Source organism: Loxodonta africana, chromosome 23, assembly GCF_030014295.1.
Source record: "Loxodonta africana isolate mLoxAfr1 chromosome 23, mLoxAfr1.hap2, whole genome shotgun sequence".
Lineage (NCBI taxonomy): Eukaryota > Metazoa > Chordata > Mammalia > Proboscidea > Elephantidae > Loxodonta > Loxodonta africana.
The window spans coordinates 41,153-163,048 of record NC_087364.1 but is presented as its reverse complement, the minus strand read 5'-3'; the positions used below and the strand labels follow the sequence as shown (position 1 = coordinate 163,048).

The 121,896-nt window shown below is 42.0% G+C and overlaps 1 protein-coding gene and 1 long non-coding RNA gene across 2 annotated transcripts; one reads left to right on the top strand and one right to left on the bottom strand.

Annotated features, from left to right (window-relative positions):
* Window positions 1-3,724: 3,724 nt before the first annotated feature.
* GRTP1 (growth hormone regulated TBC protein 1) lies at window positions 3,725-68,253 on the bottom strand. The gene is made up of 8 exons (XM_003414053.4): window positions 68,148-68,253; window positions 67,025-67,176; window positions 49,496-49,654; window positions 41,942-42,066; window positions 36,721-36,817; window positions 17,596-17,768; window positions 17,300-17,485; window positions 3,725-3,911 (listed from the first exon to the last, which is right to left on the bottom strand). The coding sequence occupies exons 1-8, from the start codon at window positions 68,219-68,221 to the stop codon at window positions 3,822-3,824; spliced, it is 1,056 nt and encodes a 351-aa protein (XP_003414101.1). The 5' UTR covers window positions 68,222-68,253; the 3' UTR covers window positions 3,725-3,821.
* LOC111751688 (uncharacterized) lies at window positions 11,006-22,329 on the top strand. The gene is made up of 2 exons (XR_002786786.2): window positions 11,006-14,869; window positions 15,402-22,329. It is a non-coding gene; the product is annotated as an uncharacterized LOC111751688 (long non-coding RNA).
* Window positions 68,254-121,896: the final 53,643 nt, after the last annotated feature.

Sequence of the window (121,896 nt, the reverse complement as noted above, 5' to 3'; positions counted from 1 at the left end):
TCATGCTCTGGTCAGAGCCCCATGGAGGTCTGCCTCGTTACCAGAGGCCTGCTGGTAGGTTGTTGGCTCTCAGTGCAGCCTCCACCCAGGACTCCTGCTTTCTAACACACAGCAACCTCACTCAGCAATCTTCAGTGCAAACTGAAAGTGGGGGCAGACTAACCCCAGCTGACCCCCCAGGGAGGCCTGTCTTGTTGGTTTCAGAGGCCAGAGCTGTGGGGGAGTGTGCTGACTGTGGGAGCAGACTACTGCAGGACCTTTCTGTAGCAATTCACAGCAGGCTTGTAGCTGATGGTGTCTGGGTGGGTGGGCGAAGTGCTGGTACATCCCAAATGGACCCCCGGGGAGGTCTGCCTTGTTGATTTTAGAGCAGAAGGCTTGGAGTGCTGTCTTTGTACTGGCGGGGGCTGTGGTGGTTAGGAAGTAAACTCTCTTTTCGGGGCCACCACCCCAGTTCATGGCCCCTGGCAGCCTGCATGGGGAGGGGCAGGGGCAGTGGAAGAAGTGATTTTCCTGCCGTATGGTACTGGTTGATCTGTTGATCCTTGCCTGTCTGTAGTTCCCCACTATTTTTCTCTGCTCCTCAATTCAGAGTCCCTCAAAGCCAAACACTGTTTGTTACATTGTTGTATATGTGGGGGAGGGTCAGATGGTGGTTTGTTTATGCTGCCATCTTCCCAGCCCCAAGTGGATTTTTATTCTCAAATATGATCAGATTTATTTTTTATAAAACCTGAGAGAGCCCTGTATAATTCTTACATTGGTGTGTCGGCTGCATCCAACCGTAAAGAGTTTTAGCAGTCCTTTTCAAACCTAGAAGAGTGGGCCATGTGAGCAGAGATATTGAGATGGGAACAAGGCTTCAGTTCTCAGCAGCCTGTTGCTGAGGAAGTAAAAACTCAAGGTCCCTGAGGATGGGGTCTTTTAAGGCCCTGAAATAGCAAGATGTACCCAAGAGTTACAGAGACTAACACATATCTCTGGTGAATTTCTCCAGCCTAAACAGTAGAGATAAACTCTTGGCACAGTTCATGCCATGTGTTAAAATGATGCAGAAATGATCACTTTATGCCTAATGCAGAATTGAGAGAGATGAACGGTCACGGCCTGTTACCAGTGCCAATGTTTTATTCTTTGCAGTTTTGGGATTCATAAATTTGAGAGCATTAAGAAAATACCGTATATTGAAGCAGGCAGTGGAGGCTACCAAGGAATCGACTGAGCCAGAAGGTCCCGTCATACAAACCCGATGCCCCAAACAGTAACCCTGGAAGTGGACAACATTCTTCTCCCTGGCAGATTCAAAGCAGTGGTGTGAGGCCATGAATGTTCTGATACCAGGGGTTAACGCTAAGGAAAACCCAGCTACGAGGTGACTTGTTTTGGCAATTTCACCTGTTTTTATTTCAAGAGGAACCATACTTGTTTTGGGGTTCCTTCCAGGAAGTTTGACATCTTATGAAATCCAACTAGCTAGGTTAGTGTGAAACTTCCCAGTTACTTCCAGTGAACTGCGCCAGACGTCACGCTCATCCTGCTCAAGGTAGAGCCTCACCAGTTCCTGGAACACTGAGGCTTTTGGAGCCACGTGTTAAGTGTCAGGACCACAAACTTAGGACCATAAGCCAAACCACACATACGTAGGTGGTGGTGGTGTCTTCCAGGAGCGGATGGAGATCAAACAAAATGTTTAAGCCCACCAAGAAAGCACACATCCTCCGCCTGTAATGCAGTGAGTACCACTGTATCACGGCGATGCTCATCTCAGCCTCCATAAACATTCTGGGAGTGAAAGCAGCAAAGAATCAAAAAACCAAAGTTTAGGATTGCTGTGCCAGTGATGAGCCGTTCCAGTAAACACGAGTCACTTGAGTTCTCTGGATGGTTTTTAGCTGTAAACTGAGAAGGCTGGCCTCAATCTCCTCGCCTCAATCATCTCCAGGACCCTTGTCCCCTTCCCGAGCTCAGTGACTGACCCGGCGCTGAGTTGCGATTTACTGCAGTTTCACTTCCTAGCAGAGCCGTAAGCCTTACGACAATGTCTGAGTTGTGAACTTGGGCCACTAGCACCTTCTGGTCTTGACGCCAGCGTTGTTAACGGATAAGCTTGTGGCATCTGCTCCACTCTTTCCCCGGCGGAAGGGAAGGCACCTTAGCGATGAAGGCTGCCTGTCCCCTGCTAGAGGTGAGAAAAAGGGGCCAAGGAGTTTACAGCCATCTGGTGAGATGGAAGGTGGCGGCACCAGAACCCAGAGCTTGGGGCCCAGTAGCCAGGGCTCTTGCAAAGGCTGCTGCAGTTTGATGAGTTTAACGGTGTGGTTAAACCAGGCTTCCTTTTACTAAGCACACTTAGAGTTCAGAATGAATTCAGTGTCGACCTCTTTGAGAGGAGGTGAAAGGTCTGTGGAGGCAGATGTAACTGAAGCAGCCAGTCAGCCGAGGTGTGCAGGCAGAAACCTATAGGGAATGCTAGAATGTAACAGATACCGAATGAAATGAGAAAACAGAATAAAACTTTCCCACAAGATTTTAGCAAACAAGTGTTTGTAATTGGAAAAACAAGGAGTGTTTTCAAGTGACCACAGAAGATGGTTAAGCTGCCGAGTGTGCACGTTTGGGAACAGCCATCAGCAGGCATCCCCTCCTGTCCGTTGCGGGGCTCAGCCTAACCAGACCAGACCCCCTTGCCCCCAAGTCGATTCCAACTCATAATGACCCTACAGGACAGAGCAGAATTGTCCCATAGGGTTTCCAAGGCTGTAACCTCTACAGAAGCAGACTGCCACATCCCTCTCCTGCAGAGCAGGACTGGTTAGCAGCCAAGTGGTTAACCACTGCACTACCAGGGCTGCTTATACCCTGCCCAAACCAAAACCAAACCCGTTGTTGCCATCGAGTTGATCCCGACTCATAGTGACCCTATAGGACTGAGAGGAATTGCCCCATACAGTTTCCAAGGAGCGCTTGGTGGATATGAACTGACGACCTTTTGGTTAGTAGCCGTAGCGCTTAACCACTACGCCACCAGGGTTTCCACAGCCTGCCCAGGCAACATCTCTTCATTCAGCCTGGGGGGCACACATCACTATTTCAGGCAGGGAGACAAGTGAAAGGGACTCAGTAGGGGAGATTCGGAGCCATGCCCTGCCAGAGGAGCAAGTCCTGGAACTTTATAGCAGACTCCTGCCTCCCTTACCCTGGGCTGGCCTGGGAGTCTGGTGAGCCTTAGCCTCAGGGGCCCATCTGAAACACCCCTCCCTCCTGGGAGGGCCTAGGATGAAATGACTGGACGGAGGCTTTCCTGGGCCTGTATCAAGCTCTTCCCCTTCCTAAGGCTCACACACGTGTGGTTTATTCTTTGCGTAACACAATCTTAAAAATAACTTTAAAAAATTACCTTTCTAAAGCAAAATTACTGGCTACATGCACACCCTCACAGAAGAAGGGGCAGAATATTTTAATTGGCATTAAGAACACAATAGTGACAGTTCACTATTTGGATTTTAATTTTTAATCTGAGAATCACAAACTCACAGGTGTTGACATTTTATTAAATACAAATGCATGTATCTCATATTTTCTATATTGTCTCAAGTAAAAATATTTTTTCTTTAGAAATCTGTGGCTTCACGGCTCATAACCCAAGCTGTAGAATGACATGATTTGAAAAGTTTTTAAAAAAACCACGACTAAAGTGTGGTGACAGTTATTTACAACACTGAAAAGGAAAGCGGTAAAAACTGGTCGAGTGTCAGCGCTGGAAACGATGCGCGCTGTCAGTGCAAAGTGTGGGGGAATGTGCAGTTGAGGGGACCGCCGACTCATCCCTGAGTGAGTAACTTCGCTCTGCAGCTCTCTCGAAGCTTGGTGATGGTTGTCATGGATAAACTTCCAGGTTCTGAAAATATTTTCTGGAACAGAGAAATGGAATTAGTTTACAAAGAAGCTCAACAACACTTTTACCTCAGCTGGCCCCTATGAAAGGCTAAACTGCAGCAGATGGACAGACAACATGCCTCAGGTGAAGAGGGAGGGAGGAGCAGCTCCCAGAGCTGGGCAGGCAGCCACCACTTGGTCACCATCACATTTCTGTTCAGAGGGCTGAGGACCCCAAGTCTGCCTGCTCAATAAAGGTAAAATGAATCAACTAACTTAATGATGAAAAGGCAGTTTTTTTTTTCCTTTAGTTTTTTTAACCAAAGAATGGTACCATCACAAAACAACCCAATTAACTCATACAACAGACTCCATACAAAATAGAACTGCCAATTTTTCCTACAGAGTCAATTAACGAGAAGCAAGGCCAGCAAACAAATCCACCAGAAATCAAAGCTTAATTTTAGCTGCTGGTTTTCGAGGAAGGAACTCTTGGGGTGCAGTAGTTAAGCACTTGGCTGCTAACCTAAAGGTTGGTGGTTGGAACCCACCAGCTGCTCCGCAGGAGAAAGATGTGGCTGTCTGCTTCCCTGTGGGGCAGGCCCTGTCCTACAGGGTTGCTAGGAGTCAGTATTGACTCGGTGGCAGTGGATTTGGGTTTTTTGGTGGTTTAGCGATAAGGAGCCACACTGAATGTTGGCTTGACCATCATTTTCCTACCTGATGGCCATGGTAAGAAGCATTGCAGAAGGAAAGGGCTTAGATATTGCGTAACCAGGTCATTACTAGTTCTTGAATAATTTAGTGTTGTTAAAAGTCAGACATTTTAAAACACCTTATATTTGTGTAGTACTTGGCTATTTTTTAATGAAATCAAATGTTTTCATACCCATTTGACCTTCAACTCGCTCTGTGAGAAAGACGCTGCCATTTAAAACATGAAGAAAATAGTACAAAGGGAGGAAGGTGGACAGAACTGTGAACATACGTACTTATCCATCCCAACTCAGGTATATTATTAATTCCAAAAACAGCACCATACTACAAAGTAGCATATGACAAGTAGAAAACATTTGACCCTATGACAGGATTGAACTGAGTTTGTTATCATTGCTATTTGCAAATTAAAGACAAGAACGTTTAAAAGCAACCCAGAAGTTGAGAGGCAAAAGCTAAGCCAGTGAAGGCAGCAGAGCCAAGTTGGAGTGGTTGTACAGCTCACAAGGCCCGCTCCCTGGGGAAGTGCTCACTCTGTGCCTCTGTCATGGCTGATGAGACAGGGCGGGCCCTTGTGGCAGCCAGAGTCTCTCTACTGGGGTTTTTGGCATTGGGATTAAGTGACCTCAGACACATGGCTAGGATAAATATGTAAGCTTTCTGGGCTCCCATATACTTACTGCCTGTTCTTTGAAAAGTGAGTGTTGTAGGAAAAACGAAGAGCAGAGAGAGCGCGCACAGCAGATGTGCAGAGATGGGTAAAGCAGTGGTGAGAGACAGATCTAAAACACTGCCAGGTGCCCCAATGGCTTTCCCCTGCCCAACTCCAGTCCTGGAGACTCACAACACCCTATATCCTTAAGGTGTTCACCCGTTTAATATGCTTAAACTCATTTGAGTTGGTTTCTGAAGCTTTCAGTCCGAATCCAAACTGATAACACTGAGGTTATACTATGTACAGTTAAGTCTGTACCCACGAACGCAAAACCTATTTTTACCAATATTTTTCTTAGGTCTTGGTGGGAAAACAAACATCTAGGTCCCCAAAGCTTTAAGGATCACACAGCCAGGTAAAAAAGGGAGTCATTCAGACTCTCTTAAAAAAACCAGATTAACAGAAAAAAAAAGAGAAAGAGGAAAAAGGTGATAAGTGAATAAGAAAAGGTGATTTAAGAGGTTACGGAAGACAAGTGTTTATGATGACAACTTATGAACTATAAACAGGCACACCAATCCAAGTGAGTTACTTATCTTCACCGCATGAACTGTTGGCAAACTAGCTGAATTCAGCTGAACCCTGGGGGAGAATGTATTTGTGCAGCTCACTACTGACACAATGAGCCAGGTCTGTCCTCTGCTGCTTGTTGCACGAACATGGGCCTATTGACCTTCCAGGGAAAGGTGGTTTTGAGAATCTTTCCTTCAACACAAGTCTATGAAGACCTCGGGAAACACTGCACTGGGGGGTAATAATACTTGACTGGGTTCTTTTTTCCCTTTTGTTCACTTTATATGTGTGTGTGATTTAATTTACAAGTCTAAACCCAAAGATAAGTCTTCTATATCTTGATAAAAACTAGTTTTTAAGGTACCAGAGCCCAAGGTCCCTTTTTTTTTTTTTTTTTCAAACTTGCTGCTTGTTATGAATTGAATTGTGTCCCCCTAAAACGTGTTGTAAATCCTAACCCTATACCTGTGGTTCTAATGCGATTTGGGAATGAATTTTCTTTGTTATGTCAATGAGACAGTATTATCGGAGAATGTGTGTTAAATCAATCTCTTGGGAGATATAAGAGAAGATTAAGCACACAGAGGGGAAGATAAAAGCCACATGATCGCCAAGATGCCTAGGAATAGAAGCTGAAAAGAGACAAGGAACTTCCCCCAGAGCCGACAGACGGAGAGCCTTCCCCTAGAGCAGGCGCCCTGAATTAGGATTTCTTTTTTTTTTTTTTTTAGTTCAGACTTCCAACCTGCTAAACTGCGAGAAAATAAATTTGTTTGTTAAAGCCACCCACTTCTGTTATTTCTGTGATAGCAACACTAGATAACTAAGACACCGCTGTACTAAATCTTCTGCTAAAGAGCTAATTCTAGGAAAGTAATAACCCATTCCCAGAATGCCTTGATTTCAGAAATTCCTCCTGAGCTCCACTTTTGCATGACTAAGCTACAAGCGTGGCAGAGAGTCAGCACAGTGGAACTTCCAGTGGGGCATCTCTACCAGATTGCCACCCCCAAAATTTATCCATCCATCCATCTGCCCATCCATCCATCCATCCGCCCGCCGCCTGCCCATTCCTCCATCCATCCATCCATCACCTTGACTTAGGAAGCTACAGACTTAATTCAGCCAACTGGGAACCAAAATTAACCCAGTGTTCTTACGTATGGCCTGGAATAACATCCTCCAAATAGTCATTTTTATTGGCCTGCAGTTTGCAGCATATTACAGTTTATATCTTCATGGATATTCTGCTTTTTTATAATTTATTTTTATTTTTGTTGAGAATATACACAGCAGAACATACGCCAATAATCACTGCATGTTCACAGATACTATGTCTGCATATTAGATAGACACAATTTGTGGGTCTACTTCAGTCATTCATTACTGTTGGGATATTCAATTCTGAGGGTCTAAAGAATTTGCTAAGATTTTCTTCTGTTCAACAAGGCCTTGATACTTAGGCAAAAACATCCTGAATGGGCTGCTTCTGCCTCCGTCAAATCTCCACCATGAGCAGGGTGTCCTGGGGCACCAGCATGTGTTCGCTCCAGCTCCTTGCCAGACATCTGTTTGCTCCATGGAGAACTCTGACCTGAGCTGGACTCTAAGGAGAGGACAGTTGTAGGAATGACACAGGCCAGTGACACTCCTGGACGTTCTTACTCTTCCTGTAGAGACCTTGTCTCTCCTGGTGTCTGTTACCCTCAGAGTGGTGGGTGGGGGAGCAGGCACTCAGGTGTTCTGCTAACCTTTCTGAATGGTGACTTCTCAGGATGTGGTAGTTTGAAAGAGAATATTCAATATAATCTCATATTCAGAAATATATATTAAAAAGCTAATAATTACTCAAAAAAAAGGAAAATGCTACAAAATCTCATTAATGCGATATGCAAGGAATGTTTACCTTCTAGCCAAGAATATTCTGAAGGAGGGAGTCAGTAGGTAGTTCCTTGTTGAAGGAAAAGATGGTTTACAAATGGGGACAGGCTAGGGAATGGGAAGTATTCAAGTTTTATCAAAAAGGATGATGGGCTAAGCACATTTCTGAAGATTTGAAGAAACACATGGACCCATCTGTATAGAAAAATACACTTACACACAGTGTTATATTTGATTTCAGAGTTCAGTGACCACCCCCTCCCAGCCCAGAAGGAGCTCTCCAGCATAAGCCGAGGATTTCAGAAAGAAATACCAATGACTCTTGAACATACGAAAATGTTCAACCTCGTGCATTAAAAAAATGCAAACCACACCACGATACCAGTTTTCACTTTCCTGATGGGCAAAAATAACAGTCGGCTAACACTGTTGCTTTAGGGTGTGGGAAAACAGGTAATCTCATATACTGTGGGTGGGAGCATAAACTGATACCACCTCTGTGGAGGGCAATTTTCATATCTCCCTCTGGAAATTTCTCCCAGGGACCTAATCACATATGTGCAAAGTGATGTGTGTGCAAGGTTATATGCTATAGTGTTATTTGTAAAAGCCCGAGACTGGAAACAACTTAAGTATCCATCAATATGGTACTGGAAAAAACAATTAAGGTGCATCCATACTACGGGAACTCCGCAGCCAAAGGCAGAATGAAGGCTCTTTGCATACTGATATGGAATCACCTCCAAAATACAAAAAGGGATAAATGCAGAACAAGCACGATATACTACCATTTATGTAAAAAGGGGCCAAAAGACCATGCCTTTCTGTCTTAGTTATCTAATCGACTATCATCGAGTTGTTCCCAACTCATAGTACCCTACAGGACAGAGGAGAATTGCCTCATAGGATTTCCAAGGCTGTAAATCTTTACGGAAGCAGTTACCTAGTGCTGCTATAGCAAAAATACCACAAGTCTTTAACAAACAGTAGTAGTCTTGCCATCCTTGCTTCTAAGGAGCATTCCGGTTGTACTTCTTCCAAGATAGATTTGTTCTTTTGTATACAGTTGGTGCTATATTCAATATTCTTTGCCAACACCATAATTTGAAGGCATCAGTTCTTCTTTGTTCTTCCTTGTTCGTTGTCCAGCTTTCACATTCATATGAGGCAAAGGAAAATACCATGGCTTGGCTCAGTTGCACCTTAGTCCTCAAAGTGACATCTTTGCTTTTTAACACTTTAAAGAGGTCTTTTGCAACAGATTTGCCCAATGCAATGTGTCTTTTGATTTACTGACTGCTGCTTCCATGGGCATTGATTGTGGATCCAAGTAAAATGAAATCCTTGACAATTTCAATCTTTTTTCCGTTTATCATGATGTTGCTTATTGGTCCAGTTGTGAGGATTTTTGTTTATGTTGAGGCATAATCCACACTATAGGCTGTGGTCTTTGATCTTTACCAGTAAGTGCTTCAGGTCCTCTTCACTTTCAGCAAGCAAAGCTGTGTCATCTGCATAACGCAGGTTGTTAATGAGTCTTCCTCCAATCCTGATGCCCTGTTCTTCATATAGTTCAGCTTTGTTTATAGGTTTGTCTTAGTATATGTGTTGTAAATCCTAATCTCTAACTGTAGGCACAGAGGTTAGTGTTTATAACACATATTTTGGGGGAACATAACTCAATCAAAACGATTTCCTTGTACCATTTTGCACTTTTAAAATTTTGAATCATTAAATATATGGACTTATACAAATAAATACATAAGATAAGTGCCTCAGATTCTGAATTAATGGGCTATAAATCATGGAATTACATCAGGTAACATTTTGTCCAGTTTTTCTTCTTTTAGTTTTGACTCTTAAACTGTCAGTGAATCCTAGAGCCGTTTTGAGGCCAGTCAGGGCTCTTCATTAATAGATTAAATTATAAGAAACCAGATTTAAGAAGTAGAAAAGGCAGAGAGTTGGACTAACTTCGAGTAGGAGAAAAACTACAGGCAGTCTCCCGGTTACGAACAACTGACTTAAATACAACCTGTAGTTATGAACTAACACCCCGTAAAGCCTATTACATTAAAAATTCAAAGTACATACAATGGTTTGTAATAACAAATGGGTGCTACTTTGCGACATACATCAAAACATTATTATTAGTATTACTGTATATTATGTTAAAGATGTTTTAGTGTATCTGAAGGTGTTTCTTTAATATTTTTTATACACGGAAAGGTACACTATAAGACAAACATTTGACTAACTGACGTTAGATACAAACCGTACCTGTCTTAAGTACAAACTTGATTTAAAGACAGACTTAGGAACAGAACTCATTTGTAATCTGGGGTCTGCCTGTACTTCATAATGAGGAGAAAAGATAATGGCAGCAGGAAGAGGGGCAGAGCTGAGGATGAGCTCGGGCCAACAGACTGGACACTCGGAGCTCTGGGATCTGATTGTGGGGCTGGGGTTCACATACACTGTTGTAAGGGACAGGCAACAGGACATGACCTGAGAAAGAACAAACACTTTTACTGAATTGGGGACTGGCTATCACATTGTTTATGCTTAATAATTTAATTACCATTTGTGCAGTTATTATTTACAAATTCATGGTTATAAATTAGGCCAAGTATAAGCTAGTATTTTTTTAAATTTTGAAGAAATTTCACTTCACCATGAAGGTTGGATGAACCCCTGAAACTACTGCCCTGAGATAATCTTTAAATCAAAAATATCCCCTTAAGTCTTCTTAAAATCAAGCAACAGTTTAGCTTAACTAGTAAAAGATATCTGCCTTGAGTATTGTGCTTTATTTTTATTGTGCTTTTTAGAAAAAAAATTTAATTTTTTTATTCGACTTTAGATGAAGGTTTACAGAACAAACTAGTTTCTCATCCAACAGTTAGTTCACACATTGTTGTATGACATTGGTTAACAACCCCACGACATGTCAGCACTCTCCCTTCTCAACCCTGGGTTCCCTATTACCAGCTTTCCTGTTCCCTCCTACTTTCCAGTCCCTGCCCCAGGGCTGGTACGCCCCTTTGGTCTTGTTTTGTTCCATGGGCCCGTTCAATCTTTAGCTGAAGGGTGAACCTCAGGAATGGCCTACGAGCTGAAAGGGCTTCCAGGGGTCATACTCTCAGGGTTTCTCCAATTTCTGTCAGGCCAGCAAGTCTGGTCTTTCTTTTTGAGTTAGAATTTTGTTCTACGTTTTTCTTCAGCTCTGTCCAGAACCCTGTATTGTGATCCCTGTCAGAGCAGTCAGTGGTGGCAGAAGGGAACCATCTTGTTGTACTGGACTTAGTCTGGTGGAGGCCTTGGTAGATGTGGTCCATTAGTCCTTTGGACTAATCTTTCCCTTGTGTCTTTAGTTATCTTCATTCTTCCTTGTTCCCAAAGGGGTGAGACCAGTGGAGTATCCTAGATGGCCGCTCATAGGCTTTTAAGACCGTGGATGCTATTCACCAAAGTAGAGTGTAGAACATTTTCTTTATAAACTCTGTTATGCCAGTTGAGCTAGATGTTCCCTGAGACCATGGTCCCCACAGCCCTCAGTCCAGCAATTTGGTCCCTCAGGGAGTTTGGGTGTGTCTATGGAGCTACCATGGCCCTGTTTTGTACAGGCTGTGCTGGCTTCCGTAATATTGTGTACTGTCTTACCCTTCACCAAAGTTACTACTTATCTATTGTCTATTAAGTGTTTTTCCATCCCCACCCCTCCCCACCCTGGTAACCATCAAAGATTGTTTGTTTTTGTTTGTAAACCTTTTCATGAGTTTTTACAGTAGTGGTCTCATACAATATTTCTCCTTTTGTGATTGACTTATTTCACTCAGCATAATGTTCTCCAGATGCATCTATGTTATGTGATGCTTTGCAGATTCATCGTTGTTCTTTATTGTTGTGTAATATCCCATTGTGTGTATGTACCAGTTTGTTTATCCATTCATCTGCTGATGGGCATCTAGGTTGTTTCCATCTTTTTGCTATTGTGAACAATGCTGCAATGAACATGGGTGTGCATATGTCTATTTGTGTGATGACTCTTACTTCTCTAGGATATATTCCTAGAAGTGGGATTGCTGGATCATATGGTATTTCTATTTCTAGCTTTCTAAGGAAGCACCATATCATTTTCCGAAATGGCTGTATCATTTTGCATTCCCATCAGCAGTGCATAAGAGTTCTGATCCCCCTGCAGCCTCTCCAACCTTTGTTATTTTCTGTTTTATTGATTTGTTCCAGTAATGCCAGGGCGAGATGGTTATCTCATTGTGGTTTTGATTTGCATTTCTCTGATGGCGAGAAATCATGAGCATTTCCTCATGTGTCTGTTGGCCACTTGAATGTCTTCTTCGGTGAAGTGTCTGTTCATATCCTTTGCCCATTTTTTAATTGGATTATTTGTCTTGTTGTTGTAGAGGTGTTGGATTTTCTTGTAGATTTTAGAGATTAGACCTTTGTCTGATTTATAAGAGCCAAAATTTTTTTCCCAGTCTGTAGGTTCTCTTTTTACTCTTTCGGTGAAGTCTTTTGATGAGCAGAAGTGTTTGATTTTTAGAAGATCCTAGTTATCTAGCTTATCCTCGAGTATTGCGCTCTTTTAACGACTATATGGGGTCAAATTGACAACAGCAACTTGGAAGATAAGACAGGAACCTTAGGGGCCAGTGAGCTTATGTTAATGAGGGAGGAACAACTCAGAAAAGGGGGGTGAGAATGGTTGCACGACTTGAAGAACGTAATCGGTGTCACTGAAACATACATGTATAAACTGTTGAACTGGTGTATGTTTTGCTGTATATATTCTCAAAAACAGCAGCAAAATAAATAAAATTATACAGTGGGTATATATATATATATGTATCTGTATGGAAACCGTGGTGGACTAGTGGTTAAGGACTACAGCTGCTAACCAAGAGGTCAGCAGTTCAAATCCTCCAGGCACTCCTTGGAAACTCTATGGGGCAGTTCTACTCTATCCTGTAGGGTCACTATGAGTCGGAGTCAACTCAACAGCAACAGGTTTATATAGATATATATACATGTATATATAATATTTATATATGTATATAAAATAAATTGCCCTTTAACTTGTGAGGTCTGACCTAGCTCCAGGCAGTTAGGGTCAGAGGAGAACTGCATTTGCAGTTGTTCTCAGAGAGGACATTTAGAACTGATGGCAGAAGACACACAGACAGATGCCATACAGACTCATGGACTGAATTGTGTCCACCCAAAATATGTGTCAACTTGGCTAGGCCATGATTCCCAGTATTGTGTGGTTGTCCTACATTTTGTGATCTGATGAGATTTTGCTAAGTGTTGTAAATCCTACCTCTATGATGTTAATGAGGTGGGATTAGTGGCAGTTTTTTATGTTAATGAGGCAGGACTCAATCTATAAGATTAGATTGTGTCTTAAGTTAATCTCTTTTGAGACATAAAACAGAGAAGGGAGCAGAGAGGAGAGGGATCTCATTACCACGAAACAAGAAGAGCCAGGAGTGGACCCGGGGTTCCTGTGCTGAGAAGTTCCTAGACCAGGATAAGATTGATGACAAGGACCTTCCCCTAGAGCTGACAGAGAGATAAAGCCTTCCCCTGGAGTTGGCACCCTGAATTCGAACTTCTAGCCTCCCGAACTGTGAGAGAATAAATTTCTGTTTCTTAAAGCCATCCGCTTATGGTACTTCTGTTATAGCACCACTAGATAACTAAGACCCAGGCCCTTCACTATATCCTGGTGATCTCCTTTGAAATCATCAACTCGGACATACCCTCTTTCAAGAGTCACTGTTGTTGTGTGCCATAAAGTTGATTGCAACTCATAATGACCATATATGACAGAGTAGGTTTCCAAGGCTGTAAACTTTATGGGAGCAGATAGTCAGGTCTTTTCTCCTGTGGAGCTGCTGGTGGGTTTGAACCAGCTACCTTTTGCTTAGTGGTTACCTACTGTGCCACCAGGGCCCCTTCAAGAATCACTGTAACAACCGAATCCCACACTCCAGCAGAGCAGCACCGACCCCTCACTTGTTTCCAGTGCTACATCTCTACTAATGTTCTGATCATGTCAGACTGTAAACCATACTAAGCTTAATGAATGACAAAAATCCCTAATTTTTAGTTTTTTTTTTTAAACATGTTCTGTTACCTGCCACAGAAACTCTGGTGGTTAAGAGTGGTTAAGAGTTCGACTGCTACCCAAAAAGTCTGCTGTTTGAATCTACCAGGCACTTCTTGGAAACCCTATAGGGCAGTTCTACTGTGTCCCATAGGGTTGCTATGAGTAGGAATTGACTTGATGGCAATGGGTTTGTTTTTTTTTTTTGGTTTGGTTTAGTTACCTGCCGCACTACCTATACTTGAGCAGATCAAGGATCCAAGACTTGACAGTTATCTCTGTTAAATTTTATCTCATTCAGTCCTTTTTGAGCTTGATTCTGACAGGCAGTGTATTTATTCACTCTCCTTTCCAGCTCCAAGCCATCTGAAATTTGATAAGTGAGCCATTTCTAAGGTCATCTAAGTCTGTATCTTGGCCCCACTCCAGCTACTCCATTTTCTTTTTCAGTCCAGCTGTCTTCAACTCCTGACATCTGCTCTAGCGAGGTCAACTGCCTGCTCCACTGAACAATCTATTAGCTAGGGACTTTGCTAAACACTGACATAAATAATACCATTCAAAACTAAACTCTAGGGTGTGTGAACTATAATTATCCATTTAATAAATGGGGAAACTAGGGCTCAAAGAGGTTATGAGACTTGCCAGACATCATGGCTAATTGACAAGCTGATTCTGTCTGAATTCAATGCTCCTTTGCCATTTGCTGCTTAAATCCCCTCTATAACATGCTCATCAGCCTCTGTTTAAGGACTTCCAAGGATGGAGAACTTACCACCTTCAAGATGAATCATTCTGTCATTGGTGATTAGTCCTAATTTTACTTTACGACCCCCCGCCCCATGAATCACGATTTAATTGCTATCTCATTATTTACAGATTTATATTAGACATTTTTCATCAGTAATCATGATTGCCTATTTACTGAACCCCCTGGCTGGGAAGCACTACTTGGAACAAGCTAAAATATCAACCTTCACAGCTTATCCCACCTTCCTTTCAGAGAACAGCAAAGAAGAGCCGAACCATGTTCTCAGGTAACTGCAGAATCTTCTCCCTGCGAGGCGACAGGTGATCACCCAGCTTCTGGGTAAGGCCTGTGTGTAAGCAAGGAGCCCACCTCCCTGTAGTTTTGCCCACAGATGAATTCAACTCTCACGTCAGAATGGTTTTTCTCATACTGTGCCAAGGCCGCTTCCCTGTAACTTCCACATATTTGTTCCAGCTTTATATCCCGGAGCAACCATGGACAAAGCGAAATGACACTTTTCATTTGTCAGTCCTTCAGCCCCTTAAAAGGAGCTTAAGTCATGTATTCTCTGGCAAAGCACCCTTTATGAAGGAAGGCCGTCCCAAGTACCAGAAAAAAAAACCAAAAACCTGTTAACCGTCGAGTTGATTTCAACTCATAGAGACCCTATAGAACAGAGTAGAACTGCCCCATATGGTTTCCAAGGAGTAGCTGGTGGACTTGAACTGCTGACCTTTTGGTTAGGAGCCACAGCTCTTAACCACTGCGCCACTAGGGCCCCAAAGTACCAAAACACCTCCTCTTTATTTCTCTAACAGGTCTCGCTATTTCCCAACTTGAAGCTGCTCTTCCAGTTAGGGGGCTGGCTACCTCCAAGGAGTTTGGGAGAATCACTCTTAGCCATCTAAAAAACCCAGGCCAATGTAAGGTGTTATCACTGGGGGAGAGCAGGTAAAGGGTACGTGAGATCTCTTTGTACCATTTGTGCTGCTTCCTTTGAATCTATGATTTCAAAATAAAAAGATAAAATGGAAAATGCATTCTAGATTAAGAACCCTAGGCTCTAGCATTCAAATTTTTACAAAGTTATTTCAACTTTGCACTCTGCACGTGGGTCCCCTTGCCCTCTCCCTGCTATGCCATTTAAAATCTTCCCCTTCTGGGGCCTGCGGAATGCTGAGTCATTCAGCAACATTCTCTGACCACCACTCAGTAGAGAGGTCCCTACCCTCAGGGAGCTGGCCTTACAGGCAGGGCAGATAATAAAACAAACCAAGCCCTTTGCAGTGGGGCCAATTCCGGCTCCTGGTGACCCAGTGTGTGCAGAACAGAACAGGGTTTTCAAGGCTATGACCTTTTGGAAGCAGATCGCTAGGCCTGTCTTCTGAGGCACCTCTGGGTGGGTTTGAACCATCAATCTTTCAGCTAGTGCCTAACCATTTATGCCACCCAGAGACAGAAAAGAAACAAATACAATTCTATTAGTGCTAGGAAGGAAATAAACTGGGATCCAGGGTACAGAAGAAAAAAAAAAAAAGTCCCCTAATTTAGGCAGGATAACCAGGAAAGTTCTCGCTGAGACCAGAAACCTGAGGCAGCAGTTACATGAAGGGCTGGGGGAAGGGCACTAGAAAGAACAGCAGAGGCAAAGGCCCTGAGCCCCTCATCATACAACACTGCTGACTCTCCGAGAAACTAAAACCAGTGGACACTGACTCATGGCGACCCCAGTGTGTCAGAGTAGAACTGTGCCCCGTAGGGTTTTCAATGGTGGATTTTCTTCCAAGGCACCTCTGGGTGGACTCGAAACTCCAACCTTTCAGTTAGCAGCCCCGTGTGTTAACCATCTGTGCCACCCAGAGACTCCTATGAGAAACCAGAGATTGGATAAACTAAACACCCACAAGTTTCACTGAATTTAAAGCCTTATCTTCTTCCCCTCTACCTGAAGTCTTTCAGGAACAAAGGGTTAGGACAGTTTGTGCTCTCCGCTCTCACGGCTTCCACCCCATTCTCTGGTGAACCCTGAACTGGCCCTACAGGTGTTCAGAGGAGGCAGCAGCACACCTGGTAGGATAAGAGGTGAACTGCAACCAACCTGCTTGGGGCAGGTCACTGGTCAGAGGCAGGTCCCTCTGGTTTGAGGCTCACGTGAGAGCAGCCATGGGAACTCCAGCAAGGACTCAGAGGCTTCTCAGCTGTCCCCAGGGCTCTGAGAACAGGAGGCTGAGAACGGCTACAGCTCTTCCTAGAGAGAGCTGCCTGAGAGGGGAGGCTAAAGGGCAAACAGCCACAGGGCAGTGCGAGGAACCCACAGCTCAGGCAGAGGTCTAGAGGGAAATGGCGCTGAGCAAGACGGGCAGGTGCGGCAGGTAGGGCACTCCCACCAATGAGCTAGCCAGCTATTAAATACCTCAAACTACCATGTGTCAGAGCAGAACTGTGCTCCCTAAGGTTTTCAATAGCTGAGTTTTCAGACTGTCTTCCTAGTCACCTCTGGGTAGGACTCAAACCTCCAACCTTTCAGCTGGCGGCCAAGCGAGTTAACTGTTTGCACCACCCCGGGACTCCATTAAATACCTCAAGTGCCAACCAAACATGAATGCAGCAAAGTAAATTGAAATTCTCTCTAAGCCTTGTATGGCTTCTAAGTATCTCAGATACCACAACCTTTTCCCCTCTCTGTGCTCGGGTTAGAAATAAAGTGGACACTCACCTGCATAAACGTGTGGCATTCCGTTACAAAATTCCCTTTTGTAATCTGCTTAAACTTATCACAAATGTCTGCAAAACTGGTGGCTTCCAAAATAAAAGCCTGGTGTTGTTTAATTAAGGTTAAGGCTACCCGGAAGATAACTTTTGAGCCTTCGTTGAATAAACAATCCCAAATTCGAAGCACGGTCTGTAGAAAAAGAGATGTTAAATAGAAAAATCATGCCGTCACTTAGAGTGCCATCTGAGACTAGTCCTGCAGTTTACGTCCCGCAAGGCTCCAGACGCACCTGCTCTTACCTCTACAGGCAGGACGTCGATGAACAAGCAGATAAACCAGCGGGACACCACCAAGGTCCACAAGACGCCATGCCCCTCCATCAGCTCGGCAACCGCTGGGGTCTTCATTCTCACCAGCTCACCAAGCACTTCCTGGTCCGTTTTCAGACCCAGCATTGCTGGGCTGTAGTAGTCTTTTACAGAGAAAAGAAAGACAAGAAATGTAAAGTACACACTCAAAAAGAAAACCAAAACTTTCCAGCTGACAGCATCATCCCTTGTTTCCCTTTAAGCCGGCTCAAACAAGGCTAACCATGTTATTTCTTTTCAAAATTAAAAGGGGAAGAATAGAGGCAAGATCCCACGCCCTGAAGCAGCAGTAATTCTCTGGAGTGAGAAGTTAGGCCTCCCGAGATGTCCACCAGGGGGCACACTGGCACTTTGTGTCTGGACGCCTGGCCTGGCTAAAGGGCCCTGCTGGGCACCAGTTAAAATCTGCAGGTGGCAGCTGCTTTTGCATTTCAGCTGTAGGGTTAGTCCCGGCAGTAATGAACAAAGCAACCCCAGTCTCAGTTGCTTACTTTAGCGACTGTAAAAGTGACCTCCCTGGAGCAACGGCGGTTACATCAGTTACAGGGAGAGCTGAGGAGGGGAGGCACCACAGGGTTTAAGAGTCCTGAGGCTGGACAAAGCAGGACCGGGTGTGGTAACCTTCAGGGAACAGCTCTGTCTGTCCACCTGCAGCGGTGTTCACTTGAGCAAGAAATGCAAGCTGGGTTTCTACGGGCAAGAAGCTACTAGAGGTCAGGACAGGAGAGCCCAGTTACCTGCTGCCCACCTGATGCCAGATAACTGACCCTTTCAAAGTGGAGGTGGTGGTATCCCCACATTATAAAGCATGAGGGTATAACCTCAAAGAGATGAAGAAGCTTGCCGGGAAGAGGTGGTGGCCTTGGGCAGGTCTACTTGGCCCCGCTTGGGCACTTCACCCCACACCGCAGTCCTGCCTCCTGCAGAGCAAACACACAGGCCAGGGGGAAAACCAGAGAGACCCAACACGTGGACATAAAATATGGAGCCCTTCAATCATTAGTGCTGTTAAAAACCAATTTTTTAAAAACTTGGCCTAAACGCAGATTTCTAATCACGTGGTTGGTGTTTAAAATGTCTGCATGGAAAAAGGATGGATTTTGGGGGCTGCCGAAGCATCTCTCCAACAGCTGGGAGGATTCTGCATCAGCAGGTGTGCTGACCCCTCCTGAGTTTCACGGGGTCATGTGTTCTGATTCTCTCACAAATGCAGGATTCCCAGTAAGCTAGTCACCCAGTCTTCCCTTCTTAGCACTCTGTCCCACAGGACGGCTCCTTCCCTTAGCATCAATTAGGCACCTTGGCCTTTTCCCCGCTTCCATCCTCCTAGTCAGACTTTCTTCGGGGTTTTCCCTTCCTTTTTTACTTCTATTTTTCTGATTTTTTGGTTGTGAAGATGCAATAAATGCGAGCATTATGGATGAATGTGAAGTAAGAACTGAAGGTCATTCACCCCATGCCAGCGTCCAGAGATAACTGATTACTGCCAGACAGTTCGGTACATCTTCTATACTTTTTATTTTTATATACACACACACACACATTTATTTACTTATTTTACCAACAGGGTCAAATTATACATTGTTCTGAAAGTTTTTTTTTTTTTTTCTTTTCACTTAACAAATTTCCCTGGACTATTCTTCATAGCACCTCACGCAGATTTACTGCACTCTTTTTAAAGGGGGCAAGGCACTCTTCTGTATGGATGGGCCACAGTTTACTTAACTGGTTCCTCACTGATGCACATTTATGCTATTGCCAATTTTTTGTTATAAGTGATGCCACAATAAAGAAATCTCTGTGCACAAGTGTGTAGGGTAAATTTCTGCAAGTGGAGTTGCTAGGTTAAAGGGCTTTCACTTCTGCAGCCTGAGGCAATCCTGCAGGTTTTCTCCAACTTTGCGCAACATTCACAAAGTGATTGATGGGCAAGGATACTTCATTATCTTTCCCAGAAATTTTAGAAGAATGTGTCAAACTCCCCCCAAAATTCATTGCCATCAAGTCATTCCAACTCATAGCAACCCTACAGGGCAAAGTAGAACTGCCCCATAGGGCTTCCAAGGAGCAGTTGGTGGATTTGAACTGCCAACCTTCTGGTTAGCAGCCATAGCTCTTAACCACTGTGCCGCCAGGGCTCCCAAACTTCCCCAGCACTACAAAATACAGAAAGGCAAAAGGCAATGTTATATGTCTAAATTTATCCCCAATGAGGACTGATGGCTTAAACTGGAAAAAATATTTTTACTATTGTTAGTGCTGCCTGGGGAGTCCATGACGAAACCACGCCTTTAAGACAGATAACATCCTCTGGGCTTCTCCAGCTGCCCCATTCTCAAAGGGCCTGGATGCCAGCAGCCAGAGGTCCTCTCACAGCTCTGTTAGCACACACTCTGCTCCAAGTCCACCCACCTCCAACAGATTTCCTTTTCTATCTTTCTTTTGAATGGACATACATGTTTTACCAAGGAACTTTTGGGTTTCCTACACAACCTTTTAGCTTGTTAATGTGATGTACTAATAAATTTTACTATCTTAATTTATGCTATAAAAATTTCATTAAGTGAGGAGCCCTGGTGACGTAGCAGTTAAGCACTTAACTGCTAAATCAAAGGTCGGTGGTTGGAACCCCCGAGTGGTTCCTTGGGAAAAGATCTGGTGATTTGCTCCCATAAAGATTACAGCCTAGAAAACCTTATGGGGCAGTTCTACTCTGTCACAGAGGGTTGCTATGAGTCGGCATCAACTCGATGGCACCCAACAACGATAACAACAACACAGTCTTAGCTCTCTACACTTTCCCATGAACCTCCCCACCAATCTTGTTTGAAAACCAGGTGAAAAATAAAAATTAAAATGGAGGTTTACAACAAAAATTCAGTAAGTAACCTATTTAATAAAATAGGAAAATTAAAGCCATTGTGCCAAACCTGGTCTCTTACTCTGTTGTCCACATGTGTTCTTGGTTGTTCATCATGGGGGGGGAATGTGGTTCAACGGAATCATAAATAATGACACCCAGTCACATTACTAACTTTCAAAGGGTAAACATACAACAAGGGATGCTTAATACTAACGTGTTCTGAAGATAACCGAACAGACATCAATGCAGTTATAAAACATCAGGGATTAAAAAGTCTTCATGTTCTTATTTTGCATCTATCTCTTGAAATCTTTGAATGCTTTGCTCTTTTTTTCCTTTGTGACCCAGCAACATTCTATTCCAGTTGGCAAGAAAAGAGCAAAGATTCTTTAAACTGTACTTATTCCTTTTTATCTATTAGAGTGTCATTAGTGCTAACCTGAATTCTACAAGTGACATCTCTAACACAAACCAGACTTGAGCCCCAGGGAGCAGTCAGGTGATTTGCAGAGAACAAGGGATAAGGACTAAGCACAGCATGACCTTGTTCTCAATTACAGAGAGGCTTTACAACGGCTTCCAAAAATAAAGGTGTTAAACTCATGCCCTAAACTGCTACATACCTGAGCAGGGTCACTAGGTAGAAACTGAACCCACCACACCTTGAATGCATTTTCCTTGGGTATTGAAGGCAAAGCAAACTACTACTTATTCTAGGCCTGGGCTGGCTGCGGCATTTTCCTAACTATTCTTTCTAAAGGAGAAGAGCCTTACATTAGAGGTTTAAATTGAGTTGTGCACAAGATCAGAGAAACGCCTTAACACCCACAACTGGGGCCAACACCGATGTTCCCTGGAAATGGCACCCATGTTGCCTCTGCCTTCCGGCTGCCCCCCCATGTCATTTTTCTTGGGAACATTCATGCTTTTGCAAACAATCTAATAAACTGCTTACAGAGGTTCAGATACAGCACTGTCTGTGCCCCTAAAACAAGGTAGAGAACCTAGCCCTAGTATCCCCCTCACAACTGTCCGGGGTCAGAATACGCTGGTTTGCATTCACAGACAGAAGAAACGCTGGAAGAAGCCACACCAAAATGGTAACCATAGCAGCCTAGGAGTGGCTTTGATTTTCTCCTTTATTCTTGATTTTATGTTTTCCTAAATTTCCAGAATGAACGTGTATGAGTTACGTTATCACATAAGCACATGTTCTTTAAGGGCAAATAAAACCAAACCAGTGGCCGTTGAGTTGATTTTGACTCGTGACGGCCCTATGAGTCTCAGGGTAGAACTGTGCTCCATAGGGTATTCAACAGCTGATTTTTTTTGAGAGAGTAAATAAAAATTAAAAATAAGGAAGAGGCTGCCTCCCCTCTCCTTTCTTTCAGCATTCACTTTAAAAGAAAATGTGTAAGGTGTCTTTGAAAAGACACCAACTTACTGGGCTGAAGGCTGGGGGCCACTGTGAAAATCAACCTGGCGCTTCCTTAAAAAGCTAGACGTAGAAGTTCCATACGATCCTCCCCTGGAAATACCGATTCAGCACTCTGGGACAGACCTGGTCTGGCTTCTAGGAGAAATGTCCAACCCAAGGAAGTAACGCTACTGGCACTGGACCCAAGTCGGAAAAAACAAGTTCTATACAGTCCAGCCATGAGACACGGTGATCTGTGAACTTCAATTCCTTCAGCTATGAAAGGGGGAGAAAATCACTTTTTCTGGGAGCTTACAGGATTATTGCAGGCTTCCACAAAGTAACAACCCAAACCAGCTGCTGCTGAGTTGATTCCAACTTGTGGCGACCCCATGTGTGTCAGAGGGGAACGTTGTCTCCACAGGGTTTTCAGTGGCTGCGTTCTCAGAAGTAGGCTGCTGGAACTTTCTTCTGAGGCGCCTCTGGGGGGGCTTGCAGCTCCAGGCTTTCAGTTTGCAGCATGTTAAATACTTGCTCCACCCAGCGACTCCTCCAAAAAAGAGCCCACTTATAATTGCTAGAAAAGTATGAAGTTCTTGAGAAATAGGACGTATTTTCTTTCGGGACACACGAATGACACGGCAACTTCTGAAAAACCCTCAGATTACATCCAGTCATCTATTGCCTACGCACCTCCATCAAAAAATAAATTACCTTCCTCAAAAAAAAAAAAAAAAAAACCCAAATTTCTAATCACTCATCAAAACCTCAGATCTCAGTTAACTGCACATCTGACCTCTAAATTCACCAGCTACAGTTCCAGCCTCGCTCACCCTCTAATACGCCCACACACAAGTCACATTCCAGTGAGCAGTCTGTCCGGAGAGGCTTCCATGGAGCTGGGGTTGGAAAAGCAACTGTCTAATCGAAATCTGGGGCCAATCCCTCACCCACTGCCCTCAGGAGCAGAGCCCCAAGTTCACTTCCTCTGGGTCCAAAATCCTTGCTACTCCTCAGGTCATGTTCACATGAAAGAGGGAAACTCCAGATAGGGACTGAATGGAATCCTGAAGACATTTCATGTTGGCAGATTTGGCAATATATTATCAGGAGACTTAAAAATGACCACATGGTTTGACCCCAAAATTCCAATTGTAGGATTTTTATCTTAAAAATAACTGGAACTGTGTGTGTGTGCAAAGCTCTATCTATAAGGGCATCTTGTTGTTTAATGTCATTATTTAATGACAGTGGGAAAAAAAGGAGACAATCTAAATGTCCACCAATATTTAAATAAGGTACAACCCATTCCTATGCTGCAATACTGAGGAGCCATTTTAAAAAATTAAGAAAAAAAAATTTTTTTTATGACTTGGGAAAATTCCCACTACATGCTGTTAAGTGAAAACAATAGGATGTAGAAATGTATATGATTCCAAATTTATTTCTAAAATAGGTATTATAAGTGAATAAAAAAAGACCAGAAACAAATACTGAAAACATAATACTGGTGGTTATCAGTAATTGTAGGTGGTAATTTTTTTCTTTATCTAAACTTCTCTCTCTTTTTCAATATTATTAATAAAATGGATGTATGACTTACAAAAATAAATGAGATAGTGTATGTCAACACTGAGGACAGAACCTTGCACACAGTAGAATAGGATAAATATTTGTGTCTGCAAGGGATGTAGCATGTTGACGCCAGGGTATCAATGTTATACATGTTCCAGTGAAAAAATATGTCTGCCCCTTCCTGACTTTAAATTGCGTATTGCAGGAAACATCAATCTCTTTGCAACAGAGAATAACTTGGCTCCTTACCTAACGCCCCAGATTGACTGTGGTAAAGAGGTTCCAAAGGTAGTGTCTTGGTTATCTAGTGCTGCCGTAACAGAAATACCACAAGTGGATGGCTTTAACGAACAGAAATTTACTCTCTCACAATTTAGGAGGCTAGAAGTTCGAATTCAGGGTGCCAGCTCCAGGGGAAGCTTTCTTTCTCTGTCGGCTCTGGGGGAAGGTCCTTGTCATCAATCCTCCCCAGTCAAGGAGCTTCTCTCAGTGCACAGATCCAACAGACATGCTCTGCTCCTGGCACTACTTTCTTGGCGGTATGAGGTCCTCATGTCCCTGCTCAATTCTCTCTTTTATATCTCAAAAGAGACTGACTTAAGACAAAACCTCATCTTGTAGATTGAGACCTGCCTCATTACCATAAAAAACTGCCACTAATCCCACCCCATTAACATCATAGGGGTAGGATATACAACACATAGGAAAATCTCATCAGATGACAAAATGGTGTATAATCACACAATACTGGAAATCATGGCCTAGCCAAGTTGACACACATTTTTGGGGGATACAATTCAATCCATAAGAAATCCACTCTCATATTTAAAGCTATGAGTCTGCTTATAAGTCTCATACAGGTTCTGGGATCTGAGGGAGATCCTGCAGAAGCACTCCTTTTTGACCCTACCACTGACCTGTTCCAACCCCTGGGGGCAGCCCAGGCAGTGACAAGGAGGCCACAGCCCTGTGAGTCCTTCCCAGCCCACTGGCTCCCAGAGTCTCAAACTGGAGTTATCGTACGGTCATGTGTGTCTGCTGTGTTCCTATTCACAAGGTCTCATGCTTACAATTAAAACTTCCTCTAGAGACACATCTGTGAATATTACTCATTAGTTTTCTTAATCTTCTATAAAACATGCAGGCAGCTTTTGACAAAGCCAAGAGACCTATGAATGATGTCAAGATACACCAACAGGCTAAACCTGGATGAACTCAGAAAAGGTTAACACTGTCTCCAAGGTACATCTAGGTGTTAAAGGTGAAGAGATGTTAAGAACAAAAACTCCACTGTACCCAACCTCTGAGTGAAAGATCTAATTTCTCTCCATCTTTAGGACATAATGCTTCCTTCCCTGTAAATACACAGTCAAGGTCAGATCCTCTTAGAGAATAAGTCAAATCTTCCCTAAGGAGTTAATGTAAAAGCCTTCCCTTTGAATCCATGTAAGGTGTGATGCAAGCCTTCCTCAGACCAAACTGCAGATCAAGGCAGGAATGCTAGGAATCTTAACTTTTTTGTTCACATTAAAAAAAATACTTTACCTTGAAATAATTTCTAACATACAGAAAAGTTATAGGAACTGCACAAAAGAAAACTCCTATATCCCCCTCATCTGGATTCCCAACTGTTAACGTTTCATTACTTTTGCGTCATCTCTTCTCCCTCTTCCTCTCCATCCTTCCCTATTTGCCAACCTGGGTGCGCCCACATGCACGCGCAAACACAGACACAATCTCCGTTACTCGTCTTTTTTCTCTGAACTAGCTGAGATTTTAAGCTGTAGACTTGGTGTCCTATCACACATAAGCCTCCAGTGCGTACTTCCCCAAAACAAGAGCTTAACCACCACACAGTCCTTTAAAACAAGAAGTCAACGCTGATACAACACTACATTCCAGCCCACAGAACCCATCCAAATGTCTCCAAGAACTCAGCAAATACTTTTTCCATGAGCACTTCCTGCGGAATCAACTAGAGAACATGACTGAAAAGCCAAAATGACTGGGAAGACATCAACATAAGGACTGGTGATGTGTATGAAAGCAGGGCGTCTTGGAGAAACAGCAGGTTCCAGGTCTGGGGCAGGAAATGTACACGATGAGCCCGGAAAGAGGTCAGACACAAAAGGACAAATATTCTATGACCCCACTGATGTGAAATATCTAGAACCAAAAAAAAAACAGGAAAGGACAAATACGGTATGACCCCACTGATGAGAAATATCTAGAACAGGCAAATGCAGAGAGACAAAAATCTATTAGTGCTTCCAAGGGCGGGTGGGAGGGGGCGAGTGGGGGTTACCGCTTAAGCGGCACAGAGTTTCTGTTGAGGGTAAGGAAAACTTTGGAAATGGACAGTGGTCATGGCCGCACAGCATAGCGAACGTGATTAACGTCACTGAATTGTACCCACAAAAATGGCTGACGTGGCAGATATTTTGTGTGTGCATGTGTACGTGTGTGTGTATACATATATATATATCTACAAAGAGCCCTGGTGGTGCAGTGGTTAAGTGCTCAGCTGCTAACTGAAAGGTCAGCAGTTCAGACCCACCAGCCCCTCTGTGGAAGAAAGATGTGACAGTCTGCTTGCATAAAGACTACAGCCTTGGGAACCCTGGAGGGGGCTGTTCTACTCTGTCGTATGAGTTGGAATCGACTCCGTGGCAACAGGTTTTCAGTTTTTATATATATCCACACCAAAAAAAAAAAAAAAGATAAAATATGAGAAGAAAAAAAAACTGGGCAAGACTAAACTATAGTATCTAGGGATGCACACTCAAGTGACAAACTACAGAAACGCAAGGAGGCAGTTACTATAACGTGAGGGCAGTGGCTGTTTGGAAGGAGGGTGATAGCTGTGAATGTGATGGGCTTCTTGACCAGGTGGTCATTACAAAGGTGGTCTGTCTTATAACTCATTAAGCTAAACATGTTTGTGTGGTTTTTCTGTATCTCTGTTTAATAAAAAGAAAGTTAAAAACTAAAAGAATGCTTCACAGTTCATACATTTATGACATATTCTGGAGCTGTTGAAAGGATAAGGCGAACATGCATGGAGAGGCCTCCAAGACAGAGTGGCATGAAAGTGTGTGCTCACGTGAGGACTGAAATAAGAGCTTTGAAAGTACATAAAGTTAATAAAAAAGACAAACAATAGCAAGTGTTGGCGGGGACGTGGAGAAACTGGAACCCTCACGCAGTGCTGGTAGGAATGTAATATGGTACAGCCGCCTTGGAAAACATTTTGGTGGCTCCTCAAAACGTAAGTTATCACGTGCCCAGCAATTTCATTCCTGGGTGTATACCCAAGAGAAATGAAAACATACAGGTACACAAAAATCTGCACACTAGTGTTGACAGCAGCACTATTCACAACAGCCAAAAGGCGGCAACAACCCAAGTGTCCATCAACTGATCAATGGATAAAATGTGGTGAATACATACAAAGAAATATTATTCAGACATAAAGAGAAATGAAATTATGACACATGCTTCACTTTGGGTGAACCTTGAAAATACACCAAATGAGAGAAGCCAGATACAAAAAAACCACATATTATATGATTCCATTTATAACAAAGGCCCAGAATAGGCAAATCTATGGAGACAGAAAATAAACTGGTGGTCACTATGAGCTTAGAGGCGGTGGGCAGCAGGGTGGGTCTGACTGCTCATATACTACAAACCACTGAGTTGTACACTTTAAATGGGTGAATTGTGTTATGTACGTATGATTCGTATAGTAATTATGCCTCAATGAAGTTTTTTCATGTACATAAACTTTAAAAATATACATAAAGTACACATACACACATAGAGAATATTTCTGGATATTTAACAAAAACAATTCTGAGCAGAATTTTCCCTGGGTTCCTGGAGTGGAAGGTAGACTTGCTTTTCACTGTGTGTATCTGCGTCCCTATTCTCACCCTTCCCCAAGCCATACTGTTTGCATGACTTATTATTTGCAGCCAAAAGCTAACTAGTTAATGAAAATTAAAGTCAATTGAAAAGATGAAACAAATGAGCAAAACATAAAATTTTTTTTAGAGAATTGATATTTCTACAGGTATTAATTTGGTTCAGTAGGGTAAAATCAATAAACTACGCTTGAAAGAGAGTAACTGTTCATCTCTGAACTAAATGACTTTTTTTAGGATTCTGAATTTATGGTTTTATTTTTTAAATGTTAATATTTTTAATTTTATTTATTTTGTTGTTATTGTTGAGAATATACGTAGCAAAACATACACCAATTCAACAGTTTCTCCATGTACAATTCACTGACAGTGTTTACATTCTTCGAGTTGTGCAGCCATTCTCACCCTCCTTTTCATTCATGTTCTATATACACACACACGTACTGAAAACAAGACTACGCCTCTTCATAGTTCATACACCGTTAAGTTACTGGGACAGAAATAGAAATGTTTGTATAAAGCAAGCCTAGGGCTTGAACTTGGTTTAAGTAAGGTACCTAATCTCTCTAAGTCTTGTTTTCCTCATCCATAAAACAGGGATAATCAATTTATTTTGCAGGATCGTGATGATTAATGTTAACGCATTCACGATTCTATTGTTAAAGTATGCAACAGAATGGCAGGAGTGGTACCTCCTCCAAAGGGTATACTACAATATCAAAGTCTTTGATCCTAAGCCATTCCGTTGTTAAATTCGGGTTAACAAAGTTTATTTTAATGCAAAATATCTATACAGTAATAAAAATGATACTGAGGCAACACAAAAATAATCCTGAGAAACCAACGAACTGCATCCATTTATGAGAGCGGAGAAATTACGGTGCTTCTTCACAAAGAGCTTGTAGTTCATAAATCAAGCCTTAATCAAACCTTGCTTAACTCTGAGACACAGATAGTACTTTGAAAAAAGGGATCTTAAATGTCCACTTTATGCCAAAGTGCTCTCCCAAGTACACAAGACTCTTTGCTAATATTTTTTACTTTTTTCTTTCTTCCCAAGTACCCCCAAGTAAGTGAAGCGAGGGACTAGGAAAACGCCATATTGCTGGCCACAACCCATCTTGTTCATCTAAGTAGGTGGAGGGAAAGACAAGAGGCGGTGGTGTGGGGAGCAGGAGGGAGGCTGTTTGGCTCAGTGGTAGAACTCTCGCCTTCCATGACGGAGTCCCGGGCTCAATTCCCAGCCAACGCGCCTCCTGAGCGTTCACCACCGGTCTGTCAGGGGAGGCTCGCGAGTTGTTAGAAAGCTGAACAGGTCTCAGCAGTTTCCAGGCTAAGACAAACAGGGAGAAAGGCCTGGAAATCTGCTTCCAAAAAGAAAAACAGCAAATGAAAACTCTATGGATCAAGACAATCCCATCTTGTTGTACACTGAGTCACCACGAGTCAGGGGCCTATGGCAGCTAACAACAACAAGAAAGACAAGATAAAGCCCCCGGGCGGTGCACTTGGCCGCTAACCAAAACGTTGGAGGTTTGAGTCCACCCAGAGTTGCCTCAGGAGGCCTTGTGACCTACTTTTGAAAAGCCAGCCATTGAAAACCCTGTGGGGTATAATTCTACTCTGATACACATGGGGTCGCCACGACTTGGAGTTGACTTGATGGCAACTGATTTAAAGACAATACACTTAGCCAAAAGCAATGTCAAAAAAGAAAATATTCTATAAACTAAGACATATCCAACCTTAGAAACAGCTAAGTGCTCTAGTTAAGTACTAAGTGAGTGGAAAACTGGGCAGTTAATTATTTTAAGAGGTCATTAAATTAGAACTGTCTTAAATTCGCAACTTATTAGAGTACAACTCAATAAACTGCTACATTTATCTGCTGTAATTAAATCAGGAGACTCTGAATGGGGGAACAGCAAACACTTTTTTCCTAAAACACTTTGTTGCTTTTTTTTTTTTATTATTATAAAAATACCATATAATAATGGCCAATATAAAGAGGGCTTAAAAATTTTAGACTGTGCAAAATATTTCATACGCATTCATTTCATTTAATAAGTTCACGACTTTAAATGTTAAGTACTGAGGCTTATATAGGTTTAGGAGATTGCCCAAGGTTACATGATTATAAAGAGGGAGAGATGGAATCCAAACCAATGTAGTCTAACTCCAGAATTGATGCTCTTAATCCCAGGGATGAACTGCCTCCCTGTGAAAAAGCACAAGCAAGCTTAACAAGAACAGGTGCGTAAGACTATAAATACAACACGCAGATGGGATAGAGCCCACAGGTTAAGTGAAACAAGAGGGATGCACAAAACGCTACTACATGCTCAGATGTGGTTCGGATGAGTGGGGTGCAGTAATCCTTATTCTTCCCACCTCTTCTCCTCAGGGACATCTGTGGCTGACCTCTGGGCCCTAACAACCACCACAGCAGTCCACATCTTGGCCATGTCCTTCTAGTCTGAGCTGAGGTATTTCTGTGAGGAACAATTAACAGCCTGTTTCCTTGTATTTCAGGGGAAATCAGGTCGAACCAGTTTTTCAGGATGTGAATAAATTAATTCATTATTGTGTTTTGATCCAGCTCTTGATGTAATATCCCGTGATGACACTCCCCACCCCCAAGTCTGAGGCAAGCGCCCTAACCACAACTGAAGTTGGCACCTGGTCCTTATTTTGTGCTTTTCTAACAAGGCGAAGGGAGCGCTTTCTACCCAAGGAAATGGCAGTGTCCATGCTTTTCTTACTGTAGCCTTCTGCGTGGTGCCTTTGTTTGAACAGTGACTGATCATGACAGCCATCGTCAATTCTAGAACAGGCGGCTCAGTATCACCGGAGTTCTAAATCGAGTTCAGGAAGTCTTCATGTGGATGCAAAAAGGCTAAGTTTGGCATGTAGTGACCATGTTTCATTAGCGACACACCAAACACTACTGCTTATTTTCTTATAACACAGTAAAACCAGCCAAGGAGGAGGATGCTCGGGGAAGGGCACTGGCAACCTGGTGAGCAGGCAGGGGTCCAGTGTGGAGAGGTGGGCTCCAGAGCCGCTCCTTTTACTGCTTACATGGCGTTGCACAGGTACTTAATCTCTCGGCCTCAGTGCCCTCCTTTGCAAAAAAGATGGTAATGCTATATTTGCATCAGGTTTAAGATACACTTTTCTCACATTTTAACTTCTCTGCAATATTTTACAACCACGGCACCTAAAGGCAACAGTCATTATGAAGGTATGCTGAAGGCTTTGAAATTCAATTTCATTGTAAGTCTGTATTCTTTGCCTGATTTTCTATTTTCCTTAGAATATTTAGGAATTCTTTACACAATCCAGATTCTAACCCTTTGTTAGTTATATGGACAGCAAGTATCCTCTCCAATGCAGCAGCTTGTCTTTTGACTTCGTTTATAATGTATTTTGTCAAAATTAGTTTTTCAATTAAATGTAATCAAAATTATCAATCATTTCTTTTATAATTAGTGCTTTTTGGATTTTCTTCAAGAACATCTTCCCTACTCCAGCATCACAAAAATGTTCTGTATCTTACTGTACGAGTTTCAAGGTTTTGCTTTTTCACATCTGAGTCTTGACTCCAACTGGAATTGAAACTGGGATCTAATTTTGTTTTCTTCCATGTAGACGCCAACTGTCACAGTAAGAGGATTAATAAAATAGTCTATCTGTTACCCACACGCCAAGTTCAGACTGACAGATACAGATTGATTGGTATCTGGCATCTCTATTCTGCTTTGTTGGTGTAGTTATCAGTCCATAAACCAGAGCCCTGGTCGCGCAGTGGTCAAGAGCTTGACTGCTAACCAAAAGGTTGGCAGTTTGAATCCAACAGCAGCTCCTTGGAAACCCTATGGGGCAGTTCTACTCCATCCTACAGGGTTGTTATGAGTCGGAATCCGCTCAATGGAAGTGGGCTTTTTTTTATGGGTTTCACCTTCTAAAGCCCTATGTAATTTACCTATTTACCATATTTTAACACAAATAACGCACAACTTCTACATGTTGCTGTAAAAATTTTTACATGTTGCTGCAAAAATTTCTTTTTTACATGTTGCTGTAAAAAATTAGCATAGCACCCTTAAGAGAACACCTCGTGGGGGGGGGGGTGGTATGGCTGGCAAACATAGAAGGTGTGCATTATTCGTATAAAAATATGGTATTATACATTTTTTTTGCTGTTGTTCATTGTTTGTCTCCTTGCTAGGATGTGAGATTCACAAGGGCAGGGAATTTTGTTTTGTTTACTGATACGTCTCAAACACCAGGAACGCTGCTGGAACGTGACAGGTTTTCAACAAATTTTTGGGAAACCAACAACTTTTTGTTGAAAAGAACAGAACTGACCACATATAGATATTCATTATAATTCAGTCTCTGGATGCAAAGCAAGAACAGCGAAACTGCTACAAAGCTCTATTAATATTTCATCTGCAAAGTTGCTTACCTCCATCTGCCTTTTCATCTTCACCATTTCACTTTAGTTTGGTCTGCGCTGCTTCAAGCTGAGGCAGTTAGAATTATCTTCCCACTCCTCCTATCCCCTCTAGGGTCTTCCCACTGCAATCCCTCACGCTCAATAATGCCCTATGAATCTTTAAAAAACGCTGTCTTGGTTGGGTCGCTCAGCCTGGGAATCACTGCTCAGCTGCTCTCTTGCACTCAGAGCCTCTCAGTGCAGCTCTCCTTGTACCTCATGCTGCTCCATCCGGGCTGGTCTCTGACAGTCCGTGTTTTACACTCCTGTTAGTACTGAAACATGAGCAGTGCTCTCAGTTTTCCTCTATTTGGATCCTATCTTTCTTTACTGATGCCGTTCACGTGTCATCTCTTCAATGACGATATATGCATAGGTTTTAGAGTCAGATAACCACGTGTTTAAATCCCAGCACTTCATCTCTCAAGGCCTTAGTTTCTTTATCTGTAAAATGGGTTCAATCTATGTGGTACAGCTGTCCTGAGGATTAGATGAGAAAGTATGTGCAGTTTACACGGAACCTGAAATATAGTAAGTGCTGAGTAAGCAGTCGCAATGGCTATACACTAGGAGCTCTGGTAGCACAATGGTTAGGAGCTCGGCTACTAACCAAAAGATCAACAGTTCCAATCCACCAGCTGCTCCTTGGAAACCTTACAGGCAGTTCTACTTTGTCCTATAGGGTTCCTGTAGGGTCTATACGGTCACTATGAGTCAGAAACGACTTGGCAGCAACAGGTTTGGTTTTTTTTGGGGTTATAGCTATACACTACTACTGCTTGTTCAGCACCTTCTACATTTCAGGTTTCATGCTACAGCTATACAGGAGCCCTGGTGGTGCAGTGATTTAGAGGTACAGCTGCTAACTAAAAGGTCAGTGGTTCGAACTCACCAGCCACTCTGCAGGAGCAAGACACAGCAGTCTGCCTTTGTAAAGGTTATAGGGCAATTCTACTCTGTCCTATAGGGTCACCTTCGTAAGGGTTATAGGGCAGTTCTACTCTGTCCTATAGGGTCACCTTCGTAAGGGTTATAGGGCAGTTCTACTCTGTCCTATAGGGTCACCATGAGTCAGAATTGACTCGATGGCGTTTGGTCTTTTGGTTTATAGCTATACACCCTTCTCATCTCTAACTATATGCTAATTTCCTGGAGATGGGAGTCGGGTATCTAGAGAAGGTGATAGGGTGATGACTGGGTCTAGAGCTACTGGTCATAGCTTTCTGACTCAGGGAGGGAGGAAGGGGCAGAAAGGTATTCTGGGAAGAAGGCATAAAAATAAAACTGTCCTAGGGCTCATATTCTTACTTTGGGGACACCATTAAACCTCCCCATCCATCAGTCACCAAGGACTTTCCCACTCTCCCTCAACACACTTCGCAGGCTGCATATTGCTGTTTGCAAGTATTTTTGTCCTTAAGGCTGAGAGTGACCTTCATTTTAACCAATATCACAATCCTGGTCAGAGAAGAGCAGAAAGCAACATTTGCTTACAACTCCTCTCTCACCCAAGGGTGCCACTGGTTAATTTTTTCCCTAATGTGATCTTTTTTTCTAAATTTTATTTTGTTGTTTTTGAGAATAGACACAACAAAACATACAACAGTGTCTACATGTACAATTCAGTGACAGTGATTACATTCCTCCACTTGTACAACCATTCTCACCTTCCTTTTCTGAGTTGTTCCTCCCCCATTAATATAAACTCACTACCCCCTAAGGGTCCTATCTAATCTTTCGAGTAGCTGTTGTCACTTTGATCCCATATACGTAACTCCTAAAACAGCATAATGCTCAAGGCAGACATTCTTTACTAGTTAAGCTAAACTACTGTTTGGTTTTAGGGCTTTAGGGGATATTTTGGTTTAAGTTTTAAAGATTATCTCATGGCAAGAGTTTCAGGCGTTCATCCAGCCCCCCGGCTCCAGAAAGACTGCAGTCTATGAGAATTCTGTTCTACATTTCCCCCTTTTGATCAGGATTCTTCTACAGAATCTTCGATCAAAATGTTCACTAATGGTAGCCAGGCACCACCCACCCAGTTCTTCTGGTCTCATGGAGACAGTTAGCCGCACATCCCATATTCTCCTCCTATTCCTGACTCTCCTTCTTCCTCTGTTGCTCCTGGCAAATAGAGACCAATTGTTGTGCGAGCTTTTCAGACCCCAGGCACTATCCAGCATACTAAGAAGCAGAACAGAAGCACAAAATGCATTATTAGGCCAGCTATCTGGGAACTCCCATGAGATCATTATTCTAAACCACCAAACCAAGGAACCAAATCCACTGAAGTTTTTGATTGTATATAATCAGCCTCATCAGCTACTCTCCCTCTTTTTTCTGTCATTGTTGTAAATGTATCTATCACACAACGTTTGCTGGTTCAACTTTTTACAGGTGTACAACTTACTGACTGCAATTATAATAATCAGCTGTGCAATCCTACCCTTGGAATCAATGCATTTTTCCATCACCATTAGCCACCGCTTTTCCCCTCCTACCTGCCGCTGGTAACCACTAATAAACTTTGGTCTCTATATATTTGCCTTATCTTCTCCTTTTTTTAGTTTCTCACTCAAAAATTTACACACAAATCATTTCATGACATTTGTTGCAATCCCTGCAACGTGTCAGCACTTTCCCCCTTTCCACACTGGATTCCCTGTTTCCATTCTTCCAGTTTTCCTGCCCCTTCCTGCATTTTCGTCTTTGCTTTTGGACAGGTGTTGCCCATTTGGTTTCCTATACTTGACTGATCTAAGAAGCACGTTCCTCACGTGTTATTGTTTGTTTTATAGGCCTGTCTTGTCTTTAGCTGAAAGGTGAACTTATGAATGGCTCCAGTTCTGAGTCAGAAGGGTGTCCAGGTACCATAGTTTTTGGGGGTCCTACAGTCTCTGTCAAACCAGGAAGTCTGGTCTTTTTTGTGAATTTGAATTTTGTTCTACATTTTTCTCCCACTCTGTCTGGGACCCTCTATTGTGAAACCTGTCAGAGCGGTTTGTGGTGGTAGCCAGGCACCATTGAGTTCTTCTAGGCTCAGGCTGGTGGAGGCTGTGGTTCATGTGGCCCATTAGTCCATTGGACCAGTATTTTCCTTGTGTCTTTGGTTTTCTTCATTCTCCTTTGCTCCATATGGGATGGGACCAATAGATGTATCTTAGATGGCCACTCGCAAGCTTTTAAGACACCAGACATTACTCATCAAAGTGGGAGGCAGAACATTTTCTTTATGAACTATGTTATGCCGATTGACCTACATGTCACCTGAGACCATTTCTTCTCTTTTTATGTAAGTGAGGCCATACAATATTTGTCCTTTTGTGACTGAGTTATTTCACTCAGCATGATGTCTTCAAGTTCCATCCATATTGTATGTAGCATGTATGAAGATTTTGTTTCTTCTACAGGCTGAACAGTATTCCATTTATGTGTGTACCACATTTTGTTCATGCAGGCATCTGCTGATGGGCGTTTAGGTTGTTTCCACCTTTTGGCTCCTCATGTGAGTTTACATCATACTTCATATTCTGTATTACGCTTTGCTAAAATTGGTGGTAAATTTACTCATTAACAAACAGAAAAGGAGAAATACACAATAAGAATGACTTTCTCCTAAGCACTAATAATAATTGCTGATATTCAGTGTGCTCTTGCTAGTATTCACAAACATAATAATAAATATATATAAGAAACTATAAAGATGGTGTGGGGGCGATGTCTGACCTCCTCTAACTTCACAAAGGGGAAGGAGAATCAAGATCAACAATCCAAGACTGATTCCTATGAGGCGGGGGTTAGACATGCCCCCTTTCTCCACCATCTTTACTAATTCTGACACCAACCATCCTTCCCATGGCACTCTCTACTTCTCTCCTAGGTTCGATATTCATTGTAATGGCCACACAGAACTCACAGACCATACTCATGATTATGGGGTTTTATTAGGGAAATAACAGGTTACAATTCAGGCTCAGGCAACACCCAAGGATACAGTTCTTCCATCAGGACAGCCTCTCCCCAGCCATGCTCCAAGCCATGCCTCTCTCTGCCCAAAGGCACTCAGCTTTCTTGCTCTGTGGGCCAGGGGGCCCACCTGCTGCTGGGTCTCTGCTGCCGCTTCCGTCACCACTTCTCAAGCTCTATCTCTCTCTCTGTCTCCTGGTTCTACGAGCTTCTCAGTGCCGGGGGTCCCATGTCCAAAGGACTAGCTGGCTCCTGGCTGCTCTTCCTTGGTGGTGGTGGGATTCTCTCTTTCCCATCTCTGGCGTGGCTTATTTCAAGGCAATTGGGATGGCAAAACTGACCAATTCCTTTGGTGGGCTACAATTACCCTATCTGCACAGTCCTGCCCAATCACCTGGGTGGGAGTTACAAGACCATGGCTAGAAAGGCCACACAAAAGTGATCTATCACACCACAGAAACCAGGTTAATCTCTCACAGATTTTGTAATCTGGAGTAAAAGATTTCTTAATCAGAATTGCCATGTGCCACTACAAGTCTTGACACAAAAGGGCACAGACTAACAGATGTGCCAAACATATGATCTCAGCCACATTCAAGCTCTAATGAAGAGAGAGACAAAAACTCCACTCTAGCTGGGGCCAATCTTCCTGAAGATTTTTCTTCTCTTTCACTCAACTGCAAAAATATTTTTAACCTCAAATCCCAAACAATTCAATTATGTTTTAATTAAATCTTGACTTGTCAGCAGAATTTCAATAACACCAGACAGAGAACAGTTAAGGGATACAGTTGAATTTCTAACTTACCAGGTAAAATTCTGCCAACAAGGGCATCTAATAGCCAAAAAGATTCTTCTTCATTCTTTGTTATAAGAATCAGATATCCTGCAATAAAATTCATTCCCTGAAATTACAAAAGTGAGAAACAGAAATTCACATTGAGTTTTAAGCCACCTTGATTCTCTCATGGTTTGGCTGCTAATTATTAAGTTCCAATTTCTTTTACTCAACCCCTAAAACTGTTTGTTTTTTTTTTTTTAGGTAGAACTTTAGAGATACTAAGCATCTGCCATTTAGTAATGTTTTTAAGCCTATATGAAAATGAAGAAAAAGGAAATATTTAAATGAAACTCTTTGGAATACTGCTTTAGAATACTAAAATCAATGACTTTCTCTTCAACTGCTTGTAACGTGTGACAAAATAATATAACTTATGACTGGTTTTTAAAAAAGGTAATCTAATATATACTAACAGAATAAAAATATTCATCAGAGGGTACACTACACCAATGACCACATTTAATAAATAATAGGATCTGACACATTGAAATACTTAGAGAATTTTGTGATGGGGACTGGTTTGGAAAACTCATGGTACATACTTGTCAAATGGCAGGAGCTACCAGAAAACATTAAATATATGAAACTCTTAATTGAAACAGCTGTTGTTGTTAGGTCCTGTCGAGTCAGTTCCAACTTATAGCGACCCTATGTACAACAGAACGAGACACTGCTTGATCCTGCACCATCTTTAGCAATCTTTGCTATGACTGGGCTCATTTTTGCAGCCACTATATCAGTCCATCTTGTTGAGGGTCTTCTTCTTTTTCACTGACCCTCTACTTTACCAAGCATGGTGTCCTTCTCCAGTGACTGGTCCCTCCTGATAACATGTCCAAAGTACATTAGACAAAGTCTCACCATCCTCACTTCTGAGGAGCATTCCGGCTGTACTTCTTTCAAGACAGATCTGTTTGTTCTTCTAGCAGTTCATGGCATATTCAATATTTTTCACCAACTCTATAATTCAAAGGCATCAATTCTTCTTCAGTCTTCTTCATTCACTGTCCAGCCTTTGCATGCATATGAAATGACTGAAAATAGCATGCCTTGAGTCAGGTGCACCTTAGCCTTCAAGGAGACATCTTTACTTTTCAACACTTATAAAGGTTTTTTGTAGTAGATTGCCCAATGCAATACGTCCTTTGATTTCTTGACTGCTGCTCCCACAGGCACTGATTGTGGATCCAAGTAAAATGAAATCCTTGATAACTTCAATCTTTTCTGCATTTATCATGATGTTGCTTATTGGTCCATTCGTGAGGATTGTTTTCTTTGTGTTGAGGCGTAATCCATATTGAAGGCTGTAATCTTTGATCTTCATCAGTAAGTGATTCAAGTCCTCTTCACTTTCAGTAAGCAAGATGGTGTCATCTGCATATTGCAAGCTGTTAATGAGTCTTCCTCCAATCTTGATGCCATGTTCTTCTTCATATAGTCCCGGTTCTCAGATTATTTGCTCAGCATACAAATTGAATAAGCATGGTGAAAGGACACAACGCTGACGCACACCTTTCCTGATTTTAAACCACGCAGTATCCCCTTGTTCTGTCCAAACAACTGCCTCTTGGTCTATGTACAGGTTCCCCAAGAGCACATTTAAGTGTTCTGTAATTCCCATTCATCGCAATGTTTTCCATAATTTGTTATGATCCATGGTCAAATGCCTTCGCATAGTCAATAAAACACAGGTAAACATCCTTCTGGTATTCTTTGCTTTCAGCCAAGATTTGACATCAGCAATGATATCCTTCATTCCGTGTCCTCTTCTGAATTCAGCTTGAATTTCTGGCAGTTTTCTTGTCTATGTCCTGCTGCAACCATTTTTGAATTATGTTCAGCAAAATTTTATTTGCCTGTGATATTAATAATATTGTTTGGTAATTTCAGTATTCTGTTGGATCACCTTTCTTTGAAATGAGCACAAACATGGATCTCTTCCAGTCAGTTGGCCAGGTATCTGTCTTCCAAATTTCTTGGCATAGGCAAGTGAGTGCTTCCAGCACTGCATCCATTTGTTGAAACATTTCAGTTGATATTCTGTCAATTCCTGAAGCCTTGTTTTGTGCCAAGGGCTTGGACTTCTTCCTTCAACACCACTGGTTCTCGATCATATGCTACCTTTCGAATGGTGGAACACAGACCAATTCTTTTTGGTACAGTGCTCTGTATGTTCCTTCCACATTCTTCTGATACTTACCGCATCATTTAATATTTTCCCCTTAGAATCCTTCAATACTGCAACTAAAAAACTAGAGATTTAAATTTTTTCTTCAGTTCTTTCAGCTTGAGAAATGCCAAGCATGTTCGTCCCTTTTGGTTTTCTAACTCCAGGTTTTTGCACATAACATTATAATACTTCATTTTGTCTTCTCGAGCCGCCCTTTGAAATCTTCTGTTTAGCTCTTTTAATTCATCATTTCTTTCATTAGCTTTAGGTACTCCTGTTCAAGAGCAAGTTTCAGAGTTTCTTCTGATATCCATTTTGGTCTTTTCTTTCTTTCCTGTCTTTTTAATGACCTTTTTTGCTTTCTTCGTGTTTGATGTCTTTGATGTCACCCTACAGTTTGTCTACAGAAGCAGCTAGGCCTCGGGAAAAAGCAACTGGAAGGCTTTACAGCAGCGAGTTAGTATTGATCTCTGGGTGACTGGATTTCAGGTGGCTTTTATTTTCTCCTTTTTTTGTTTGTACTTTCTAGAACAAATATGTATTTCTTTAGTAATAAAGGAAATAAAAACTGTAGCTTTTATAAACGAACAAGATCACTTAACATGATACAAAATTTAGAAAAAAAACTTCTTAAGCCAAATATTCCTACAAATTTCTGGCATTAGCAGAGGGGACAGGAGCTGGCTGAATGGACACAGGGAATACCGGGTGGAGAGGACTGTGCTGTCTCATTAGGGGGAGAGCAGCCAGGAGTAGATAGCAAGGTACGTGTAACTTTTGTATGACAGACTGACTTGATTTGTAAACTTTCACTTAAAGCACAATAAATAAAATAGAAAAACAAATTTGTGGCATTACTATAAATTATTTTAATCTGGAAATCAATGAGGGACTGTTAATCAAGAGCAAAAGCACACACATGTACACACACGCACTTCATGTCCTCTCACCCTGCTATTTCACTTAAAAAACCAGACCTAAGAACATGACTCAAGAAACAAAAACCATCTGTACAGAGACGATCATGTTGTTGCTACTGGTGAAGGCAAAAACTAGGTAAGAGCTCCATGACTGAGAACAGACACCCACGAACAAAGGATGCTGCCTGGAGCTGGGAGAAGACAAGGGCATCACTGTCACCGATGACAAGCGTGTGGCCTGTGCTGAACCACGGAAACGCATGTATGTGACCATCTGCAAGGATAAAAAGCAGCACACAGAGCGGCACGAAGACTATGACTCCATACATATACCTTTACACACACAGAGACAGGTGAACAAAAGCCAGAAGAGCTTTTGGGATTACGCTAATATTTAAAATTATGTGGGTTAAAAAAAAAATAAAGCTATTTTACTGTTGAATTGACAAATGTTGTGTTATATATATTTTTACAACAATAAAAAAACCCCAAAAGAACAGTATGTGAAATAATCAAAACATAGCTTCTAAGCCATTCTGCCTTCCCAATTCCTATTCTGTATCAATCCAATTCATAAACTTCCTAAATCATAATGCCTTAAAAAAAAGGCTATGGCTTTAAATATTTCCCAGTGAGAAAAGTGGTAAAACACTTATTTAATGACTTCTTCCTCATGCCTGAATAATAAATTAACAGTAATAAAAGCTGAGAATAACAGAAATTCTGTCTGAGAAGAATGGAGCCATCCTGGCTTCATCTTTATGCAGACACCACCTACATGTAACAGAGTAATGTAAAAATATAACCTCATGAATTATTTAGGTACAGCAACGAGTAGTCTCTATCACAGCTCTTTGCAGCTGGTCTTTTCAACATGATGTGCCTCACTCCTTGCTCGCATTTTCCCTCCCTTTATCAGTGGGATCCACTCCTTTTGCTTTTACCAAAGAGTAATGACAAGTGCTGTCGGAGCAGGGACTCAAGTTGCCAAAGCAAGCCAAATTTTGTGCAAAATTTATTCAAATTTTATTTAATGAACCAAGCACTTTTGGCTCCCTGGCCTTTCTAATAAGTCTCTGGAGCAATCATCCACATACGGGTGTCACTATGGATTGATCTCATTCGCTGTCCTCTTACGAAGCCTTTTAACAGGCTGGCTGCCTCTAAGAGCACGGGAAGCATGAAGCTTCAAAAGCAGAAGAAGCTGCTTTCCAATTCCCGTGACGGTCGTGTGCTTGATGCTCACAACCATGGTGACAGGGTATCGTCTGTTGTTTTTATTCTGGACAAAAGACAGGGAGTGCTCTCCTAAAAACATTCACACAGCCCAGAACCCTGCCTGGAATCCTCCAAGCCGGGGCTGGCAAGCCCCTGCAGACCAGCTGCCTCTGCTCTCTAGGGAGCACAGAGAACTCAAACAGCAGCCGCAAGCAGAGAAGTCCAGGCAATCAAACACACATGCGCCCGTAAAGAGACCAGGGATAACTTCTCATGTCCCTAAGAGTGGTTCTTCTTGGTTTTCTCTATTACATATAAAAGTATCCCTTTGAATGCTACCAAACTGAGACCATTTCATAAACTAACAAGAAATGATTTTTTCCAATTCACATGGTAATTTATACAGAAAATCAAAAACAAGATTGAATTAAATTGGTAGACAATGAAGCATACTGCACCCCTTATCTTTAATTTCATGGAAGATCTGACTTACAGAATGTAACCTCAAAGGAGCACACCCACCCCAGAACACACACACACAATTTGCACTAAGGTAATTCAGGTTCCCATTACCTTTGTATTCAAATAAATACTGTATTCACTTAATTTACTTCCTGTTTCCCAACTTCCCACCCTCACCCCATCTAACTATCACCTTGACACCAAAAAGCTGTCATTAAATAGACGTTTTGTGGCTTTTCTCATTGGAAAATATTTAAAGCCATAGTCATTTTTATGACTTAGAGAGTTTATGAACTGGATTGAAAAAGAATATTTAACTTATATCTAGAGAAAATCACTGTTGTAAATTTGTGCAGTTCTCATTCTCTATGCCTTCCCATCTACTGCACGCTAGTTTAGGGGTTCCTGCTATGCTTACCTGGCAATATCCCACACCTTGGTTATGATGCCCATATGCCAACAGCACATTGTACAGGGTCTTTTGTAAACAGGGGTCTGCAGTTTTTCGGAATTTTACGTTGTCGGGAAAGGTCCTGTTTATATCTGTAGGAAAATGCATGAAAAGCATTATTCAAAAGACAGAAATAGCAGACTGATCTCGTATATATTCAAAATCATTCTTGTCTATCTGTCCCTAAGGGAGATCCCCAGAGCTCATTCCTGGAGTGCTGGGATTCCGTCTAGGATTTAAGGAATGGTTTTCAACCCCGAATCACCTGGTGAACTTGCGAAAAAAAAAAAAAAAAGCCTGGGCCCTACTCCTAAAGAATCTGATTTAACTGGCTTAGACTACATTGGAATATTTTTAAAGCACCCCACTAGGTGATTCTGATGTGTAGGTAAGGTTGAGAATCACAAGTTGAAATCAAGAACTCCGACCTTTCTTGGGAAAGGAGTCTCTCTAAAGCAGATCATGAAATATATCCTAAGAACGGCCTGACCTCTCATCATGTGAGTGATGTTTACCAGCACCCTCAATGCAGTCAAGGAAAAGGGCAGAGTTAGCATGTCAAATGGAGTCTGTTGGTGTCAGAGAGGAAATGAGAAGGGCATTCTTTGGGTTTCCACATGCCCTGCTCCCAGCTCTAGCCTGAGGATAGAGGCTAGGTCCCAACAGTCCTTTCTTTCAAAATCAGTGACGGCAGGCAGGTCTCTCAGAGCTGAGGGCCTTGATGCTGCTGGAGGCCCTCCTACCAACACAGGAGTAAGACGCTAAGCCCAGAGACACCTCAACTCCTCTACCCCACCCGCCTCTTTCTGGATACACACCTTTCCCCGCTTTCCTCCTAACCCCAGGGACCTACATGCACCTCTGCTCTCAGGCTTACCCTCTTCCTGAAAGCACTCTTAGCTAAGGAGGACTCAACTCCAGGATGATGGAAAATAGTTGGAAAATATTTTACAGAAAACTTTGCGAATTTCTCACAATTGCAAAGGTCCAAAAAAGAAAGAATTAGAGCATACCAGTATTCCCTTTCACAGTAAACAAAGCCGAATACTGAGGCTAAAGCTCAGCATCGCTGACCTTCATAGGCAGGGAGGTTTCTCTGCCCCACCCTCTTCCTGCTCATCACGATGCCCTGTTCCCTCAGCTGTGCACCTTCGCGCGCCCATGCCTGTCAGCAGCATCTCTGATGATGTTTTTGCTCTGGCCACGCCATCCTCCACCAGGGCCCAGGAGAGGGGAACCCAGAGGCTTTACTTGTTCACCAAGACAGCCCTGTGCCCTCACGCTGACCCAACTTCACGAATTTTTTAAGTTGATTTTTACATGTTAATCTTGTGGGCAGGTAGAACAGAGGACATACATTGACTTAAACAACTACATTTTCTTTTTCCTGATTCTAGTGACCCTAACTGGATTAAAAAAACCGGTGTTTGCCACTATATACTATGTATGACTGCCAATACAGTTTCCCTATAGGACAGAGTAGAACTGCTCCATAGGGTTTCCAAGGAGGGCTTGCTGGATCTGAACTGCTGACTTTTTGGTTAGCAGCTGAGCTGTTAACAACTGTGCCACCAGGGCTCCAGTATGGATTGGGGTACTTTTAATACGAACTGGAGATATATATATATATACACATATCAATACATATGTATCAAAATATGACACACACCAACCATGAACTTTTCCTCAATACTACTAGACGGAACCACGTCCGTTTTCTTCACTCTGTACTAAAGGAAATCTAATCACGATTTTAGCACTGAGGCCTATATAAGCACTAACAGCATTTCTATTGCCAACCTCTCCCCCTCAACACAACGACCTTATCTTTGTTTATAAAAAACTATATCTGAGCAGAACATTATGTTTAATGCCTCGGAGCACACCGTTTTTTTTTTTTTTTTAAACAAAAGAGAACTTTTCTCCCCTGGGATTCTAGACATTCCAAAAAATGGAAGAGGTCAAGTGGAAATGAGAATGTTTTTACTATTTCAAACTAGAGTGACCAGCTCTGCTCATTGCTATGTGGCATTTTTTAATATGAAAAGTTTTTCCAGATTTTTTGAAATCTTCCTATGGGAAACGGAAATGCCCCTTCTCTCTACTTAGCAGCAGACACGGGCAAGGATTTTTAGTCCCTACAGCATGAAATTGGCATTGCGAGAATAACACATCCAACATACCGTCCTGTAAAATGATTTATCCAAAGGTGCTGAGCACTAAGCAGTTTTTAAATTCATTTTTCAAATGAATATCAATATTTTGGAGTCCCTGGGTGGTACAAATGGTTAACACACTTGGCTTCTAACCAAAAGGCTGGCAGTTCAAGTCCACCCAGGAGCACCTCAGAAGAAAGGCCTAGCAATCTACTTCCGAAAAATGAGCCACTGAAAACCCTACGGAGCACAGTTCTACTTTAACACGGGGTTACCATGAACCAGTCTACTCCACAGCAGCTGGTAATCAATATTCTATTTTTTTTAAATGTGCAGCCTATCTTACAACTAAGTTCTCTTCTTCTAAGACTGAATAAGCATTTCCGGCCACGCTGAGTGATGAACAGCCAGGCTGTGACTGGCGGCAGCCAGCTACTGCTTCTGTCCCATGACCTGTGGTTGCATTTTGCTCTACAATAACCAGGATGCAGCAATCTGGCTTCCACAGTGGGGCTCAGTCAGCCCCCAGTTCTCCCAGCCTCTACTGGGAAATCCCTTTTCCACTAGCTTCATTGCTGTGGGTATGAGACCCCCAAACAGGCAGGAGCCAAGTCTACCAGCAAGGGGTGAAGGATGGCCACCCACCTCCTCATTGTCACAAGTCATTCCAACCTCTCAGCAATTTAATTTTTTTAATTAAGTCTTTTAAATTTAAATTTGTATTTCTCAAAAACTGTTAAAATCAGAATCAAATGTAGTTCCTAAGAATCTAATTATTTAATTTAGGTTAAACTTTTTTGGGAAAACTTTGTACTTTTTTTTTGATAATTTTTATTGTGCTTTAAGTGAAAGTTTACAAATCAAGTCAGTCTCTCTCACAAAAACCCATATACACCTTGCTACACACTCCCAATTACTCTCCCCCAATGAGACAGCCTGCTTTCTCCTTCCACTCTCTCTTTTTGTGTCCATTTTGCCAGCTTCTAAGCCCCTCCACCCTCTCATCTCCCCTCCAGGCAGGAGATGCCAACATCGTCTCAAGAGTCCACCTGATCCAAGAAGCTCACTCCTCACCAGAATCCCTCTCCAACCCATTGTCCAGTCCAATCCATGTCTGAAGAGTTGGCTTCGGGAATGGTTCCTGTCCTGGGCCAACAGAAGGTCTGGGGGCCATGACCACCAGGGTCATTCTAGTCTCAGTCAGACCATTAAGTCTGGTCTTAGGAGAATTTGGGGTCTGCATCCCACTACTCTCCTGCTCCCTCAGGGCTTCTCTGTTGTGCTCCCTGTCAGGGCAGTCATCGGTTGTAGCCAGGCACCATCTAGTTCTTCTGGTCTCAGGATGATGTATTCACTGGTTCACATGGCCCTTTCTGTCTCTTGGGCTTGTAATTGCCTTGTGTCCTTGGTGTTCTTCATTCTCCTTTGATCCAGGTGGGTTGAGGCCAATTAATGCATCTTAGATGGCTGTTTGCTAGTGTTTAGGACCCCAGACGCCACTCTTCAAAGTGGGATGCAGAATGTTTTCTTAATAGATTTTATTATGCCAATTGACTTAGATGTCTCCTGAAACCATGGTCCCCAGATCCCTGCCCCTGCTACGCTGGCCTTCGAAGCATTCAGTTTATTCAGGGAACTTCTTTGCTTTTGGTTTAGTTCAATTATGCTGACCCCCCCTTGTATTGTGTGCTGTCTTTCCTTTCACCTAAAGTAGTTCTTATCTACTATTTAAATAGTGAATGCCCCTCTCCCACCTTCCTCCCTCCCCCATCTCGTAACCACAAAAGAATGTTTTCTTCTCACTTTAAACTATTTCTCAATTTCTTATAATAGTGGTCTTATACAATATTTGTCCTTTTGCAACCGACTAATTTCACTCAGCATAATGCCTTCCAGGTTCCTCCATGTTATGAAATGTTTCACAGATTCGTCACTGTTCTTTATCGATGCGTAGTATTCCATTGCGTGAATAAACATAATTTATTTATCCATTCATCCGTTGATGGACACCTTGGTTGCTTCCATCTTTTTGCTATTGTAAACAGTGCTGCAATAAACATGGGTGTGCATATATCTGTTCGTGTAAAGGCTCTTATTTCTCTAGGATATATTCCAAGGAGTGGGATTGCTGGATCGTATGGTAGTTCTATTTCTAGCTTTTTAAGGAAGTGCCAAATTGATTTCCAAAGTGGTTGTACCATTTTACATTCCCACCAGCAGTGTATAAGTGTTCCAATCTCTCCACAACCTCTCCAACATTTATTATTTTGTGTTTTTTGGATTAATGCCAGCCTTGTTGGAGTGAAATGAAATCTCATTGTAGTTTTGATCTGCATTTCTCTAATGGCTAATGATCTTGAACATTTCCTCATGTATCTGTTAGCTACCTGAATGTCTTCTTCAGTGAAGTGTCTATTCATATCTTTTACCCATTTTTTAATTGGGTTATTTGTCTTTTTGCAGTTGAGTTTTTGCAGTATCGTGTAGATTTTAGAGATCAGATGCTGATCAAAATGTCATAGCTAAAAACTTTTTCCCAGTCTGCAGGTAGTCTTTTTACTCTTTTGGTGAAGTCTTTGGATGAGCAGAGGTGTTTGATTGTTAGGCGCTCCCAGTTATCTAGTTTTTCTTCTACATTCTTTATAATGCTTTGTATACTGTTTATGCCATGTGTTTTTTCTTCCATGATCTTTATCGTTTTAGATTTTATATTTAGTTCTTTGATCCATATTGAGTTAGGAAAACTTTGTACTTTTAAGAGCCAGCAACCCTATGCTTATGTAACTGCTCAGAATATTGGAGGATAAAGAAGTTAAAGCCAAAAATATCAGTATTCCTAGAAAAGCATTATAGTTTGACATCCATACCATTGATTCCAAAAAAGAAAACTCTGTGTGTTGTCTCATGTTACATATGTAACTATATATGCAAATTTGTTTGTTGTTGTTGTTAGGTGCCATCGAGTCGGTTCCAACTCATAGCAACCCTATGCACAACGGAACGAAACACTGCCCAGTCCTGTGCCATCCTTACAATCATTGTTATCCTTGAGCTCATTGTTGCAGCCAGTGTGTCAATCCACCTCGTTGAGGGTCTTCCTCTTTTCCGCTGACCCTGTACTCTGCCAAGCATGATGTCCTTCTCCAGGGACTGATCCCTCCTGACAACATGTCCAAAGTATGTAAGACGCAGTCTCGCCATCCTTGCTTCTAAGGAGCATTCTGATTGTACTTCTTCTAAGACAGATTTGTTTGTTCTTTTGGGAGTCCAGGGTATATTCAACATTCTTCGCCAACACCACAATTCAAAGGTGTCAACTCTTCTTCGGTCTTCCTTATTCATTGTCCAGCTTTCACATGCATATGATGCAATTGAAAATACCATGACTTGGGTAAGGCGCACCTTAGTCTTCAGGGTGACATCTTTGCTCTTCGACACTTTGAAGAGGTCCTTTGCAGCAGATTTGCCCAATGCAATGCATCTTTTGATTTTTTGACTGCTGCTTCCATGGCTGTTGATTGTGGATCCAAGTAAAATGAAATCCTTGATGACGTCAATCTTTTTTCCGTTTATCATCATGTTGCTCATTGGTCCAGTTGTGAGGATTTTTGTTTTCTTTATGTTGAGGTGTAATCCATACTGAAGGCTGTGGTCTTTGATCTTCATTAGTAAGTGCTTCAAGTCCTCTTCACTTTCAGCAAGCAAGGCTGTGTCACCTGCATAACGCAGGTTGTTAATGAGTCTTCCTCCAATGTTGATGCCCCGTTCTTCTTCATAGAGTCCAGCTTCTCATATTGTTTGTTCAGAATACAGATTAAATAGGTATGGTGAAAGAATACAACCCTGATGCACACCTTTCCTGACTTTAAACCAACCAGTATCCCCTTGTTCTGTCCGAACAACTGCCTCTTGATCTACGTAAAGTTTCCTCATGAGCACAATTAAGTGTTCTGGAATTCCCATTCTTTGCAGTGGTATCCATAGTTTGTTATGATCCACACAGTCGAATGCCTTTGCATAATCAATAAAACACAGGTCAACATCCTTCTGGTATTCTCTGCTTTCAGCCAGGATCCATCTGACATCAGCAATGATATCCCTGGTTCTACGTCCTCTTCTGAAACCGGCCTGAATTTCTGGCAGCTTCCTGTCGATATATTGCTGCAGCCGTTTTTGAATGATCTTCAGCAGAATTTTGCTTGCGTGTGATGTTAATGATATTGTTCTATAATTTCCACACTCGGTTGGATCACCTTTCTTGGGAATAGGCACAAATATGGATCTCTTCCAATCAGTTGGCCAGGAAGCTGTCTTCCATATTTCTTGGCATAGCTAAGCGAGCACCTCCAGCGCTTCATCTGTTTGTTGAAACATTTCAACAAATGCCATATGCAAATTTACATATACTAATAACCCACTGCTGTCGACTCCTAGCGACCCTACAGGACAGAGGAGAACTGCCCCACAGAGTTTCCAAGGAGTGCCTGGCGGATTCAAGCTGCCGACCTCTTGGGTAGCAGCCATAGCACTTAACCACTACGCCACCAGGGTTTCCACATATACTAAGTACGAATTCCTTATGGCAATTATCCTGCTGTATTTTGATTACTTATGGAGTTCCTGGGTAGGGCAAATGGTTAACACATTCAGCTGCTAACAAAAATGCTGGAGGTTCGGGCTCACCCAGAGGCACCTTGGAAGAAATGCCTGGTGATCTACTTCTGAAACCCTTACAAAACGTAGCTCTACTCTGACCCAGATGGGTCAACATGAGTCAAAGCCGAAACAACAGCAACCGGTTACTATGATTGCTCACTTGACTGCCTGTTCACTTTCCTAAGTGCTTCTCTGTGGGAGAAGTCTGGTCTTTTTAATACCATTTGCCTTGTTAGCTAGCTAGGTGCTCTAATAATTGCTGAACAAACTGAAAATAATACTCTCTCCTCATGAGCACTCAAGTTTTATTTTCCTTTGAGAAAATATGTAATTCCAAATTAAAATCAGTTGATACATCTTTAACAAGGTAACTTTTCTCACCAACATCACGGTGTTAAAAACTGGGTGAAAACACAACTCCTCCCTTGGGATGCTGTTGCCTGCCCTGCTTCCTTCTGGATACACTGCACTTACCAGAGGGGCCAGTAACACTTATCGCCTTGGGATGCTTTGCCTGGCCTCCTTCTGGGTACACTGCACTTACTAGAGGGGCCAGTAACACTTATCGCCTTGGGATGCTTTGCCTGGCCTCCTTCTGGGTACACTGCACTTACTAGAGGGGCCAGTAACACTTATCGCCTTGGGATGCTTTGCCTGGCCTCCTTCTGGGTACACTGCATTTACCAGAGGGGCCGGTAACACTTATCACCTGTCCGGATGGCTTCCTCCAAGCTGTCATTTCTCTCTCCCTTGAGAAGTCTGTGGTAGTAGCCAGGATTCTGTTCCATCTGAGCCTGAGCTCCGCTCACTCCCATCCAGACGCGCGCTCGGTGCTCGAGTGGAACACCTTTCCGGATATAGCGCTTCACTGAAACAGTGAAAAAGTGGTGGTTTAGGGACAGCCAAGTACTAAAATGAGGTCAGAAACCTTGGGAACAGGCCCTTTCGTCAAAATGGCATCAAAGGTCAATGCTTTCAGCTCTCACTATTTCTCCCCCTAAATAAAGAAAGTATTTGAAAGATCCAAAATTTCCATCTCTCCACCAGAACTGTTACATATACTATTTATAAAATTCTACTCTCCCCTCCTAACACTGAGCACGAACTAGGCAGACCAGAATAACCCTTAGATATTTTTACTTCAAAGCCAAGTGACTCGGATGACTGTCAGCGGCTGCACTGTTCACTCCTTGATCCATCCACTCACCACCCACCCCAGAGACGTCACGTGCTTACAGCTGAGGACAGAAAGAGGAGTTAGACACAGTATACAGAGTCAGTGCGGGAACAGCAAAGCTAGGTATACACATATTTGCGAGGAAGACTACGGCAAAGGAAGTGAGGGCAAAGCTGAGAGATAAAAACAAACAGTAGCCTGAAGTCACCTTTAGCTAAGTAACAGTGTAGCTCAAAAAGTAAAGCTCGTCACCCTTGAGTGTTGCATTCTTTTAAAAAAATTACCTATATAAGACCAAATGGATAACAGCTATTTTACTTATTTATTTTTTATTGTGCTTTAGATGGTTTACAAAGCAAATGAGTTTCTCATTAAACAATTAATACAGATACTGTTTCGTGGCATTGGTTACCAACCCCATGATGTGTCAACACTCTCTCCTCGACCTTGGGTTCTCCATTGCCATCTTGCCTGTCCCCTCCTGCCTTCTAGTCTTTGCCCCTGGGTTGGTGTGCCCATTTAGTCTCGTTTTGTTTTATGGGCTTGTTTAATCTTTGGCTGAAGGGTGAACCTCAGTACTTCAGTACTGAGCTAAAAGGGTGTCGAGGGGCCATACTCTCAGGATTGCTCCAGTCTCTGTCAGACCAGTAAGTCTGGTCTTTTTTTGTCAGTTAGAATTTTGTTCTACATTTTTCTCCAGCTCTGTCTGGGACCCTCTATTGTGATGCCTGTCAGAGCAGTCGGTGGTGGTAGCTGGGCACCATCTAGCTGTGTTGGACTCAGTCTGGTGAAGGCTGTGGTAGTTGTGTTCCATTAGTCCTTTGGACTAATCCTACCCTCCTGTCTTTAGTTTTCCTCATTCTCCCTTGCTCTAGACGGGCTGAGACCGGTGGAACATCTTAGATGGCCCCTCAAAAGCTTTTAAGACTTCAGACACTACTCACCAAAGTAGCATGCAGAACATTTTCTTTATAAACTATGTTATGACAATTGAGCTAGATGTCCCCCGAGACCATGGTCCCAACCCCTCAGCCCAGTAATCTGGTCCCTCAGGGAGTCTGGATGTGTCTGTGAAGTTTCTGTGACCTTGCCTTGGTCGTTGTGTTGACTTCCCCAATATTGTGTACTGTCTTACTCTTCACCAAAATTATCACCTTTCTATTGTCTAGTGTTTTTCCCTCTCACACTTCCCCTCCATCATAAACATCAAAGATGGTTTCTTTTTGTGTGTAAACCTTTTCATGAGTTTGTATAGTAGTGGTCTCTTACAATATTTGTCCTTTTGTGATTGATTTATTTCACTCAACATAATGCCCTCCAAATTCATCTATGTTGTGAGATGTTTCACAGAATCATCATTGTTCTTTATTGTTTCATAGAATTCCACTGTGTGTATGTACCACAGTTTGTTTATCCGTTCATCTGTTGAAGTGCATCTAGGTTGTTTCCATCTTTTTGCTATTGTGAACTATGCTGCAGTGAACATGGGTGTGCATGTCTATTCGACAGCTCTTCTTTCTCTAGGATACATTCCTAGGAGGAGGATAGCTGGATCGTATGGTATTTCTATTTCTAGCTTTTTATGCAAACACCATATTGATTTCCAAAAATGGTTATACCGTTTTGCATTCCCAAGGACAACAGCTATTTTAAAGCATAGATGAGAAGTTTGAGGGATAGGAGTTTAAGTTAATGAGAGTGAAACAAGAATAGAAATAGCAAAACTGTTGACACAATATAAAGAATGTAGCCAATGTCACTGATCATTATGTATAGAAACTGTTGAATGGGAATGAGTTCTGCTGTGCATATTTTCACCAAAAGTAAAATATTAATTTAAAAAAACAGAAAAGCAAAGCCAAAAAGAAAAAAACCAAAGAGGAGATAACCAGGAAGATAGGAAGAGCAGAAGCAACACTGTAAGTGTAAGGGACACATAGAAGGGGAGAGACCACTCAGTTGATCCCTGGGAGCTACAAGCAGACAAGGAAGGGAGGAGCAAGACAGGAGCAGATGTAGGCAGGGGGCAGATGATGGAAGACCTCGTGTGCCAGATGTAGGCAGGGGGCAGATGATGGAAGACCTCGTGTGCCAGATGTAGGCAGGGGGCAGATGATGGAAGACATCGTGTGCCAGATTTAGGCGCATGGGTCTTAACCTGAGGTGACAGGGAGGGAGTCAGGAGTGATTCTGGTCAGGTTTGTATTCGGGAAGCTCTCTAGCAGCTACAAAGAGGATGGGCTGAGGGGGCTGAAACCTCTGAGAAGGCCAAGATGGAGAATACAGGAGAAACAGCAAGTTTAGGGATGAATGCTGAGAGTTCAGTTGTAAACATCTGAAGTGTGACATGCCTAGTTGGCAGCTTAAGGGCTTTGGCTGGAGATGTAAATTTGGCAAACATCAAGATAAATACGGTAGTTGAACCAAAAAATGGATAAAATCAAGCACAGATAACATGTAGCATGGTGAAACCCTAACCACTGTATCTGTGAATGTGATCCTATTTGGAAATAGGGCTTTGCCTTTATTTTGTTAATGAGATCATACAGGAGTAGCGTGGATCCTAACCTTAACTCCCTCCAAGTGGTGTCTTACAACGGGGAGTACAAACACAGAGTCAGACACCAAGGGGAAGACGCCACATGACAACAGAGATGGGTGCATTTACAAGCACCCACGGGTTGCTGGCAGTAACCAGAAGCTAGGAGAACACCACAGAAGGCACTGACATGGGCGAGCTCTGATTTGGACTTTTAACATTCAGAACTCTGAGAAAATAAATTTCTATTTTTTAAAGCCACTTGTTTTGTGGTATTTTGTCGTGGCAGCCCTAGGAGACTAAGACAGCCTGAGAAGAATTGGCAGCTGAGATCAGAACACTACATTCTGGTTACTGCATTTCAACACCACATTTGAAGGACAAACAGAAGAGGGAGAAACCTTGGTGGCAACTGAGGCTGGAGAGCCAGAGAGAGATGCAAGGAAAACCCTTAGCAGGTGAGCCCCAAGGGGCTGAGGGAGATGGGAGGTTCAAGTAGAAAGGGGTGAAAGCTAGCAGAGAGCCAGGGAGGCAAGAACTAAAAAAAAGGGGAGCCCTGGTAGCATACTGGTTAAGAACTCAGCTGAGTGGAAACAAGAAGGAAGGGGAAGCACGGAACACAGTTCTTTCTAAAAATCTAGATGAGAAAAAGACAACTCTATCGAAGGAGGTGACAAATTTCAAATCAGGAAGAGCAGGAGGGAGTTAGGTAGAAGTCGGACACCTGAAGTAGTCTGTGGGCAGAGAGAGGGTGAAGTACAAGACAGAGGAGCAAGGTCTGGGGTGAGATGGGTGCAAGAGCACAGAGGAAAGCAGGAGATTCTCTGAGAGCAAAAGAAAGAAGGTGAAGTTTCGGAGCAGTGCCTAGGAGAGACAGGTCAAAGGTCGTATGAGGGCCCAGCTGGGGTGAGAGGTCACACACTTGTGGTTGCACCGCCTGCAGGGTTGTTGCCCCAGTGGGTCCAGGCACCCTGGTGAAAGAAAGAGGTGGGGGTGGCATTGGTGGGGGGTGGCACTGCTGCATGGTAGCTCTGCTGGGCAGCTGCCAAGGAGGACAAATGGACAAGGGAATCTGGGATGCTGGTGATAGAGGATTTCAGACGATCCAGGTTTTATAGACAAGGTCACAAAACCACAGGGAGCTGAAAGACAGGGCAGATGGAGGAAGCCAGAGACTGGATGCTTTCATGGAGCTGAAGAAAAAGCGTGATGATGTGCAGTGAGTGGCAGGACAATAGGCTGGGGCTGGACAGGGGGACGTCTGAGTGTTCAGATCTCAGACATGAAAATTCCAAGGGTGCTCATGGAAGTGGGTGGACAGGAGGCTTCCCAGCTATCACTGTGGATGGGTCACACTTAGGGACACTGGTGTTAAACCCAATGACTGTAGGGGTGCTAAAGCAGTCAGTGAGTGTGGGGGAGGTAAGCAAATAGCAGATAAAAGAAGGGGGAGATGAGGCCACAAGTCTATGAAAAGTCAAAAGCCATATAAGAACGTTTTTCATTTTTTTTTCCCCTGACAACTGCACATTATAAACATTTTCCCTTCACTCCCTTCCATTTTCTACTTCTAGAGCCGAATCGACCCACCCTTACATAGCTGAGTGTCCTTGGGCAAGCTGAGTTACTTCACTCTGTCCTTCAATTTTCTTATCTGTCGAACAGATAAGAATAGTAATAGCATATGCCTCACACAACTATCATGACGATTGCATTAATTAACATAGATAAATCACTTACAACAGTATCAGGCACACAGGGTTTTTCAGTCCCCCTAGCCTAGTACAGGGTCTGATCATCTAATGCTTAGATTAGTTCACTTCTCACTTGGCTCCTAGAAATATCTAGCTTTTAAATCTTTTCCTATTCCATTTCATCCCATTCCCAGCTACCCTCCTTTAGAGAGCACAAATGGAATGCTGACTACGTATCGGTTTGGCGCAGGATGGGGCAGTGTTTCATTCTGTTGTGCATGGGGTTGCCGTAAGTCAGTGTCTGACTTGAAGGAAGCTGACAACTACAACCAGCCTCTACCCTCAAGGCACTCAGAGGTTTACCACTCCCCGCGGCCTCTGCCACAAACCCCAACTCCAAGCTGGATGTTTCAAGGCCTCCATTAGTGGCTACCCATAGACATTCAACCTCTGCTCTTGGGGCCTCCCACTTTGTTCCTTCTAGCTGAACCAGATTGGCAAGGTTAACAAACCTGATTTCCCAATTCCTATCCTCCTCATTCTTTTCCAGGAATCCAGGGCAGTATTTCCTTCAAGGATGATTTCAACAAGCACCTTCTCTGGGAAGCCTGTCTTATCTAATCTTATAGGTTACTCATTTACTCTGGGTACCCTTCGTATTTTTTAACTCTATTACCCATGCCATCCAGTTGATTCTAACTCACAGCAACCCTACAGGACAGAGTAAAATTGCTCCAGGGGGTTTCCAAGGCTGTAATCTACAGGAGCAGATAGACAGGTCCTGCGGAGCAGCTAGTGGGTTCCAACCATAGACCTTTTGGTTAGCAGCCCAGTGCTTAGCCACTGTACTTGTAGAGTTTTAAACTCTACAAGTACAAAATCAGGCATGTTTTACTGCCTCAGAACTACTCTCAGAGTAATTCATGTGTTTGTGTCTCTCACAATCTGGGCTGGACACAGAGAGATGCTCATATTTATCCCTTTTTAACTTGAGTGCAAACTTGTAACCAAGCACTGCACTAGGGGCTTTTACATTCATTCTATTCTAATTAATTCTTTCCCAGAGACCATCCTAACTCCAACAAGGTATTTGTGGGTGCCTCTCTCTGGAAAAACATTTTCTAAAAATGATTTGTGGTGGAAATATTTTCAGTCCTAGCAATTAATCAGCAACAGAATGTCCACACATACCGCAAGAACCTATCAGGTAACTTAGACATAACCAAACACCTCTAGAGATGAAGCTTCTAGGCTCAAAGGCAAAGGACCACAGTCTCAGGGGACATCTACGTCAATTGGCACAACATAGTAAATAAAGACAATATTCTGCATCCTATTTCAGTGAATAGTGTCTGGGGTCTAAAAAGCTTGAGAGTGGCCATCTAAGATACAACTGTTGGTCTCTTCCCATCTGGAGCAAAGATCCAAGGGATCACTTAGTCTAAAGGACTAACGGACCACACGAACCATGGCCTACATAACCCCAAGATCAGAAGAATTTGATGGTACCAGGCTACCACTACCAACAGCTCTGACTGGGGTCACAACAGAGAGTTCCGGACAGAGAGGGAGAAAATTGTAGAACAAAAAATCAAATTCACAAAAAGGACTAGACTTACTGGTCTGACAGACTGGAGGAACCCCTGAAACTATGACCTTAAGACACCCTTCTGGCTTGGAACTGAAGCCATTCCTGGAGACCACCTTCCAGCCAACAACAGACAAGCCCATAAAATAAACAATACTCACCGAGAGGAATGTATTCCTTAGAACAATCAATTACACAAGATCAAAAGGGTAATATTTGCCCAAAAGCAAAGATGAGAAGGCAGGAAAGGGGAGAAAATCAGGATGAAAGGAAACAGGAAACCCAGGGTGGAAATGGGGAGAGTAGTGACACATTGTGGGGAATGAAATCAAGGCTGTGAAATACTCTATGTATAAACCATTGAATGGGAAACTAATTTGCTTTGTAAACTTTCACCTAAAGCACACACACACACACACACACACACACACACACACAAAAGAACTTGTCAGGTGCAGGCAAATACAAAAGTCCAGGGTCAAGCTGAGCTCACAGAAAGAGGACAGCACCAGCAAACCTGTGTGAAAAGCTGTATCTAAGTCACATGTAATCCCATAACCCCAAGCAGATCACCTGAATGAATGCAGCAGTCATTTATATATAATTATAGGAATGTTAGAAATGTTGGAATAAGGGAGGCTAGGGGAGCATTCGGAGTCCTGGTGGCATAATGGCTGAATGCTTGGACGCTAACCAAAAGGTCAGCAGTTTGAACCCATTCAGCAGCTCTGTGGGAGAAAAGACCTGGCTATCTGCCCACATAAAGATTTACAACCTAACACCCATGTTCACTGCAGCATTATTCACAATAGCAAAACGATGGAAAAACCTAAGTGCCCGTCAACAGATGAATGGATAAACAAGCTATGGTACATACACACAATGGAATACAACGCAATGATAAAGAACAACGGCGAATCTGCAAAACATCTCACAACATGGACGAATCTGGAGGGCATTATGCTGAGTGAAAGAAACCAATCACAAAAGGACAAATATTGTATGAGACCACTATTATAAAAACTCATGAAAAGGTTTACACACAAAAAGAAACAATCTTTCATGATCATGAGGGAGGGGAAGGATAAGGAGAGGAAAACACTAATTAGGCAATAGAAAAGTGGTAACTCTGGTGAAGGGTAAGACGGCACAGAATACTGGGGAAGTCAGCACAAGTTGACAAAGGCAAGATCACAGAAGCTTCTCACAATTACATCCAAACTCCCTGAGGGACCAAATTACCGGGCTGAGGGCTTGGGACCACGGTCTCAGGGGACATCTAGCTCAACTGTCATAACATAGTTTATAAAGAAAATGTTCCACAATCTACTTTGGTGAGTAGCATCTGGGGTCTTAAAAGCTTGTGAGCAGCCATCTAAGATTAAGATACTCCACTGGTTCCACCCCATCTGGAGCAAGAGAGAATGAAGAAAACCAAAGACATAAGGGTAGGATTAGTGCAAAGGACTAATGGAACACAACTACCATAGCCTTCACCAGACTGAGTCCAGTACAAATGGATGGTGCCCGGCTACCACCACCAACTGCTCTGACAGGCATCACAATAGAGGGTCCCAGACAGAGCTGGAGAAAAATGTGGAACAAAATTCTAACTGATAGAAAAAGACCAGACTTACTGGTCTGACAGAGACTGGAGCAATCCTGAGAGTATGGCCCCTCGACACGCTTTTAACTCAGCACTGAAGTCGCTCCTGAGGTTCACCCTTCAGCCAAAGATTAGACAGGCCCATAAAAAAACAACAATACATGTAGCTCAACCATGTATAAGAGACTAAATGGGCACAGCAACCCAGGGGCAAGGACAAGAAGGCAGGAGGAGGCAGGAAAGCTGGACGCATGGAAACGGGGAACCCAAGGTCAAGAAGGGGAGAGTGTCAACACTTCGCAGGGTTGGTAACCAATGTCACAAAATAATGTTTATTAACTGTTTAATGAGAAACTGATTTGCTCTCTAAACGTCAATTTAATGTACAATAATAAACCAAAACAAAAACAGATTCTTCAATCTTAAAAAAAAGATTTACAGCCTAGAATACCCTATGAGTCAGTTCTGCTCAGTCCTACAGGGTCACTGTGAATCGAAGTCAACTTGATGGCACACAACAACAGGGGCACTTTCATGTAACATTTCTCCTCAAAACAAATAAAAAAAAGAGATCCTTATATCCAAGGAAGCTAATTCTCATAAACATTGAGAAATCTGATGAATACCTGAGGCGAAAAAAAAAAAAAAATAGCTATATTGCTTCACATTGAATTCACTTCATCAAATTTCCATTAGTTTTGGTATAATGATTATTGTTTTATATTGTTTGTGACTGGAATGATAAAAAAAAGTATTTGAGTTGTCTCTGTAAATTGAGAATTATTTCATTTTATATGAATATTTTTGTTGACAATCTCATGCATGAAAAAGTAACTAGTAATTTCCTAATGACAATGCAAACACATAGGAAAAGAAGCCAGGAGACACGAGGTACCTCAATTAATCGAGAATGAGTAATTTCCCAGGCAGAAGGGAAAGATTTATAAAATTAACATTCAAATTAATTAAGCCCAGGGATGCTACACTGTACCTTCAGCGACCTTAATTTAACCTGCAAAACAGTTAATTTTCATAGCAAATATTCAAAGCTTTGCGATCCTTTTAAATCACATCACATCATTATTTTAAAGAATTCCTGCATTAAGAAAAAAGAAATACGATCACACACAATTTGTTAAATTCTACAAACTGCCGTGAAAACCAAAAGATCCGAGGCATAAAGTATATTGAACAGAAAAACAAAACAAAACAATTATAAGAATAACCTTACAGGCTAGTCAAGAAAAGCATTCAGAGTAAAATCTTGTTAATTCCAACTCCAAGGTGATCCAAAGTTTGTGCTCATCTGTATGTGAATGTCTTAATGGCATCAGAATGTAAGTTCTCTGAGGGCAAAGCCTTGACCATCTGTTCACTGTTGTGCCTCCTGTGCTTAGAACAGCACATCTGGGATTATGATTTATATTGAGATTTGGCTCTAGATCTCATGACCTCTTGGAAATGGAATGTAGCCAGAAATGCACTGAATGAGTTGTTAATCATTCTTTGCTGAACAGCAAGGATGAGGTGGTCAGTCCCAACACATGCAAGAACTGTTCTAACTTAGAGGCAAGGTAGCAAAGAGGAAAGGACATACAAACTCAATTATATTTCTATATACTTGCAATTAACAATCAGAAAAAAAAATTTAAATAGGGTCATTTACAATAGTACCAAAAAAAAAAAAAAAGAGAGAGAGAGAGAAATACAGAGGTATAAATCTTACAAAATATCTACAGAATTTATATGTTAAACACTTCAAAAAGAAATCAAAGAAGACCTAAATATATAGAGAGACATACCATGTTCATGGACTGGAAGACTCAATATTGTTAAGATGTCAATTCTTCCTAAATTGAGCTATAGATTCAATGTAATTCCAATAAATGTTTCAGGAAAAAATACTGTAGATAATGACAAATTCTAAAACTTACATGGAAAAGTAAGGGAACTAGAAGAGCCAAAATGAAGTGGGAGGATTCATATTCTCTGATTTTAAGGTTTACTATAAACCTACAATAACCAAGACAGAGTGGTATTGGTGAAAGGATAAACACATCGATTAATGGAATATAATAATCCAAGGAGACCCACACAAACAATTGCTTTTTGACAACAGAGCAACGGAAATTCAGGGAGGCTGGATAGTCTTCTCAACAAAGAATGGCTAAAAAAAAAAACAAAACAGAACACCAACAATGTGAAGTGCCAGCAAAGATATGGAGTAACTGGAATGCTCATAAATTTGTGGTGGGAATGCAAATTGATATAGCCACTTTGGAAAACACCTTGGCAGTTTCTAATGAGTTCAACGTACACTTACCGTGTGACTTAGCATTCCTACTCCTAAATACTAATCCAAGCGAAATGAAATTTTAAACTTAGCACAAAAACTCGTATATGAACGTCTATAGCAACCTAAATGCCTTCAACTGATAAATGACTAAAAACATTTTGGTATAACTATACAATAAAAACTTCTCAATAACAAGAAAAAAATGAACCATTGATATAGGCAAGATCACGGATGAGTCTCAAATGCAGTATGTTAAGTGAAAGAAGCTAGACTCCTGGAAAAGACTAAACTCTATGAATGGAGAAGAGATCGATGGTTTGCCTGGGGCTGGGAGATGGGACTGACTACAAACGGCAGCACTAGGGAATTTTTGGGAGTGACAGAACTCTTCTGAAGTTGATTGTGGGGAGAGTTACGTAACTCTGCACTTGTCAAAACTCATGAAACTGTACACCAAAAAGTATGAGTTTCACAGTAGATTAAAAAAAGTATTTACAAAATATAAAATGTGGGGGGGGGAGAGAAAAATGGTTAAAGATGCCAGCTTTGGAGTCAGATATTCTACTGTTATGTCTTACTAGTTCCAGACCTTGAGCAAGGTGCTTAACCTTTGCAAGCCTCAGTTTCTTCTGATGCTGAACAAGTTTTGGTGGAGTATCCAGACTAAAACAAGTAGGAAGAAAGGGCTGGCAACCTACTTGTGAAAATTAGCCAGTGAAAACCCTATGGATCACAACGATCCGATCCGCAACTGATCATGGGGATGGCACAGGGCTAGGCAGGGTTTCATTCCACTCTGCATGGGGTCACTATTATTTGGGGGCTGACTCAACGGAGATAAAGCACTTAGCCTAATGCCTGAATTATAATAAGGGCTGATTTAATCTAAGTTAGTCATAACAGCAATAGTGATATCCAGAAGTTTCACAGAATAAAGCTTTCTGCTACTTTCTTTTTGATATGTTTGTCACCTGAATTTAGATGGTTTTTTTAATATTCTAAGTACAGAATACCCTTCAACATAAAGAAAACAAAAATCCTCACAACTGTACCAATAAGCAACATCATGATAAATGGAGAAAAGAATGAAGTTGATAAGGATTTCATTTTACGTGGATCCACAATCAATGCCCACGGAGGCAGTAGTCAAGAAATCAAATGACATATTGTTTTGGGCAAATCTGCTGTAAAAGACCTCTTTAAAGTGTTAAAAAGCGAAGCTGTCACTTTGAGGACTAAGATGCGCCTGACCCAAGCCACAGTATTTTCAATCACCTCATATGCATGTGAAAGCTGGACAATGAACACGAAGGCCACAGAAGAACTGATGGCTCTGAATTATGGTGTTGGCAAAGAATACTGAATATACCATGGACTGCCAGAAGAATAAATAAATCTGTCTTGGAAGAAGTACAGCCAGAATGCTCCTTAGAAGCAAGGATGATGAGACTTCATCTCCTGTTCTTTGTACATTTTATTAGGAGGAACCAGTCCCTGGAGAAGGGCATCATGCTTGGTAAAGTAAAAAAAAAGTAAAGGGTCAGCAAAAAAGAGGAAGACCCTCAATGAGATGGATTGACACAAGGGCTGCAATAATGTGCTCAAACATAACAATGACTGTGAAGATGACGCAGGACTGGGCAGTGTTTCGCTCTGTTGTACACAGGGTCACTATGAGTTGGAGCTGACTTGATGGCACCTAACAACAAGAGTGCAGTAAATTTGTTTAACAGTCTTTTATACTTTATTTTTCTAAGTTGATGGACAAAGAGGAAGCTGTTTTCTTGATGGCTACTGGTATATACTTGCTACTGAAAAAAAGATGAAAAAATCTATTGCATCCACAGATAGCAAAATCAAGCCAAGTAAGTTATAGCAGTATGTCTTGAGACATACTGAATGCAAGATTTGAGGATAATAGTACTACTGGAGACATTAAGATAGAAAGTACAGATGCAAATCCTCCAAAAAAAGAAACAAAAGATCAGAAGGACCAAAAAAGCAAGATATGAAGAACAGGATAAAAATGGAGATCTCAGGTGTGTGCGTGTTGAAATTCAGTGATGTGGTTCTGAAAACTGAGCTCCTTGGCTATTAATCGCATACTGAGGGCTCATCTTTCTTCACCATGTCATCTTTCCCTGGCGATGTCACACACCTGACTATACTGCAGTCAGTCCAGAATATCTGGCAGGAAAATATTAGATCCACATTTCTGGAATACCTCATCTACTCCAGTTTTATGTCTGACACAACTTTCTAGGAGCTTTGCCACCGCTAATAAGCTCCCAAGCTGCCAAACAGGAAACCACACTGAGGCACCAGCAGGGACATATAGATCACAGAACTCATGTGATCTCCACATTCCTCTCACCTGATTCATCGGTGTTCCTCACTTCCTAGAAAAACATGACTTGCTGGCAGGCTATTCTCTAGTCATCCTAACACTCTGGCTCCCATTCCTCTAGTTGAAGCCTCACCGGGAATGAAATATATTTGATCCTTAGCCTGTTTATATCAATTATACGCATTACCATAATTAGACAACTTGATTGATGTTACAGATTGAGTTGTATCCCCCCAAAATATGTGTTTTAACTTCTAACCCCATACCTGTGGTTATAATCTCATTTGGCAATAGGTTTTCCTCATTAGGGTAAGAAGATGGCATTAGTGTAGTGTGTGTCTTAAGTCAATCTCTTTTGAGATATAAAGGAAGCAGAGATGGGGAAGGTGGATGTCACATACATGAAGATCACCAAGGAACCGAGAAATACAAGATGAGAATAGACAGGGACCTTCCCCTAGAGCCCACAGAGAAAGAAAGTCCTCTCCTAGAGCTGGTGCACTGAATTCAGACTTCCAGCCTCCTAAACTGTGAGAAAATAAATTTGTTTGTTAAAGTCACCCACTTATGGTATTTCTGTTATAGCAGCACTAGATAACTAAGACAATTTAATCTTACATAAATCAATCAAACATTAAAACAAGAAGTTGTTACTTCCATAAAAACCAAGTTGAGTGTTTTCAGAAAGCTGATAGGGGCAAGTGCTCAAAAAAAAAAACAAAAAAAAAACCATGAAACTGTTGAATTAGGTATGAGCAAGATAACTGTAAAAGAATGGGAGAAAAGAATAAGAGTATAGAAGGGTCCTGCATTTAGAGTGCTCTACTTGGAAAAAAAATGACAATGCATTATGAGTGTGGTTTAAGCAAAAAAGAAGATACAGAAGCGAAATTAGCTGACCCCTTCTGCCCAAAGAAAAGAAGGATGATAGAATAGAACCAAATGACAGAAGCAAAGACAGAAGAACAAATGTGCATTTGTGTTTTATAGAAAAGATTTATGCACACAGGTATTTTGAAAAAGGGTTCCCTGCTTTAACTGACCTTTCGTTCGTCAGACTAAAGCTAACCACCAGTTGGAACCACATAGGACAAGGGGCTTCCCCTGCATTAAAAGCGAACCACAGAGACAGAGGAACAGCTCCAGGTGAAGACGCGTCTACACGCCAAGCGACACCTTGGGTTGCCAGGAGCTGGACGAGACAAGGAAGGCTCCTCCCCCAGAGCCTTCTGAGGAAGCAGGGCCCTGCTGACGCCCTGCGTTCACACTCCTGGTCTCCAGAACTGAGAGAATAAACTCCTGACCTTGTTAAAAAAAAAGGAAACTGCAGGAGCTTCTGTACAGTGTGCTATCATCTGTATGTACACACGCACATGCAAACACTGTTCCTGTATGTATACATGCACATGCAAACACTGTTCCTGTATGTATACATGCACATGCAAACACTGTTCCTGTATGTATACACGCACATGCAAACACTGTTCCTGTATGTACACACGCACATGCAAACACTGTTCCTGGAAGGAGACAGAAGAACGGTTACCCACAGTCGCCTATACGAAGAGACTGGAAACTAGGGACCGGGATGCAAGAAAAACGCAATTCCACTTTACATCTTTTAGCGTGATTAAAATATTTTACCCTGTTTTCTATATAAATTATATATATATAATTATATATACAAACCAAACCCACTGCTTTGGAGTCGATTCCAACCCACAGCAACCCTATAAGACAGAGTAGAACTGCCCCATAGGGTTTCCAGGGAGTGGCTGGTGGATTCGAACTGCTGACTTTTTGGTTAGCAGCTGTAGCTTGCCATAGCTCTTAACTGCTGTGCCACCAGGGCTCCATACATACACATATACATATATATGTGTGTATATATATATATAAAATTTTAAAAAGTTAAAAGACCAGTTAACTTTTAAGAATAAAGCAGAAGATACAGCCACTGTGGAAAACAGTTTGGTGCTCCTCAAAAAGCAATCACAACCCTAGGTCTATAACCAGAAGAAGAGAAAGCAGGAATACAAACAGAAACCTGTACACCAATGTTCACTGAAGCACTTTTCACAATAGCCAAAAAGTGGAAACAATCGAAATGTCCATCAACAGATGAGCGGATAAACAAAATGTGGTATATACATACACTGGAATACCACTCAGCCATAAAGAGAGATGAAGTCCTGGTACACACTACAACATGGATGAACCTGAAAAACTCATTCTGAGTGAAATAAGTCAGTCACAAAAGGACAAATACTGTATGATCCCACTTACATGAAATAAGCAAATATATAGAAACCAAAGGTCATGAGGGGCCATTAGGTTTATGTTAATGGTGGTGGAGTGATTTAGGAAAGGATAGTAGGAATGGTTGTACTACTTGAAGAATGTAATCAGTGCCACTGAATTGTACACGTAAAATTATTGAGATGGCACGTTTTGTAAAGTATATTTTCACCAAAACAAAATTGAAAAAAAAAAAAAGAATAAAGCGAAAGGGAGAATGAAGGCAGGAGTTCAGCTGGAAACATGTTAAACATACAGAGGTGGAAGCAGGGACCGAACATCGGTGTGCCAGGGTTTACTTACGATATTTACAAAGGATATTAGCTTCAGGGGCCGGAGTTGACTCATTTGTAAAGCAAAAAAGACCAACCTGAGGCACTTGCAGCTCTATGATTTTATGAAATGCTGTTATTACCAGTTTTTAGTAAAGCTCAGTGGTATCTCTACACTGGTTCACTCCCCAATCAGAAGCCTAGCTATTAACAGTCTTCCCCTCCCAAGTCTCACACACCAAGTCCTGGAGATCAACCAGCCTCCATCCAGCCCTCCCAGATTCAACCCCACAACTATGTCCTACTATGTATTAGGCCCACTTTGCTGGGCCCTGTTCACTAACCAAAATGGCCTTTTTCAAAGTAAAGATTGATCATGTAACTCCCACTGCTTAAAAACTCTTTTACAATTTGCTTTTCTTGGCTTGATCATGATTGATACACCTCACAGCCCTTTGGCACCAGGTCCTCTGGCTTCGTCTCCGAATCCTTCCCATGGCATACCTTGCACTTGGGCCATACACCTCTGTTCATCTGCAGCTAAGAGTCCCACCCCCACCTCTTTGCTCATGGCAGCCCTATGGACAAGGAAATGAAATGATGCCTGGTCCTGCACCATCCCCAGGATCGGCTGGGGACTGGACTATTGTGATCCATAGGGTTTTCACCGGCTGATTTTCGGAAGTAGGTCGCCAAGCCTTTCTTCCTAGTCCGGCTTAATCTGGAAGCTCTGCTAAAGCCTGTTCAGCATCATAGCAACACACATGCCTCCACGGACAGATAGGTGCTGGCTGTGCATGAGATGGAATGGCCAGGAATCAAACCTGCATCCCCAGAACCCAAGATTAGAATTCTACCACTGAACCACCAAGGCCCTGCCCACACCTCTTAACCTTTGTATATGTCCTCTCTCATTCAAAACTCTGCTTTAGTGCCCCCTCTTTCAGGAGACCTTCTAATAATCCCCCTTTCCCCTATTTATCTGAGTTCGCATACGGCCCTGGGCCCACTTCCACCACAGCCCTCACCACACTGTGTGGCAAGTACTGATTTTCCTGTCTCTTTACCTGCTACGCTGTCTGGAACATCATAGGCAAACATTTCATTCATTCATTTAACAAATGTTTAAGTAATTATCCCAGCCCAGCCTGTTCCCGGTGCTGGGGATGCAGCAGCGAATGAAATAAAAATCCCGGCCGGGAAAGAGGGATCTCTGATTCCAGCAGGGGAGCAAGCAACGTACAAAATAAATAAGGTCCAAGACGTGTTACGCAGCAATGAGGAGAAAACCCTGCAAGGGGGCAGGAAGCATGTGCACGTGTGGCAGGAGGGACGTACAATTTTAGACAGGTGTGCAGGGAAGGCCTCAGTGAGGTGGCATCTGAGTAAAGACGTGAAGGAAATGAGGCGAGAGCCCTACAGGCTCTGGGGAAAAGAACTCCAAGTAGGGGGAACAGATAGTGCAACGACTCTGAGGTAGGAGCAGGTGAGGGGAGCTCAAGGAACAGCCAGGAGGCCACGAGGCCCAGAGTGAGTGATGGCTGGGGAGAGAAAAGGAAATGAGGTCAGAGTCCAAGGTGAGGGGTGGGGCAGCGATCATGTAGCATCTTACAGGACGCAGGAAGGACTCTGGCTTCTACTCTGAGGAAAATGGAGAGGGTTTTGCCATAGGAAAATATAAATGGAGAACTTTGCCCAATTTAATTCTGAGGAGTAACGAATCAGTTGAGAATCCCTAGGTAGCGCAAATGTTTAAGCACTCAACTACTAGCTGAAAAGTTGGCCGTTGGAACCCACTGAGACACACCTCAGAAGACAGGGTTGGTGATGTACTTTCACGGCCCTGAAAACCCTAGGAAACCGTTCTCCTCTCCACACACAGGATCGCCACGAGTCGAAATCTACTTAACAGCAACTAACAGCAGCTTTCTCATCAACCCCCAGATACGACCCTTCTCTTCGTTTGGCATGAATGCTGCAGTTCTCATTCATATCTAGCAAGAAGGCCCATCTCAAAGTGGAAAAAGAACAGAACGTTCCTTACCTTAAAAGAACAAGTTCTAACTGAGTTCAAAGCTGTAAGCCATTACCAAACCTGAGTAGGACAGGCCATTTTCCTTTTCTTCCTTCCTCCCATGAGATGCATCGTAATGAATACAGACATGTGCTTATTCTTAGGAGGGGCGTGAGCCCTTCCTCCCTTCTGACCACCCAGGGAGAAGGCTCTGGTTGGTCTGATACCTCGTAACCATATGTTCTTTGGCACAGCCCTAAAAACACACATGCCCAAAGTCCAACACATCCTCTCTAATTAGGGTATTTAATGATTAGGGCTCTTTCCTGCAGCACTTAAATTCACTTGGGTTTTAGTCTAGCAGATGTGTTTACTGAGTGAGTAAACAGATTAGGCTTTGAACTCACCTTTCATACTTTTCTGGACACTATTACTTCCCTTTAAAAGCTTAGACCATTTTATTGCTCTTCTAGTGAGTATTACCAGATAGGTGGAAAAAAATTCTTCATAAGATGCATAATCAAAGTCTTCAGGCCTTTCAAATCCATACGGATCAACCCTACAAGAAAAACAAAAACTGTAGACTAAGAATAAAGTTTTCATACACACGCATGGTGCCCTACTGGCGCAGGGGTTAAAGCGTTTGCCTGCTAACCCAGAGATCAGCAGTTCGAACCCACCAGCTGCTCTTTAGAAACCCTATGGGGCAGCTCTAGTCTGTCCGATAGGGCCACTATGAGTCAGAATCGACTTCAATAGGGCCACTATGAGTGAGAATCGACTCAACGGCAACGGGTTTATACACACAGGTGACCTTTTGGGAGCCCTGGTGGCGCAGTGGTTAAGACATGGCTGCTAACCAAAAGGATGGCAGTTCAAATCCATCAGCTGCATCTGGGAAAGTCTATGGGGCAGTTCTACTCTGTCCTATAGGGTCGGTATGACGGCAACTGGTTTTGTGACCTGTTGAAGTCGTTAAATCTTGTTCCAAGGAACGCTACCAAAATATATACAGCGGTGCCCAGTCACCACAATTTTTCTCAGCCAAGCAACAGCGTTTTTATGGATACAGGCTGCTGTGGAAAGGAAAAGGACAAGGAGCCTGCGTGGGAAAAAGCAGCAGCACACTGACTTCAGAGCCAGCCAGTGTTTAATTGTAACCATTCTTAACGCCGGAGGAGCAACACTGAAAAACGAGATGACGGCCCACGACAGGGAAAGCTCCCTGCCAGTCACCAGTCACAGGTCCTGGTGAGGCCGAACCGCCAACCCCGGGAACCCTGGCCGCGCGCCCCTGGTCCCTCCCCAGCCGGCTGCGGGAGGAAAAGGGTTTTGCCGACCGAGGCGCGGTGTTGCGATTCCCAGCCAAGGGACAGTGCACCGCGCGCGAAGCAGCGCCAGCGGGCGACGCGGCTCGGTACGCGCCCAGGCACCCCGCCGGGGGCTCCGCGACCGTTCGCCAGCCGCCCGGGCAAGGAGCGTTTCCGTAGGCGCCGCGGCCCCTCCGCGCAGGGGCGCCCCGCCACCTACCTGGGGACCCGGTCCCGCGCCGCCTGCGAATCCGCGTCCCCGCGGCGCCCCTGCTCCGCCGGCGCAGAGTCCATGGCGCGGGGGCTCACGGGGAGCTGCGAGGAGGGGGCGCTCTCCGCCGGCCGGGCCCGGGGCAGCGGGAGGGCGGCGAGGAGAGCCGCGGCGGAGGAGGCGCCTGGGGCCGCGAGCTAGGCGCCCCGCCCCGCGCAGACCCGCCCGCGTCCTCAGCCGCCCCTCCCGGAGCCAGGCGGATCCCCGGAGGCCGGGGCGTGAGCGGGTCCGAAGTTCACCTCCCGGGGCTCCGGGAGCCCTCGGTCTCCCTCCGGGCCCGCGGCGGCCGCTAGGAGGCGGTGCGAGGCGGCTAGGTGCGCCCAAGTTGGGGGCGCTCGCGGCGGGGGCGTCCGGCACCGCCTCGGCGCGCTCCACGCGGCCCCCTCTGCGCCTCCCCGCTGGCGGGCAGGCAGGCTGGGGGCCGGCGGGGGCGCGCTGCTGCACCTGCTCCCGCGGCACCTGGAGAGGCAGACGCTGGCGGCGCTGCGGCGAGAAGTTTCCTGGGGAGCTGGCGCAGCGCTTCCAGAGCCTGGCCAGGGGGCCGCAGCTCTTCCCGGGGCCCCTCCGCTGCCCCGCGCCCCGGGCCCAGGCTGTCAGTCTCGCGCGGGGGAAGGGAGTGCGAGGTGGGCGGTGAGATCCGGGTGGGGACAGCGCGCGGGGCCTGGGGTACGGGGAAGACGCGGACTCGTGGTACGTAGATCTGGCGGCCCTGGTCCTCCCAGGAGCAGTCGAGGGGCTGGGCAAGCGCCCCTGCGTCCAGGCTTTTGGGTTTCGGACCTTGGTTTGCCGGGTCCGGGAGGCCCAGGGCTGCTGGTGGATTGGCAAGGGGCAGGCGGGGTTGGGGTTCAGCGCGCAGGCCTCCTGCGGCCTTCGAGCCGGGTGGGGTGGATCAGAAAGGTTAGGAAAAAATAAACTCAGTGTTTATTCTGATTAGATTCTCTAAAACTATAGTGCCTGTGCGAGTCGTAAGGCAGATCGTCATTTGACTCCTGTTTTTCTTCTCTGTACAGAAAATTATCAAGTCTTAATTTTTATTTGCTTCCCTTCAGCCTGCTCTTCAGAGCTGAAAACAAACAACATGTAAATTATCAGTTTATAGTCCCTGTACTTCAGCCCCTCGGGAAAGCACTCACCTAGGGAAAACTTGCCCCGTTTCTGCGGTTCCCAAAACACCCCCGAGGCTTTTAGCTAAGCGCCCATAACAGAAAGGAAGCAGGGAGTGACATTTCTCCTCCTGCTTCCACACCCTTAATCAAATCCTAAGTCTGCCAGTGAGCCAGGCTTTGGAAAATTACAAACCCTGCCAGAAAACCACATTATCCGTAAAATTGGCTAGCTGTGGTTGCTAAAAGACCAGCAGATGGAATTTCCGGGAGGAGATTAAGTGCAGGCCCACCTCCCGCTGGGCCTGGAGATGAGTTTGTTAGGACTGATGTTAGGATCCTGCTCCCCAGCCCTGAAAGTCAGAGGACGGATGGGAGGCTGCACTGCTTTCACTGCGCGGTCTTCCCCCTGCGTTTGTTTCCGAGTCCGGGGAGCATGAGTCACAACTCAGGGTACTCGCTGCAGTTTAACGTTAGCACGATCACATTTGCCTTTTACTTAGGGGAAAAAAGTAAAACACCGTAGCCATAGATTTTGTGTATAAACTGTCCATCCCTTATGTTCCAGGGCGGTCTTAATTTTGAATATCATCTTCTGGTCTTCATACCAACCAACCAACCCGATGCCATTGAGCAGATTCCGACTCACAGCGTCCCTGTAGGACACGGTGGAACTGCCCCACAGGGTTTCCAAGGAAAGGCTGGTGGATTCCAACTGCTGACCTTCTGGTTAGTAGCCAAACTCTTAACCACTGTGCCACCAGGGCTGCCTGGTCCTCATAATTCATTAAAATATCCTAGAGATTTTGATATTTTGGCATGAGAACCATATCTAAATTTCACACATAAGAAATTTGCCAAAACTGTGTCTGGAATTTTGTTTTGGAAATGTGGTATGGTAAAAGTGGATATTCTCAGATTTTTACCATACTTTTGTAGCCTTAGCCCTCCATGCTCCCAAGGGTCTTTTTATTTTTTAATGGATACAGAACAGTTGGCAAATTCGGTTTAGTGTTGAAAGGGATCTTCTCTCATGCGAGTGTCATGTTAACAAATTAATGGTGCTCAGGACCCTAGTCTAAACTTCACCCAGTCCACCTTTGAGAACAATGTCTCGGAGACTCCAAATGCATTTTTTTTTTTTCATTAAAAGAAGCCATAGACAATGGCTAGATGTGAGAGAAATACTAGTATCAGTGTTTTACTTCAAGCCTAGGAGGGCCTTTGTGAACTAGCTTGGAATCTTAGCTGTTTTTCAGGAATGTTCCATCTGAGAGCTAAACGAGGAGCCTGAAAAGTAATTTGTAGAATATTACTTGCCCCTATATTGGGGACATGTGTTTACTAATTTTTACCCTTCTCTATACCTTCAAGGGTAAAAATTGGTAAAGAGATGTCCTCAATACAGGGGCAAGTTGTGTCCACCAGGCACTCCTTGGAAACTCTACGGGGCAGTTCGCTGTGATCAGAATCCACTCGACGGCAAGGGGTTTGGGTTTTTGGTATATCCTTGAAGGGTCCCTGGGTGGTGCAAACAGTTCGTGTTCAACTACGACTAACCTGAAGGTTGGCAGTTTGAACTCACCTGGCAGTTTTGCAGAAGGCCTGACGGTCTGTTTCCATAAAGATTAAAACAAAACAAACAAACAAACAAAACCATTGCCTTCAAGTTGATTCCGACTCCTAGTTACCCTATAGGATAGAGTAGAGCTGCCCACAGAGTTTCCAAGTGGTGGCGACTGGATTAGGACGGCCAGCCTTTTTGTTAGCAGCCAAATGCTTACCCACTGCCCTGAGAAAACCCTATGGAGCAGTTCTGCTCTTCAACACATGGGGTCACTGCGAGTCGGAATAGGCTCCAAAGCAGTGGGTTATAACCCGGAAGACCAGGAAATTGAGGGTTCAGTTGAGCATAGCCACACGTATCTGTTCCTTGATTTGCCTGCTTCTCCGGCTCTGAGAAAATTCTGGAAGTTTTCAGCTCAGTTCAGAAGCGTTTTGCTTTTGGAAGACAAAGCAGCTCTTCTTTCGGTGATTTATAATCCCTGATCTGTTCTATGGATTTGATCCCTGTCCGACCTCCTCGGGATATTTACCCAGCAAATATCCCTCCTCCTGCAGAGACTGAGAGCCACAGATGGGGCTGCATAGCCTTACGCAGCACGCAGGGTCTTCCTCTGGGCCTGTTACTGTGTTCACTTTTGCTGTATCTCACACAAACTCAAAACAACCGGGCAGACATCCCCCGAGGATCTGTCTGGCACCCTCTTTCGTTTTTGCCCTGTTTCAATGTTTGGCAGTCTTTCTCTCTCTTCAGGCCCAAGATGCCTTATACCAATCTAAGCAAAGGACTCTCTGAAACACCTCTCTAATTCTGAACTTTCTTTTGAGGCCCAAACCTCATTTCCTACTTCTGCTCATTTCTCATGCCAGACTCAACATCTCCAGCCCACCAACCTGCCTCCTGGCTTCAATTTCTCTGTTAACACAGATCTGCTGTTTTAAGTTCCCCAACTCTGATCCTTGGAGCCCTGTTGGACACTTCTCACTTCCTTACCTTCAAGGTCCCTCTTTCCTGTAATCATTGCCACTTCTAATGATTCCAGTTTACGTCCCTTCCACTCATCTTCCTCACAACTACCCTTGATCTTGTCACATCACCGCCCTGCCAGGAAATAGAAATCCCTTGGATTAGAACTTGTATATGATGACAACATCCTTTGCAAAGTGTATTCTGGGGCTAGATGAAACGAGTTGTGAACGTTTTCTGTCTCGAACAAGTTAGGTCAGAATGGGGCTGCCTTCCAGGAAGAGTGGAAAGCAAAGATAATGAGAAAAAGAATTAAGGACTCAATGCTGAATGAAAATTACCAGCCAGGAGGAGATGAAGTTAGAAAGGTCTCCAGACAGTTTAAAAACTACTTGTCCCCCACCTCCCAGGCTCCCGCCTCCCCTTACCACATCTGGCTGGAGCTCCCTGTTTAGTAACAGGAAACAACTGGACCACGTATCATTGACTTATCTCCATTTGCCTCCAAATGCTAAGGGCTGTGACAGTTTCTTGGCAACCCTAACTTCCCATACCAGGCAGATCATATCTGAAGTAAAGAAACCAAATTGCATACCTTCAGGAACAGGCCTGTGCTGGCTGCACTAAAGTACACCAGCCAACCTCCTGGATTCTTCCCCCAGCACTGCCTGGTGCGTCCCTTTTCCCGCTGCTCCCATTAAGGTTGTGTAATTAAACTTCCTTTGCAGTGTTAAAGCCATCCCCTGACATCCATTAGAAGCATTCATTAGTCCACTGGGCTGAAAAGCTCAGAATAAGCACAGTCAGCAGACCAGGCTAAAGGAGGATGCATTTGGTCTGAGAGTCACTCCCAGCCAGGTCTCCATGGATTATGCCTCCAATGGATGACACCTTCTTCCCTCAGGAACTCAGCCAATTTTCATTGCTTTTTTAAAAGTTGCTGTTTTTTTCCTTTAGTTTCTTGGGATGCCTGTCCCCTTATGACAAAAGAAATATCTGTGCAACTATCGTCAATGACTGCTAAAGATTTTAGGTGAAAAGTCAATGGGTGGGGGAGGTGGAGAAGGAAGACATAATGCTTACGGACACTGAGCTTCTGGTAAGGGTGATGGAAAAATTTGGGAATGTTTAATGCTGACAATTGAAAAACACGATAACCCAAAAAACCCAGTGCCATCGAGTCAATTCCGACTTATAGTGACCCTATGGGTCAGAGTAGAACTGCCCCGTAGAGTTTCCAAGGAGTGCCTGGCGGATTCGAACTGCCGACCTTTGGTTAGTGGCCGTAGCACTTAACCACTACACCACCAGGGTTTCTGAAAAACATGATAAACATTTTTAATGTCACTGAACTGCACACGTGAAGATTGTTGAAATGGCAAATGTCTTGTTACCTATTTATTTACCACAACTGAAAAAGTTGATGGGAATTTTATCGCGGAAGGACAAAGACAACGTTTGAAACTACTGATCAGTCATAAAATTACTAAAGTGGGAAAAGACATTCTGTACTTTCTGTTGTGATACAATGGAAGTGCCCAGTACCACCTTTGAGATTTTCTTGCAAGTCACGGAACCTGTAGCCAGTCAATCTCGTACTCAACACAGGAGATGGAGGAAGGTGGGGTGCAGTTGTAAGAAATTCTGTAGCAGAGCTACTCAAACTTTAATATGGAAGTGAATCGCCTGGGGAACATGTTAAAATGCAAACCCTGACTCAGTAGGTGTGGGGTGAGGCCTGATTCTGCATTTTTGACAAGCTCCCCAGTGATGCCAGTAGTGCTGGTGTGTGGAGCACACTCTCTATAGCAAGAATCCATAGAATAAAATGACCAAAAGGGCTAGAGACAAAAAGGCAGGGAAAAACATAGATCAAATGAGACTTAAAAAACATAACAACTAAAGGTAATGTATTGACTTGGTTTGGATCCTGAATCCAACAAACCAAGGAGAAAGATATCTTCCAGTGACTGGGAGGAAATTTCTGTGGAGCCCACGTGGCACAGTGGTTAAGGGTTTGGCTGCTGCCTGGTGAAGAACCAGATGGTAAAAAAAAAATAATAAAATCAGCACCGTGACTTTAAAGAGCCTGCCGCGGCCTCCACAAAGGAGCCCAGCTAAGTCCAGGTATTGATCACTGACAATTGATATGTTATCTCCAATCTCTGATCGACAGGAGGGAATGATTTAGGAGATAATATTGGAGCCATTATTCCCTGTCCTAAAATGTGACTCAGCTGGAGCTGGACTCACGAGGACATGTCAACTGGGCCCTGAGGTATAAAGACAATAGCTAGGACAATCTTGAAAAACATCTGTTAGGGAACATTTTACATAAACTAATGAAAGAGCACAAAAGACCCACATACTTTCCACTCATCTTTTTCTATTAGCATTTAGTGAATAGTAAGATTTATTGGACCAGCAAAGACTCTCCTGACTGTTGTTACCGAAACCTGTACCAGTGACTGTTAAGAAAGACGATTCAAAACGTAGAATCACATTGATTTAGCAGTTTTTTATTTTTTCTTCATTGTGCTTTGGGTGAGGGTTTGCAGCTCGAGTTAGTTTCTCACACAAAAATTTATACATTTATTGATTTAAGACATTAGTTGCAATCCCCACAGTGTGACAGCACACTCCCCCTTTCTACACTGGTTTCCCTTTGTCCATTCGACCAGTTCCTGTCCCTTTCTGCCTTCTAGTCCCGCCTTTGGAGAGGAGTTGCCCATTTGGTCTTGTGTGTCTGATTGAACTAGAAAGCACTTTCCTCATGTGTATTATTTTTGTTTTGTAGTCCTGTCTAATCTTTGTCTGGGGGGTGGGCTTTGGGAATGGTTTCAGTTCTGGGTTGATAAAAAATGAAGGTGCCCCCCCGCCACAAAAAAAGGGTTTGGCTGCTGGTGAAAAGATTGGCAGTTCTAATCCACCAGCTGCTCCTGGGAAGTCCCATGGGGCAGTTCTACTCTGTCCTATGGGGACGCTATGAGTTGGAATTGACCCATCAGCAATGGGTTTTTTTGGAGATAATATTGGAGGAAATTTAACATGGACTTGTTGTTTGATGATGTTAAGGAATTACTGTTAATTTTATTGATGACATTGTGGTTATATTTTTAATATATATGTGTGTGTATACTTATATATTTGTATATATGTGTGTATACACAATATATTTGTAAACTTTTTTAAGGAAAGAGAGCATTATTTATGGTAAAGTTTGGTTTTAAAAATACTTCAGCAAGAAAAGAAAAAAGAGACAGTAGATGAAAAAAGAATGGCAAAATGATAACAAAGTTGAAGGTGGGTGGTGGGTACATGGGGAGATGTTTATGTAAGTTTGAAATTTTCCATAATTTTTTTTTTTGGTAAGAGTGAAAGAGCAATGTTTTTTTCTCCCTAGCTGGGAGGCTGGAAGGGGAAAGGGAGCTGCCAGTCGTGGAGCTGACCCTTCTACTGTCAACTCCCACTGCTAACAGGCCAGGGGCTCAGCTATGAGACCCGGCTTCCCAGTCTGTGAATAGGGGCCAGTAACCTACTTTACAGGAGCTCCTTGTGTTTGTGAGGGTTAAATGTGTGCAAAACACAGTGCTTGCCTCCCCGTAGGGCTCATTAAGAGGTAATTGCAGTTCCTGAAAGCAAGCAGGCACATCGTAGGTATTACAGGAAAAAAGTGGAACAACCCGAAAAAAGTGGGGCCACAAAAATAACAAAGGCGGAGAGAGTGTGGCTTTTACAGTGATCCTATAACCTGTCCTCATCTCCAAATCAGAGATCAGCCTCAAGAAGAAGTGTGTTTGGCCTACTTCTGAGTGGGGTCTTATGAAACAACAAACTTCTTTGTCCCATTGGTAAGGCCCAAATCAGGACACTTTTGAGAGTGAAATAATTATACTGTGACAACAGTGAAAACTGTAACTGTCCCATAAACCCAGGCTATGCTCACCCTACCAATAGGGCTTTTTCTCTGGGCAAAGCCATCCTCTCAAAGATTTGAAGAGAATGAGAACGTGAGTTCTGAAGATAGTCAGGGTTCCGATTTCAGCTCCACCATTGCCAGCTATGTGACCTCAGACAAATCATTTAACCTCATCCGTAAAATGACTAGAGAAGAGAGAGTAAAGCGCATAACCCAGTGCCTGGCATATTGGTGTGTGCTCAGTAAATGCTGGTGATCTGTCATTAAAGAACAGCAAGGCTTGAACCGTATTCAAGAGCCTCCCAGCCTCTCAGGTGCATTCTTTACATCTCAGAGGCTCTCCAAGAGAGGTTTCCCATGTTCCTCAAGAGAAAGTTACCTTAGCAGTGTATCTTCTTGGGCTTCTAGTCATAAAGATCTTTAAAGAAGAAAAACAGGTTTAGGGAGATGGGCAGGTCCAAAGTCTCCTTGCTCTCTTGCTGTGCCGTGGCAATTTACTGTTGCGGGGAAACATACATAAATGGGAGGTGTCATTTTAAAGCCAGGAGACTGACTTTGAGTATCACGTATAAAATCAGATTTATTAGAGCTTGTTCTGCCTCCTTCATTCTTTCAGTACAGATTTTATCTCTTGTTTTAAATTTATTTTGTTGTTGTTGAGAATATACATAGCAAAATATACACCAATTCAACAGTTTCTACATGTACAATTCACTGACATTGATTACATTCTTCGAGTTGTGCAACCAGTCTTACTTCCTTTTTCTGAGTTGTTTCTCCCCCACTGATGTAACTCACTGCCCCCAAGGTTCCTATCTAATCTTTCGAGTTGCTGTTGTCAATTTGATCCCATAAAGCTAGCTCTTAAAAGACCGTAACGCTCAAGGCAGACACCTTTACTAGTTAAGCTAGATTATTGTTTGGTTTAGGAGCTCTGGTGACACAATGGTTAAGTGCTCGGCTGCTAACCGAAAGGTCGGTGGGTCAGACCCACCAGTCGCTCAGCAAGAGAAAAATTTGGTAGTCTGCTTTCATAAAGATTTATAGCCTTGGAAACCCTATGAGGCAGTTCTACTCTGTTCTGTAGGGTTGCTATGAGTCAGAACCAACTCCAGGGCAGTGGGTTTGGTTTTTTGTTTTGTTTTGTTTTGTTTTAGTCAGGTTAACAGGAACAACCTCAGAATTGTGGCCTTAAAAGCCAAGAAAAGTCTCTAAAAATCTGTCCTTTCTTCTTCTGGAGTCTGCAGGCCTTCATAGCGGCAGTATATATAACCTTCCACGGTGACTGTCCAGTTTTGCCTTTAGGATGGGTCTCAGCTCACACAGCCAACTTGCAGCTTCCCTCTGTGTGCCCTGTTCACATTTCTCCAGAGAGAGCCTCCAATTGACCTGGCTGGAAAGATGACCCGGGGCCCCTATGTCTTTGGTTGCTTCCCTGCTGTGATGGGGCTGGGGCGAGGATAATCCCGAACTTGTCAGGCCTCCCCTTTTCTACCTACAACATTTGTAATGACTCTACATTTGATTCAGGAATGCTATGGAAATGCTGTTTATGAACAGGAAGAGTGGAGTGCAAAAAGTCAGTAGGAACTTATTTTTATCAGTCAGAAATGCATGTAGTATAAATTTAGCTCTGTAATTGCCTGCAATGACAATAGAGATGAGTTTTATGTAAAAATGTTAAATACCATTTTGGAGCTAAGATCGCGCCCAGAGAAATATGATCCGTAAAGAGAACTGCCTGCTAAGGGAGGACCTTCAGCTTAGTGAAAATGAAGGAGAAGTCCCATTATCAAGGGAGGCTCAGCAACTGGGATCTGGGGAGCAGGCATCTGGTCATCACTTAGTGTTAAGATTGAATCCTGTCCCTCAAAAGATATGTTGAAGTCCTAACCCCTGTACCAGTGAATGTGATCTTGTTTGGAAATAGGATCTTTGAAGATGTTATCAGTTAATAAGAGCCATACTGGAGTAGGGTGGGTCCTGATGTATTCATAAAACCAAAAAGGCTAAACCAGCTGCCATTGAGTCAACTCCAACTTATGGTGACCCCATGTGTGTCAGAGTAGAGCTGTGCTTCATAGGTTTTGCAATGGCTGATTTTTGGAAGTAGATCACTGGGCCTTGCTTCTAAGCAGCCTCTGAGTGGACTTGAATCACCAATCTTTTGGTTTGCATCAAGCACGTTAACTGTTTGCACCACCTAGGGATTCCAATCCAGTCGTAGTGGTGTCCTTATAAAAGAGGAAAAGAGACACAGAGATAGAGGAAAGATGGCCACATGACAATGCACCTACATGCCAAAGGCCACCAGAAGCTGAGAAAGAAAAACAAGGATCTTCCTCTAAGTTCTTCAAAGAGAAGCTGTCCCTGCCAACACCCTGAGTTCAGATTCCCAGGCTCCAGGACTGTGAGACAATAAATTTCTGTTCTTATAAGCCATTCAGTTTGTGGAATTTTGTTGTTACAGCAGCTCTAGGAAACGAATACACTTATATCTCATCTTTTATAACTCTCTGTCTTCTTGTATACTTCACCTAACTGAGTGAGCGCCTTCTAGGATTATTTTATTAATCTTTGAGCCCCTGGCTCCTTGCATGGTACCTGGGGCTCCAGTTATTTGTTGTTGTGTAATAAATCACCCAAAACTTAGTGATTTAAGCAACAAAATTCATTTTATTATGACCTTTCTTGGTTCTGGGTTTGACTGGGCTCGTCTAGGCAGTTTTCCTTTGGGGTTTCTCATGTGTGGCACTTTGACAGAAACTGGGGCCTGGGAGCATCTGAGGACTCATCACTCACAGGTCCGGTGGCCAACACCAGCTGGCAGCCTTAACCTCAGCTGGGGCTATTGCTGGAACACCTACAAATGGTCTGTTTACGTGGCCTGGACTTCCTCACAGCATGGTGACTTTTTCCAACAGTGAACATCCCAAGAGGGGCTAAGTGGAAGTTATACCTTTTTTATGACCTAGCCTTGAAAGTCATATAGTATTCTTTCTTCTATAGTCACAGCCTGCCCAGAATCAAAGGGAGGGAACATGGACCCCCACCTCTCAATAGGAGTGCCAATGTCACAGTGTAAGAAGATGTGATATATTGTTCAAAGTTCACGAGACCCCAAGAGCACCCTCACCAACTGCAATTTCAAGGATCCCAAAGATCACCCTCACTCCTGATACCAACTGCAAAATTCAGAGTCCCCAAGGCAACCCTCACTCTGACATCGATGGCAAGTTTGAGGGTCCTCAAGACTACCCTCCCTTCTGACACCAATTGCAAGTTTGGAGGTCCCCAAGACCAACCTTAGGTGATCAATTATTTGCTAGAAGGACACACAGAACTCACTGGAGCTATTGTACTCACAGTTAGGGACAATTACAGCAAAAGGATACCTGTTAAAATCTGTCAAGGGTAGAAGCACCTGGAGGCAGAGACCAGGAGAATTCCAAGTGCAGAGTTTCCAGTTGTCGTTTCCCAGTGGAGTTGTGCAGACAGTGTTACCTTCTCCAGCAATTTTGTGCAGTAACGATGTACAGAGTATTGACAACCAGGGAGGCTCACCTGAGCCTTGATGTTCAGTGTTTTTATTGGAGCTCAGTCATTCAGACAGGATTGACTGCTTATGTGGTTGATCTTTAGTCTCCAGACCCTTCAGAGGTCGAGCTGATCTGCGTAGTCCAAGGCCCCCTGCCATAAATCACATTGCTAACATAGTGTGGCCCAAAGTCCCCAGGTAAACAAAGATGCTCTTATCAGGCAGGATATTCCAAAGGCTTAGGGTCAACTTTTAGGTGTTGACTCTAAAAGCCAAACCTCTCTTTGGGCAACATTAATCCTTTACTGAGCAACTGCTGACAATCGACTACACCTGGCATACAGTAAGTGTTCAATAAATGCTTGTTGAATCAATACATGAACAACGAATAAAATAATAGGTAGAATCTGTGCGATGAGATTCTTTCCAGGCATTTGCTCAGTAAGTACTAATGGGATCTGAGGCCATTCTCATAGAGAATCTAAGATCTGTCCTAGAGTCAAAAGTATTAAAATAAAAGTTTAAGAGATTTAGTGAAAGCAAAGGCCATTTGAGTGTGGGCAAGGTGGATCTCACAAAGTGAAACCCACGAATCTGAAAAGCTGCAGTCACAGGGCATAGTTAAAGGATTGAATTAGGAATTTAGCTTACAGTATTCTGATTGGTAGGTGAGCAATCAGTAAGGCGGAAGGCGGGATATCTTGAAGCAGGGCTTTGGTTGGAATTGGTTAACAGAGTATATGTGGGTTAAGGGTATTGGGTGTACTCGGATGATTGATGGGGGCCAAGGTCTGCTGGTTCCACCCAAGCATATGAATGGGAAGAAGTTAGTTTTCTGGTTCAACCCAGCCAGAGGCCCAAGGCCATATGCATATGAAGAAGTCAAGGTTAGGCTCTCAGGAAAGCAGAAGTCACATCTGAGCCAGCTACCATAGGCATAACAGGCACCTCAGTGTTGGGACCCTTGCACAGGTCCAGTGACATCACAGCCTGGATGAATTTCTATAGATTAGGGTCAGTCGGGTCCCACATTCTTGGAGTTGAAGAAAAGGGATTTGAGGAAAAAGGAGGGCCTTGGCCTAAATGTTTACTATTCTAGCTCTAGTCTTGGATTCATTCATGCATTACAAGAAGTATCTGTTTAACACCTAGAAACTGTTGAGGGGAGTAGAAGGAAATGAGATAGATGAAGTCCTGCCTGAACCTATGGAGCCCACATTCTAGAGAGAGTCACAAAATAAACAAGTAAACATAAATGTTGTCGTTGTGAGATGCCTTAGATTCTGACTTACAGCAGCCACAGGTGACAGAGTGGAACTGCCCACAGGGTTTTCTTACCAAAGCAGATCCCTGGGTCTTTCTCCTGTAGAGTCGCTGGGTGGGTTTGAACTGTCAACCTTTCGGTTAGCAACTGAGTGCTTAACCATTGTGCCACCAGAGCTCTTTAAACATAAATATATAATCTAATTTCAGATAGTGGAAAGTGCTATGAAAAGAATAAAGAGGATAGAGTGATGGAGAGTAACGGTATGTAAAGAGGCCAGGGAAGGCCTCTCTGGGTAGGTGGCATTTGAGGAATGACCTGAATGATGAAAAGGCAAAGGACAAAAGAAGATCTGGGAAAAGAACAGACCAGACAGAGTGAACAGCAAGTACAAAGGCCCTGAGGAGCAAATGAGCTTGGATGTTTAAGAAACTGCCAGGAGTGTGTGGTGACGAAGTTGAATTTTACCAGAGCCCTTTGTTAAAGAAAATCTGCCACTCTTTTTGTGTTTTGCAGGAGGTTTACTGTAAACAACTGACCTCCCTGTACCCCTTAGCCATCTAGCCCATTCCAACTCATAGCAACTGTAGGACAGAATAGAACTGCCCCCCAGGGTCTCCAAGGCTGTAAATCTTTATGGAAGCAGACTGCCACATATTTCTCAGACGCAGCTGGTGGGTTTGGTTAGCAGCTGAACGCTTAACCACTGTGCCGCCAGAGACCTAGACAGGCCACACGATTTCCTCTTCTTATCTTCCCAACCTTCCTCTCTCCCAGAGCCCAGCCCTTTCTCTTCCACACCCACCCAGTCTCTCAGGATCCGTATGGATTTATCCGAATGATCAATCCCCCAAGCTTTCTTTTAAAAGGCTATAGGTTCTTTGCTTCAGTGAAGTAGTAACTTATCTCTCTCCCCTTTTTGATAGTCCCTTTCCCTACCACTGGAATATTCCTTCTCCCCTCTTCTCTTCAGACCCCCCTCCCTCTCTTACCAAACTTTTTGAATAAAGTCATCCTTGCCTGTTTTAACCTTGTCTGGTGCAGTTTTTTCTTTGCTAGTTCCTACAGTGTAATGAGAAAGAGGGAGGGTGATAGAAGATGAATTTGATGAGGAAGACTGGGGCACATTATGCATGGTTTTAGAGGCCATGTTTAAAAAAAATTGGATTTTATTGTGAAGCTTTATGGTCTGACTTGTTTTTGAAAGTATCACTCTAGGTACTCTATAGTGTGCTGTAGGGTAGCAAGAGTGGAAGCCAGGGGTCAGGTAGGAGATTTAAGAGAATGAGGTAGCTTGACTGAGAAGATGTCGAGGGGAGGTTGCTGTCTGGACACCCTGTGGAGGCAGAGGTGGTAGGATCTGCTGACGGTTTGGATTGCTCCAGGTTCAGAATTTACCGTAGTCCTCTGCTAGTTCCCTGAAAACGCTGTCATCTGCCCGTGGAGAGATGAAGAAATATATTGTACATCTGAAAGGTCTAATTTAAAAAATATTTTTTCTTTTGAAAAATAACAACTAATTTTTTACGTGTAATCAGGACTCTCTCAGCTTTGGATTTAGGAGCAGAAATATGAAGAAAATGCCCCAAGTTTAGGAGGTAAAAGTTGACCATCCGGAGAAACTCACACCCGGAATAGGGTTGCCAGATGTAGCAAATAAAAATGCAGAACATTCAGGTAAATTCGAATTTCAAATAAGCAATGAATAATTTTTTAGAAGCTGTACCCCAAATATTGCACGGCACGTCCTTATGCTAAAAATTATTCATGTTTCTATGAAATTCGGATTTACCTAGGTGTCCTGTATTTTATCTGGCTATTCTCTCCTGAAAGCATATGAAATGCGGGTGACCCAGATTTCTTTAAGGAAGAGGTAGGGAAGCCTTTTTTCCTTGAGAATTTTTCTTAAAGGGGTTGTTTGTCCAAGACAAACAATGAAGTTGTTTCTGCACTTTTTTTTCTTTGACGTTCCCTAACCTGCTGGGAAGGAGCCCTGGTGGCGCAAAGGTTTGGACTCACTTAGTGGCTCCGTGGGAGAAAGATCTGGTAACATGCTTCTATAAAGATCACAGCCAAGCAGATCCTGTGAGGCAGCTCTACTCTGTCACATGGAGTTGCTGTGAGTCGAAATCAACATGGCACTTAAAAACAACAATAACAACAACCCTCTGGGAGTCCCTGGGTGATGCAAAGGATTAGCAGGTTCGGCTGATAACCGAAAGGCTGGAGGTTTGAGTCTACCCAGAGGGGGCATGGAAGAAAGGCCTGGCAATCTGCTTCCAAAAGGTCACAGCCCTGAGAACCAATCCTACGGAGTACAGTAGTGCTCTGACACACAGGGTGTCACCATGAGTTGGAATCTACGTCACAGCCACTGCTTGTGTCACCACTGGGCACAACACCTGGTGTCCTTTTCTCCCATCATAAACCTGACAGCGTCCTTTACCTTAGAAGCAAAAGAGTTTCCACTTTGCTACTTAACCCTTGATTTTGGGGTAGGAGTTATCAGAATTCATTAAATTAGGAAAAGATGAGGTGCAGCACCTTCCAAGGATGGTAGAAAGTGTTTTGTATGTACAAAGGTGGTAAATATCCATGGTCTAGATTAGGAAATCAATCTTTAGAATATTCTCTTTAAACTGGATACTCAAAGCTAGAGTTAGGGTCCTGTCAAAATTACATCCAAGCACAAACTTCTAAGGGTTTGTCACGTCCAAACCCAGTGCCGTCGAGTCGATTCCAACTCATAGCCACCCTATAGGACAGAGTAGAACTGTCCCACAGAGTTTCCAAGGAGCGCCTGGTGGATTCCAACTGCCGACCCTTTGGTTAGCAGCCGTAGCACTTAACCACTACGCCACCAGGGTTTCCATTTCACGTTCAATCAATCAACAAAATTTATTCAAGACTACTGTGTAAATACAAATCTGAAAACATAATTTATTTAAAATTTCCCTGGTGTCAAAAGCCAAAGAGAACTTCTCCCATTCTCTTTAGCATTTCCTTTAGAAAAGTTGCAATTGTAAATGCTTTCTCTGTCTTGCAGAGATGCATGCAAATCATTTGAAAAGCTAAAGCAGCCTCTTGCCAGTTTTCCATCCCACGAAGTAGTTCAAGGGAATCTTGGAGTCCTCTCTTGGAAATGCAAACGTCAGGGAGGCTGGCACCCTGTCTGTCTGTCTCTGGGAGTTTAAGCCTAAACTCTGGGGTCCAAGATGTAACCTCCTGCTTGTCAAAAAGATAGATGTGTTAAAAAAAAAAAAAAAATCAAAGTGCAAATAAAGTATATAGGGTTTGTTCAAGCAGTTATTCTGTATGGATACAGGGAGACCATTTTGTTTCTAAAAAACAAATGGCTCAATGCAGGCCAGTTACAGCTAGACTTTGTTTTTTTAATTGTACTTTTGATAAAGGTTTACAGAGCAAATTGGTTTCTCATTAAACAATACATATATTGTTCTGTGACATTTGTTGCCAACTTCATGACATGTCAACATTCTTCCTTTCTAGGCCTTGGGTACCCCATTACTAGCTTTCCTGTCCCCTCCTGTCTTCTCGTCCTTGTCCCTGGGCTGGTGTGCCCATTTAATCTTGTTTTATGGGGCTGTCTAATCTTTGGCTGAAGGGTGACCCTCAGGAATGACTTCATTACTGATCTGTGCGTCCTGGGGCCATACTCGGCGTTTTTCCAGCCTTTGTCAGACGAGTACTTTTGTCCTTTTTTAGTGTGTGAGTTAGAATTTTGTTCTACATTTTTCTTCAGCTCTGTCTGAGACCCTCTGTTGTGATTCCTGTTAGAGAAGTTGGTGGTGGTACCCAGGCACCATCTAGTTGTGCTGGACTCAGCCTGGTGGAGTCTCTGGTAGTTGCGGTCCATTATTAGTCCTTTGGACTAATCTTTTCCTTGTGTCTTTGGTTTTCTTCATTCTCCCTTGCTCCAGATGGGGGTGAGACCACTGGAATATCTTAGATGGCCACTCACAAGCTTTTAAGACCCTGGACACTACTTACCAGAGTAGAACGTAGAACAATTTCTTTATAAACTGTGTTTGCCAGTTGAGCTAGATGGTCACTGAGACCATGGTCCTCAGCCCCGTGATTTGTCCCCGCAGGGAGTTTGGATGTGTCTGTGGAGCTTTCATGGCCTTGCCTTGGACAAGTTGTGCTGGCTTCCCCAGTACTGAGTACTGTCTTACCGTTCAGCAGCATTACCACTTATCTACTGCCTATTTAGTGTTTCTCCCTCTAACCCCTTTCATCCCTTGTAACCATCAAAGATTGTTTCTTTTTGTGTGTAAACCTTTTCATGAGTTTTTATAGTAGTGGTCTCATACAATATTTGTCCTTTTGTGATTGACTTGTTTCACTCAGCATAATACCCTCCGGATTCATCCATGTCGTGAGATGCTTCACAGATTCATCATTGTTCTTTATTGTTGGGTAGTATTCCCTTGTGTGTATGTACCACAGTTTGTTTATCCATTCATCTGCTAATAGCCATTTAGGTTGTTTCCATCTTCTTGCTATTGTGAAAAATGCTGAAATAAACATGGGTGTGCATGTGTCTATTCATGTGATGACTCTTATTCCTCTAGGATATATTCCTAGGAGTGGGATTGCTGAATCATATGGTATTTCTAGCTTTTTAAGGAAGCGACATATCGTTTTCCAAAATGGTTGTACCATTTTGCATTCACACCAGCAGTGCATAACAGCTCCAACCTCCCTGCAACCTCTCCAACATTTGTTATTTTCTGTTTTTTTTTTTTTTATTATTTGTGCCAGTGATGTTGAGGTGAGATGGTATCTCAATGTGGTTTTGATTTGCATTTCTGTAATGGGTAGTGATCGCAAGCATTTCCTCACATGTCTATTAACCACCTGAATGTCTTCTTTGGTGATTTATCTGTCCATATCCTTTGCCCATTTCTTAATCGGATTATTTGTCTTTTTGTTGTAGAGGTGTTGGGTTTTCCTATAGATTTTAGAGATTAGACCTCTGTTGGATTTGTCATAGCCAAAAATTTTTTTCCCAGTCTGTAGGTTCTCTTTCTACTCTTTTGGTGAAGTCTTTTGACGAGCGTAAGTGTTAGTTTTTAGAAGATCACAGTTATCTAGCTCATCTTCTGGTGTTTGTGTGTTGTTAGTTACGGTTTGTGTCCTGTTAATGCTGTGTGTTAGGGCCTCTAGCATTGACCCTGTTTTTTTTTTCTATGATCTTTATGTTTTCTGGTTTTATATGTGGGTCTCTGGTCCATTGTGAGTTAGTTTTTGTGTATGGTGCGGAGTGTGGGTCCGGTTTCATTGTTCGCAGAGGGACATCCAGTTTCGCCAGCACCATTTGTTGAAGAGACTGTCTTTTCTGCATTTGATGGACTTTGGGCCTCTGCTGAAGATCAGGTGGATAGATTTACATCTGGGTTCTCAGGTCTATTCCGTTGGTAAATGTGTCTGTCGTTGTACTAGTACCAGGCTGTTTTGACTACAGTAGCTGCATAATATAAGGAAACCCTGGTGGCATAGTGGTTAAGTGCTACCGCTGCTAACCTAGGGGTTGGCAGTTCAAATCCGCCAGGTGCTCCTTAGATACTCTATGGGGCAGTTCTATTCTGTCCTATAGGGTCGCTATGAGTCAGAATCAACTCCATGACAGTGGGTTTAGCTGCTTATTGTGTTCTGAGGTCAGGTAGTGTGAGTCCTCCTACTTTATTCTTCTTCAGTAATGCTTTACTTATCTGGGGCCTCTTCCCTTTCCATATAACGTTAATGATTAGTTTTTCCATCTCTTTAAAGAACGCTGTTGGTATTTGGACTGGGATTGCATTGTATTTGCAGATTGCTTTGGGTAAAATTGACATTTTCACAATGTTAAGTCTACCTATCCACAAGCATTGTACGTTTTTCTACTTAAGTAGGTCTCTTTTGATTTCTTGTAGTAGTGTTTCATAGTTTTCTTTGCATAGGCTTTTACAACCCTGGTTAGATTATTCCTAAGTATTTTAATTTTTTTAGGGGCTATTATAAATTATTTTCCTGGTTTCCTTTCATAGCTCTCTTTATTGGTGTATAGGGATCCAACTGATTTTTGTATATTTATCTTGTATCCTGTTACTCTGTTGAATTTTTCTATTAGTTCCAGTAGTTTTCGTGTGGAGTCTTTTGAGTTTTCAATGTATAGTATCATATCACCTGAGAATAGGGACAGTTTTACTTCTTCCTTACCAATTTGGATGCCCTTTATTTCTTTTTCTTGCCTAACTGCTCTAACTACTACTTCCAGTACAATGTAAAATAGGAGTGGTGATAAAGGGCATCCTTGTCTTGTTCCTGTTCTCAGGGGGAATGTTTTCAGCCTCTCTCCATTAAGAATGATGTTGGCTGTTGGTTTTGTATTAAAAAAAAAATCTATACCCTTTGCCCTTGAGTTGGTTCTGTCTCATAGCGACCCTATAGGACAGAGTAAACTGCCCCATAGAGTTTCCAAGGAGTGCCCAGTGGATTCGAACTGCTGACATTTTGATTAGCAGCCATAGCTCTTTAACCACTCTGCCACTGGGGTTTTGTATACGTACGTACCCTTTATTATGTTGAGGAATTTCCCTTCTATACTTATTGAGAATTTTTATCAGGAATGGGTGTTGGACTTTATCGAATGCCTTTTCTTCATTGATTGAGATGGTTATGTGCTTTGTTTCTTTTATTTATGAGGTGGATTATGTTGATTCATTTTCTAATGCTGAACCAGGCTTACAAGACTTAAGGTTAAGAGAAGAGAACAGTAAAAATTCTCCAGTGACTAATCTCAACATAGGAAACTTGGTAGCACAATGGTTAAGCACCAACCCACAAGTGACTCCTTGGGAGAAAAGACTTGGTGATCTGCTCCCGTACAGATTACAGCCTAGGAAACCCTATGGAGCAGTTCTACTCTGTCACATGGGGTCATTATGAGTCAGAATTGACTCTATGGCACACAACAACAACAGTCACCACATTATTGATTGAAATCAATCCTCCTTTCTGAGATCAGCTGACATCACAGGTCAGTAGGTGGTTTCTGTGGCCCCCATTCACCTGAAATTTCCTAAAGTCACTCTTTGCCCAAGATAATTTCCAGAGGCATCATGGATATAAGAAAAGAGCACCCCAAATTAACTTAGGACTCCAGAAATGAGGTGGTAACTCTGCTAAGATCAGAGGCTAAAGTGAAAATTCCATTTTGAATCAAAAGTAACTTTTTTTTATTGTACTTTAGATGAAGGTTTACAAAGCAAATTCATTTCTCATTAAACAATTAATACACATAATGTTTTGTGACATCCTTTGCCAACCCCAAGGCATGTCAACATTCTCCTCTTCTCCACCTTGGGTTCCGTGTTACCAGCTTTCCTGTCCCCTCCTGCCTTCTTGTCCTTGTCCGTGGGCTGGTGTGCCCATATAGTCTCGATTTGTTTTAAGGACCTGTTTAATCTTTGGCTGAAAGGTGAACCTGAGGAGTGACTTCAGGGTTGAGTTAAAAGGGTATTCACTGGCCATACTCTCTGTCAGGCCAGTAAGTCTGGTCTTTTTTTGTGAGTTAGAATTTTGTTCTACATTTTTTTCCAGCTCTGTCTGGGACCCTCTATTGTGATCCCTGTCAGAGCTGTCAGTGGTGGTAGCTGGGCACCATCTAGTTGTGCTGGACTCAGTCTGGTGGAGGCTGTGGTAGTTGTGGTCCATTATTGGTCCTTTGGACTAATCTTTCCTTTGTGTCTTTGGTTTTCTTCATTCTCCCTTGCTCCAGATGGGGAGGGACCAGTGGTGTATCTTAGATAGCCTCTCACAAGCTTTTAGGACCCTAGACACTACTCACCAAGGTAGAACGTAGAACATTTTCTTTATAAACTATGTGATGCCAATTGAGCTAGATGTCCCCCCAAGTGAATCAAAAGTAACCTCTGCATGGAGAATGCAGGCTGTTATTTCTGTAACTCTCCACTGTACCCTGAGAAAATAACTTGGTAAATAATTTTAGAGAAGAATGTGATTTTGTTTTCTTAAAGATTTTGCTTACTTAAGAGCACTCCCCGTCAGGAAACCGAGTCCAAAACAATTCTCAGAACAGATGCTTGCTCAAGATAAATCTTAGAATTTTGCATGTGCTCTCTACTGTCACCTGAGGAGGGTCTCATAATTGTTTCAAGGTCAAATGTACCCAATTTAATGATTACTTTGTGTCTCTGAAAAACAATTCCAGAAATGTATGTAATCTCCTACCAATTAAATACAATTAAATGTACCCTCATCCAATTTTGTAACTATTACCTAAATGTCAACCAGTCATTGAACTTTTACTGAAGTTCCTTGTATTTCTAATAAAAACTCCCTGATCTGTCTCCTCCTTGGATTACTTAGCTCAAAATTCTCTAGACCTTGTGATTCCCAGTTTGCAAATTGCCTTGCCTCTCAATAAAATCTCTTTGCTTTTAATTTCAACCAGACACTGCCATTTTTATTCTATGACATTTCTTGGTGTCAGAAGTGGGGTCCAAAGGAAAGCTATTGGAGTGACCCTGGGAGACTTGAGAACTCGGGTCCTAGTACCAGCAGAAGCCTCTTGGCTTTCTGCTTCCCCAGACCGTCTTGGGAGTCGTCTCAGGTAACCCCCCTTGGATCCAAACATTTTCCCTCTTTTTGTAGAGTTCTCCCAGCTCTATTGAGGGTTACTTACTCTTCCATTTTTGTCCAGATTTTTTTTTCCCTTTAATTTGTCCTAGTATTATTGAACAATTTGGTCTAGATGGAGGTTACTCTACTCCTCAAAGCTTTGGCAGTTACAGAAGTAATTCTACTTTTAAAGAGCTCTGGGTCACTATAAGTGGCAAAATTCGGTCATGGATTGACCAGTAAAAGCCATTAGGGTGGTCACCAGCACTCATCATGACTGTTAAAGACTCTTGTGACAGGATAAGGTGATCGCAAGACAGCCTAGAGAACTGTCTTTTCTCTGGCTGTCTGCAACCCACATGCAAACTCTTGCACAATCAAGGTACACATTGGTCCAAACAAAACACTGTTCAAATTCCATGGCTTTCCTCTAGGTTTTTGTAACTCAGAGAAAACTGAAAATGGTGCTCCACACAGGTCTTTGCCTGAGAGGCAATTGAGAATAGTGCTCCACCTTTATTTTCAGTGCACATTAGGATGGGAATCACCAAATCTTGCAAGAAAATAAGTAATGCCAATTCACAGGGGGAGGTGGCAGCTCCTGACCTGTTTTGTGAAATTTGCGGGGGGGGGGGGTGGTAGCTACTAGTTGGCATCACTTGACCAAAAGACAATTTAAAAAATCAGTAGGCACTTCAAAGTACTTTCCAATTAGAGAGACTAGTATATTTTAAAATAAGAGACTAGATCTCTAGCCAGCAAAATGAATTGGGTTCGGAAGAAATGAAATCAGGTTTCATATGGTTGTTACACAGGAATCCCAGAAGATTGACTCCCTGCTAAGAATTTTATTTGACTCTGGGAAGCCAAAGTTTCAACCTAATTCTTAACATCCTTGATAAATGAGCTTGGATTTCCTCCCTACCAGGGTGCTGGTTTGAGGTTCGTGTTCAAAAACACTCCAAGCTAAAAAATATACTTGAAGTGATTAAAAATCTCAGTGATCACTTTGGGAAAATGTAGCCTTTCTATTTCAGCTTGTTTTGAGAAGCTTGCCTATAATCTCGATACTGCTGTGTCTGAGTTTCTGTATCAAGTTGAAGGCTGCGGCTGGTGTTTTCTACGGGGCTGTCTAAAATTCTCAGTTCTCTTCTCTCCCATGAAAAATTGTTTCTTACTCTGAAAAACTTTGATATAAATCAGTCTATTTGAAAAGTACACTGAAAAATAATAAATTGTTTATGTTGATTGGTATAATAAGGCCTTGAAAAAAGGGTATCCTGATGTTTTAGTTTCATAATGACTATGTTCATTTTTTACCAACTGAAAGGTTGTACTATAAGAGGTACGTGACAAAAATAAAAATTTTAAAGGTTTATAAAAAGAGAATTTATTTAATATAGTCAAGTTCTTAAACTCTTAGTTGCAATTAAACTCTTAATTCTTAAACTCTTAGTTGCAGGGTTTAATGGGTAAATTTACGAAAATCTTTAAGAGTTTTAATGTTAAATCACAAAGAATTAAATTTCTTGCTAGTAACATAACAAAATTTTTTTTGGTTACTTCATTGAAGAGTTAATTTTGTTCTTTGTTCAATCTGCCTTGAAGGCAAAAGTTCAACAAAGTAAATTCCTGAATATGAAAAGCTACAAATGTGAAATATGTTGAAATCCTAACAAAGTTTGCTCAATCTTGATAACCTTGTTTCCTTAGTTGACTGTTTAATCTATATGATCTGCTTAGAAGGCAAAAGTTCTGTGTCTCTGAATGTATGTTAACTTTTATACTCTTGACTAAGGAACCAAGCTACTTAGCTTTAGAAAAGCTGAAGTTTTTACCTTTAAAATCTTTAGTTAAATAACCCAAGTGTTGTTCCTCAGTAATCTATGATAAACTCCTGACAACTTTGAAACTTCATGGAAAGACAAGATATTATATAATAATTTTATTATTTCAATTGCTAACGTGATCACAGCTTAATTTCCTTTGAATCTAGCATTAGCAAGACCAATGGTTTTAGCTAGAGAATACACATTGTTTATCCGTAGAGGTTTTTTTCTTTTTAAATACTCAGATGTCTATAGACTTAATAATCTTAGTATATTCTTAGTATATCCTGACTATTCAGTATTATGTTTTAAGATTATTATATCTAAAGCTCTTTAAAAACAAGGTTAATCATTATGTTCAGAGATATTTTTGTCTAAATTTCTATTTTTGATTTTGAATTGACTTTATTTGGCTTTGTATTACTTTTATAATTAATTTTTATCAAGTCTTTAACTTTTAAGAAGTATTATTAAGTTAATATTGACAATTTTAAGTTTGTCATCTGCAGATAAGTTTTACTCGGTTTGACCAACACCTTCTGCTATACTTGGATAAACTGTTCATGGAAGTGAAACAAGTTATTGAACAAATTCACCAGAAAGCTACATGGCTTCATTCTATGCCTCCTATGCCTAACTCTCCCTTTTTATACATCTTTAGTTGGTTATGCAGCATAGGATCTTGGCTTCATTCTATTTTACAAACTGGTTTAATTATACTAATTGTTGTTGGGATAATCATTTGCATCATCAAATGCTGTGTGAGATGTATGTCTAATACATTCCAACAAGCTACTAACTCTATTCCTATGGAAAAAATTATGTACTTAGAAAAAACCAAGCACTCATATGACTTTGACCTCTCACCATGGGCTTGGCCTCCTTGTTATGTCAGATGAGTTCTCTTATTTCAGTCCAGCTGTTTACTCTCCCAAACCAATATTTCACATCTGATGATGCCTGGCTGTCTAATCACAGTGTCTGAGGTTTTAAATGTCTGTAGAGACAGACTGCCATCCAACGAGAAAAGACCTTGCTGAACATGAGTTACTGCTTTGTGGGTGATCAGAAAAATCTGGAAACCAACTCACTCTGAAGTCGAAACTCCTAGCCCAGCAAGGCAGAAGACTTAAGATGTGATCAAGGAATCTCTTTCCAATGAGATTCGTGATCAAAAGGGGAGATTGAATAAGAGCACCCCAAGTTAACTCAGGACTCCAACATGAGATGGTGGCTATGCTAAGGTCTGAGGCTAAAATGAAAATTCCATTTTGAATCAAAAGTAATTTCATCATTGAGAATGCAGCCTGTCATTTCTGTAGCTGTCTACTGTACCCTTAGGAAATAACTTAGTAAACAATTTTAGAGAAGAATGTGATTTTGTTTGCTTAAAAGTTTTGCTTGCTTAAGAACACTCCTGTTCAGGAAACCAAGTCCAAAACAATTTTCAGAACAGATGCTTACCCAAGATAAACCTTAGAATTATGCATGTGCTCTTTGCCACCACCCAAGGAAGGTCTCATGATTGTTTCAAGATCAGATGTACCCAATCTAATGATAACTTTGTAACTTAAAAAAAAAAATCTAGAAACATATGTAATCTTCTACCAAACAGGTGTACCCTCACCCAGTTTGGTAACTATTACCTAAATGTCAACTAATCACTGAACTTTTACTGAAATTCCTTGTATTTTCTTACAAAAACTCCCTGAACTGTTTCCTCCTCAGATCACTTAGTTCAGAATCCTCTGGAGCTTGTGATTCTGAGTTTGCAAATTGTCTTGCCTCTCAATAAAAACTCTTTACTTTTAATTTCAACCAGACTGCCATTTTTGCTCTTTGGCAGCTATCACAGTTGTCCTATCTCTGAGGGAGTTTATAATTTTATGATTACCTGTCTTCACATGATTTCTTTTCGTCTGTTCCTGGTTGCATTTCACATCGGTCAGTGATCTTTGTGAATGTTCCTGTACATACAGAGGAATCTATTATTTGGCCCTCAGTTTCTCTCTCTCCCTTTTTTTCTTCTTTTTGTGCTATAGGTGAAAGTTTACAGAGCAAATTTGAATGTAGTGGATTGTATCTGCCAGAATTCTGGCAGATACAACCCACTACATACAAGTCAATTTGTAGTATATATATGTGTGTGTGTGTGTGTGTGTGTGTGTGTGTATACGTACCCACACAAGTTGAGTCAATTCCTCATATGCATGTGAAATCTGGACAATGAATAAGGAAGACCAAAGAAGAATTGATGGTTTGAAATACGGTGTTGGCAAAGAATATTGAATACACCATGGCTACCAGAAGACACAGTGTTGCATTGGGCAAACCTGCTGTAAAGGACCTCTTTAAAGTGTTGAAAAGCAAAGATGTCACCTTGAAGACTAAGTGTGCCTGACCCAAGCCATGCTATTTTCAATAGCATCATATGTATGTGAAAGCTGAACACTGAATAAGGAAGACTGAAGAAGAATTGACATCTTTGAATTGCGGAGTTGGCAAAGGATATTGAATACACCATGGACTGCCAAAAGAATGAACAAATCTGTTTTGGAAGAAGTACAACCAGAACGTTCCTTTGAAGCAAGGATGGCGAGACTGCATCTTACATACTTTGGACATGTTGTCAGGAGGGATCAGTGCCTGGAGAAGGACATCATCATGCTTGGTAAAGTACAGGGTCAGCAGAAAAGAGGAAGACCCTCGATAAGATGGAGTGACACAGAGGCTGCAAGAATAGGCTGAAGCATAGCAATGATTGTAAGAATGGTGCAGGACTGGGCAGTGTTTCATTCTGTTGTGCATAGGGTCACTATGAGTTGGAACCAACTCAACGACACCTAACAACGACACCACCAGAAGAACAAACAAATCTGTTTTGGAAGAAGTGCAGCTAGAATGCTCCTTAGAAATGATGGCGAGACTTCATCTCATGCACTTTGAACATGTTATCAAGAGGGACCAGTCCCTGGAGAAGGGCACCATGCTTGGTAAAGTAGAGGATTAGTGAAAAAAGAGGAAGACGCTCAATGAGATGGATGGGCACAGTGGCTGCAACAATGGCCTCAAACATAGCAACTACTGTGAGGATGGCTCAGGACCAGGCAATGTTTCATTCTGTTGTACATAGGGTTGCTATGAGTCAGTACCAACTCAATGGCACCTAAGAGCAAACAGCAATCCAGTGATAACAACATAATCCATACATTTTTTCACCTTAGGTTGGTCTACTTGAGTAGTGTACTGTGGAGTAAGGTCAAATCCAGCTCAACTTGTGAAAGTAGTTGATGTTTTCTTCTGCCTTTTTCCTCTGCAACTCTCTCTGTAATTCTGGCATCTCTAGGGCTCTCCCTTCAGTTGCCAAGGCTCAGCTGTGGGGTCAGGCCAGCCCCTGGCAACATCAATGTCTATTGAATACCAGGCTAGAACCTAGCTGCTAAAGAAAAAGAAAAAAAAAAATTTTTTTTTTCCTTTCTCTTTCTCAGAGATGACCGTTAGCTGGCACGCACCTTTTGCCCTCTGCCTTCCACCTCTTCCTGATTTAATGCTGGAGGTGGAGAAAATACCTTGAGATCTTGAAGGGAAAAGCATGAGGACAAAAGCCATATCCTATGAGTATCTGAGGAACAGATGGAAGACATCTGAGGAACAGATGGAAGGCATCTGTGTCCCTGATGGCATCGTGAAGATACCACACTTGCCTGCTTACCTCTGGAGTTCTTTTTCTTTTTTTAATTTAGTGAAAATAATTTCAATGTTTCTTCTAGAAAGTCTCAAGATAAACTAGAAGAAATAGAAAATACGTATAGTTCCTAGTTAAAAAGTAGAAGATGTGTTGCTGATGTGTGCTGTCCAGTAAATTCTGACTCATAGTGAACCTAAAGGACAGAGCAGAACTGCCCCGGAAGGTTCCTCTGGAGGTTTTGTAAGAAATAATAACTCCTTATTAAAAAAAAGTTAATGAACTACTGATAGACACAATGTGGACGAATCTCAAATGTGTTATGTAAAGTGAAAAAAGGTAGATCCAAAAGGCTACATACTGTATGATTCTGTTTGTGTAACATTCTTGCCAAGGCCAAACTACAGAGAAGCAGACCAGATACAGATCAGTGATGAACGGAGACTCGGAGACTCGGGTGAAGGCAAAGATGGGATTAACTGCAGAGAAACTTCTTGGGGTGATGGGAACATCCTGTATCTCGATTGTGGTCGCTATTGCACGACCGTATACATTTATCTAAATTCATAGAGTTGTATACCTGAAAGGAAGAATTTTACGATATGTAAATAATACCTGAAGAAACCTGACTTAAAAAAAAGTATATCCACAATGGAATACCAGTTCACATGAAGGAATTTACACATCAGTTGATTCTAAATACTGGTGGAGCAATGTGAGCTGTCCTACAAAGCTAGTGGAACAGAAGTGTTCATATATCGACAACCCAGTAATTCCATCCCAGGTACCTGCCCTTAAGAAAATGTGCAATGTGCACTAGGAGATGTGTATAGAATATTCACAGCAACAGTGTTCTTAAGCAGGGGAGGGAGGGATGGAAACAGTCCAAATGCCCAGCAACAGTAGAATGGATAAATGAATTTTGGTATAAAAAAAAAAAAGGAACACTATATGGCAGTAAAAAACATGCAAAATGTGGAAGTATTTCCAAGTGTAATAGCTCTCTCTAGTGCCACAGGACAATAGCCTTTTTTTTTTTTTTCCCTTGTGGTAAATATATATGTTACAGAACATGTGCCATTTCAGCTTTCTTCACATGTACAATTCAGTGACAATACTTAGGTTTTTCATGTTCATCGCCATTATCCATTTCCAAATTTTTCCGTTACCCTTAACAGAAGCTCAGTGTTCCCTAAGCAATTAGTTTCCCTTTTCCCTTCCCTCTTGCCTGTCTCTGGTAACCACTAACAAATTTTGGTCTCTATATACTTTTTTTTTTTTTTATATACTTGCCTAGGAGCTCAGTCGTGCAGTGGTTAAGCACTCAGCTGCTAACCGAAGGGTTGATAGTTCAAAAGCACCAGCCACTCTGTGGGAGAAAGATGTGGCAGTCTGCTTCCATAAAGATTTACAGCCTTGGAAACCCTGTGGGACTGTTCTATTCTGTCCTATAGGGTCACTGTAAGTTGGAATTGACTCAATGGCAACTGGTTAATGGAATACACTTGCCTAATCTAGATAGTTCATATAAGTGGAATCACAGTATTTGATCTTTTGTGACTTATTTCACTCAGCATAATGTTTTCAAGATTCATCTATGTTGTAGCATGTATCAGGATTTCATTTTTCTTTATGGATAAGTAATATTACATTGTATGTATGTGCCACCTTTTGTTTACCCTTTCCTCTGTTGGTGGACATTCAGGATGTCTCCGCCTTTTAGCTATCGTGAATGGTGCTGTAATGAACATTGGTGAACAAGCATCTGTTTGCATTCCTGTTTTCACTTCTTTCGAGTATATATCTAGGAGTGGAATGCCAGCTCACATGGTGATTCTAGGTTTAACTTTTTGTGGTACAGCCAAATTTTCCACAGCAGCTATAATCCCATCAGCAATGAATGAAGGAAAGAGCTTATTTTTGAAGACGGTATTTAAAGAAGAGATAACTACATGACATAATACGGGAGTACATCTATTTTAGCCAAGGTTTTTTAGGTTACAAGGGACAGTTCGGTCAACAAATATTCATGATCAGAAAGCCACTTGTATCAGAGTAATCGGGTTTAGGTAACAGACAATTCTCAGTGTGATTTAAACAACAGATGGTTATCTGGTGCTCACATAATAATCCAATGTGAACATTTGGTAGGCAGCCTTCCAAACATCTATTCAGGGACCCAGGCTCCGTTCACCTTGTGTCTCCACCATCTCCTAAGGTTTGAGAAGCAAAAGAGAGGGTGGTGAAAATACTCTTGCTAATTAACCTTGTTGGTCCAGAGATGACAACTATTTCTTCTACTCTCACCCCATTGAGAGCATGCATCACAGGCCCTGGATATGTGGGGACCCGGAAAATGTAGTCCCTGGCTGAGCAGTTGCTTCTTGCAACAAATTTACACTTTGGAAAAACAGTGGGATTTTTTGGTGGAGGGTAGCCTCTCTGCCTCACCACTCAAAATATCTCACATAAAAACAGTCAAGAATAAATTTTGGAAGAACCTTAAATGCATATTGCTAAGTGAAGGAAGCCAGTCTGAAAAAGCTACATACTGTATGAGTCCAACTCTACGACATTCTGGAAAAGGCAAAACTATACTGTTGTCTGATGCTGTGGCGTTGATTTCTGACTCACAGTAACCCCGTGTGACAGAGTAGGCTGCCCGATAAGGTTTTCTTGACTGTAATTTTTATGGAAGGAGATCACCAGGCCTTTCTTACACATAGCCACCGGATGGTCTTGAACCATCAGCCTTTCAGTCAGCAGCCAAGTGCTTAACCATTGCGTCGCCAGGCCTCCTTTGCGAAACTATAATGACATTGAAGAGATCGGTGATTGCCAGGAGCTTGGGGAAAGAAGAAAGGTATGAGCAGGTGAAGCACAAGGTATTTTAAGACAATGAAACGATCCTGTATGGTGCTGTAATGGTGGAAACATGACATTAGGCATTTGTCAAAACTGGTAAGATTGTACAATACAAACGGTAAACCCTAATGTAAGTATCCACTTTAGTTAGTAATAATCTACCAATACTGGTTTATCAGTTGTAACAAATGTACTGTTATCGAACTCAATGGGTTCACCGCTTGTACTCTCATTAAGAGTAACTAGAGTCAAGTGTGTTTTAAAGCAGACATACTTTAATACTCGCAGTGAGTAGGAGACAGGGCAATCATTCTCAAAGCACTGTCTCCCAGAACCAAGGGCTGGGAGAAGTTTTATACTATGCAGTAAAAGGGAAGTTATGCATATTCTTTAAACTCTGGGAAATACCATGCATGTTTAAAAGAAGGGCTGGGCTAAGACTTAGCACAGAAGTGGGTGTCGGGCTTCTTCTAAATTGGGTCTGACTTTTACCTGGTGACATATGTCAGGTGTTTTTAGTTCCTTGACAAGAGTTTCTTGGTCCCTAGGCAGGACTCATTATGGGATGGGGACAACTAGCAGTCAACCAAATCGTTTCTATACCTGCGTGAGATTCTAATTTCAGTTGGTTTGCCTAAAAAACAATTGTAAGAGGAAGCGTTAAGGGAAATCTGGTTGTTTATCGTTTAACGTTGAGATACTGGTTTATCTTGTTTGCTTTGGATTTATTTTTACAGCCTCTGTTCACAAGAGGGTTAATTTTACTTCAGGACCCCAGACCTGTCATCAGTACTACAGAAATGCAAGACGTCAATAGGAGAAACAGAGTCCCTGGGTAGTGCAAATATTTAACATTCTTGGCTGCTAACTGGAAGGATGGAATCTGGAGTTCACCTATATGCTTCCCAGAAGGCCTGGTAATCTACTTTAGAAAACCCTGTGGAGCACAGTTCTACTCTGACACACATGGGCTCTCTGTGAGTAGGAATCACCTGAAACTGGCAACTGGTTATTTATTTTTAGTAGGAGAGACAACCCACAAAGGAGGGAGTAATATAAGAACTCTCTGGACTTTTAGTACAATTTTTTTTGGTAAACCTTGCTAGAAATGAAAGTTTTGTGAAATGAGAGTTTTATTCAGATTCAAAGATTTGCAAATCAGGAAGCACCAATATGAAAGTTCAAAATGGCTTTTAGAAGGAGCACATGCACATGTCTTTACATTCAATTTTGCAAAACTTTGTACAGAGTTGGGAAAGAGTACGGGGTACTTTTGTATTGGTTGATATTCAACATGCCCTGTAAGACTCATTTACCAAGAATTTCTATTGGCTGGGGTATTCAACCTCAGCCTCAGTTTACTGGGATCCAGAACTTGGTTCTGGTTCCTGCAACAATCTGGGTGGGTCACCTCAGAATGTAAACTACGGACTTTCGTTTTTGTTGTTAGGTGCCGTCTAGTTGGTTCTGACTCATAATGACCCTATGCACAAAAGAATGAAACACCGCCTGGTCCTGTGCCCTCCACAGAATTGTTGCTATGCTTGAGCCCATTGTTGCAGCCACTGTGTTAATCCATCTTATTAAGGGTCTTCCTCTTTTTTGCTCACCCTCTATTTTACCAAGTGTGATGTCCTTCTCCAGGGATTGATCACTCCTGACAACATGTCCAAAGTATGTGAGACATAGTCTCGCCATTCTTGCTTCTGAGAAGCATTCTGGTTGTACACCTTCTAAGACAGATTTGTTCATTCTTTTGGCAGTCCATGGTATATTCAATATTCTTCACCAACACCACAATTCAAAGGCGTCAATTCTTCTTCAGTCTTCCTTATTCATTGTCCAGCTTTCACATGCACATGAGGCGACTGAAAACATCATGACTTGGGTCAGGCGCATCTTAATCCTCAAGGTGACATCTTTGCGTTTCAACACTTTAAAGAGGTCTTTTGCAGCCGATTTGTCCAATGCAATGCGTCTTTTGATTTCTTGACTGCTACTTCTATTGGTGTTAATTGTGGATCCAAGTGAGATGAAATCCTTGACAACTTCAATCTTTTCTCCATTTATCATGACGTTGCTTATTGGTCCAGTTGTGAGGATTTTTGTTTTCTTTACGTTGAGGTGTAATTTGTACTCAAGGCTGTGGTCTTTGGTCTTCATCAGTAAATACTTCAAGTCCTCTTTACTTTCAGCAAACAAGGTTGTGTCATCTGCATAACACAGGTTGTAAAAGAGTCTTCCTCCAATTCCGATGCTCTGTTCTTCTTCATGTAGTCCAGCTTCTCAGATTATTTGCTCAGTATACAGATTGAATATGTATGGTGAAAGGATAGAACCCTAATGTGCACCATTCCTGACTTTAAAGCATGCAGTATCCCCTTGTTCTTTTTGAATGACTGCCCCTTATTCTATGTACAGATTCTTCATGACCACAATTAAGTGTTCCAGAATTCCCATTCTCCACAATGTTATCCATAATTTGTTATGATCCACACAGTCGAATGCCTTTGCATGGTCAATAAAACACAGGTAAGCATCTTTCCAATATTCTCTGCTTTCAGCCAGGATCCATCTGACATCAGCAATGATATTCCTGGTTCCACATCTTCTTCTAAATCCAGCTTGAATTTCTGGCAGTTCCCTGTTGATATACTGCTGCAGCCACTTTTGAATGATCTTCAGCAAAATTTTGCTTGCAAGTGATATTAATGTATTGTTAAATAATTTCCACATTTGGTTGGATCCTTTTTCTTGGGAATAAGCATAAATATGGATCTCTTTCAGTCGGTTAACCAGGTAGCTGTCTTCTGAGTTTCTTGGCATAGACGAGTGAGCACTCCAATGCTGCATCTGTTTGTTGAAACATCTCAATTGATATTCCATCAATTCCCAGAGCCTTTTTTTTTTTTTAATGATTATTCATACTAGAGATTTATTTATTAGCGTTTATTGAGTACTTTTTTTTTTAATTCAAGCATTGGAAAAGAACACAACTGATTCCTTGATGGCTATATCCTGTGACCCTTTCTAACAAGGGAGGAAAAAACTACTCTCCCTATCCACAATGTTTGAAATATAATATGATGCTAGGAAGTCAAATGATAAATTAACCTGTCCAACTTTTTTTTTTTATAATTTTTATTGTGCTTTAAGTGAAAGTTTACAAATCAAGTCAGTCTCTCACACAAAAACTTATATACACCTTGCTACATACTGCCAATTATTCTCCCACTAGTGATACAACCTGCTTCCTTCCTCCACTCTCTCTTTTTCGTGTCCATTTTGCCAGCTTCTAACCCCCTCTACCCTCTCATCTCCCCTCCAGGCAGGAGATGCCGACATAGTTTCAAGTGTCCACCTGATCCAAGAAGCTCACTCCTCACCAGCATCCCTCTCCAGCCCATTGTGAAGTCCAATCCATGTCTGAAGAGTTGCCAGAGCCTTGTTTTTTTTTTTTTTTTGCCAATGCCTTCAGTGCAACTTGGACTTCTTCCTTCAGTACCATCTGTTCCTGATCATATGCTACCTCCTGAGGTGGTTGAACATTGATGATTCTTTTTGGTATAGTGACTCTGTATATTCCTTCTATCTTCTTTTGATGCTTCCCACATCATTTAGTATTTTTTCCGTAGAATCCTTCAGTATTGCAACTCAAGGCTTGAATTCTTTCTTCAGCTCTTTCAGCTTGAGAAATGCTGAGCGTGTTCTTCCCTTTTAGTTTTCTATCTCCAGGTCTTTGCACGTGTCATCATAATACTTTACTTTGCCTTCTCGATCCACCCTTTGAAACTTTCCGTTCAGCTCTTATACGTCATCATTTTTAACTTTTGCTTTAGTTACTCAACTTTCAAGAGCAAGTTTCAGAGTATCTTCTGACATCCATTTAGGTCTTTTCTTTCTTTCCCATCTTCTTAATGACTGCTTGCTTTTTTCATGTATGATGTCCTTGATGTCATTCCACAACTCATCTGGTCTTCAGTCATTAGTGTTCAATGCTTCAAATCTATTCTTGAGATGGTCCCTAAATGCAAGTGGGATATACTCAAGGTCATACTTTGGCTCTCGTTGACTTGTTCTAATTTTCTACAGTTCTAACTTGAATCTGCTTACAAGTAATTGATGGTTTGATCTGTAGTTGGCCTCTGGTCTTGTTCTGACTGATGATATTGAACTTTTTCATCGTCTCTTTCCACACATGTAGTCGATTTGATCCCTGTGTATTCCATCTGGTGAGGTCCTTGTGTATAGTCACTGTTTATGTTGGTGAAAAAAGGTATTTTCAGTGAAGAAGTCGTTGGTATTGCAAAATTCAGTCATGCAATCTCTGGCATTTTTTCTATCACTGAGGCCACATTTTCCAACTATGGCTCCTTCTTTGTTTCCAACTTTTGAATTTCAATCACCAGTAATTATCAGTGTATACTGATTGGTTGTTCAATCAATTTCAGACTGTAGAAGTTGGTGAAAATCTTCAATTTCTTCATCCTTGGCCTTAGTGGTTGGTGCATAAATTTGAATAATAGTCTTATTACCTGGTCTTCCTTGTAGGTGTATGAATATTATCCTATTACTGACAGCTTTGTACTTCAACATAGATCTTGAAATGTTCTTTTTCATGATGAGTGCAACACCATTCCTCTTCAAGTTGTTGTTCCCGGCATAGTAGATCATACGATTGTCTGATTCAAAATGACCAATACCAGTGTCCTATAGGGTCATTATGAGTCGGAATCGACTCAGTAGCAATGGGTTTTTGGGTTTAGTCCATTTCAGCTCACTAATGCGTAGGATATTATCTTTATGTTTTTCATTTTTGACAATTTCCAATTTTCCTAGATTCATATTTCTTACATTCCAGGTTCCAATTATTCATGGATGTTTGTAGCTGTTTCTTCTCATTTTGAGTCATGCCACATCAGCAAATGAATGTTCTAGAATCTTGACTCCTTCCACGTCATTAAGGTCAAGTCTACTTTGAGTAGGCAACTCTTCCCCAGTTGAATTTTGAGTGCCTTCCAACCTGAGGGGTCATCTTCTGGCACTATCTCAGACAATGTTCCACTCCTGTTCATAAGGTTTTTATGGGCTAATTCTTTCCAGAAGTAGACCACCGGGTCCTTCTTCCTAGTCTGTTTTAGTCTGTAAGCTCAGCTGAAACCTGTCCTCCATGGGTGACCCTGCTGGTATTTGTATACTGGTGGTGTAGCTTCCAGCGTCACAGCAACACGCAAGCCCCCACAGTGTGACAAACTGACAGGTGCATTCTGGACTTTAGTAATAATAATAATGTATGAATGTTGATTCATCAAGTGTAACAAACGTACTCCAAGAATGAAATATATTAATAATAAGAGAAAATGTGTGCAGGGGAGAGAGGGGTATATAGGAACACTACTTTCTGCAGAATGAATTTTTCTTTAAAATAATTTTTGTCGTGCTTTAAGTGAAAGTCTACAAATCAAGTCAGTCTGTCACATGTAAGCTTATATACACCTTACTCCATACTCCCACTCACTCTCCCCCTAAGGAGTCGACCCACTCCCTCCTTCCAGTCTCTCCTTTCGTGACCATTTTGCCAGTTTCTAACCCTCTCTACCCTCCCATCTCCCTCCCAGACAGAAGATGCCAACACAGTCTCAAGTGTCCACCTGATACAAGTAGCTCAGTCTTCATCAGCATCTCTCTCCAACCCATTGTCCAGTCCCTTCCATGTCTGATGAGTTGTCTTTGGGAATGGTTCCTGTCCTGGGCCAACAGAAGGTTTGGGGACCACGACCGCCGGGATTCCTCTAGTCTCAGTCAGACCATTAAGTCTGGTCTTTTTATGAGAATTTAGGGTCTGCATCCCACTGATCTCCTGCTCCCTCAGGGGTTCTCAGTTGTGCTCCCTGTCAGGGCAGTCATCGGTTGTGGCCAGGCACCATCTAGTTCTTCTGGTCTCAGGATGATGTAAGTCTCTGGTTCATGTGGCCTTTTCTGTCTCTTGGGCTCATAGTTATCGTGTGACCTTGGTGTTCTTCATTCTCCTTTGATCCAGGTGGGTTGAGACCAATTGATGCATCTTAGATGGCCAGCCGCTTGTTAGCATTTAAGACCCCAGATGCCACATTTCAAAGTGGGATGCAGAATGTTTTCATAATAGAATTATTTTGCCAATTGACTTAGAAGTCCCCTTAAGCCATAGTCTCCAAACCCCCGCCCTTGCTCTGCTGACCTTCAAAGCATTCAGTTTATCCTGGAAACTTCTTTGCTTTTGGTCCAGTCCAGTTGAGCTGACCTTCCGTGTATTGAGTATTGTCCTTCCCCTCACCTAAAGTAGTTCTTATCTACTAACTAATCAGTAAATAACCCTCTCCCACCCTCCCTCGTAACCACAAAAGAATGTGTTCTTCTCAGTTTATACTATTTCTCAAGATCTTGTAATAAGTGGTCTTATACAATATTTGTCCTTTTGCATCTGACTAATTTCACTCAGCATAATGCCTTCCAGGTTCCTCCATGTTGTGAAATGTTTCACAGATTCATCACTGTTCTTTATTGATGCGTAGTATTCCATTGTGTGAATATACATAATTTATTTAACCATCATCCTTTGATGGACACCTTGGTTGCTTCCAGCTTTTTGCCATTGTAAACAGAGCTGCAATAAACATGGGTGTGCATATATCTGTTCGTGTAAAGCCTCTTATTTCTCTAGGATATATTCCAAGGAATGGTATTGCTGGATCGTATGGTAGTTCTATTTCTAACTTTTTAAGAAAATGCCAGATAGATTTCCAAAGTGGTAGTACCATTTTACTTCCCTACCAGCAGTGTGTAAGAGTTCCAGTCTCTCCGCAGCCTCTCCAACATTTATTATTTTGTGTTTTTTGGATTAATGCCAGCCTTGTTGGAGTGAGATGGAATCTCATTTGCATTTTGTAGTTTTAATTTGCATTTCTCTAATGGCTAATGATCGAGAACATTTTCTCATGTATCTGTTAGCTGCCTGAATATCTTCTTTAGTGAAGTGCGTGTTCATATCCTTTGCCCACTTTTTGATTGGGTTGTTTGTCTTTTTGTGGTTGGGTTTTCACAGAATCATATAGATTTTAGAGATCAGGCTCTGGTTGAAGAAGTCATAGCTGAAAAATTTTTCCCAATCTGTAGGTGGTCTTTTTACTCTTTTGGTGAAGTCTTTAGATGAGCATAGGTGTTTGATTTTTAGGAGCTCCCAGTTATCTGGTTTCTCTTCGTCATTTTTGGTAATGTTTTGTATTCTGTTTATGCCTTGTATTAGGGCTCCTAACGTTGTCCCTATTTTTTCTTCCATGATCTTTATCATTTTAGTCTTTATATCTAAGGTCTTTGATCCACTTGGAGTTGGTTTTTGTGCATGGTGTGAGGTATGAGTCCTGTTTCATTTTTTTGCAAATGGATATCCAGTTATGCTAGCATCATTTGTTAAAAAGACTATCTTTTCCCCAGTTAACTGACACTGGGCCTTTGTCAAATATTAGCTGCTCATATGTGGATGGATTTATATCTGGGTTCTCAATTCTGTTCCATTGGCCTATGTGCCTGTTGTACCAGTATCAGGCTGTTTTGACTACTGGGGCTGTATAATAGGTTCTAAAATCAGGTAGAGTGAGGCCTTCCACTTTCTTCTTCTTTTTCAGTAATGCTTTACTTATCCGAAGCTTCTTTCCCTTCCACAAGAAATTGGTGATTTGTTTCTCCATCACATTAAAAAATGTCATTGGAATTTGGATCGGAAGTGCATTGTATGTATAGATGGCTTTTGGTAGAATAGACATTTTTACTATGTTAAGTCTTCCTATCCATGAGCAAAGTCTGTTTTTCCACTTATGTAGGTCCTTTTTAGTTTCTTGCAGTAGTACTTTGTAGTTTTCTTTGTATAGGTCTTTTACATCTTTGGTAAGATTTATTCCTAAGTCTTTTATCTTCTTGGGGGCTACTGTGAATGGTATTGATTTGGTGATTTCCTCTTCGATGTTCTTTTTGTTGATGTAGAGGAATCCAAGTGATTTTTGTGTGTTTATCTTATAGTCTGAGACTCTGCCAAACTCTTCTATTAGTTTCAGTAGTTTTCTGGAGGATTCCTTAGGGTTTTCTGTGTATAAGATCATGTCATCTGCAAGTAGAGATAATTTTACTTCTTCCTTGCCAATCTGGATGAGCTTTATTTCTTTGTCTAGCCTAATTGCTCTGGCTAGGACCTCTAGCACAATGTTGAATAAGAGCGGTGATAAAGGGCATCCTTGTCTGGTTCCCGTTCTCAAGGGAAATGCTTTCAGGCTCTCTCCATTTAGAATGATGTTGGCTGTTGGCTTTGTATAGATGCCCTTTATTATGTTGAGGAATTTTCCTTCAATTCCTATTTTGCTGAGAGTTTTTATCATGAATGCGTGTTGGACTTTGTCAAATGCCTTTTCTGTACCAATTGATAAGATCATGTGGTTTTTGTCTTTTGTTTTATTTATATGGTGGATTATATTAATGGTTTTTCTAATATTAAACCAGCCTTGCATACCTGGTATAAATCCTACTTGGTCATGGTGGATTATTTTTTTGATATGTTGTTGAATTCTATTGGCTAGAATTTTGTTGAGGATTTTTGCATCTATGTTTATGAGGGATATAGGTCTGTAATTTTCTTTTTTTGTGGTGTCCTTACCTGGTTTTGGTATCAGGGATATGGTGGCTTCATAGAATGAGTTGGGTAGTATTCCATCATTTTCTATGCTTTGAAATACCTTTAGTAGTAGTGGTGTTAACTCTCCTTTGAAAGTTTGGTAGAACTCTCTGCAGAATTCTTATGCAAACAAAAAAACTGCTCTAAAAAATGAAGTTAACACACACACACTCATATACACACAGCAAACCAGATAGGAACCACAGCCAGCCTGGAGAGGAAGGGCTACAGCTAGGAACAAGACAGCCTCATCTACCTCTCTGTGAGGACTTGGACTTCTGGTGGTCACTTGCATCCTCTCTTAGTCCACATCTGCTTAACTCATCAGGCTTAATTGAAGGCCATAAAATAATTTTCAAAATACATGTATAATTTTAGACTTATAGCAGACTTTTGACATTTGGGGACTTTAGATATTTGCAACAGCCTCCAAAGATCCATAGCAGGAAGTAATTCCTATTTCACAGGGTCATAATTAAAATTAAAATCCTAAACACAGTAAAACAGGTGATAGGAAATAAAATACACCACTGTGAGTAATCCTTGTCACCTTCCAGGCATCTCAGTGAGGTTTTAGTGTTTCCTTCTTGTGGTATTTTTAAATAATTCTCATTCAAGATCTTAAGTGGTCAGTCCTATTACTACAAGAATTTACTCAACTGAGAAAATATCATAAAAATGAAAGTGTTAGGATTCACTGCCCTCCCGCTTCCCACCTTCACTCCCACCTGTCACCACTTTGAGGAGGATTCTATTAAATTTTGGGTTTGGCTCTGGCCTTTGACCAAGAAAAAGCTGGGAGTTTAGAAGACAGACCATACCCATGGTGGTCAGAGGACCTGGTGCTTCCTAGGCAGCTCTGGGTTTGATGACCTGTTGATGGGCATTCCCCAAATACCTCAGGATTGCTCTGTTTTGAATTAGCATTGCTCAGGACACTCGGTCTAAAACTTTATGAATTACTGTATTTAAAAGAAGAATTACTTGTGCATTTGGGGAGATAGAAGAATGAAATTTTGGAGGGAGCAGCTGCCAAGTTGAGTGAACAGAGTGTCCAGAAAAGATCCTGAGGAAGTTGCACTATATGTTGTATGCTACAGGTCACCACCCTGCCACTTCATCAAAAGACTTCAGTAAAAACTTACTTTATATTTTTCAAGGCCTTTAGGAATCGGGTTTATTTTTTGATGAAATGTGCTGTGAAAGGCTTTAAGACAGGAGCAGGAGGTTCTGTTTTAGTTGTGGTACACAAATACCAGAAATCAACTCAAGGTCATTTAAGAGAAATTTGTACTAAGGATATCAGGTGGATTCAAGGTTGTTTCATGGAACCCAATGGCCGAAAAACATCCAGGATTCAGGAAAAGACTGGAACAGTGGGCTGGAAATCCATCAAGACAGCAGGACTTTCTGTGTCTCTCCTGTGTCTTCTTCATTCTGTTCTTGTCCTTTCAGACCAGCTTTCTTTGTGAAATGTGGCCACACCCAAATGCCAGGTTTTACACAGAGAGCTCCAACAACCAACAAAGATTAACTAAGATGTTCTCTTAGTTAAACCAATTACAAATTCTGGAGAGAGAAAATATGGCTGGCTTAGCCTGAGTCTCGTGTTCACCCCTGGTCCAGTCAACAATGGCCAGGAGAGTAGGGTCCTCTAGTTCCCTGAGGGGCAGAGGGGCAGCAATTTCCAGGGAGAATAAGGGAGGCGCTGAGTTAAGCCCTTTACACATATATTATTCAATCCTCACAGCAACTCCATGAAGCATGTAGTCTGATTCCTATTTTACAAATGATGGAATTGAGGCTTAACGAGGTTCAGTAACTTGCCCAAGATTACACAGTGACCTTGAAGCCAAAGCCAGGGACTCCTCATCCCTGTGTCGTAACCATGACGCATCTATTTCTGGGTCACCTGGGAGGAGTGAATGTTATGAGCTGTGTTAAAACTAAAAAGCACTCTTAATGGCTTTGTAATTATGATATTCCAGTCTTCTCACACACCACCCAATTGATCTTGATCCTGTAAAATACTTAAAATGTAAAACCCTGAATATGTTTATCTCCTAAATGACTATCACTAAATGATAAATTGGTCCAGATACCCTCCTCTTAAGATTAAAAAATACTAATGATGAAATGTTTCAAATAGAAAAGTACATAAGAGATGTCAACCCTACTACGTACTTTTATTTTAGGTTGCTGAGTTCTTTTTATTGAAAAGACCAGTCTTACATTACCCAACATACTGTCATCTGAGTGTGAAGAATGAGTCCTAGGCTGTAAGTTTTTAGAGGCAGGAATTATGTTTGTGTGACTCTTCGTCGTGTGATTAGCTCACTGCATCTGCAATTAAAGGATAATTAAACACATTTTGGTGATGATGGCAAAATGATACTATTTCTGAGCTATTTAAATATAAACGCCAACCTGTCAAGGTATAAACCTTGCAAATTTCATGGTAGAAATACTGAGGTTGTAAGTACTTTTGCACAGATACCTGGGTCTGTGTCTGCATGGGCTTAATGCCTCTGTGCTGCTTTGTGTTTAACCCGTCAGAGAAAGAGACAATGGAAACGGGGTGAACAGGTCTTTCTCCCATGGAGCTGCTGGGTGGTTTTGAACCACTAACCTTTTGGTTAGCAGCCAAGTGCTTAGCTGTTAAGCCCACCCACCAGGGCCCCTTTAATAACATGTAGACAAGTACAAGTCTCATGGGGAAGTAACAGTGTTCACATGCATGAATGCATCAGGGAATATTTTTAGCTTTAGACTTAGTAGATTTTCTCACGGTTCCCTTCAGCTTCATTACTAATTGGGTGTTTTTCTTTTTCTCCACTTAGATTTTTCTTAGTGAGGTGCAGTGAATTACGTAATATTGCCCTTCTAGCCATAGCCCAGAAACGCTAGAGGGGTAGTGGTTAAGTGCTACAGCTGCTAACCAAAAAGTTGGCAGTTCAAATGCACCAGGTGCTCCTTGGAAACTCTATGGGGCAGCTCTACTCTGTCCTATAGGGTCGCTATGAGTTGAAATCGACTCCATGGCAATGGGTTTGGTTTTTTGGTTTTAGCCACAGTCCTTGTAACTCCTACCAAATGACTGGGTGGGACTATGCAAATGATGTTTGTGACCCACCAAAGGGATTGGATAGCTTACTAATAATGTAAATAAGGTACACAGTACCCTTGTGGGTGGGACCATAAATAAGGTGTATGGAATCCTGATGAGGGGATTGGTCAGCTTTGCCATCCTCCTAGGCTTAAAAGAGAAACAATCCCAGAGCAAAGGGGTGCCTGATTACCACCAAGAAGAAGAGACGGGAGCGGAGCAAGTCCTGAGGACCCACGGTTCCTGTGCTGAGACCCTCCGAGATCCAGGACAGAGAGAGAGAGAGGGAGCTGTAACACCTGAGATGGCAAGATGGCAAGACGGCAAGATGGCAAGACGGCAGAGAAACAGGAGCAGCCAGAGGCAGCAGAACCAGAAGCCCGACAGGAGATGGTGCAGTGAGCTTCTAGGTCTATGGAGTGAGAAAGCCGAGCACCTTCAGGTAGAAGGTTTGTTGGTGGAGTAGGGTGCCTCCAGGCACTTACTGGCAGAGCTAAAGATCTTGTGACACCTGCTGGAGCAGGGCAGAGGCTGAGCCCGGGACTGGGGGAGCTGGGGGCGCAGAGAGGCCGAGGGCCAGAGAGAGGCCCGCCTGCGAGCATATCTGAGAAGAGGCTGTGTATCCTGAGTATTTGCTAATCCTGAACTGTAACCTGTTTCTTCCCTAATAAACCCCATAACGGTGAGTATGGTCTGTGAGTTCTGTGTGGCCATTGCAACAAATTATCAAACCCAGCAGAGAAGTAAAGTGTGCGGTGGGAGCAACAGATGGCGTCAGAATCGGTAAGAAGTTTGCGGGTGGTGGTGTGCCTGACCTCCAGCCGGGTAGGAACCAGCCTCGGGCTGACCTCGATGGTGATTCTCTCCCCTCGTGAAGTCGAATGAGGTCAGGCAACCCTGCCGCACCGTGTTTATGCTTAGGAAGAACAAAAGTATCTTCTGCATAATCTTTGGAATACATACGTCATAAAAAGTTTGAAAAAACAGGTGATAAGCTTGATGTTTTGTTTTTGAAGTTATCTTCCAAAGCACCCTGAAGGTTTTCTTGGATTCTTCTGGGTGTTTTGTATAGACTGAAACTTGTGGTGAATGGTATGAGTTCAGTGACGAATAAATAAAAAGCTAATTGTCCCTTAATGCATTTCTCCAGTCTTTCAAGTCAAACAAATCGTCCAAAATGACCAAAAGGAATGAAATCAATCAAAAAGAACAGTTCTTCTAATCCCAGAGTTTGGAGGAACTGCTTGGGGAAAGAATAATTAAACAAGCAGGGGCAAAGTTGGAAGGGTGCTTATTTTTAGAAGCTGGTTGACATCTGTCTACAACCACCTGCTGGCAGTGGGAAGGCACACCCGGCTCCTGCTGCCCTCAGCCCCTCACACCAGCTTGTGGGGAGTTGTAGACTTTCAGCTGTTAGCAAACGTGTGTGGGCAGAAAAAGGGCTGGCTGGTTTTTTAGCTCCCTTTGCTCCTAAAACCAGTTGCTATCAAGTCAATTCTGATTCCAGACGATCCCATGTGGATCAGAGTAGAACTGCGCTGCTGGGGGTTTTCTATGGCTGGTTTTTTGGAAGTGAGTTGCCAGGCTGTTCTCAGGTGCCTCTGCCTGCAGGAGGACCGGGTGGACCGCTCAGACTCCTTCCCTCTTCATCAGGTCCTATTCCCCCTTTATTGTTCCAACCTTGGGGCTCACTCCAGTCCACTGGGCTCTCCCCCACCTGGCATATCCGCTCCCTGTCTGTCACTGCTGGGACAGCACAGTGGGCCCCCCCCCTTTTTATATGTGTGTAAACTGCACACTGATTCTCACCCAGGTACAAAATCTTAGTGTGCAGGGATCTTTTAAATAAAGTTTGTAGCCCAGTAACTACTGCTAGGGTCCTGGGAGATCAAGAAATAATTTTTGCTTGATTCTCTTTTCTTCTTTTAGCTTCGCTGAACACATTTCTGGTTTGGTGTGGTGAGGAAAAGAAAATCAGCATCAGGAAAGGATACAATACTACTGCAAGGTCCTGCAGGCAGTCATTATTAATGAACATCTGTAAGGAAAGGGTCCTCCAATTGGATGCTGAAGCACGGTAGTTTTCACCTCCTTTTCCCAAAGCCATCAAAAAGAGAAGCATATTTCAAAAGGAGAATATCAGCATCAAACCTGCTGATTATTCTTAGGAACAGGAGTTTAACAGGCCTGAGCCTCACAATGGGTTACTCTCTTACAGGAAATATTTGTCTTAGAAAAGTTGTGGGGAAGAAAATTTAATTGGGCCATAAACTAGAGAGCTGATGAAATTTGGGAAAAGTAAAAGCCCCAAAGTGCCAATTTCCATCTGTTAAGAATTGACCCCCCTGAAAAATAAACACAGCCGTAGAAGTTACGCATTTGTCCTCCTCTAAGAATCAGATGGCAAACACTTGCATTCATTTGAATAAAGCAGAGCCAATGCTCTGAAAGGTCCTCCAACCAACCAACCCACTGCTGTCGAGTCGATTCTGACTCCTAGCGACCCTATAGGTGCACTTTTATCTAATGCACGTTGACTGGCTTGTGTTCACTCGTGCGTGAAGAATCACCTGCTGGAAGGTAAAATGGCGCAGTTGCTTTGGAAAACTATTTGGTAATTCCTCAAAATATTAAATATAGAGTTACCCCATGACCCAGAAATTCCACTCCTAGACTCAAGAAAAATAAAAACTTCTTCACACAAAAACTTGTACATGAATGTTCATAATAGCATTATTCATAATAGTCAAAAAGTGGAAACAACCCAAATGTCCATCAACTGATGAATGGATACACAAAATGGAATATTATTCAGCAATAAAAAGGAATGAAATACTGATAAACGCTACAACATGGGTGAACCCTGCAAACATTCTGCTAACTGAAAGAAGTCAGACACAAAAGACCACATATTGTACGAGTTCATTTATATGAAACGTCCAGAGGAAGCAAATCTAGAGATTTATCTCCGGTTGGGAGTGGAGGAATTCAAATGATTGCTAATAGACATGGAGCTTATTTGTGGTTTGATGAAAATATTCTAAAATTAGATTGTGATGATGGTTGCACAGCTTTGTGAATATACTGAAAACTTAAATTTATTGTGTTTTAGGTGAGCTTACAGCACAAATTAGTTTTTCATCCAAAAATTTATAGACAAATTGTTTTGTGACATTGGTTGCAATTCCCATAATGTGTCAGCACTCTCCCCCTTTTCCCTTCCACCCTGGGTTCTCCGTGGTCATTTGTCCAGCTTTTCTGTCCCTTCCTGGCTTCCTGTCTTTGCTTTTTGGCAGCTGTTGTCCATTTGGTCTTGTATACTTGCTTGATCTAAGAAGCACGCTCTTCACGTGTGATATTGTTTGGTAGGGTCGCTATGAATCGGAATCGAGTTGACGGCAACAGTTTTATTTATTTTAATATTTGGCTGAAACGTGGGCTTCAGAAGTGGCTTCAGCTCTGAGTCATCAGGGTGTCTGGGGGCCATAGTCTCAAGACTTGCTCTAGTTTCCGTCAGAACAGCAAGTCTGGTCTTTTTTCGTGAATTTCAATTTTGTTCTCCACTTTTCTCCCACTCTGTCCAGGACCCTCTATTATGATACCTGACAGAGCGGTCAGTGTTGGTAGCGAGCATCATTTAGTTCTTCTCGGCTCAGGCTGGTAGAGCCCGTGGTCCATGTGGTCCATTAGTCCTTTGGACTAATATTTTCCACGTGTCTTTGATTTTCTCCATTCTCCTTTGCTCTGAACGTAATGGTACCAATAGAAGTGTATTAGATGTCCACTCGTAAGTTTTCAAGACCTTATGCTACTCAGATGCTATTCAGATGCTACTCAGCAAAGTAGGATGTAGAAAATTTTCTGTATGAACTATGTTATGCCAACTGACATACATGTTCCCTGAGACCACGGTCCCCAGCCCTCAGCCCCAGTAACTCAGTTCCTTAAGTTGTTTGGATGTGGGTAGGAAGCTTCTATGACTTTGCCTTGATCAAGTCGTGCTGCCTTCTCCTATATTGTCTGTTGTCCTTCTCTTCACCAAAGTTAACACTTATCTACTACCTGGCTAATGATTTCCCCTCCCTACCCCTCCCCTGCCTTGTAACCATCAAAGATTTTTTTTTCTGTGTGTAAACCTTTTCTTGGGTTTTCATAACAGTGGCCTTATACAATACTTGTCCTTTTGTGGTTGACTTATTTCACTCAAGATAATGCCCTCCAGATTCATTCACGTTGTGAGATGTTTCATGGACTCATTGTTCTTTATTTATTGTTGTGTAGTATTCCATTGTGTGTATATACCATAATTTGTCCATTCATCTGTTGATAGACACTTAGGCTGTTTTCATCTTTTTTCTGTTGTGAATAATGCTGCAATGAACATAGGTGTGCATATGTCTATTCATGTGATGGTTCTTATTTCTCTAGAATATGTTCCTAGGAGTGGGATTGCTGAATCATATGATATTTTTATTTATAGCTTTTAAGGAAGCACATCGTTTTCCATAGTGGTTGAACCATTTTACATTCTCATTAGCAGTGCATAAGAGTCCCAATCTTCCCAAAACCTCTCCAACATTTGTTATTTTATGTTTTTTTGATTCATGCCAGTAATGTTGGGGTGAGATGATATCTCATTGTAGTTTTGATTTGCATTTCTCTGATGGCTAATGATCACAAGCATTTCCTCATGTGTCTGTTAGCTGCCTGAATGTTTTCTTTGGTGTAGTGTCTGTTCATTTCCTTTGCCCATTTTTTAATTGGATTATTTGTCTTTTGGTTGTTGCAGTCTAGAAGCATCCTATAGATTTTAAAGAGATTAGACCCTTGTCAGATATGTCATAGCCAATTTTTTTCCCACCCTTTTTACTCTTTTGGTGAAGTCTTTTGATGAGCGTAAGTGTTTAATTTTTAGGAGCTCCCAGTTATCTAGTTTATCTTATGGTGTTTGTGCATTGCTGATTATGGTTTGTATTGTATTTATGCCATGTATTAGGACATCTAGTGTTGTCCCTATTTTTTCTTCCATAATCTTCGTCATTTTAGGTTTTATATTTAGTTCTTTGATACATTTTGAGTGTTTTTGTGCATGGTGTGTGATATGGGTCCTGCTATATTTTTTTTACAGGTGGACATCCAGTTTTGCCTGCCCCATTTGTTAAAAAAGACGGTCTTTTCCCCAGCTAATGAACTTTGGTCCTTTGTCAAATATCAGCTGACCATAGGTGGATGGATTTACATCTGGGTTCTTGTTTCTGTTCCATTGGTCTATGTGTCCCTTGTTGTACAAGTACCAGGCTGGTTTGACTATATATATATTTTGGCTGTATAGTAGGTTCTGAGATCAGGTAGTGTGAGGCCTCCTCCTTCGTTCTTTTTCTTTAGTAATGCTTTGCTTATCCAGGGCCTCTTTCTTTTCCACATAAAGTTGGTGATTAGTTTTTCATCTCATTAAAGAATGCTATTGTTATTTGGATTGGAATTGCATTTTTATCTGTAGATCACTTTGGGTAGATTGACATTTTCACAATGTTGAGTCTTCCTATTCATTAGCATGGTATGTTTTTCCATTTATGTAGGTCTCTTTTGTTTTCTTGCAACAGTGTTTTGTAGTTTTCTTTGTATAGGTCTTCTACATCCCTGGATAGATTTATTCCTAAGTATTTTATATTTTAGGGGCTATTATAAATGGTATCATTTTCCTAATTTCCTTTTTGAAGTTCTCTTTGTTGGTATATAGGAATCCAACTGATTTTTGTATGTTGATCTTGTATCCTACTACTCTGCCAAATCTTTCTATAGTTCCAGTAATTCTCTTGTAGAATCTTTGGGGTTCTCTATGTGTGGGATTATATCATCTGCAAATAGAGATAGTTTATCTTCCTTTGCAATTTGGATGCCCTTTATTTCTTTTTCTTGCTTTATTGCCCTAGCTAGGACTTCCAGCATAATGTGAAGTAGAAGTGGTGATAAAAAGCATCCTGGTCTTGTTTCCATTCTCAGGTGGAATACCTATCGGCTGTTGGGTTTGTATAAAAACCCTTTATTACGTTGAGGAATTTTCCATCTATTCCTATTTTATTGAGGATTTTTATCAGGAATGGGTGTTGGGCTTTGTCAAATGCCTTTTCTTCATCGATTGAGATGATCATGTGATTCTTTTCTGTTGTTCTATTTATGTGGTGGGTTGTGTTGATTGATTTTGTAATGTCAAACCATTCTTGAATACCTGGTATGAATCCCACTTGGTCATGGTGTATTATTTTTTTGATATGTTGAATTCTGTTTGCTAGAATTTTTGTATCCATATTCATGAGAGATATTGGTCTGTAATTTTTTTTTTGTGTGTGTGTGGTACCTTTGCCTCGCTTTGGTATCAGAGTTATGCTGGCTTCATAGAATGAATTCATGAGTATTCCTTCCTTTTCTATGCCCTGAAATAGTTTGAGTAGTACTGGTGTGAGCTTTTCTCTGAATATTTGATAGAATTCTCCAGTGAAGCTGTCCAGGACAAGGTTTTTGTTGTTGTTGTTTTTGTTGGGAGTTTATTTTATTATTTCTTCAATGTCTTCTCTTGTTATGGGTCCGTTCGGATTTTCTATCTCAGCTTGTGTTAGTTTAGATAGGTAGTGTACTGAAAACTTTTGAGCTAAAACTTTTGAGCTGTACACTTTAAATGGGTGCGTTGTATGGTATGTGAACTATATTTTCATAAAGCTGATAAAAAATATTTAAAATCTCCATGGAGTTTGATCAAGGAAAAAGAGAGGCGATATATTAAAATAATACTAAGAATATCATTACAATTTAGACCAGTAAATTCAAAAAGTTAGATGGAATAGGAATATTCATAGAAGAAATTAAAATTTACAAAGCTGAAAAAAAAAAAAAAAGGAATCTGTAATCATATTACTTTGAGCTGGTCCTCTACTTTACCAAGCATGATGTCCTTCTCCAGGGACTGGTCCCTCCTGATAACATGTCCAAAATACCACTACTATACTTTTGGCATTTTCCTTTCAGTCTTCTTTGTGAGTTTGTGTGCATAAATAAAGTGATCATACAATACCAATCACAAAAGGACTGCTCTTATTTATCATTGTACTGTGAGCATGCTTTTGAAGATTTTTAAATAAAGTTTTTTATAACCAAATAACTCATTACATTGTTTATGGTCCAAAAGTTAGAAAAAAATAATAAACCACAAAATAAAGTTATCTACAACTCCAGCATCTCAGGGAAGTCTCCAGTTTTCTTTACAGTTTTTTTTTGTATATATATATATATACGCACACACACGTTGTTATTAGGTGCTGTCAAGTCAGTTCCTACTCATAGTGACCCTACGCATAACAGAACTAAACACCACCTGGTCCTGCGCCATCCTCACAATTGTTACTATGTTTGAGCCCATTGTTGCAGCCACTGTGTCGATCCTTCTCATTGAAGGTCTTCCTCTTTTTGGCTGTTCCTCTACTTTACCAAGCACAATGTCCTTCTCCAGGGACTGGTCCCTCCTGATAACATGTTCAAAATATGTGAGCCAAAGTCTTGCCATCCTAGCTTCCAAGGAACACCCTGGCTGTACTTCTTACAAGAAAACTTTGTGCTTCTGGCAGTCCATGGTATATTCAATATTCTTTACCAACACCACAATTCAAAGGCATCAGTTTTTCAGTCTTTCTTATTTGTAGTTCAGCTTTCGTATGTAAATGAGGTAATTGAAAATATCATGGCTTGGCTCAGGTGCACCTTAGTCCTCAAAGTGACATCTTTGTTTTTTAACACTTTAAAGGTATCTTTTGCAGAAGATTTGACCAATGCAATGCATCGTTTGATTTCTTGACTGCTGCTTCCATGGGTGTTAATTGTAGATCTGAGTAAAATGAAATCCTTGAGAACTTCAGTCTTTTCTCTGTTTATCATAATGTTGCTTATTGGTTCAGTTGTGTTTTTTTTTTTTTCTTTATGTTGAGGTGTAATCCATACTGAAGGCTGCAGTCTTTGATATTCATCAGTAAGTGCTTCAAGTCTTCACTTTCAGCAAGCAAGGTTGTGTCATCTACATAACGCTGGTTGTAAATGAGTCTTCTATCAATCCTGATGCCACATTCTTCTTCATATAGTCCACTTTCGTGAATTATTTGCTCAGCATACAGATTAAGTATGGTGACAGAATAGAACCCTGATGCACACCTTTCCTGATTTTGAACCATGAAGTATCCCCTTGTTTTGTTTGAATGGCTGCCTCTTGATCTAGGTACAGGTTCCTCATGAGCACATTAAGTGTTCTGGAATTCCCATTCTCCGCAATGTTATCCATAATTTGTTATGATCCACATAGTCAAATGCCTTTGCATAGTCAATAAAACACATGTAAACATTGTTCTGGTATTTTTTGCTTTCAGCCAAGATCCATCTGATATTAGCAATGATATCCCTGGTTCCACATCCTCTTCTGAATCTGGCTTGAATTCTGATAGTTCCTTGTTGATGTACTGCTGCAACCATTTTTGAATTATCTTCAGCAAAATTCTACCTGCGTGTGGTATTAATGACATTGTTTAATAATTCTCCATTCTGTTGGATCACCTTTCTTTGAAATGGGCACAAATATGGATCTTTTCTAGTTGGTTGGCCAGGCAGCTCTCTTCCAAATTTCTTGGCATAGGCGAGTAAACACCTCCAGCACTGCATCTGTTTGTTGAAACATCTGAATTGGTATTCCATCAATTCCGGGAGGCTTGTTTTTCACCACTGCCTTCAGTGCAGCTTGGACTTCTTTCTTCAGTACCATCGATTCTTGATCATATGCTACCTCCTGAAGTACTTGAACGCTGACCAATTATTTTTGGTACAGTGATGCTTACTGCACTTTTCAATATTTTGCCCATTAAAAAAAAAAAAAAAAAAAAAACCTGTTGCCATCAATTTGACATTTTGGCCACAAAAAAAACCCCAAATACAAAAAAAAACCAAAGCTGTCAAATTTGGAACTCATTGCCTGAATTTTTTCTTCAGTTCTTTCAGCCTGAGAAACGTCAAGCATGTTCTTCCCTTTTAGTTTAACTCTAGGTCTTTGCACATTTCACTATAATACAGGGATACCACATTTTATTGCCTTCTCTTTATCGCACTTCGCAGGTATTGTGTTTTTTACAAATTGAAGGTTTGTGGCCACCTTGCATCGAGCAAGTCTACCTGCCCCGTTTTTCCAACAGCATGTGCTTGCTTCGTGTCTCTGTGTCACATTTTGGTTATTCTCACAATATTTCTAACTTTTCCATTATTATTATATCTATTATAGTGATCAGTGATCTTTGATGTTATTACTGAAATTGTTTCGGGGTGCCACAAACTGCATCCATATAAGACAGCAAGCTTAACCAATAAATGTTGTGCGTTCTGACTGCCCCACCGATCAGCTGTTCTCTCATCTCTCTCCCTCTCCTCAAGCCTCCCTATTCCCTAAGACATGACAATATTGGAATTAGGCCAGTTAATAACCCTGAAATGGCCTCTAAGTATCCAAGTGAAAGGAAGAGTCACATGACTCTCACTTTAAAACAAAAGCTAGAAATGATTAAGCTTGGTGAGGAAGACATGTCGAAAGCCGAGGTAGGCCAAAAACTAGGCCTCTTGCTCTAAACAGTTAGCCAAGTTGTGAATGCAAAGGAGAAGTTCTTGAAGGAAATTAAAAGTGCTACTCCAGTGAACACATGAATGATAAAAAAGAGAAACACCCTTTTGCCGATGTGGTGAAAGTTTTAGTGATCTGGATAGAAGATCAAACCAGCCGCAATATTCCTTTAAGCCAAAGCCTAATCCAATTCTATGAAGGCTAAGAAAGATGAGGAAGCTGCAGAAGAAAAGTGTGAAGCTAGCAGAAGTTGTTAATGAGGTTTAAGGAAAGAAACCATCTCTATGACATAAAAGTGCAAGATGAAAAAGCAAGCGCTGATGTAGACGCTGCAGCAAATTATCCGGGAGATCTAGCTAAGATCACTGATGAATGTGGCTACACTAAACAACACATTTTCAATTTAGACGAAACACCCTTGTATTGGAAGAAGATGCTATGTAGGAATTTCATCGCTAGAGAGAAGTCAATGCCTGGCTTCAAAGCTTCAAAGGACAGCCTGACTCGCATGTTAGGGACTAATGCAGCTGGTGACTCTAAGTTGAAGCCAGTGCTCATTTACCATTCTGAAAACCCTAGGGACCTTAAGAATTATGCTAAATCTACTCTGCCTGTGCTCTATAAATGGAACAACGGAGCCCAAATGACAGCACATCTGTTTACCACATGGTTTACTGAATATTTTAAGCCCACTATTGAAGCTTACTGCTCAGGCAAAAAGATTCCTTTCAAAATATTACTGTTCATTGACCATGTATCTGGTCACCCAAGAGCTCTTGTGGAGATGTACAAAGAGATTAATGTTGCTTTTGTGCCTGCTAACACAACATCCATCCTGTAGCCCATGGATCAAGGAGTAATTTCAAGGCCTTATTATCTAAGAAATACATTTCGTAAGGCTATAGCTGCCTTAGACAGTGATTCTTTTGATGAATCTGGGTAAAGTAACTTGAAAACCTTCTGGAAAGGATTCTCCACTCTAGATGCCATTAGAACATTTGTGATTCATGGGAGGAGGTCAAAATATCAACATTAACAAGAGTTTGGAAGAAGTTGATTCCAACCCTCATGGATGACTTTGGTGGGTTCAAGACTTCAGTGGAGAAAGTACCTGCAGATGTTTATGGAAACAGTAAAAGAACTAGAAGTGAAGCCTGAAGATGTGGCCCAATTGCTGCAGCCTCATGATAAAACTTTAACTGATGAGGAGCTGCTTCTTATGAATGAGCAGAGAAAGTGGTTTCTTGAAATGGAATCTACTCCTGGTGAATATGCTTTGAACATTGTTGAAATGACATCAAAGGATTTAGAATATCACATAAACTCAGTTGATAAAGCATCAGCAGAGTTTGAGAAGATTGACACCAATTTTGAAAGTTTTACTCTGTGTAAAATGCTAGCAAACAGCATCTCATGCTACAGAGAAAGCTTTTGTGAAAAGAAGAGTTAATCGATGTGGCAAACTTCATTGTTGTCTTATTTTAAGAAATTGTCACAGCCACCCCAACTTTCAGAAACCATCACTCTGATCAGTCAGCAGCCACCAACATTGAGGCAAGACCTTCCACCAGCAAAAAGATTACAACTTACGAAAGCTCACGATGGTTAGCAATTTTTAGCAATAAAGTATTTTTTAATTAAGGTTTTTTTTAGACATACTGCTACTGCACACTTAGTAGACTACAGTATAGTGTAAACATAACTTTTACATGTATTGGAAAACCAGAAAGTTCATGTGACTCACTTTATTGCAATATTCACTTTATTGCAGTGGTCTGAAACCAAACCTACAATATCTTCAAGGTATGCTTGTACTTTACTTTGTCTTCTCAAGCATCCTTTGAAATCTTCTGTTCAACTCTTTTACTTCATCATTTCTTCCACTCGCTTTAGCTGTGGAAGAGCAAGTTTCAGAGCCTTTTCTGACATCCATTTTGGTCTTTTCTTTCTTTCCTGTTTTTTTAATGACCTTTTGCTTCTTCATGTATGATGTCCTTGATGTCATTCCACAACTAGTCTGGTCTTCAGTCATTGGTGTTCAACACATCAAATCTACTCTTGACATGGTCTCCAAATTCAGGTGGAACATACTCAAGGTCATATTTCCGTTCTTGTAGACTTGTTTTAATTTTCTTTAACTTCAACTTGCAAATGAGCAATTGATGGTCCATTTTGCATTTGGCTCCTGGCCTTGTTCTGACTGATAATATTGAGCCTTCCCATCATCTCTTTCCACAGATGTTGTTGTGTGCCTTGAATCAATTTCAACTCATAGTGACCCTACAGAGCAGAGTAGAACTGCCCCATAATGTTTCCAAGGAGTGGCTGGGGGATTCCAACTGCTTACCTTTTGGTTAGCAGCTGTAGCTTTTTTTTTTTTTGTGCTTTAGGTGAAAGTTTACAGCTTAAGTTAATTTCTCATACAAAAATTTACACATATATTGTTGTGTGACCCTAGTTGCAATCCCTATAATGTGACAGCACACTCCACCTTTCCACCCCGCATTTCTTGTGTCCATTCAACCAGCTCCTATCTCTTTTAGCCTTCTCATCCCGCCTCTGGACAGGAGCTGCCCATTTAGTTTTGTGTATCTACTTGAACTAAGAAGCACACTTCATAAGTATTATTTTATGTTTTATAGCCCGGTCTAATCTTCTTCTGAAGAGTTGGCTTCTGGAATGATATTAGTTCTGGGTTAATAGAGAGCCCCAGAGCCATGTCTTCTGGGGTTCTTCTAGTCTCAGTCAGACATTAAGTCTGGGCTTTTTATATGAGTTTGAGTTCTGCACCACACTTTTCCCCTGCTCCATCAGTGACTTTCTGTCATGTTCCCTGTCAGGGCGGTCATTGGTGGTAGCTGGGCACTATCTAGTT

Excerpts from the sequence above, each read along its gene's own strand:
- GRTP1 (XM_003414053.4), bottom strand. The coding sequence starts at position 68,221 with ATGGACTCTGCGCCGGCGGAGCAGGGGCGCCGCGGGGACGCGGATTCG. Across the intron at positions 42,067-49,495 it reads GGAGGAAGCCATCCGGACAG|ATATAAACAGGACCTTTCCC; the intron begins GTGATAAGTGTT and ends ATTTTCCTACAG. Across the intron at positions 17,769-36,720 it reads TGTTGGCAGAATTTTACCTG|ACTACTACAGCCCAGCAATG; the intron begins GTAAGTTAGAAA and ends TCTCTGTAAAAG.